Source organism: Apteryx mantelli, chromosome 8 (assembly GCF_036417845.1).
Source record: "Apteryx mantelli isolate bAptMan1 chromosome 8, bAptMan1.hap1, whole genome shotgun sequence".
NCBI classification, from domain to species: Eukaryota; Metazoa; Chordata; class Aves; order Apterygiformes; family Apterygidae; genus Apteryx; species Apteryx mantelli.
Genome location: NC_089985.1, coordinates 13,616,417 through 13,736,145, shown reverse-complemented (window position 1 = coordinate 13,736,145; position 119,729 = coordinate 13,616,417). Strand labels below are relative to the sequence as shown.

The following is a 119,729-nucleotide window of genomic DNA, read 5'->3' as shown; positions in this document are numbered from 1 at the left end:
AAACACTGGTGGTAACTCTGCTGACCGTGATACTTGTCTAGAAATAAAGCTCTCTGATTTCCTGACTTGACTTCCTTTTATTAGACTGGAAGACTCTCTTCTTATTAGCAGTCTTACAACTATGAACCTCCAAGGAAAACTCTGCTCTGCTCTTCCTGAGCCCTGAACTCCTGCCCACTCTTGTTAGTTCCCAGGGAGCTATCAGAGTAAGTGCTGGCAGACAAGACAACTTGGGAAGGAAGGATGCCAATGCTGAGCTGTGAGAACACTATGCAGTTTTTCCATTTCCGTTCAGGACAAGTACTCTCTCTACACTTTGCTGCTGAGGTATTAAAAAACAAGGAGCAAGGGAAAGCTTAGTTTTCAAATGGCTGTATTGTAACAGCCTATGTGGAAATTGGATTGTAAAGTGGTCACAGTGCCATGATCCAGCTACATCATCACACATATTCAGTCTCCACAGGTAGGTCTTTTGCAATGAGGTCACTGATGGGAAGGGCATTCTGTGTAGCTGAATATGCCTGCAGTCATGCTGCAGAGGGCTCATGCAAATGTCCCCATGGGATTTTTGATTTCACTATCACCACTTCATAGCCCAGATGTATTCTGCAGATCTGCTGCACCGGGACTGGCTTTGCGGGAAGCCATGTGCTAGAACGAGGTGGGTCGACTCTCTCGCTTTAGCCCTGCCAGGGCTCCCTCATCCTCTGAGCAAAGTGCACAAGGGGAAATTCCAGTCTCCAAGTCCCATGACAAGTTCAGATGAATGTGTGTAGTGTGGTCCCCACCATGGTCCTTGCCTATTAGCTCTAGAAACCCAAATGACACTCTGCATATTACTCAGCAGGGGCTGACACTGTTCTCAGGCACTGTTCACACAACCATAGTGATAATGCTGGGTCATGCTGCAGGGAGAGGGGATTTCCCTCCATCCCCATCTCTGCCTCTCTCATACCTCCGCCTGACAAACAGTCATGTTGTGTGTGAGTGGTGGGACAGGGTCTCTGACATGGCCCAAGGATGTCAGTGCTCCTCTGAAGAGGATACACAGTTACCTCTTAAGCATCATTTCTTTCTCATTACCACCATGATGTTGCTCAGTCCACAGTTTCTTAGAAAACATGGACTCCCTGATCAGGGTGAGATTCAACAAGGCATAAATGCTGAACACTTCCCTTCACACCCACACTCACCCTGACTACGATCCAGACAAGCTAATACAAAATTGAGCTTGTATGGCAGCTGCCTTAGCTAATGGATCCTAGAGGGCTTTGAAGAGAAGAGAGCTGGCAATGTAACAAATATTTGCTGCCTTTTCCGCTGTTCAGACTAGCTATCCTATGTAGCTATCAGAGGACTGGTAAAAACTAAGACAATTTCCTGCCTGTTTAGAATTAGCACACACGGTTAGAAATCCAAGGGCCATCCTAGTAAATATGCTTTTCAACAGAGAGCATTGATTTACCTTAGATTAAGGAAAACAGCTAAGGTATTCTGTGCCTAAGAGACCTCACGGTGTTTTCCCTATGTGATTTGTGCCATCTCATCTGCCTCACAAAAGGGCTGCACCTTTTAGTCATGAAAACTTCTCTGAAATTTGAAGGTGCCAAACAGAGAAAGTAAAATCATATCTACTATTCAAGCCCTGCTTACATGGACTGTTCTGAAATATTTCATCAGACAGCTACTGGAAATTCAGGTAGCAAAGGAATACATTGCAAATGCCAATAGGCATTACACCTCAGCAGTGGAAGGATATTACATCAGAAAAGCAGAAAAACTGTTTCCTTTAAAACCATATAAATAATAGAGTGTTGGGCAGGAACATATAAAGGAGGAAGGAAATGCTGAAATAAAGAGGTGAAAGACACAGCAGAAAGCAAACGCCATCACAGTAACAAAAAACCCCACAGCAGTACGACAGTTCTGCATTACAAGGCTGCTGGGTATTTCTGGTTTTCTGTTCAACATCTTATATGGCCATAGAGTGATGTTTTGACACATCTCTTTGTAAGGAACCATATATGTCAATGCCTTTTGCCAGCACTAGATTTTGCATTCCACCAAAGACCATTTTAGAAGCCGTCACAATTGTTATGCAGTTACTCTTCATTTCCCTGAAATATACAGGCATGTCTCATCTTATTGTGCTTCGCTTTATTGCGCTCTGCAGATATTGCGTTTTGTACAAATTGAAGGTTTGTGGCAACCCTGCATCGAGCAAGTCTATCGGCGCCATTTTCCAACAGCATGTGCTCATTTTGGGTCTCTGTGTCACATTTTGATAATTCTCACAATTCAAACTTTTTCATTATTATTATATCTGTTATGGTGATCTGTGATCTTACTATTGTAATTGTTTTGAGGTGCCATGAACCGTGCCCATATAAGACAGAAAACTTAATCGATAAATGTTGTGTGTGTTCTGACTGCTCCACAGACTGGCCGTTCCCCCGTCTCTCTCCCTCTCCTTGGGCCTCCCTAGTCCCTGAGACACAACAATATTGAAATTAGAGCAATTAATAACCCTACAATGGCCTCTAAGCATTCAAGGGAAAGGAAGAGTCGCACGTCACTCACTTCAAATCAAAAGCTAGAAATGATGAAGCTTAGTGAGGAAGGCATGGCGAAAGCCGAGACAGGCCGAAAGCTGGGCCTCTTGCACCAAGCAGTTAGTCAAGTTGTGAATGGAAAGGAAAAGTTCTTGAAGGAAATTCAAAGTGTTACTCCAGTGAACACACGAATGACAAGAAAGCGAAACAGCCTTCTTGCTGATACAGAGAAAGTTTTAGTGGTCTGGACAGAAGATCAAACCAGCCACAACATTCCCTTAAGCCAGCACCTAATTCAAAGCAGGGCCCTAACTCTCTTCAATTCTATGAAGGCTGAGAGGTGAGGAAGCTGCAGAAGAAAAGTTTGAAGCTAGCAGAGGCTGGTTCATGAGGTTTAAGGAAAGAAGCCATCTCCATAACATACAAAAGCAAGGTGAAGCAGCAAGTGTTGATATAGAAGCTGCAGCAAGTTATATCCAGAAGATCTAGCTAAGATAGTTGATGAAGGTGGCTACACTAAACAATGGATTTTCAGTGTAGATGAAACAGCCTGATACTGGAAGAAGATGCCATCAAGGACTTTCATAGCTAGAGAGGAGAAGTCAATGCTTGGCTTCGAAGCTTCAAAGGACAGGCTGACTCTCTTGTTAGGGGCTAATGCAGCTGGTGACTAAGTTGAAGCCAATGCTCATTTACCACTCCGAAAATCCTAGGGCCCTTAAGAATTATGCAAAATCTACTCTGCCTGTGCCCTATAAAGGGAACAACAAAGCCTGGATGACAGCATATCTGTTTATAACATGGTTTACTGAATATTTTAAGCCCACTATTAAGACCTACTGCTCAGAAAAAGAGATTCCTTTCAAAATATTACTGCTCATTGACAATGCGCCTGGTCACCCAAGAGCTCTGACGGAGATATACAATGAGACTAATGTTGTTTTCATGCCTGCTAACACAACATCCATTCTGCAGCCCATTGGTCAAGGAGTAATTTCGACTTTCAAGTCTTATTATTTAAGAAACACATTTCGTAAGGCTATAGCTGCCGTAGCTAGTGATTTCTCTGATGGATCTGGGCAAAGTAAATTGAAAACCTTCTGGAAAGGATTCACCATTCTAGATGCCATTAAGAACATAGGCGATTCATGGGAGGAGGTCAAAATATCAACATTAACAGGAGTTTGGAAGAAGTTGATTCCAACCTCCATGGATGGCTTTGAGGGGTTCAAGACTTCAGTGGAGGAAGTAACTGCAGATGTGGCGGAAATAGCAAGAGAACTAGAATTAGAAGTGGAACCTGAAGACGTGACTGAATTGCTGCAATCTCGTGATAAAACTTTAACAGATGAGTTGTTTTTTATAGATGAGCAAAGAAAGCGGTTTCTTGAGATGGAATCTACTCCTGGTGAAGATGCTGTGAACATTGTTGAAATGACAACAAAGGATTTAGATTATTACATAAACTTAGTTGATAAAACAGCGGCAGGGTTTGAGAGGATTGATTCCAATTTTGAAAGAAGTTCTATTGTGGGTAAAATGCTATCAAACAGTATTGCATGCTACAGAGAAATCCATCATGAAAGGAAGAGTCAATCGAGGCAGCAAATTTCGTTGCTGTCTTATTTTAAGAAATTGCCACAGCCACCCCAACCTTCAGCAACCACCACCCTGATCAGTCAGCAGCCATCAACATTGAGGCAAGACCCTCCATCAGCAAAAGGATGATGACTCGCTGAAGGCTCAGATGATGGTTAGCATTTTTTAGCAATACAGTAATTTTTAATTAAGGTATGCACATTATTTTTTTTAGACATAACGCTACTGCACACTTAATAGACTACAGTATAGAGTAAACATAACTTTTATATGCACTGGGAAACCAAAAAATTCATGTGACTTGCTTTATTGTGATATTTGCTTTATGGTGGCAATCTGGAACCAAACCCACAATATCGCCAACGTATGCTTTATAGGAAATGCCCAGAAATGATGATTGAAGGTGGTAATAAGCACCTTTAGGGCCAGACTAGAGAAGGATGAACTTTAGTGTGAATATCAGCATTTGATATTCAAGTGGAAGTAGGGATGTAGAGTCTTATCTTTCAGGGTGTTGTCCTGTTAATCTCCTAAGGCGTAGAGGTACTGCATTAAAGGTCATGGTGATGGCAGAAATGGACTCTTGACTTAAAGATGCCAGTGGGAGGTTCCATGAAGCTGTTGCATCCACCTGAGCACTGCTACAACCTCTGCTAATAGTTGCCATACAAACTGATCAGGGGATCGCTTACAGCAAGCCTGTGACAGCCGAGAAAGGGGCTGTTTCCTGTTGCGAAAGCTGCCGCACGCAGAAGCGCTTGGAGCACTTTGATCTCTTCATGCTTGCCCAGGGTCACAAAGTATTCAGGCGACACAAATGCTTGTATCGGGGACGGACTGTCGCAAATGTAGCACTAGCTGTGTTTGGCAAAATACACTAAATATTGCATCTACCTTAAGCACCAGAGGGAAAAGCCAGTATTTTGAAAACAAGCAAACTCTACCAGCTCTGGGGTATTGCTAGGAACAGAACTAAAATAGGAAGTGTCTTTGGGTGGCTTTTGCTTTTGCCATCTTGCAGCGCAAGGGAAGACAAGATGGAACAGCTTGACATGCTTCACTTAATTTGGTACAAACATGTTCCACTTCATTTGGAACAATTAAAGTGTTGAGCTCTGACCACAAAGTGGTGTGGGCAGGCCATCAGGCAGCGTGTCTCATCTGGAAACCCTGAGTGTCAAGCAGTATCAGGTACTGGTGAAGAAATTACTGGGGCTTGTAACCAGCTTGAGAAAAATCAATGTTCCCAGAGCTGGTCTAGATAAAATGCGTTAGCCATGACTTAGCTTAGCAAAGGATAGCGAAGATCCTGAATTCTTCTTATGTATCCCTTCATTTAATTAAAAAGCTACCAAAGACGTTTTCTGGTGAATGCCTTGCTCACAGCTACATGATTGAGAGGTTTGAAACTTTTTTTAATGCTGTCTCACCTGTTGGACACATGGCCTGGGAACTGCAACTGGCCTTGCCCACGCTGCTTTTGATTAGAATCACTAAGTCACTCATTAGAAGTATAGCTTTTGATAGTGAAAGGGGAAGTTAATTCTGCACTTCACTTTGTGGACCTAGTAAACTAGGAGACATTTCTTTTGCATTGAGGCTTTTTTCCTTTGTTACCTGTGGTGACTGGAGCAGACATCAAGCTCTGGAGCCCTTTAGGAATTCTCAGCAAACAAGAATGCTTGTTCTTGTTTGAAGAACAAGAAACTGTGATCTTTCAAAAAACTAAGCAAGCAGCAAATCGGCATCTCCCCTTAATCATAACTTGGCACGGTTACTTTTGGAACTTCAAGGTCATGTACATTGCCCATGAAAACACCTGCTGCTCAAAGTTAAGTCTCAGGAACAGCAGCTGAAGGTCCCTCAGTGTTTTGGGCAGTCAGCTGCTCCAGGGTACTGGTGTCAGGGCACTATATGCTTGTACAGGGATTCGAGCATTTGGGGGCTCGCTGTACCCAGCACTAATGCTGGAGGGCCTGAACATGCTCAGCGAGGCGGAGCCGAGGTGTGATCCCAGTGAAACTTTTTTTTTAATGGGCTGGGCATGGCAGCTGCCAGTATGGAGTGTGGAATTGTCAAATACTGGCTAGAAGTCAACTTACCCCGTAGGCCAGCAGCACCAGCTGGCATTTTCTTGGGCTAAGGCTGGCTTTGTGCTAGCAGCCTGCAGCGGAGTGTAGATTCCTACCACAGAGCTTGTGAATGCAGTTCTCAGCTGTCAAAGGAGAGGACAGCAAATCAACATCTGCAGCTTCACTGTGGTCTTTCTCACAACCTTTGAGCAGCCCCAGCAGCTTGTTCCATTTTCTTCCATGACTAAGCTGTTCTGTGTTATTAAATGACCTGCTTTTCTCCTTTCTCATATATTCAAGCAATGGGTAAAAGAGTACTGTTTACAAAAACTGATTGCCTCATTCCTTCATCACCCTTCTACCTCTTTCCATGCTTCTCTTACAAATGCAATCAAAATAAAATCTTCCACTGCTCTCTTCTTCTCAGCTGGCTTGGTTCCTTCCCCTCCTCGCTTCTCTCCTGCCTCGCTTTCCCCACGAAAGGGCCCTGCAGGGCCCTGCACCTCTTCTGCCAAACCCAGGGCTGCTGCTTGCTTGGTGGGAGCACGGCATAGTTTACACATCCTAAGTAAAGGCGAGTACAAAGTGTCTTGCTCCCTGGCGGGGGGCATGCTAAGCACTATGATGCCAGACCAGGGCCTTCAGAAATGGCTTTTGAAGTCCGCTCTGCAGTGTGAATACAGGAGCGTCTTCCTCGTGAGCTGCTCATGCAAAGGCGTGTCTCTCTGTGTGCCTCAAATGTTTCAAGGAGTGGTAGTTGAGGAAATGAAAAGCATCACCCTTGCATGGGCAAACTGAAGTGTTAAGAAAACATGTAATAAAGAAACAACACTAGGACGTCAGCATTCACCGCAATGTTGTGTAGGGCTGTGGGGCGCTGCATGCTGCATGTTTCTGGTTTACACCAGAGTCATTTACATACACTACTTAAAAAAGGTCATTTTGAATGACAGTTACACAACAGTCAAAACAAAGCAGCAATAGTACTCCTCTTTCTCTTAAAGCCAAACTTTCCACGCTGATGAAAATTTCAATCATGTAATTCCAGAGAAAATTAAATACTTATACTTCAGAGAGAAATGTCAAACAAGGAAATCACTGGTGCTGCAAAAAGTTGAGCTGGCGGCAGTATCCAGCTGTTTGTGGAAGTAAGCACTTGCACGCATATACAGCAAATAGTTACATCTCTCTGAGAGCATCACAACTAAGTGGTGTGTCCCAAGTCCTTTAGTTCAGTGGTGGACAGAACAAAGTTTTCACAGTTCCTGATTCTCCAGTACACCACTGCAAAGTCAAAACCACAGCATTTCTACAGTGAGGGGGTCAGAAGTAGAGACTCATCACAGAAGAATTTGAGTCAGTTTCTGCACCACAAAGGTGGGGGCAGACTTGGCACAGAAGTACAGGGTCATATCATCAGAAATCCACAAATAAAAGGTCAGATTCTCTCTGATGTGAATCAGCACAGTTTTGTGTACTTCAACAGCAACTTCATTGTCACCAACTGGGTGCCTAGACACCTTGTTTCAGTTTTAACTTGACAACTACAGGCCTACTTGGTCAGGTGGAAATGCTAGGCAATAAGCTGAACAGCAAAGATGTCAAAATTGAAACCAGCTTTGGGTTTCGTATTTAATACCACCTCTAGGCCTGTCAGTCTGTGCTATTGCAACATATGGGCAAATTGGAAAGGACAGAAACAAGAGGTCAGCTATCCTGATTTCAAAACCAGGTGAGATGAACGAGCCAGGGCTTGCTCCTGCACTCTTCAAGATCATAGCAGAAATCATGCACGTGGCAAACAGGTTTATGCAAGCAACATCATTGGCCGTATTTGAAGCTCTTGCACACATCTAGGAAGCAACAGACTCTCTGCTAGCAAATCACATGATGTTCTAAAGCACATAAAACTACATGCCACCCTCCACCCACTGCAGAGGTAGCACACACAGATCATTTGGCTGAAATCTAAACAGCTTTCCTCCACAACCCTGCTTTCCGAACTTTGCAGCAGAAGCCCCATGCCAATTTAGAGACTTCAGCCTGACATATAACTTTTCATCTCCCATGTAGCCTCCTTGACTCCCTATGCTGCTCCATCCAGCTCCCTGAGACAGCCAGACGCTATAATTTGTGTGTGGCTAGCTGGCTGGAAGAACATGCCAGTATCCCCATTTCACTTTGGTCCATGTAGTCCAAGTAACATGAATCCACTTTGAGGGTCAGGAACTCCCAGAAGCCACCTTCAAACAGGGTGGTGGAGTCAAACATTGAATATATCTCTGAGAAGTGCACAACTGAGTGAAGCACCCCACACTGGTATACAAGGCCATAGTTGGGAATGGCAGATGTAAGTATGTCCCCCTTTGCACACATGCTACTGCAAAGAACTACACTGTTGTCTAAACAATCACACTAGCTACAGGCATTCATCTTTCTGCATGACAGTCTCCCAAAGGGAAGGGGAGCGAATAAAGTGCATTTGCAAACTATTATACACTATTGATTGCTGTATGTACGTGTGTAAGAATGGCCACAAAGATCAGACAGTAAAGGGCAGTTGAGGTGAGAAGCCTGCCTCCGCCAGTGGGAAGTACCGAGTGTTTTAGAAGGAATACCAGAATCTGGGTGCATGTATGTGTCATCCTTTTGCTTATCTTCCAAGTTCAAGTAGCCAACTGTGATTTAGGATGATCCTAATTGGAAGTTAAATCAGTATCATTAGGTTAAGAACCTCTAAAACTCCATAAATGTCAAATCCTTTTCTTAATATTCTACGACATGCTGGAGCAATGAGATCCTCAGTTTAATCATGCATTCCTGACAGATCTTCAGCCTTTTCTCAGGAACCTCCCACGACACAAGTCATAAACAGATGAAGAGTTAATGGACACACTGAACCTCCCTTCCAAGACCTGATGACAAATCCACAGGTCAGCCTAGAGAGGAAGGCTCAAAGGCCCAGGGAATACCCACCATCGCTTCCTGGGAAGAGCAGATATTATCCCAGAGAGGGGGATGGCATGCAAATAGGGGAAACCTGGCTTCCGTTGTGGGTGAAACCACAAAAACTTCATGAGGCTTCCTTTTGCTTCCTTCCTCTTTCTCTCACTCTGCCCACATACACCTTGTGCAATCCCAGCATGATGCCAAGAAATGGAAAAATATCTGAGCGTTGCTAGGGATTCTCTCAAATTAATGCTGAAAGTAGTCTCAGCAAAACCTGAGACATGAAGAAAGTTTCAGGCTGAGTAGATAATTCCTACTAACATTAGCAGCCATCACTATGTTGTTAATAAAGATCTCGTGCTTTAGTCTGAACATGTGCTTAGCTCTACTCTGTTCCTCTGAGATCTTCTATGTCTGGATCTCAGTGTTCATGCTGTCTACTCCATCCTTCAAGCCATGAAGGAGAATGGAGGGTGTGGAGACGTTCTCTTTTTCAAAATTCCTTGATGGCCTCTACCCGTTAAGGCATGTGGAAGACAGTTGTCCTGATTTTTCACCAACCTTCATAGGTAAGGCTTGTACAACCTCCCTAGTATTTCCTTGGTTGCAATACAAAGCTCCTGAAGAGGAAAGGAGGTAGCAGGACATGGTGGTCAAACATCTGTTCCCAAGACACCAGGACTTTCCTTCAAAGCTGTCCACGCAATGTCACTGTCTAACACAGTATTCAACCTTCACAAACACACTTGCAATGTTCTTCATCCAGGACAGCTATTCTAGCTAGCTCAACACCCTGTTTCTGATAGTAGCACAAAGCGGATGTGGATTCTTCATCAGGATGAATATTAAGAAAGTGTATGTATAAGCCCCTGCTTTACCTTCCCAGTTCCAGCAAGCACACTTTACTGACTTCATGAGCTGAGGTCTTTAATAGCCAGTCATGGACCTACTATCTGCAAATGCATCTAATCCCTTTGACCAGGTATATATGACCAGGTAAAATATCCTGTAGCAAGTTATTGCACTTGGATAATGGGCTGTGAAAATACTACTTCCTTTGGCTTATTTTAACCTGCTGCCGAATAATTTCACTGGATGTCCCTGCACTTGCACCATGAGCAATCATGAAGAACGAAGCCTGCACCATTTATCTGTGCTGTTCATGGAAGCACACAGCTCCAGCACATCTCCTGGCAACTTCCTCTAAGCAGAAAAGCTTTGTCTGTGTCTTTGCATATGAAAGCTCATCATCCTAGATGCCCATCTCTGAATTTCCTATAGCTCTACTGTAAAGTTTCTGAAATAAGCTGACCAGAGCTGCCCCCAGTATTGCAGATGTGGGTCCCTAGAGCAAGCCAACATTTCCCCCACATGCACTGCTCTGCAAAGATCGTTAACAAGTTTCATCTGCTGTATTCTCAGCCAGTTACAGAGTATCAGAGATCCTGTCTGTTAATGGGCAGGCTGATACAGCTGCCTTCGCTTTGCCAGTGTTTATTTGGGGATTTTTGTTATTCACTTCCAAGAGAAGCACTTTGCTAGGAAAAAGCCCCCAAGTTAACCAATAACAACCCTAGTGACAGAATGTTAAGTGCTATAAATCCTTATTAATTATTTTCATAATTGCACTAGTACCAAATTCCCTTTGATTCATACTATCAGAAACCCCAAAGAGAAAGAAACACTATCAACAGTAAATAAACACAGTTAAAATCCTAACCACAGTGCAGATCTAACTGAAAAGATTTCCACATCTCCCTGAGCTGCAAAGATGCAATTGGGAATTTTCTTTGTTCGCTAGAGCACACTAGCTCCTTCTAGCTTGACTTCCAGCTTTGCAAATCCCACTCTCTGGAGATTACCCCATATGAAAACATTAGTTATATGAGGACTGCAAAGGTTAATAGCCAGGCTCAGGAATCTGAGGTCCTCATCAGCATCCAAAAAAAGATAACAGGAAGCATCAGCTGGCCTGAGATATATTCCACCATTTTCCAGCTATTGTTAAATACAGAATTTGATATTCCATTGCCAGTGGTCTGACACTGGGTACCACTTCTTGAGCCACATCTGGAGGGAGAGACTCCCACCACCAAAATGGCAAAAGTAGAGATATCCTGCTCTTTACAATGTCTCTAGGAGGAACTTTGTCCCAGCTAGATCTTCTCAGCACCCCAACATCCTGCACTTTTCCAGTCACTTCCATGTTGATGTTTGTGAACCTCTGTTAGTGAAGCCCTGCAGGAAGACAGGGAGCAGCAGATCAAGCAATAAGCATAACCTCCTGCTTGTACTGTGGTGCCAGCTATGAGCATCCATTAATGGCTCCAGCGTGGTTTGGGATCCCCATTCCTGAGAAACCAACTATTACTCCTGGCAAATTTGTGATGTCTTCTGCTTACAGCTAAGCCATGCTAATAACTACTGACTGTACAGCCATCACCACAAGACTGACAAGCTCACTTGCGTGTTCTAGGTGAATTTGCAGCTGATTTGTCATAGCGAAAGACTGCCAGCTTCAGGAGGGGAACAACAACGTGCATCCCTCATTAAGTGGGCTAGTAGTAGGGGACTGGACAAAGCTCTCAGCCCTGTTGCGGTCTGCTTCCTTGCATGGAAATTATGGACATGCTGCTCATCGTCCCAAGGTCTCTGCAGTGTTTGGCTGAAAATGAAAAGTGGCAACTAGTGAGAGCCAGGTGTTCCTCACCTATCTGGGATAGCTGATGAAAAAGACTTTCGCACAAAGGTGCCAAGGAGGGAAGATGAGTTCTCTTATGAGGCAGTAGAAAGAAATCCCAGCAGAAAAAAATGGCAAGCTACAGAGCTCTCTGGGATATGCTGGAGTCCATGCACATGTTTCACCAGCACTAGCAATGTGAGGTAGCAGGTTTGATAAGTACCAGACCTCTTGTAAGCTTAGCCTGGAGAAAAGCCAGCAAGTCCAGCACCCTAATATACAGCATGACACTTTAGCAGTAGAGGATATCCAAAGGGCACTGGAAAATTAAAAACACAACAAACAACACAACTTGGCTTGCCTAGGGAATATGCACATGGGAAGTGAATGCAAGAGTTTCCAAGTCCTATAAAAAATAAAGTACTCCTTTTCCTGATACTACAGAAAAAAGATGGCAATGCTTTAGAACTCATTCATAAATAGTATTCTCTCTTCCATGTAATACAGTCCAAGATGGTGTTACACCCCCATCAGTACTGCTTCAGGAATTAGCCAGGAAATCCCAGTAGAATAGTAATAAAATTGTCACAATTATTTCTGGGTTGCAATTGCACAGAGGACACAAGATGTGTTCTACAAAGCAGCTAAGTCATAAATGTCTTAACGAATGCAATAAACCAGAAGAAGCCAGAAGCAGCTGTCAATGTTGAAAGTCATTTGCCTTATTCACATCTTGCCAGAGATCAAACTCAGCAGCTAATTTAGGTTTAAAGGCAACTTGTGTGCTTTTTTGGCAAAGACATCACAGTGTTTTGCTTGTGGTTACTATGATTTTTCAAGGTACTGGTTTTGGCTAAGTTCTGCCTCACTCACATGCCACCCCAAATCTCATCCAGGAATGAGACCATAATCAAAAACAATCACACCAAGAGCCCCAGCCTCTCTGCTGGCTGGAACAGAAGAAATCAATGCATCAAATGGTTTCTCTGGATACAGAGGAGATGGAGCTCTGACTGCTTTGAGAGCTGACGGCTGATATGTCCTGAGCAGCAACACCACGGACACCGCGTGACTTCACTAGCAACGCACCAAGAGGGGAAGAGCCCATCTACACAGAGCACGCATTTGGGATGTGAAAATCTCAGAGTCAGACACTGCACAGGAGTTTTCACTGGGGCTCCTGCTGGAAATTTACTCTAATCATAGCCTTCAAGCACTCTGCAATAACCAACAGAGTTAGATAAACAATCTTCACAACCCATCCTTAATGAAAGGTGTATGGTAAAGGCAGAAGGTAAATACAGATATCTGAGTCAAGGATAGCCTCAAAAACAGAAAATCCAGGCTCTGTTCTTGCATTTCCCACAGCCCTTGGGAGTCCCTAAAAAAACAAACAGAAAATTAAAAAGGCTAGATGTCATGTTCCAGACATGCTCTCCTTTGCAAGAGAAGCACAAAGGGAGGAATAAACCACAAAGAAGTTCATGCACAAATCAAACACCCAGAAAACTCTGAGCTGCCCTGGAAACCCTGTGAGCAGTACCAGAAGCATCTCTGCCACCTTAGCACCCTTCTCCACTTGGCAGTTCACAGGAAGAGCCAGAGGCAGGGCAGTGGTGGGAGGCACACACAACTCTTATGTGTGGGATGGCAGCATCTGCCCCCAAGCTCCCCCAGCAGATCACTGGGAATGTGCCCAGGCTGTGGCTTAGCCCAGTTGGAGAGGATGAAGAGGGATCAGTCAGCTTCACAGCGGAACTGCACCAGCAACTTCTGCCAGAGGCCTGGAAGGGGCAATGGGTCCATATCTACAGAACATGAGCAGCCTCCCTCCATTTACAGATAAATTAATACATATAGGTAAATGTAGATATATCTGTGTAGATACAGGTAAATTTAAATGACAAAACTATAGTTAAAAGTATAGATAAACTGAAACGGCAGCTGGACTCTCTCTAAGCTACCCAGCTGGAGGCAGAGCTGCCGGGTCTCATGTCCTTCAGAGGGTGCATAGGCAGGTAGCGCATCCATCAGGAGAAACTTGAAGAAAACGAGTCTTCCCCACAAAATATCCCATAGCCTGGGAAACCTGAGCCACAATTTCCTACCGTGCAGTATGCACTTCATGGCCTTATTAACCAGTAACTGATAAACCACAGGAACTGCTAGTCATGTATTTCATGTCAAAGTCAAAGAAAGTCCTTTGCATCCATGAGGAGAGGAACTAGATGCTCTTTCCCTGGCACAATCACCACGGGCCCTTTCCTGTTTGCTGCTTTGCCACTATCCTCTGAACACCAGTCTCTGCACCTCACCCATTGTGAGCCCAAGTTGACTGCAGCCTAGGCACTTTCCCACAAAGTCATTTCTTGTTTGGCACCGGTTTTGACACCATCCTCCAGTGCTCTGTTCTCAGAGTCACAAAAGGAAGCAGGGGATCCCAGCACCAATGCTCCAGTGCCACCCCTTGGGGAGCTGTGCAACATGCTGAAAGCAGAGCTGCCAGTGATGCTGTGAACCGGGTCACAAGGAGCTGGACAAGCTGGATCTGCCAACAGCCATTCCTAGAAAAGAAGCCCAAGAGAAATGAAATCTGTAAAAACTATCCATGGGCCTTGGGGAGGAAAGCAAACACCAGTGCATGTCCTGGAATGACTAATCCACAACAAACATTTGTAACCTGAACTTTGGGTTTGGACTTCAGTTGAGGCTGCATGTTAAAGCTTATCATTTTTGCTTGGATCTCTAAAGTATGTCTTTTGGCTTAGTGGGAGCTGTCCTGTAAGGATAGGGGCATCATGATTGCAAGACTGGTTTTGAAGGACTGGAAACCAGTGAACAAGAATCTGCCTGTGTGCCAAGGCCAGCGAGAGCTATCCCAAATCAGCTCTGCCCAGGGCAGGCCTTGGCAGTACACACATCTTTCCTCAGCCACAAGCTGCTTTTCTCAGGGATAGCACTTCTCAGCCACTGGTAGCTCGATGACCATTTCAGTACCTTTGCGTGGAGCTCAAGTCGGACTCCTGCATGCCACAAGCTGCTCTGCAGGTCAGTACCCCTGTACCAGGCAGGACACATGGGGACAGGCCTCCCCTCCTCCCACATGACACACTCACTGGGGTGTCTTTGACTGCTGGCGGTTGGAGAGACCAAGAACCCGCACTGCACATAAAGACCAAATGGCCCTTGCACCTTCTCTGCCGGCCAGGCCATGACAGAGGCCAAGACCCCATGAGCTCCCCATGTCCGGGGACAGTTACAGCCTCTCTGCATCTGTGTTACCCTACTCTGCCATGTCCAAGCACCAGCTCTCAACCCTGCCAGCCAGCACAGCACAGCCAGCCTTGGGAAGGCACAGAGGAGGAGGCAGGGAGAATGGCAAGTGTCCAGCTCTCCTCCTTGCCCTCCTTGCACAGCCTTTCTCCCTGGCACAGCGAGAGCCGTGTCTCTGGGGCAGGGCAGCGTGCTTGATTGTCACACCAAGACACTTGGGGACGGCGCTGGTTGAGAGAGCAACTTTGCCATGCCATGACTATACCAACCCCACTGGTCTATCACCTGAGGTGTGTCCTTACTTAGCCTGTGCTAGGAGCCAGCCTTGCTAACTACCGCTGCAAGCTCCCCCTCAGTCAGGTTTGCATGCTGGCAAAGAGGAGGATGATGGAAATTCATCCTGCAGTTTCCTTAGGGCAAAAAAGCTGACTTCATCTACCAGGGCTGTCAATTCAGCCAGCGAGTTTCCAAGCTGAGGGTTATGTGAAACCCATTGCAAATAAGCAGTACGTTCATTGGCATGAAGTGTCACTTGTAGAACTGACAAATATTTCTCATTCATTATTTTTTTCCACATTCACCCTCATGTAACTGCGAATAGGAGGGTAAGCTTTACTGTGCCTGTCTCTTAGGAAACTGAGGCATGGAGAGGGTGTTAAATTTGTGTTGGCTGAGCCCCCAGCCAGCTTTCTCTCCTACAAGCGCTGCAGCCTCTTAGTACAAGGCTGAAGATGAGCTGCCCTGCATAGCTCACCTGAGCACAGGTAACGAGCTCCAGCTCTTGTGTGCCGAGTGAGACACCAGGGCAGCTGAAGGAGCTGCTCACCCCCTTCCCACACAGGGGGGGCAGGCACAAGGAGGCACCTGGGCCTCATGGCAGCACTTCTCAACACAGAGCATGGCCTAAAATGACTTCTAGTGCCAGTTTAAGCTAATACAGCTCTGAGAGCTTGGGGTGGCAACCTCTGAAAGTGCTGCAGCTAGCCAGACTCATCTGTCAAAGCCCAGCCCAAACTACCTCCTTTACTAGAAGTACCCAAATGAAGTTGGTAGTTTTCATTTCCAGATAAGATACCCATCTACCCTCCACTTATACAAGCAAGCACTGCTACTCCAAGCAGACTTTCTCCTTGACAGGAGAGAAAACACAATAGCCTTACTGTAAAAAGAGATGACTGTTTAATTATTTTCTGATAAAGTCTAGGTTTCAATATGTTTCTTGGTTTAATATTAAAGTTGTACCTACTCTAATTTCTTTAACTCTAATAGCTAGACCACATCATTAGAATCAAGTCACAAGGAATTTGTTAGCAGTGCTGTTTGAGCAGAGCCTTGGTTTCATACTATGATGAGTTTATCATGTTGCGCTGCCAATTTATCTGTAACTTGTTGCTTTTTGACTGGCAGTGACAAAAATATCCTTTGCTTTACTAGATGAGTGAAATCCTGAACATGCATGCTCTTTCACTAAAGGAAATCTGACCTGTTTAGACTTTACTGTGGAAAAATCAACCTTTTCTAAGCATGACCCAAAGACTTTCCCAAGCTCAATTTTCAGATGAACTTTAACAACATATGAATTCTTACCCAGAATTTCAGTCTCTATATTATAAGCCAAGTGTCTGAATCATTTCAGTACCTGGATGAGGAAACCTGAGGTCTAATGTTTACTTTGGCTTCATGAACGTTATCCTGAGGCAAAAAACAAACAAACAAGCGCTATCGAGTTAACCAATTATCTCATCTTGGCATCTGTTTAAGTTCCTATGAAGCACACATGCACTGCCCCACCAAAGGGGCTATCCCAGGTCTTGTTGGGTCAAAACTGTATCAAGAAAGGAGAGTCTTAATGATGTTCCCATAAAAAGAAAACTAGCATGAGTCAAAGTGAAATCCTAAACTTTCCAGTGGTTCTTTTAAAACCAGTGGCTTTAGGTGTAAGCTTGATATTTGACAGTTGCTACATGAGCAGAGCTGCATTTAAAGATACAAGAGTTCCTCCTGATCTTACTCACATCAAGGTGCGTTAAAATATCTCCACTGAACTAAGCAAAGTTACATCGTAGAAAGGAGGATGCAAGTGAGAGAAGAAACAAGCCCATGAAGTTTAACTTCTCCAAGTGGGGATTTCTGCATAAAGATATCTCAGTGTGACCTATCCACCACTGAGACCCTGACATACGCCTGTATCACTCCAGGCAAGAAATATCCCCTGATGCTAAAACACATGAGAACAGCTCATTTCCTTCCAGCGATGTTCAGAACAGTAGTTTCCAGCCTCATCAGACAACTGTATCACTTACCACAAGAGAAGTCAGGTCTAAATACCAACTGTTTTGCAAATCAATTAAAAGTAAGGACATGGATAAGCTGCCCCCAGCCTGCTCCAGTGGCTTCACCTTTGTTTTGTCTGGCTCTGCACAAGTGCAGGAGGAACCAAACCAAGGAAATTCCAGCCCTGGGGAACTGCCAGACCACCTTGGCTTCTCCAGCCACCGTCTACAGCCCAAACCACTCCTGGCAAACAGGAAGGTGGGGATATCTGTCCTGCCTCATCAGGACTCCCTGGCTCTTTGATCTAAATTGTATACAGTTTCTAGAGAGCATTACGATGGAACCACATGAGGCAGAATAGTCTTCCGTGGAAAATAAACTCAGAAGGAAGCTGCAATATGAGAACAAGCTGCTACCAGGGAATCCAGAGCAATTCTCTTCTCAGAAGAAGCAGCAAACACAGGCAAAGGCAATGTTCAAAAGAAATCCAAGTTTTGCTAAGGAACAGCCTGCTAGACACCAGCTAATACCGTGAGATAAGTACTTTGGGTTGCAAACTTAAATTCAAGAGCAGGGGTGAACAATCTCTCTTTCTAACTTCATGTTACTAGACATTTTTTAACAGAAAATTCGCATCATTTCTAATTTCATCTGAGCTGCAACATGGTCAGCAATAACAGGAACCTTAACGAAGATGACTTTAAGCTTCTGGTATCCATTTCTGGGACCAAGCACAGTAGATGGGCTTGTGGCAGAATTTAAATGATACAATGCTGAGAGGAGCAGCAGGAAACAGATGTTCATCTCCATGGGGGCTCCTAATGTTGCTGAAGGAAGCATTAGTGATCTGGGTACTGCACTGCTTGGAACTGGTTTGCAGAAAAGCACCGAGGTCTCTGGTTCTGAAGTCCCCAAACCATCAGGAGAAGTTTTAGGAGCTGCACAAATGGAGCAAACTCCCGGTCCATCTCCTGAGCTCTAAAAAGCCATTAACTGGAGACCCCTCAAATCAGTACTATGGCAGGTATCAAAAGGGTAAGAAGATACATGTCCTTATTAAGAATACATTTAATTTGGTCCAGGCTGGATGAGCATGGAATGTAACTAAGATTCAAAGCCTAAAGTAAAAGCCACAAAGTAGTAGAGGAAGTAAAAGATGACTTAGTGGAATAGATCACAGAGGGGAACTGCAGGCTGGGGAACACCTACCACATGCTCACTCCATCCTTATACTCTACCAGTCATCTGCTTCTTGCCACCCTCTAACCCAATACGGCCCCTCTTCTGCTCACAGTTTAGTACAATAGACTAGGATTTTAGGAGAGAAGGAGCAAACCCCTGGACTGCGTGCAATCCTGCCTGGATGGGGAGCAGGACAGGTCCAACAGGGTGCTGTCCTCCAGCTGTAGGTGGATGAGCTGCATGCTCCCTGCCTCCCATGGTACAGGGTGCCCTGCATGGCTCAGTCTGCTGCCTGCCGGAGCAAGGCATTGGAAGGAAGCCATGTCTCCAAGCCCCACACAGTACCATGGCAGAACAGACCTTGCAAGGAAGTGTTACTAAAATTCACTTATCTAGGGCTGCCTGCTCTCTTTTTGATCCTGCAAAGCTGAGCCAAACAAAACCACCCAAGCTCCTTTTGACTATAAGGGGAATAATTTTTTTCCTCCAGCAGATATGACTCTTCCTATTGAAATTATACCACCTCTCAAATACAGAAGTGAAACCAGTGCCTGCTGAATGGGGGTTAGCAACACGTTACAAGCAAAAAGTACAGTAAATCTATACTGATAAATCAGTGGACATCTACTGCGTATAAGAGCAATTACTTTATATTTCATGGAAAAGTCACAGGGTTTGTCTTGGATCATGCCTGCAGGGGCATCAAGTCAGCAACCACAAACCACTCCAAGTAGACACAAATGATCCAGCACCACATTTGTTTTTCAAATCTCTCTCTAATTGTTGTTAATTACCACACCTGGGCAAGAGTTCTATGAACATCCCTAGTTCCTTCCATCATAGGACTTACTAACACAGAGAAATCACAGCTCTGTCATCTACTAATCTACTTTCAAATCATGTAATTAGATCAGTGTGAACATATGCATGGGCACTTTCCTGAAATCAGTGTTCCCTTGATCTATCTTGGCTTAACTTGTCTCAGTAAATTTGGGGGTTGTGAATGCACCGCTTGCAACAGCTTTAAGTATCTGCAAAATTCTGTAGTTAAATCAGTTACAACTGTCTGCTTGCATACATTTTCAGCAAACTGGCTTCTACTGATTAACTTTATGCTTGCAAACTGTCTACAAAACTTGCAGCATTTTAACCAGCACCTTGTCTGGGAGCACTGAATTGGATGCAGGTTTATAGACCAAAGCCAACCCTGTGCTATCATAGTCCCCTGTAGCATGTCATTTTAGGGGAAAAACTAGATTTCTTGACCCTTCTCTTTCTAGGAGGAAGATATTCTAAATCCCGATGGTTAGAAACCTCCTAATTTGCAGCCCAGATATATTCATCACCACTTCTTATGTTTTTCTTCTTCCAACACCACTGTCCTTCAGTTTAGATTCCTTTCCCTTCCAAATATTCAACCCATTTCATTTTGCTTAGCCTTCCTGTAGGCTTTTTGCTGGGCTTCCTTTTGTGGTGCTCTTCTGTGACAAACACCAAGCATCCTTGAACATCCATGTGGTCAGTTTTCACACCTGCTCCAGTCCCTGGGCCACACAGGGGACCAGGCATCTGCCCATCACAACTCACCTGGTACATCCTCACACTAAAATTGCCTTTTTCACAAGAACATCACATTAATGGTTCATAGTCATCCTGTGATAAGCCAGTACACCGACATCTTTCTCCTTCTCAGTATTTTCCAACTGATGAGTCCCCAGCTTACAGAACAGATTTTTGTTATTAGTCACTGAGCACCCTTACACACTATACTGCTAAGTTTCAGCCCATTTATATTACTTTGGTCTCAGCATTCCTGGTATGATATTCTGATTGTACCCCATGCTGAAGTTGCCCCCTAATTTTTGTCCAAAGCACATTTTGTTAATCAGCCCCAGCTTTTTGATCCAGGGAAAACAATGAAAATATTAGAAAAGGTTGAGCCCTGAGGAATGCTCTTCTCCTCCAGCCATCCCAATACCACTGATCTTGGTATTGCTGGTTGTCTCCCATGGAGCAACTCCTACTGCACCTTACAATTCTTTTAGCAATCCCCATCTTTTCTAACAGCTAATAATTTCCTGTGGACTGCTTATATACTAAACAATGTCTAGCTAGATGAAGGAGCAGAGAAAGTTGTGCTGGTTAGACTTAAATTGTGAACTTAAACCACTTAAGCAGAACAGGTGCAAACACTCACAGAGACACTTGTTTAAGGAGCTGCTTATTTCCAGCCAGCTCCAACTGACTCCTAATCAAATGAAGCTAACTCGTGACAGGCTTCATGAGCTACTGCCTATTAGCCAAGACTCTGGAAAAGTCTGTGAATCATCATAGGCATATTTTTATGGGAAGAGTGCGTGACCTGCCTGAATTCAGACACAGCTGACCCACGATCTAGGAGGGCTAACTCCCCCAACACAGACACACTCACACTTCCTGCCCTTTAGCTGGTGAGTGGCAACTTTATCCAAAGCCACCTTAACCCCATCACTTACCCAAGTCCTGAGACTTCCTCCACAGGATCTGCCCAGTTTGACAGACAAAGTTTCTAATCACTACTTTCATTAAATCAGAATTTGCACCAGCTTATCTGCATCAGCTAATGAACTGACCAAACAGGGCCAGGTGTATTATTACAATAAGAATGCACCCTGAGAATTATTTTTCCATTTTTACAGATGGGAAAGACAAGATACAGGCAGTATGGGGCTAGAAAAAAATCTGAATAAGCATTCTAGATACCCAGGAGTCAGGCCCCAACAGCCTTCAAAATGATTCAGGAGCCCAGCTGCAGTTCCTGTAACTGCAAATGAGATAGAAAGCACATCTTTAAAGATGTTTCAAGGTGTTGGATTTGTTTAGGAATTTAGGCCCTACTTCCCTTACAGTCTTCTGAAAATATTACAAGAGGCTCCCAAACCCACAATTGCACCAAGATCTTCTCAGTTCCCCCCTGGTTTCAAAGCCACAGAAATCAAAGTTGGCTGTTCATATGCATTTAGACTTGATCCACCTCATCACGCCACATGGACTGATTAGGCTGTGCTCAGGCTGGTGAGATATTTCTCTCTGTTGATGGTGAAGTAACCCACATGCCTTAGACACCCTTCCTTTTACATGGCTACAGTGAGCCAAAGTGTCACCCCTGCTTCTCACTGGAGGGGACAAAGGTCAGGTGTTTGGGGCCAGCCTGTCACCCTGGAAAGATGGGAATGGTTATAACACACAAGGGGCACGGTGGCTTGGAGCCATAATAGTGTTTTGGAGCTCCAGGCAACCACCACAGAGGAAAAAAGCAAGCAAGCCCCATGGGCACAAGCCTCTTGGGCTAGCATAGCTGCCACTGGAGAACTCCCTCATCTGCAGCCACCACCACCCATGAAACACCCAGACACTAAAAAGATGGGCACCTCTTGATCACTTTGCAGCAAGAGACAAGGCTGTGGACAGCCTGCTCTGCAGTCAGCTCTTAAATCCACTTCTCTTTACCAACCACACTGGTTAGGCAGAACCAAGGACCCCCCAACCATTGACTACCCTGTAGCACCGGGTCATTGCTGACTGGGGCCAGAGAATCCCCAAACTGAAAAAACTCTTTACTTTGTTATAAACTTAGTCATGTGCAATTCACATTTACATTTGGGATTTCTCTAAGGGAAAGCAGATATGTTAGGAAAAGAATCCAAAAAAACTAGGTAAAACAGCTCATTCCCTCCAAACTGCAGTCCAGTGATGCTGGGGCTCCACGCTGCTCCACAGCCTCTCTTCTGAGCTGGCCGTGGCAAGATGAGCACCGGTTTCAGTGGTGTCTGTGGGAACCACCAGCCCACATAAGGGTCATCAACTGTCACAGTCAATAGCTGCTGGTTTCAAAGCAAGACATTATGCTTCATAGGCTACTCATAGCATCCTAAAGTCACCTGAGGCTGTGACCTCTTACCTAAAATATCACCCCTTGCAAATATCTAGGACCTTATTTTGCTCTCTGTTCTACCCAGACACCTTTGTGAATATTGAATGATTTAGCCAAAGGCTTGGGAACTCAGATATTGCACATCTATTTTACCTACTTGATTACACATGCAGAAAGGATAAATTGGGCTAAAAGAAAAGGAAGCAGGAGCCACACTAATGGAGCACATCCCACTGGCACTGTAGCTGGAAGTCGGGGACGCCAGAAAAGTCCTCCTCTAAATCCAGCCCAAAGCTGACGAACAGCCTTGGACACTGTCATTTACACACAGGCCACAGCTCTGGTTTGTCTCACAGCTTTATTTGCCAGTGGCGAGCAAGAAAAATGTTGACATGACACCATCAAATCACAGGACAGTCCCCTGCCTGTCAGACTGCCCCAAAGAAGGGAAGGATGTGGGATATGAGCCTAGGAGCGCAGTCACAGTTTAGTGTGGCCCAAGACAATCCAGGCTGGCACTAATATTGCAGGTTGCCAGAGTCACGTGGCAAGTCAAGGCATCGCCCATCACTAGCAGCTGTAATCCTCCCGCTCAACGGCACTAACCCCGGCAGAGGCCGAACCTCACAATGGTGAGTCGTTGGTGAAAGCATTGCCATGGTTAATCTCAATCCATCCTGCAGCATCACGCACAGGATGTGAACACTGTCTGTATTAAAGTGCTTCCCCACGTGCACGCAAAAACAAAGCCTCTTGCATCTGGGTAAAAGATAAAGGTCACAGCAAAACCAGAGAGTTTCACAAAAAACAGATAATTCTAAAAGAAAAGGAGAAGGGTTTTGTTCTCTTCAGCGAATCTGAGTCAACTTTTCATCTCTGTTTTTTGTGAAACTCTTCTGGCTTTCGGTGACCTTTCTCAGACAGCTGCCAGCCTTTGATATTGGAAGTTAAATGCATCACTGCACAACACAATGAAAGGAAATGGGCCAGGTCCTGTCTGAGAGGTGAATCTGAATGTTGCTCAGGCCTGTGTCTCAAAAAACTCGGTCAGATCCAAAATATGATTGGTAGGCAAGCCGAGTCTCCACACTTCCAAATTAAGTCTGCCAGTCGGAGTGTAAGGCACCTATGTGGCAAAAAGTATAAGTAAATACAATACCGAAATTTCAGTTTCTAAGGGCCTTGATGTGCATGACATACCCAAAGTGAATGACAAGAAAACACTGCAGAAAAACCTCAGCAAGCTGAGTCGCATCTATCAGAAGTCTGTCCTTCATCTGCTACAAAAGATTTGGCTAATTTGCTTAGCATGTCTTTTTTTTTTTTTTTTTTTTTTCCTCTTTAAAGAAGACAGCTAAGGATGATGAACTCAATGGCAGGAGGAAAAACAGCATGGGAAGATGTCACCTCCTTTGCAGAAGGGCTGTTGATCTAAGATTCTTATAACAATGCAAGACTCCAGTATCCTCTGCTTTGTTTTGCAGCTATGAAGGTAGGATCAGAAACTGAGTTTCCCTGCTAGCCTTACCTCCTCTCCAAGGGACAGTATTGCCTCACATCACTCAAGGCTGACATTTTCAAGCACCATAATTCAAAGAGGAGAGAAAGGCTGAAACCTGGGGGAGAGGGGAGGAAGGGGAAGTAGTATCAAGGAAAGGACAGAAGGACAGAAGGACAGAAGGACAGAAGGACAGAAGGACAGAAGGACAGAAGGACAGAAGGACAGAAGGACAGAAGGACAGAAGGACAGAAGGACAGAAGGACAGAAGGACAGAAGGACAGAAGGACAGAAGGACAGAAAGACAGAAAGACAGAAAGACAGAAAGACAGAAAGACAGAAAGACAGAAAGACAGAAAGACAGAAAGACAGAAAGACAGAAAGACAGAAAGACAGAAAGACAGAAAGACAGAAAGACAAGGTTTTATGGGAAATCTCTCAGGCTCTTCACAGAGTAGAAAATTCACCTTTTTAATGGGAGTTTTAAATGCATTCCTGTTTTCATAATAGAGTTCTTCTCAGATTGAGTATCAATTCTGGGCGACTTCAACCACCAGTTTCTATTTCTCATCTTCAGCTGCACGATTCCTTCCGCTTGTGCCTTTCTCTGAGCAGTTTTTGTTTCCTCGGGTGCCGTTTTGGAGCACAGTTCCAGTCACCTTCTCATCTAGGGCACCCTCTTTCCTATAACCCTCCCACTGCCGCACAAGCACCCTGCACTTCTATTAGCATTACTAACACCAGGCGCCTGCCCTGGCTACAGAATGGTTCAGCAGAGGAAGGGAGTCTTTGCATTGCTGATTAATGGGGTCAGGCTTCATAAGATTTTTCTTTGTGGTTTAGCTAGCTTGCTAAGTTACTGCACCAAGCCCACCAGTGTTTAAGCAGAGAGCTGAAGATGCATTTACAAGGGCATGTATACACCAGAAAGATTCAGACAACCTCCAAGTTACTGTAAGTGTGCTAACAGGACTCTGCTGTTTCAGTTCTTAAGTATTTTATTCCCTGAAACAGCACCTTGGTTCATCAGCTGTGCCACATTTTTCATTGTCATCCTCTTAAGTCAAAAGAGGTGGCACTCCCAGGCCCTCATGGTTTATGATACATCTCTGTAGCTGCACTGAACTGAGCTCCCTGTAGTTCCTCGCCAGCTGAGGTGGAGGAGCACTGCCCCATGGGACAAACTGTGATGGCTTTTTTTGCAGAGAACAAGAGCTGGTAGCCCTTCACTCAAGGGAACTTCATGCTTTCTCTACCCTTTTTCATTACTCCACTCAGTTTGCATAGGTCTAAACAACTGTTCCGCTTTTGCCTGCTACCAAATCCTCCCAGAGCACAGAAAGGCAGGAATACAGTCCAAAAAATCCCATCTACCTGCTTTCTCTCTGCATCAAGAAGTCAAGTTAAATCTACAACTTGAGCTGTAGTTACTAAGGACTTTCCAGAAGAAGCTGAGCTAGTCCTGCTGCTAACAGACCCTGCTGTCTCTGGATTACTTTCCCTTCAGCACAGCCCAATGTAATCAGACATTCTGCATCTGACTTAGATACCATAGGATCCAGTCCAGCAACAGTGCGGTGACTCCAAATGACACCAGCATCCACTGGGACCCAGGCTCTTATCCAGGCCCATGTCTGATTTGCAAGTTAGAGACACCAGGGCTTCTTCAAAGATTACTTGCTGCTCTTTACTTTGCCACCTTTTAGCAGGAAACGCATTGACTCAACATCATGTTCCAACCACAGCAGCATGCCTGCCCTCTTTGCCATCAGCACATAGTGGCTGGCTTGACAGCCTGGGACACCAGTGTCTGCTCTTTATTTGCCTAAGTGTGGCAAATGGTGCCCGTGTGGGCACTACAAGAGCAAACGTCTTTAAAGCCCACACACTGTGGTAGAGCAATAACAGGACTGTTCGAATCTTTCAGGACACCAATACCCCAAATATTGTATCGGACTGTCAATGGAGGTGTTATAAGCTGGGGAGCAGGGAAGGAGATGGGCGCCCCCTAACTTCTCACTGCCCAGGGATCTGATTTGTCTCACGCTGGCAAGTAGCTGGAGTCCTCCAGCGGCTCAGTATGAGGACTGTGCCCAGCGGAGTGCCTCCTGCAGCTGCCCATGGATGCTGGGCTCCACAGTGCCCACTGCAGCAGCACTTGGCAACTGCACACTCATGCCTGCCGTAGGCACAGGGACCTTGCAGGTCTGCTCGGGAGAAGTTGTCTCTCTTAGTGCCTCTCCTTTGTATTTACACACAACTCCTGAGCAAGGCTCACACTTATACATAAAAATGCACTCATTGGTGATTCAGAAAATCAAAAGTATATGAGGGCCACATGAGCAGTGTTACATGTAACCACAAACCACATCAGAGCCAGTCAACCAGCTCATATGGTGGGAGAAGGCTACAGCTCTGAGCTGGCTTGAAAAGAACATGCAGAGGAATCCTGCACCTATATCAAAGCATTTTTAGGCACTGTAAGAACTCTTTGGACAGCAAAAACAAGTGATTCCATCAAACTGGTTAAGAAACAACTATAGTGTTTGGCTAACAGGGAATTTCAGCTGGCTCTCACTCAGAGCAAGACTTTTCTGGGATGAAGAATAAATGTCCATGCTCATCAACAGAAGAACCATCACAGAGCTGTCAGCTGAAAGTGGCTGTCTTTGGACAGAGCACCTCCAGACTTGCTCACCATCATGTTTCAGAAATATCAATGCCACCCAGTGCTGGGCGTTGGAGGCTTTGACTCATCTTACTCAAGTAAGACCATTAATGTTTTCACAACCATGGCTGGCTCCAACCTCCTAATTTCAGTGATGCAAAGCAAAGCCCCTTCACAGCTGGGTGCTGCCCCAAGGTTGGGAGCTGGAGTTGCCCTACCTCTGTTAGCATGGTTGGGAAGGTTTCACAGGGTCAGGTGGTATGTGCAAGTTGTCCCACCTTCAGCTCTTGATCTCATCTCAACCCTCCAAGGAGTATTTTTCCTTGTCATCTTCACCTCCAGATGGTGGCCGCCTCACTCACATATGGCAGAATAGGACAGGGCTTACAGCAAGTCTGTGAGAGTCCGAGTGATTTCCTGGAGTCTCTTCTGCCAACATCTCCAAAGAGACACTCACCATGGCAGTGACGAGGCCCAGCCACAGGAACTGGTTCCAGGTGGCTGCAACAGGTATGCTGCATTCTCCAAGAATTTGACTGTTGGTAAGAAACTGGCCAAAGCCAACCTCAGAGAATTTGACCATGGATGCTGCAGCCCAAAGGTTGGAGCAACATCAAAAAGCAGAGCGTACTGAGAGAGGACCCTGAGCCAAAGACAGAAAATCGTCATAAATCAGAAGCCAAGTAATAGCCAGGGCTGGAAGCAATAACCGTAGGTGCCAATCAGCTATTGGGACTGCAGATACTGTTGCTGTTGAATGTGCTTGTGATTACCATGGCCATAGCTTGCTCATTCAGAAGTTACTGAAAAAAATCCTCACCTGGAAATAGCAAAATGCATATCTGGCAGAGCACTGCATACTTATTTCCCTTTCTTGGCTCTTCACTGTGCTCTAAGCTACCCCCTCTTTCCTCTCCATGTTCTCTCTTCCTTGCTGGCTTTGCCTCCTTTACAAGTTAGAAGTGCATCCAGCTGAGTCATACAGGAATGAAGGCTAATGTTGCCCTGGACACAGATGTTTCAACACAGAAGGAAGTTCAAAAGGTAGGATGGGTGCAAATCTGAAAAAGAAGGAAGCATTTGCCAGAAGGGCTGGATGCTTCGGGACTCATCTGGCTGACCACATGAACAAAATGAAACAAACTTGGGAATGTCATGTCAGGGTTCCTGCTCTGCAGGAGCTAGAGGACTACAGCACTGGCAAGCAGCTTGCAGCATCCCCTGGAACTGCAGTAAGAAACAAATCCCGGCTTTTCAGTTGCCCAGCCTACTGAGAAGCACAGCCTGATTTCTGTGCTGGAAGAGGGTGTCCTGTCCCAGAAGCGAGACTGAAGCAATTTTTTATGCCTGCTGCTCTGAGGAGGCCTCAGACTGGCTGCTCTCAGAGAGGAAAGTTGTACAGCAGACTATCAGTGCTTTTGTGATATTCTGCTGGCAGTCCTTCTGCTTAGAGATTCAGAGCTGAGTAAATCTCAGGTCACACCTTCCCAAAGGCTGCATCAAGTACTGATTGAAGGCTTCCAGTCCTCAGAAAAGCAACTTCTCCATTCCCAGCTCTCGATCTCACACACTTGCTCTGCATCTGGCTGTGTCCTATTCCTGCCTTTAACCAGACAGGAAGTAGTTGGGAGCTGTTGTGGAAGGTGCCATGTTTCTTGCTGTTTGTTCTGTCACAGCAGGTAGACTTGTGCTTCCAGACAGCTCAGACAATGTTAACAATACATCTGTTTGGCTTGGAATTAAACACAGGGCTGCTAGATTTAAAAGTCCGACTTACTACTACTCACCACTGAATACACAGAGCTTTGAAGCAAAGTCAAGAAGACTTTATGTGACCAAGCTGCCAGAGGATAAATGGATTCACACTGCAGTGGTAACATACAAGATCCCAGTTTGACACAGCCGAGCTGCAAGACAGCTAGCTGAGGCTTAACTCTGCCCTAGCAGTGCTCCAAGTTCTGTTCCTGGCTGTGCCAGGAACACAAGTGTTCACATTTTCTTTCTGGGGAAAGAAATTCATTCCTTCTCCCTTCCCTTCCCCCACACAAGCTGGATTCAAAACAGGTGTGATAATGAAGAGTATGTAAGAACAAGCAGTGGTGTCTTCCCCAAAATGGGGGTTCTTGGCTTTCTCAAAGGGTACATCAGAGCCTGTCCAATACCATGATTTCAACAGTCAGTTTGGAGAGGAACTGTCCCAAATAGTTTCCCCAAGAAACATTTCAGTGGTCTGCTCGAGACTTCACAAATGCTGTCCCTGGAATAAACATTGAGCAATATCCTAACTGGACACAGATATCTACAGGCAAGATCTCCCTGAAAGCCCCAGCTTCCTTCAAGAAAAGCTAGAGACAAATGTTCTTTTAGAGGTAAACCAGGCTCAGCTGAGTTCCAAAACTTTCTCAGCACCCAAAAGGCATACGATGGTCCTGCTCTTCTAATACCCCCCCCACCCTCTGAAACGATCAAACCAACCAACCTAAAAAACACTCCTCATGGCAAAACGAGACAATTCTCTTTGTAAAACCTTGGTTTCCCTCACTCCTTTGCTCCAGTAAGTATTTAAGCACACTGAAGACGACTAGGGTTCACTAGATCTACATGCCAATTGGGGGTGTGAGGGTGCTAAATGCTGAGCACCACATGACTGCTACCATCAGGCACTGCAGTCTGGTCCCAGCTCAAAGGCACTGAACAATGTACTTTGGGGATAGCCAGGCTAACTCAGGCAGGGGAAACTCCCCCTCTCTGCTGCTGGGGGATGGACCCTGTGTAGGGATCCAGCCTACGTGGACCAACCTGTCCCCGAAGCCCTGCACAGAGCAAACTGCTCTCAAGAGCAGGAAACCTGCACAGCTCCTTTCAGAGGGTTTGTCTCCACAGCCATGCAAAAATCTGTGTTTGCATAGTGCAGCTCCTTCCATTAACACAGCTGCTTACTCAAGCCAAAACTTTGCTGTTGTTGGGCCTGGGAATAAGAGTCCTTCTCCTCATTGTGCACAAGCAACTGCAGCACAGCAACTTACAGCATGATGCGTGCTCCAAAGCAACCATCTCCTGGGCACACTCCTGGGCCCCAGTGCTGTTGAGCTAAGCACAATTTAGCCAAGCTCTCTTTCACTGCTGCCCAAGCTCCTTAGCATCACTATGTATTTGTGATTTGGCTCACAGGTGGAAGCTTCTTACAGCACAGAAAGTTCCCTGTGCTCTGACGGACAGAGAAATAATGGAGTTTGGGTGGCCTGTGCCTGTCCTCACATGGCAGGTTCCCAGGGAAAAGGTCCCATCTCCTTGTTTCAGTTGCAGCAGACACACAAACAGGACACCGTATTTTGGCTCTAGCAAACCATAACCCAGCAATGAGAGGCACTCTGTGCCCTCTCCTCAAAGGAAGGGCAGGGGACAGGGACAGCTTTACCCCATCACCCCCCTTCTTCATTTACTCCCTGTGCCATGGCTCTGAAGCCCCATGCAGCACTCCAGCTTCCCAGCAGCTCCTCAACTGCCAGCACCAGCTGCAGGGAGGAGAGATGATGTTCAGCCGCAGAGAGGCAGGGAGCAGTTGCTGCTCCGCAGCCCCTCCGACCCCCAGTTTACATCACACTGCACCCATCCCAGACAAGGTCCCATCCCAACTACCCGCTCTTGGAGTGAGGCAGTCACAGAGAAAGGGATGCCCTATAAGCTGTGACATGTCCCAACTCTGCCACAGCCTCCCCAGCCCGTGGCCAAACTCCCCCCACAACATACAGTGAGCAGCAGCTGTTTGAGGCAGGTGCTTTTCAGCTGCTCATGCCCACCTGCCTTTCCAGCCCTAGAAGCAGCCCACATTGTCCACCTGCAGGTGCTCAGGTGGCCATCAAACTGCTCTTTCCTGCAACACATGGTCAGGAAACTGTTTCCATCAGCCATGTCAGGAGGTGGAAAGAATCAGCAGAGAAGTGCTTGCACGATTAATACCTGTGCTGTACCCACCCTGTCACCCAGCCTATCCCCCAGCCCTATGGGCATGGAGCACAGTAGAGAAGCAGCCCTTTTCTGTCCCCCAACCCAGAGCCTGCAGGGGGAAGCAAATAGCCTCCCCTCCTCCCACGCCTGGTTAAATCAGTGGCACAACACAACTGATAATCTTCTGAGACTGGGAAAAAAATAGACCCCCACCAAAACAGTTCCTGCAGTCCTTCCAGGTAGCAGGTTAATCAGAGGCTGCCCCACTTCCAGAGGGGGTAGGCCACACAGCCTTGAAGGGAGCTCACGGACTGAGAAGCTTTCCCTTTCTCATTCGGGTGTTCTGGGGCCACAGCTGATCATCCCAGTTCACATGTGTTTGGAGGTTTGTTCCTCCTTGCTAAGCATCTCAAACTCCTTCTGTTTGTCTGCCTTCTACTTTCCAGGCAAAGCTGTAGCCACTGGCCATGTAGCAGCAAGTACTTCGGCTGCTACTTACTTGCACCAAACAGCCAGCTTTGCAGCACAGAAATCCTGCCAGTAGTGATGCCTGACCCTCCTCTGCTCTCCTCCTCTCTTTCCACCTGCTCTGTCTTGGGCATAGCTAGTCCCAGGTGGAGCTGATCTGCACAGGGGACTGAACATAGGTCTGATGTGCACCTTGAGAGGGTGCAACCCTCTTCCTGGGAATTGCAATGACATGCACAGCTCTGGCAGGTCACACTCCCTGCCAGATATAGCCTTCAAGCTCATCCTGATAAAGTCCTTTGCCTCAGGGACAGCAGCATAGATAGGCCTGAGGTGACAGACACCAGGAGCACACCATGCAATAGCTATTTTTCGAGAGCTGTGCCTCTCCTTTAGCTTTGTTGCACTCCCAGAGCTCCACTGCTGCACCAGCAGGGTTAGGCAGAGCCATGGGAGGTTTACAGGCCAATCTCCCCTCAGTTAAGAGTGTCCCCTGCATTGGACAAACCCATGATCCTAAGAGGATACAGTCTCTTTACAGGTTGCCACTTCCCATCACTTCTCCGCATAGCCAGCATGACATGGACACATGCTACTCCTTCCATGCCCACCCTGAAGCCATTTCTGACTTACATACACTCATACATTTTGTAGTCCAGGGGCTTGGGTTCACCTCAAGCCCAGCCACCAAGTCCTCAGCTTCCTTACATGTCAGAGAGGTCAAACACCAGACCTGCCACGCAGGGAGACTGCCGACCCCTGGGAGCAGTCTCCCAAAACCCCCACAGCAGGGCCGAGCATCGCTGGCAGGCTAAGGTGATGCCCCGGCCTGAGCTGGGGGAGCTGGGACAAGGGCAGAAGGAGGGAGTGCAGTGGGAAGGGTCCCGCAGAGACGCAGGGAGGCCTCAGGGGAGCAGAGCAGGAGGGGACGGCATCTGGGGAATGAGGGCCCGCTCCTGCACCAGGCCAGCCGCAGCGAGCCTGGCCTGCCCCAGGACCTGTTCTCCAGGAGACAGCGAGCAGGATCCTTCCCCTTCCCCAGGGGCAGGATCTCACCCCAACGGCTGCTCAGCTCTTTCCAGCAGGTTTTGAGGCCACCCGGCCCTTTCACAGACCTTCCCTGCCCTCTAGTGGGTTTAGGAGACTTGTGCGAGAGGGCAGGCACTGGCAGAGCTGCCGCCTCCTCCTCCTCGCACTGCCCAGCCCCACCACCAGGCAGGTGGGCAACCTCTCGCTAGCATTGGCAGCACGCCCGCACTGCAGCGGGAGAGCAAAACAAGCTGCTTGGCCGGGAAATGCAGCTCTTTCTGAGGTGGGTCATGGGTTCAACGAGCACCTGGGGATTTGGGGAGTGGAGAAGCACACTGCTCTGCCTGCAGCGAGGGAAGGGGAGCAGGGCGCCTTCACGCCAGACTGCCCTCTCCTTCTGGAGAGAGCTGGGTTGCCGTGTTTGAAGCGGCCGCTGTGCACAGGGACATGGGGCAGCCACGATCATGGCGGAGAGAGATCACACCTTGCTGGATACGAGTCCAGCAAGATCTTTGCAGACTTTCCGAGAGAAGCAGAGCCTAGAGCTGGAAAACAACGTGTATTTCCCCTTGTGGCACAGCATACTTCAAAGGACCGTGATATCCAACTTAATGCCCATCTCATGGGGAAACTGTGAGCTGAGAAGGCATTTTCTTCCCAGTGGAAGTGCAGCTGTACTGGCCTCTCACGCTGCAAAGTCTGAACCATGCCATGGAGGCAGCAGCAAGCCTACAACTGGAAAGATTCACAGGAGGAGTAAACCTCTCATCTCCCTCCTGCAGGCGACAAGCAAAACCCCGTCTTCTGCCATTAAACAAAATAAACTGTCTTTGTGGGGAGACTGATTTCAGTGGGGAAATGGGAGCTTTCTGCTGGGAGCCCTGACTGCGACTGCAGCTCTGGAGGGATGTGTGTCCCTCTGGAGAACCATGAGCTGGTAGCAATAACCTGGCCTCAGGCTCCTGCAAACCACCTCCTGCTCATGCACTGACCCACTTCCCTTGCTGCCCCCCTTCTGCGCTCTCCGCACAAGGCCACGGTTTATAAATCTGTACCCTGTCTCTCTCTGCTATTTTTAAGCCTTTAAACCCATAAACAGGAGCTGGGATTGCTGCACATCAAACCTTTGTTTATACAGACATCTAGCGGTCTCTGCTCGAACTCCACCAACCTCACAATGCAGCCACGCCAGCACCATCATTTCTTTGTACTGTCAAAGCAAAACCACGGTATCTGTGTAGGGCCTTGAGCACGCCCATAACAAATAAGCATGAAGCGAAGAGCTGTCATTAAATAAGGTATTTTAAGGAGTCCATGCCATGAATCAAATACCTCTGAGGACCAGTTCAGTGCCCTAGCCATTTATTAGAGATCAGACCCTATGGTAAGAGAACATGTACATCTACCTGTATCATGAGAGTTTGGTAAAATACCTGTGAATCTCTTCGCACCAGAAAAGACAACAGAGGCAGGTGTTGCATAGCAGTGTCTTGCCAATGCAAACCTTCAGACCCATAAGAAAAAGCCCTGGGGGTGACAGGAAACCCAGTGCTGGAACCGCAAAGGGGGCTTTCAGCCAGCCCAGCCCGCGGGCCTCCGCCAAGCTCCTAGCGCCACGAGCGCGTGCAGACTCTGCGACCACACCGCATGCTGAACCTGCGCAGGGCCCTCACCTCTGCTCTCCCGCAGACAACTGCGTCCAGCAGTGACATGCCGCAGGCATCATCGTGCTTGGCTCTCCTGCCAGCCACCGCTGGGCCTTTTGGCAGCAATCCTGCATGCCTGAGAGGCGGCACTGAATTTGCACAGAGTTAGATGTCTATTGAACAGCTTGAGTGCTGCATAAAGACAGATCTTGTTTAAATGTAATATACACATCACCCTATCAGATGCTTTAGAGTACTGAAAGCAGGCAATTTCAGCCTTAACTTATTTGTCTTTCTATCCCTCCTCTGTGAAAGGAGGATACCCCCACGGGGTCCATCCCCAGGGCACCATAATAGTAATAAACTCATTCATATTTCAGAGTCATTTAGGATGGTGAGCAGACAGGAGTGACTTAGGGTTCACACCCTTTAGAGTTCAGACAGTTTGCAATCAGACAGTCCTGGCTCATCATCCAGGCACTCAGGAGTGACAAGAGAAATCCTGGAGCGGGGGGGAAGCCTCTAAAAAGCCTCTTTGCTGAACAAAACAGAAGTCCTGTGGGAAAAAGCAAGAGACAGTCATAACACATCAGGACTGTCCTGGCAGCTCTGTGTGTGCTGGACTCTGCTCCCACAGTCTGTTCTGTTTTTCTGAAGTTCCAATTTAAAGCAAATATAATCCCAAATAGGAGAGAGAGAGGTTCATCTTGGGCCCAGGGTGGGGCTAAGCGCAGGGCCCCACTCAGCCGCTGCCATCCACCCCACAGGCTCTAGCATCCAAGCAGTTGAGAAAGCAGACCCTGCATGGGACAGGGGACAACTTGACCTCTGCCAGCAGGATTCGGTCTTCCTGAGCCCAGCTCCAGGCTTTAGAGAGCAGTTGAGCCACAGGACACTCTCCCACTTTTCTCTTTCCCAGGGTTTCTTGTCCCCCATGCTTGAGCATGAAAGCCACTGCTGTCCTAAAATCCTAAGATTATCATCATGGGAAGATGCTCATGGGAAGCTCCCACAAGCTTAACCTGGCACTGAAGACACGTGCTGGACCTTGGTGGGGTGAAATGCAGCCAGAGCAGCGCAGGAGTCCTACAGGCATCAGAAATGACCTTCCTATTGCTCCTGTGGTCGCTGCTCCTCCCAACTGGTCTGGTCTTCTCCTCCATCAGGGTCACTCCAGGGCTTCCTTGTCTTGTTCTGCGCAGGAGCACTGTTACCCCCTCCCACGCGTGACAGTATGCTACACACAGCTGCCTGGGGAGCGACGGGCTGGAGTAAAGCACAGAGCAGGCAGAAAAGCAGCTTGAAAGGGTAGCCGAGCGCAGAGCAGAAAAGAAAAAAGCCACCCCCAGGAGGAGTCCCCGCCTGCACCATGCAAAGGTGACCCAGTCCCAGGTTGCAGCTGAGGAGCTCAGCTCTTTGATCTCCAGAGCTCATTTGAATTTGAGGAGGTGGGGATGCCCGTGGAGCTGCTGCAAGAAGCCATTTGTGAGGTGTCCCACTGCCTGTGAAGCTAAGGAGGAGTCTCTGTTATCAGCCTGGGGAGATTATCTCTTGGTTTCCTGGAGGGGTGACGTTCTGAGTCACTCGGCAGTGGGAGAGTGGTTTCCTCGCATGCTTATTGGAGCAGCCAAAATGTGTGGGCAGGGTAAAAACAATGCAGATGCAAGTGATTATGGGGGCAGGCAGAATCGCTAGAGGAATGGTATTTTTCCTACATGTTCGGATATGTATAATATTCATTGCATCAGTGTGCAGAGCTGTTTGCACCTCTCCCCTCCCCAGCACCACAGCTGATGAACAAGCATGGTGCCCACACCCCAGGGCGTTCAGCAGCCCTTCATTTCCCACTACCCCACCCCACCCCCTCTGGTGCCCTGCACCACCAGCATTTCTGCTCTGCCTCCACATGGTTTCATTGCCCTTTCTGCCTACCATCCAGCACAACCCTCTGTAGTTGCTCCTCTGGGGACTTCATCTTACACCAGAGCTTCCCTCTCAGCAGCCTAGAGCCCAGAGTGGGATGAGTCAGGGAGGTTTCCTATGCCAGGTGCCAACCTTGGGCAGCAAGGGCACAGCAAGCTCTGGAGGGGCAGGTGACACCATCCAGGCGAGCTGCCTGCTTGCTGGGACAGGAGCATATTCACCATCTCCCCCGGCCCCTCAATGCCAGCCCTCAGGACCCACAGCAGAGGGACCGTCCCCACCACACACATGCACCCCGGCCCCTTCAGAGAGCAGGGTGAGACACAGCTGCAGAAGCCAATGCATCTCTGCTAGCACAGCCCTTCTCCATGCCCTTGCCCCCCCCGGGGCATTGCCCTGCTCACTGCAGGAATCCTGCTGGGCCTGCCCACAGGCCTGAGATAAGGTTGCCAGATGGGGAAAGAAAAGAGCCATATCTCCTTCCTGTCACAGCTTTCTGACTTGTTTCTCCACATATCCACAGACAAGGACCTCCATCATCAGGCCCTCCTCACTCTCTGTGGCTGCAGGAGGGGAAGAGGGTACGAATGGCAGCAGATCCTTCCCAGTATTGCCCAAGCTAAGCACAACCCTCAATGCTACCCAAGGCACCTCTCACCCCACCCAGAAGAAAATGATCTGTACAGTCAAAGTTCAAGGCATGTGAAAGCTAATGAGGGCCGTGCTCCATTGCACCGGTTACCTATACCACTTCTTTGCACACCCACTGCATATGCAACCAGACTGAGCGGCAGCATTTTCACGAGGAATGAGATTCACCATTCTACTAGCAAATATGCTAAAAATCACAAATACAGTATAAACAGTCACAGGAATATTCTTTCCTGAACAAAAAAGTTCCAGCTGGGACAAAGATCTTGTATCTTTGAGGATGATTTTGCAAAGCATTTGTAAAACCAGCTCCCTTCATCAGCCAGTATGGAAAAGCAAGCCATCAACATTGTGTTCAAACAGATATTTAAGGGAACAGTCCTGTGTTAGCAGGAAAATAGGGAACATAATGTTATCACAAGCCTGGTGACAAACATACATGACCAGAATATGCAAAAAGCCAAATGAGTAAGCACATGCAGTTGTAGTCCATTGCCTTTTCTGGGGGTTAAAAGCAGGACAACATGGCTTTGAAAAGGGGAACCAGATCAGTTCTTCTGGGAATGTGGTTCTCCATGCTCACTGCACTGCACTGCTTTCTCTGGAAGACCCAGGGCTTAAAGCTAATCCAGAACCAGACATTGTCTTACACCATTACCATCTGCAAGACCAAAGGGCCTCATCATGATGGAACAAGCAGGAGCTAGAGGCACGAGCCACCACAGTCCCATGTCACTAAGAGATGGTATTACTCCCACTTCTTTAAAAGAAGTTCAATCCATACATGAAAATACCACCTCTGAGACAAAACTCTCTGGTTGCTACAGCCACATCTCAGAAATGGCATAAATCACTAAAGCATGGATGAGAACTTGAGGCATTACAGGATGGACAGAACATCGCAAGGAAGGAGGGGTGAAGCCCACCTCACTCCAAAGCTTTCAAACACCTGCACAGGGGCTCCTGGAAGGAGGGATCCCATCCTCCTAGCTTCTCTACCTCATCCAACAACCTGGACAACTGCTTTTTACATAGGCACTACAGCCTCACCATAGGCAAAGATTTGAGGTCCCTGGTAGGAAGATGCTCAGCCTTTGACATTCAAACAAACCAAGGGAAAGGGGAGAACATGCTGGCTGCAAGCAAAATTAAAATAAAGATGGGAGGGTTTTCATTTCAACCTCCCACACCAGCTAATCCAAAATCCAGTTTCTTTGCCATTTTCCAGCCCCATGACAGAGAGGAGAAAGCTGGAAGCACACTCAGCTGAGACACAACAGGGCAGGAAGACAAGACAAGAAGGGAGGTTAAAGGATCCCTATATACAGATGCTGCTGCCAGCTAGCACCAGAGCACTAATACACATCCATTTCTTCAAATGTCCACTGCTGCTCCGCTCTCTGTGCAGGCTGCTTGAGCATGGGAAAGTCCTGGGACAGAGCCAAATGCCCCTTTGCTGCCAGACCCTGTACTGGCACCAGCCTCCAGAGGCAGGAGGAGGGCAGAGTGGGTAGGGCTGCTCTCTCTCCACCAGGCCATGGAACCAGTGTGGTGGTGGAGGAAAACATTTTTTGGTTTTGTGGGTTGTTTTTTCTTTTTTTTTTTTTTATGTCTAATGGAAATACCTACTGACACTGGGACTGAGAACACCTTATCTCATCAGATCAGCTTTAAGGGGGGTTTGCAATGAGTTGCTTCTGATCAAACAGTGCCTGAGAGAGTTTGAGAGAAACTGCCTAGTTGTCCCACAGCACTGCTCCCAGACCCAAACCCACACCAGGCAACAAACCAGACCCATCCCCAGAGCAGGGCCCCCTCTGCACCCTAAGGCTGTAGACTCCCTCTCGCCCCCTTACCTTGCACAGCAGTTCCTACCGCCTGCGCGGTCCAGCGCTTGCATTTGCTCCACTCCAGTCCAGCACACCCCAGTCTGCACTGGCAGGTTTACGCCAGGAGAGCTGGGAACAGTCCAGTTGAGCTGCCCATGTTGGGAAGCAGCCCCATGCACTCCTGTTTAGTCGCTCAGGCCCTTGCACACCAAGCAGATCTTGCAAACAGCAATCTGAGGGAGAACCAGTGCTCAAACAAGCAGAAAGGGAGCACAGATCCGGTCAGGTAAAATCACCAAGGCTGATTTCGCAGATGGTTTCCTTTCTTGTAAACACTTTTTGATCCCTAAGCGACCACTGGTTAGCTGAGTTTCACTCTCTCCTTTGACTGCTTTTTCCTGTGTGACAAATGCAGGCAGGATTTAAGGTTCACATTTTGCTTTATGACCACAGAAGAACACTTCCACGACTGCCATCCCAAAGGCTTCAAACACACCCACTCCTGAATAAAAGGTGAGGAGACCTGCAAACAGGATGATGTGGAGCCACTTTTTAGCCAAGCTCACAGCAACACACCTTTCACTACATTTGTAGCTAGGCAGCATAGACAAAACTTCAGATTATAAGAACAAAGATGCCCAAATCTCTCTGCAGTCCAGGTATCAGTTGCCAAGAAGGGAGGTAGAACGATCCTTGTTGAGATAGGACTCAGCTGCCTTTGGGATTTGTCTGGCCTCCATACCACCAGCTGACCCAAAATCCAGAGATGTGGTTCTGAGAAGTTACAGTGAGGATACAATAACCACATAACACTGTATGAGCTGTCCGGGTCAGACCAAAGGCCCCCACAGTCTGGTCTCCAGCACTGCCTTCTAACAGATATTTGGCGGATAGGAACTAAGCTCCTTCTTTTGGGGCACTTTCCCAGCTTCCAGAGATTAGTTAGCATGCAGCCAGGCTGTTTTTAAATACACACAGCAAAACTCAAGTCAGGGATAATGCCCTAAGCTGAGACAGGACTGTTCAGCAGCAGAGTTTAAGAAACAAAGTCAGGACAAGATCATACAGCCTCATCTCCTGTCCAGCACAAGCTATCCACTATGACTAAAGTAGCCCCTGCTCAGCTTTACCTTATCTTTAAGTAATTAGCACAATTAGGGCAATTAACCTTTGGCTGAACCTTGTCCTCCACACAGGTGTAAGGACACCTCAAATCAGAGTTCCCTGTTCTCCTTCCTAGTGTGTTCCTTGAGTTAATCATCCCTCCCTGTGCAAACCAGGTGTTTCATTTATCACCCAAATTAGGCTGCTTTTCACCAGTGGGTCTCAGGTCTTTCTCCAGTAGGGGAAAGAGCCTTCTGTATTTTTTCCAAGAAGTTAGTTATGACCCAGAATTGAACTGCTTCTCAGAGTCCTTAGACACTATAGTTTGAGCTGCAGTGTCTCTATAAGGTGATTGCTGCAGAAGTGGAGGAGTCACCTGCTGTCTTCTTTGGTCTCTGCTCCTTTGTCTGCATGTTCCAGCTCAAACACTTTTTTTTGCTGCCTCCCACAGATGAGCTGTGGGGAGTTGCTCACCCAGGACAATCCTAACTGCTCTCCAGAGTCACTCCATCCCAGAAAGTGGTTTTGTATCATACTGGAGGGTTGTAACCCATGACTGGCACTTGCACTAGCAAATGATTTAGTGGGGCTTGCATGCCAAGGTGTAGATCACCTTCCAGGCCACCCAGGGTCTCTGTTCTGTTGTCACTTGCCCAGTCCCTCCTTTTCTCAGTGGGGATTTGATCAGTCACATCAATGCCCTGAAGGCCTTCTAAGGAATGTGAACTTTGAGGTATCTTTTGTTGTCTCTTTAGAAGTAGTCAAGACCCCTTAAGGACTGCAGACCCAGGCTGAAAACTAAAAGCACCTGATAGCCCAGCCTGCAGAGAACAAAGCAGTTTCAGAGAACATCTGAGGCATTCAGGCCACAGAGACAGCTTCAGTTCTAGTCTTCCCCTTCGACTCTGTTAGGACTGAACTCTGTTGAGTGTCCTGTTATTTGCTCAGGTGAGATGTTAGTGCCTTGGCTCGCTATTACACTTACCACCACGCATTACTGATACGTTTCCCGTCTGGAATTTCTCTGCTCCTCCAAGGATTCAAAGTTAGCGTATGTTTTCTCAGGCACCTCTTTCAGACTGTTAGATACGAGTTATCTAGGCCAGGTCATAAATCATTTCATATATCATTTAACAACTTATTACTACTAAGAAAGCTGAATGTTCCTTTCACTTCTTTCCACTTCTCACAGCAGATTCTGCTTACCCACATGATTTAGCCTTTCCAAGACTATGACAGTCTTGTGACAAATGCTTGACTTTGATCAAGGCATTTTTTTTTGCATGTTTAGCAATTAAGACAGCAGTGACCCAGCTGTTGGTTGGATATCTCAGTTAGGTTACCAACGGCTGATGAAGAGCCATGGAAGGCTGCAAACTACATCGTAGCATCATAGGATGCCTCTTCTGTGTGCTCAGGACCTTGTTCTCACATCAATACTGAGCATTCCCTTGATGAGCCAACATAAACCTTTCAATATGATATAGTTCACATCACAGTCAGCCCACGCTGTCTAGCCAAGAGACCTAAGGGACAAATCTTCAAAAGAACTTGGAAAGTTCCAGTCCCAAAGAGGTTTAAAACTGCCATGTTTGTCTGAAGCTCTGCAAGAATATAGCTGGAAACATTACTGTGTCTAGCTGCTGAATAGTCTTGATAATGCAATCCTGGCAATAGACATCTCTAACATCTTTGGACTCAGAGATTCAGGTGATTATTTTGGATTCTAATCAGTTTTTGAGTCTCCTGAGGATTTTATTTTTAAGATTACTCTGAACTCAGCTTCCCATTTAACATTCACAAAGCAATCCAGGTATGGTTTTACCAAAACCCATTTTGACATGACCGCATTTGGTATCTGCATTCAGAAGTCACACATCAGTAAGTGCAGATTTGCTTGTGAAAAGCAGGGTGTTCATTTAAATCATGCCCTTTAAGCCTCCCTTCCACAGTCACCAAAGGCCTCCACATATTTTATTTCAGCAGTTGATAATTTGCAGTGTTAATGGAAGCGAGAAGCTCAAGGAAAAAACTGTTATTCACGAATGCAATCAAACCTGCCTAGAGGAAGGAAGCAGCAAAAAGGTAAGCTTTTGCTGCAAAATGTATCTTGGCCTACGGACAAAAAGCCTGGGGCTCTGTTTGACTTGAGAGCAGAGAGTCCTCAACAGAGGATGGAGCTATACCTAGGCTGAACAGCTTCCAGCTCAGAGAACCACATCAAGATCTGTTAAGTTTGGACCCTCACTGATCATAGCCACAGAGTGCAGAGCAAGAGCTGGTATCTAAGGTAACCTCAGGCAAGGCACTATTGATGCAGGACATCAGTTGTGACAGTTTTTGGCACAGTCACTGCTATTGTTTCATTGACAGAGGATAGCAAATAAGAGGGTGTCGCCATCTCCTCTGGAGCAGACATTGATAGGAAGAAAATGCTTTAGTCCATGCTGCAACAAACTTGTTTCCCAGCTGTAAGGAATCCTGTCTCCAAGAACAGAGGCAGACCTGACACAGGGGCAATTCCTGCTTGCAGGCTCCCATCACCCAGTTGCAAGAGGCACCTGTCTTGATTATGTCCTCCCCAGACTACAAATGTTTTTAAAACCCCTTTGTCCTCCTCTTCCTCCCTTGACCCCTGCACCTTCCACCCCAGTGCTGGCAGTAAGAATTACTTGCTGGTGCTTGCACACTGTCCAAAGGAGATCAGCCCTCCTCCGGAGCAGCCACTTTCCCAATGAAGGCCTTGTGAAAAGAGTTTTGTGTCAGCTCCCAGAGAGTATAAATCCACCTCTGCTCAGTGAGCTGTGCTGATTCCAGCTCCTTCCTTGCAGAGCTTTTCCTAGGAGCTCTCATCCAGCCATGGCTGGGATGTGCAGGATGCACAGCAAAATGGACTACCTCCCCTGTTTAGAAGTCTGACATCCCTGCACCTCCCTCCCACCCCCCAAAGCCCTGTGAGGCTCCTGAGACCCCTTCACAAAATTCAGATGTTGAGAAATTTTCGGAGCAGTGGTAGATCAAGAGCTCTGCCAGAAGCATGTAAAATCCCCCTGCCTGTCCTGTCCCTGTCCTCGGTAACCTCTGTTTCCTGCCCATGGCAGCTCGATTTCCTGTAGTTGTGTTTACACGAAATAAAGAGGAAACATTTTCTGTTTGTATCTGCTCTTCTAACAAGCCCCAAGCTGTTTATCACGACTGCTATTGGTACGCTCCTTCCCAAGCAGTGCAGAGCCGTCATGGGGAGATGGCCCACTGTGAGCACCTATGGGTGGAACAAGCCCATCACACAAAGGTGTCTGGAACGGGGAGGAACTGTTCAGCCCCTCCTGCACGTCCTCCTCCTCTCTGGCTGCTGGAGGAGAGTTTCCCTGAGTCAGACTATCATCCCTTGCATTGAGACACCGCATGGATGAAAGGCAATTCTAGCACGGGGCAGAGCCAGGACCTGGCATCAAATCATAGGAGAAGCGTGAAGGGCTCTCTCTGGAGAGCTCCTGTCCAGCCTCCTGCTCCACGCAGGGCTGACACCAGAGGCGGGGCATGGTGCTGGTACGTGTCAGTCCACCCTGTAATTCACAGTCCCTGAGCCCCTGGACTGCTTGGAGCCAGCATCACTTCCTAAGAGAGGTTCTACCATACCCAGGGCTCTCCAAGGGAGGCCGCAAATTTTGCAGAGGGCACAGACTCACTCTGTAGCCATAGGCCACCACTTTTGTCTCCCAGCCACTACCACAGGGCAAACCTCATTTCTTGGATTAAGATAAACCCAAGGCAAGGCTGCCAGCCAGCCAGACACTAATGCTTACCCTGCTCAGGCCCCCAAGGACCCACAGTCTCACCCAAGACTAGAAACTACAGGCCCAAGGAAGAAGGTCTCGGTACAGTTTAGGTCATCAGCGCTTCCTGCCCCCAGATGACACCGCACATCATGGAAATGTTTCACAGTTGCTCTCCTGTCCCACTGTGAAGGCGGCAGAGGCAGTCACAGCGGCCCTGCAGGAGATGCGGGGCCTCTCCATGACCAGCCTGCAGCAGGGATGAGTGGGGCCCGGGCTGCGGATGGCACTACTGCATTCCCTCAGCAGCGCCCTGATCTTCACCCGGTTGCAGGGAAAGTTTACACTGTGGGATCAGGAAGGCACTTTGCTAAACAGTGTGGAGGAAAGAGTTTCTGAAAGCTGCTCAAGCTCAGTATGTGCCATGCTGCCAGGGCACCCTGGCCAGGGACAACTCCACCACCCTTCATGGAAAGAATGGCTTTATCTCCCCCTAACCTCTTACCACCACCAGATGTGATTCACACGTCCCAGCAGAAGAGTCATTTGCAGAATGCAAATATTTATGAATCACCTGCGGGCCTTGCTGTCTCCAGGGCTGTTTTGGAAGTATCACACCACTCATCTCATAGTGCCACAATGCCCTTGTGGACAAGAGTGCTAACATCTCAGCCCTCAAGTCCTCTAGGCAGCACTGCGTGGCAGGGCCAAGGAGCACAGGCAGGACCCAGGTACACTGACTTAGACTGTGTTAATGGTTAGGGTGCATCTGCCACATGGCCAGAGCCTGGAGCCACCATACCTGCAGTTGGGACCCATGTTCCGCATTCTTCCTGCCACTGTTCCAGGTTTACAGATGAATTCTCAGGAATTCAGGACTTTACCAAAGAATTTTTCTCCTATGGCTGGAAGACCTGTGGCATCATTCAGCATGGGAGACCCCTGCCAATGTCCCTCCAAACCCCCTGGCCCCAGCCTCTTGTTTCCATTACCTCCCTTACTGCAAAATTAATGTGTGTGTGGCCACACTGTTAATCCTACTTCCTCCCCTTCAGCAGAAAATGTCCCTGTAACCATGATCTCAGTCACAAACTGCACACTGAGATGAGAGTCAACTAAAGACCAGTGTCCCCCAGACAATTTAAGCTATTTTTCACATACCACAGGCATTACATCTCCAGTCAAGCTTACACTCCCCTCATCCTTAGCATTGCCAGCTACTCGTTCCAGCATCTTACTATGAAGTGAGTCTGCCCTTGGAGGGGACTTTAAAACAGAGCACACCTTGGATTTGAACTCATGCAAACATTAACAAAGGTGAAGGAAAAAACAAAAAAGAATACCATGAAAAATGCAAGTCATTACAAACTGCTGAGAGGACCTTGGTAACACTTGGAGATGTACACACACACACCCCATGATGCCACTGTACATCAAAGTGCACTAAATGCTGACAAGTGGCATATAAATCATCAAACAGGGTAACAATAAGAATCATACGTCATCTGGAAACACTTCAGAAAAACGCAAGCAGAAAGACCAAAGAACAACACAATGCAGAGTGCAAACCACGGCTATGGATTTCAGCCACCTGCAAAGGCTGCGTGGGAAAACGCTGCCTGGAGATCAAACATTAAGTCACTCTGGGCAAAACAGGAGCAACCACGTCAGACTCCAAAGCATTCTAATTTCAAATGGGAAACTGGCTATGATGAAGAAGGCCCAGCAAGCCAAGCCCAGGTAAAACACAAGGGAATCATCCTCTCATGCTTTCCCACCTGCAGTCAAGCTCTCAAGACTCTGGTGCAAAAGAGTTTGGTCTCCAGAGGTTTGACAGAGCATTCCTGGGACATCAAGCCACAAAAATGGACTGCAAGACCCTATGCAGTGATGGGGACATGCACTTTCTAGCAGAGCTGCATGAGGCACCAGCCCACCTGGCTACAGCACTGTGTCGCAGCCGTCTTTCCACCCTGCAAGCTCGCATGGCTGCTGCAGCCATCAGGTGTCACACCGAGCAAGTGCCCACAGGACCGCTCAGCAGGCAGGGCATGGCTCTGCACTGCGGGTGCGTGACGCCAGTCAGGCACGTGAGAAGACGACACCCCTGAGAGTCGCTCGCTCTCTGCCTCACTCTTGTTGGGGAGGGAGTACATCCGAAGACCCCCGTCCTTGGGAGGGATGGACCTCACCTACCACTCACTGGCTACTCTCAGTTGTTAGACTAGACTTCTATAGATCAGATCTCAAATACTCTATAGAGCTCCATGTAAATGACTTTGTCTTCTATAGTACATAATAAATAGAGCAATATGCAATTTCTACAATAAATAATAGAATTTCTAATTCTACTCATCTTCTATTGAAGGGTGTCACTACAGGAGTGGCATTCCCTACAGATGTCCACGCTGAGACAAAGTTTGTTCTTTTATTAGAGTAACTGCTGGGTCAACAGTCCAATTTTCAGGCAACCAGGCTTCTCTCCAGGTGGCCAAATAAAAACATAGCAGTTTTCCCTGCAAAACTTTTCCCCATACCTCCATGCAGTGATGATTTCACGTTTGTCAGCCCAGCAGTGAAACCAAAGCTGGGTACCTACCCCAAGGCACTGGCTAGTTGGCTGAGCTTGGGTTTGTGTGTCCAACACTTGACTGCTTTTACGTGGAAGAGGTCCAGTAGGAATCTGCCCTGTCCTCATGGAGGTACTGAGCCTGTCTGGGAAAAAAAGGTCCCCAAGACTTTGGGAAGAGAGCAGGGAAAGGAGTCCTGGGGAGGAGTTGGGTCCATCGACCCAGGGTTGATGGAGACTTTGCTGGGGCAACGTGAGTCGTTGGTGGGAGGCAAGGCTCTGGCTGTGTGGGCTGAGCAGCCCAGGGCAAGGTTGCTCTGAGTTGTCTCTTACTAAAAAGAGGTGTTTTGTAGTTTCTGTTCAGGCTTTCCTTTCCACGCGCTAGCTCTGAGACCACACTCGCAATTACATTTTTAACATACATCAGACTACTGGCCTGTTCTTAGTGTGCACTCTAAGATTTGATTAAAACCAACATCAATAACTCAAACAGCTCCAGTTGGAAACACATAACTAACAGAAGTTCTCAGTACACTTTATCCAGGCCTTCTGATGTCAAGAATTTCAGTTTTAGCAGATAATTACCATTGGAAATAAAAGTATTACATCAGAGTTATGATTATATTCCATTTCTTTCTAAATATAATTTCAAAACATTTCTCAAGTGTCCTGCCTTGATCATTGTCAGTTTGATCTACTCCATGGCTAGCTGCAATTAGTCATATTTTTGTTTTTCTCCATTTAAAGAAAAAAAAAAATCTCTCTGCAATCATACATAGCACTGATTAACTAATAACTTTAACTTCCTTTATCAAAAGTCTGAATCTCTTAACTTTTGATGTGATACCATGGGCTCAGTCTTTTTTTTTTGTTACATGTTATCTTTAGTTCTTCACTGAAGCTTTCAGCTTTTCCTGTTAACCAAAATAGTTTTAAATTCATTATAATCTTATAGTGAGCAATGAATATAGGTAAGGCCTAATTGGGAATCACCTTGTATAAAGTAATGCATTGCACTACTAATTATTAGGAATTATAGCTTTTAGAAATGCCAGGGATGTTTTTACCAGTTGTTCTGCAGTTCAAAACCCCCCTGTAACAGTTTTCTTTCTGTGTGTAACAGTTCATGGTTTATACAGACATCTCTTGCTGTGGAATGAGATTTGACAATCTGCAGTGGATGCAGATGCTTTCAGCTTGAAAGCAGATGTACAAGTATTCCAGATCCTGCAACTCCAAGGTTTTCAGAGACCTCACATGATCCTCACAGACCTCCCCACTTCCTAGGACTCCATCCTTCCTACAGGGATTTTAACCAGTGATTTTTAATATCTTATATGAAATATTAAATATCTAAGGAACCTTCTCATAAATCTCAGCTATACCTGTGAGATCACATTTCTTCCCATTACAGTCATTTCAAGATCCTTCTGTTCACTATTCACACTCCCCAAACTGAGATTATATTATATATATTATATATATTTTATATGTATAAAAAATATATTGTTTCATCAAACTAGAAGTCACAACCCCAGATAAGTTCGCAGAGCTGAAGCATGTTATATTGATGCATCATTCTTGGTGTTCAACAAGTTTCCAGAGTCATATCACCGCTTCCCAAACTTTTTGAGTATTATTTAAAGTATAAAGTATTTAAGTATTCAGAGATGTGTGGAGTAAACATTTTGTAGGATTAAAATAAGTTTCATTTCTATAGCATATTCCAGCTAAGAGTGTCAGTACTTTAAACATGGCTCAATCCTGCTTCCCCACTACACAGGTAAGCAACAGTCCCCGTTTGGGAGACAGGGATGCTGAAATGGAAAGCAGACTTTTCTTCTCCTTCTCTGGTGGAGACATGTTTGCAGGGCTGACAGGACCTTGGTAGACCAAGACCCTGTTTGGTGGTGTGGAGCAGGGAGGGATTCCCGACAGACACACTGCACTGCCGACTCAGCGGTTCTGCAGGAGCCTAGGTGTTACTGGAAGTCAGCCACCAGGGTCTCCACCGCCTACCTGCTCCATTTTACACTCAGCAAGAGAACGGGAAGGTACTTCAGATTCCCGTCTCTGCATTGAACGTGCACTTCAAGACCACAGGAAATAGCACCTTCAGAAAGTAGGGCTTTGGTGGGCAGGATGACTTTTCTTTTTGCACGGAGGAAATTAGAGGTAAAGAATGAGAGGAGTCAAAGGGGTTAAAAAAAGACCACATTTCCAAACTAATTATGCAAAGCACATTGCTAACAGACAATTAAACGGTTCTGCAAGAGGTTTTCACACCCTAGGAGCAAAAGCAAGTGTTCAGCAATGGTACCAGACCTGCAGTGGGTATAAATCATTAGAAAACAGCCCAAAGAGAGCAAGGCAGAATAATTTGGTCACACATAAGATGCATAAAACCTCCCAGAAGGTCATACTGAGAGGAATGTTTGCTGTCTAGGTGAGGTTCCTGGAGAGTCAATGATTTAAGGCAACAAATGTTAGTCTCTAAGCCTTGTCTCTCGTTCAGACAACCTCATTCTCTCTCTCCGGAGAGCTGGGTGTGCTGATTTGGCCTGTTGTGGGCTGGTGCGTGGGGGGAAAGGGGCGGACTCACCACTGTCACCATTTCCTTATGCATTTTTGACGCTGGTCATAACCCCAATACGAGCACTGCAAAAAACTTAGCAAGTTTTTCTTCACAGTATCCTATAATGCTTAATGATAAGCATGGTTTACAGGCAATGAGCTGAAACACAGAGAAACGAAAGCGATGGTAACAAGTGCCAATTTTAGGATTTCTCAGAGAGTACAGCAGTTTATAGCTCTTGGTAGGCTCTGCGGTCAGCCCCAACAGTCTTAAACAATAGCCTTGAGTATGGCACCCCTCTGGGACACAGCTTTGCCTCGTGTCCCCCACGTTCTCTTAATTTGCCCTCCCAACACATCTTCCAGCTCCCACTGACCGGCAGGGCTGGATTTTTATTCACTTAGCTCTCCATGAAGACAAAGGGTAGGGGATAATTTTGATTTAAATGGCTGTTAGACCTTTCAGACCAGAGTCCCGCAGGAGGGAGGATACAGCTCACGGAGGCAGCAGCTTGCAGCACCCAGTGCAGCCGACGGCTCACTGCCAGCCTCAGCAGAGAGTCCAGTGGGGACGGGTGCTGCTGACGCCCCATTCCCTGGCAGGAGAGGCGCGCTCCTGCCCCTGAGCGCGTGGTGCCAAGCCCACTTGCAAGTTCTGCTATACTTTCCGTTTCTCTCCTTTCAGCCTGGCTGATGAGCTAACAAAGTGGAAACTACAAAACCTGAAAAAGACTCACAGGATGCCTTCTGCTATAGCCTGTACCTAGAAATCTTTCTAATGACATATCCTAGCACAAGAGGAAGCAGGGAGTTTTGTGGCATGACTTCCCATGACCTCCTAAGCAAGCATGATGCCACTGGCCATAGCCCTCATTGCACTGATATACATGGGGGGGACACTGAGGATAGGCTCCTCCAGACTCTTTGTTCCAGGCTGGAAGACCGTGTCTGTATCTTTTCCACTCCATATGCACTCTGGGAATGAGGACCACTCAGACCAGGAGGTTACATTAGCATCAAAATGCAAGTTGTGCATCTCAGGACCCAGCGCACAGCTCTCGTACTTCTGTTGTAGCAGTATCTGGGTGATCTTGTCAGTTCTGAGATAGATACCTTTATTCTAGGACTGAAAGCACTCTAGATACAGCCACTATGTGGATGGATGGATGGATGGATGGGTGCTCAGTGACACGTTTTGCCACTGAGCTCCCTGCAGTGCAGAAGAGATTGTACTTGAAAACAGAATAAATACTTCTAGGGCAGGGAGAAAGGAAAGAGAGACACAAGCTCCACATGCAGACCTGGCTATACTTAAGGGTGGTTCTGGCTGTTCAAACAGTTACCATCCTCTTCTCTCCTACGACAGCTAGCTAGCTCACATCCTCCAGCCCAGCAAGCAAGGTCTCCACAGGATGCAAGGAAAGAGCCTTGAGCAAAACTGAAAAACTCATTCCCTACCCTTGCTGCAAACTTACAAAGAAGAGAAGCACAAGAGCCCCAGCAAAGCTCCTCACCCAAGTTTTTGGTGGCCCAATCAAACAAGTAAGCAGCAGCTGCAAGCAGGAGGCAGAGACCCCCCCCCCCCCAAACTCTTTCATATTTGCAATGGCCGGAGCTCTGCTAACAGACAGTAACTCACTCAGCCATAATAACTCCCTGCCATGTCTGAGCCCTAAATCAGCTCTTGACAGCAGTAACAAAGCAGCGTGCACACATGAAGCTGGGCACAGCCTGGCAGGACTGTTCAGAGGCAAGGACATGCAATACTGATTTCAGAGCACAGGCGCAAGGAACATCACAAAGGCTGCCACAGCACACTTCTGCTTATTTAAAAACAAGTCAGCCAACCCACTCTCACTCAAATCAAATGCAGCAGTGGGATTTATCTCCTGAATATGCTGAAATTCTGCTGAAGAAATAGCAAAATGGTCCTTTTGAAACCAATCAGAGAATTACAGCAAAGCACATCCTCTTTTGCTGCCAGAGCATTTCTGATCTTCTGTGGTTTGTATTTCTCTGTCAGGGCTGTAATGAAGGCCAAATCTTAGATACCTGCTTCTCCATGAGGATGGCTTAGCAGGGAGCACAGACAAACAGAATAGCAGTGTGTGCCTCTGTCAGCATACCCTTCCGAGCTTGTGCTGAGATGGGACAGCTCATACCATTTTTTTTGGTTGAGCCCTGGTAGCCAAGAACTGCATCAGCCATAAACAGATTACACCAGGCAATTTCATGTCTGTCTTTCAGCCCATGTACAACTGAAGATCAGCAGGATTAGGTGATGCAGTGTGAAAAAAAACAGCACTTGCTATGTCAGGGGCTGGTAGCAGCAGAAAGGAGGTTTTCCTGACAGATCTGCAGTGAGCTAGATTCACTCCTGCAAGAACAATCCCACCTCATTTCTGAGACTATAAGGACAGCTGATTTCAGTGAATTGGCACGGCCTGGGAATGTCAACATCCAAATTTCAGTTGATATGGATGTGCTGATCTGCCTTAAGTGCAGATGAGGTATCAGATGTAGGAACTGTCTGTTCACGGCAGTTACAAAAATAAAGTGCTAAAGACAACTTGAATTTCTTGAGCAATATTTGAAATGGCATAAAAAGGTGACTGTTTTTCATTTATACTTGCAGTTCATAACTGGTTAACATGCATTCATCAAAGCCTTAGGGAAACAGTCTGAGAAACATGCACCATATTTGTCCTGTTTGATCTAACAAACAGGAGGGGAGAGGTTGGTAGTCCCACTGCCACTCCATGTGTTAACACATCTGTTATAATGGGAAAAGTCTCAGAACTGCCAGCTGTCTCCATTGACTTCCAAGGGAATCCAGATGACTACCTCCAGCATGATCAGCTAGCTTGTAGATAGTTTAAATTGGGAGAAACTGGGGGCTTTTTCAACAATTGTTGAATAAAACTAGCTGCAGAGAAAAGGTAAAAGAGGGAGAGATGAATATTCTCTATGATTTGGAAGGGAAATTATTTTCAAGTAGGGGAGAGAAGCTGAATCTCCTTAGAGAGAGCTGAACCATACAGAGGGTGATGAAGAACAGTGAGGCAAGCAAGGCAGAGGAACGCATGTAGGTGCTCGCTACTTTGCCGAGAGCTTTTTGTCTCGTTGCTACTCAAAGTAAAAAGCAGCTCGTTTTCCAAAACCTGTGAGACTTCACAATAGAAAGACTATATGCTTGTTTGCATGACTGTCAGTGTCCCTAGAAGGGTAACCTGCTGGTGGGATCCAAAAGCAGCTTGGCTGGTCAGCATCCAGGCATGAGCCAGGGAACTCTACATCTCTTCACATCTAAGTCTGTCAGAAGATATCGCCACACACACTGCCAGTTAGTGAACAGCACCCCAGTCTCCTGCACAAGACCACGCAGTCCCGCTTCTCCCATGTCACTGCTTTGGTAATGTGCAAGGAAAGGAATATCTGACTCTCTGTGTTACCCCAAGAAATGAATCAGCAACAGGTTGTCAAGCTTTTTTCCCCCTTTTTTTTTAAACAACAAAAAATTAATGTGCAATTTGTCTCATCCAAACCCCTTCTCCTTACTCACCTCATCCTCTTGCTTGCGTTAAACCTCAGTCACTTAGTCATGCCTAAAATTAGACTTTTGTAACCATGATGTAACATGCCCACACTTCTGAGTGCTAGAAAAATAATATTAATATTTAAGTTTTCCTCTCTCCCCTTTTTCTCCCTGCTGTAACCACTAGACAACACTCCTTCACAACCTGGTAATACTCTGGCTTGCATATATTCCTTACAGCCATACAGGCTGGAAAAAGTATCCCCATGAGACATCGTAATAGAAACTTAGAAAGCCTAGGCCTGGCTTCAGGTAAGTGAATAAGCATAAAAACAAAGCAACAATGAAACTTTTCAGATCAAATAGAAGGTGGCTGCCTAAACTCACAGGACACGAGTGGCTGCAGAAACATCAGTTCTTCCATTCTTACTCATGCTCGCTCTCTCCCTTGGAGGGCTACAGAAACAGTTGCTGGTATAACACATCTCAACAGTGCCAGTTCCAGCAAACTACAAAAAATAAGCTCTGTGATTTTTGAGCCAAGATGCATATCTGAGTGAGCCTGCCAAGAGCCAGTCCACGCTGCGGCATTTCTTGTCTCTACAACTCTGCTACCTCAGTACGTGCTGGGAGATGAGCTGGAAACAAGCAACCAACTGCTCCTTCTGCTTTTGCATCATAGGTGCCCTTCAGGCCTTCGCCATGCACCAGTGCCCATCACGAGCGACCATGGGCTGGTAAAAAGCCAGGCCCCAGGGACACAAAAAAGTAACAGCAGGTTGGGACCAAGGATTGCAGCATGCATGGCTGATGGGGAGAGAGTATGGCCCCCTCAGCCCCAGCAGGGCAGCCTCGGTGAAAAGCCTCCCCCAGCCTGGTGCTGAGCGATGCCAGGCACATCTGCCCAGGGGATATTCCTGCCTCTCTGAAGGAGGATTCTCTGTCGGGGAAAGCAGAGCGGCCGCAGGAGCGGGCAGGGCCGCTTGCCAGCACACTGCCCCCACGCACCAGGCAGCCACCACCACGTCCCCGGGCCTGAGAGGAGCTGCCCCCGCAGCGCGGTGACTCTCCCCAGCACGTTGGCAGCCCAGCAGGCGTTTCTGTGCGGCAGACACCCCCAGCCCTGTTTGCTGCTCAGCTTTCCCCACTCTCTGCTCATCCTCTTTCCCTTGGAGCAGACCAGGCCTCTCCTCGCTTCTGCTGCACTTTTGCCGTGGAAGAAGCAATAACCCTATCTCTACAGTCCTTTCTATAAAGCAGTCCTTCCTGCCACTTCAGTTACTGTACGTACACAGAGCCTGGCCAAGGTTTCTAAAAAAATAGTATGCTGCCCTCCCCTTTCCTCCATGGGGGTAGGTAAATAGGGTGCAGCGTCTCATACGCATCAACCACAGAAGAGCCCATATTGCTCTAAAGCAGCTCACTGTGCTCGGCCATGTAGCAACACAGCTGTTTCCAGGTCACGGAGAGCCCTGAGCTGGCTGCCTGCACACCCCAGACACGCAGACATTACTTGGAAAGGGTTCAGCTGAGCACGAGCGTCTGTGTGCCTGCAATGGACCCACTGGCGTGGCTCCTGCTGGGTTCCTCAGGCTGGATCACGTAGGAAAGTGTGATCCAGCCTAGGAAGAAAGGGCATGAGCCTCCGCACCGGGAGCGGGCCAGAAACCTGTTGCCAGGTGATCTGAGCTTGTCACTTCTCGTCGGCCACATTATCTGCAGGGAGACAGCCTCTCCAGAGCCCCACTAAGCGTTAAACGTTCCCAAATCCCAGTGTACCTCAGCATGAGGCCCGGACAGCCCCATCCGAGCAGGACAGAGGAGCTCAGCCCAGGCCCACCGCGATTTGGAAACACCACCGCGGGCCCTGAGCGCTCTGCGGGGCAGGTGCCCGCAGGAGGCCGTGCAGCCAGCACCCGGCCCAGCCGCGGCAGCCACAGTGCTTGGGTTTTCGCAGGGACGGTCCCTTGCGCGTCACTGGGAGAGGGTGCTCAGTGCGGACAGGGATGTGCAGGGCCCGCCGCCCTGCGGCTGTCTCGGCAGGGCAGGCTGGAAGCACCTCAGGCAGAGGCGATAGTTGGATCGGGGGTCCTACCTCGCATGAAGATCCTCAGACGGCTACCACATCTAGAGACTCTGCTACATCCTCTGAAGAGGAGGATGGAAATACCTTCTTGAGGAAGAAGGGTTGGGCCTGCAGCGCCAGTGGCACTCCTGAGGGTGGCCTTTCCAGAGGCCCTGCCAACCACCAAAAGCCACTGGGAGGAGATTCGCTGACAAACGCACAGACATGGCAGGAGGGATTTTTTTTTTCCTCACCACAGGGGGGGAAAAAAAAAAATCGCAACAGCCAGCCCTGCAGAAGGAGCCGGAATATCCTTTCTGGTGTAGACATCCTTCCCCCCTGGGAAGGGAACAAAATACTTGATAATTTTAAAATAAACTTCAATAATTTTAGTATTTTAATTAAATTAGTAATTTTACAGAGCTATTAATAATGGCAGTGTTAAATATCCATTGAGTATTTAATGTTAAGATTAAGCAGGTTTTGCATTAAATGAATAGATCATTAGCTAGATAATTCAATAGACAACTTCAATAAAGCTGCTATGGCACAAGCAACAAGCAAAATTGCCTCTGTGTGGTTTAAAATCATGTGATCCTGCCGTGGCCTTGCTTTGAATTTTTCATGTGTGCCCACAGGCTAAGCAGTGGATTTGCTCTGGGCAGGTGAGAGTGATATTTGAGAAAGGGTTTGCAAAGAAGCACTGCGCATAGCGCTGGCAGCTGTGCCACTGACTCAACATGGTAGCAGTCTGCTCCCTGATTCAGCAGCAAGCCTAGCAGCACTTGGATTTGTCCTGCAAGGAAAAGCCAGCTACGTCCAGCTGAAGAGATCCCAGCACTATTTATAACCTAACAGTGTCTGCCCCATTGGACACCACATCTCTCCAACCTGCTCTCCCGTGAAGAAAGGAAGCATGCATCGATATATTCAACTAGCTTTGCTACAGAAATAGCTGCAAGCTTACAGATATGTGCATATACAAATGCACACTCCTCAGTTGGATGTCTGTTCACTAGGAAAGCAGCATAATGCAAATAGCAGTGACAAGATGACAACTTCCAGCCCTCCCTAGCTGGGTCTGGATCCACCCCCATTCCTGCGCTACGTGGTTTGCCCCTCTGAAACGAGGAAGAGGGTGGAGGCAGTGAGAGAGCAGCAACCAAGCAAAAAGGTCCCTAAACTTTGACCTTTCAAAGCACTTTCCTTCCTGAGAAAGGCAGTGGAAAGCTCTGAGTTTTGCAGCAGCAGCTGCGTGAGCAGAAAGCGTTCACCTTGCTCTGGCCAGACCAATAGCCAGTCCACTTCTAGGTTTCAAAGAAATATGTTTCTTTGAAAGAAGCAACGGGGAACCACAGGTTACACACCAGTGAGCCAAGAGCAGACCGTGGAAAAGGAAATACATGCTGCATGCTGCTGAAGAGTCACTGCTAGCTGTGACCAACACGAGAGCTGCTAGAAGCCAGGACCACAGCAAAACAACGCGTCACGGCCACACACAGCCTTCACGTACTGCCCTGCAGCAGCACGGCAGGCGGCCCCCGAGTGAAGCAATGCAAGGGAAGCACTTCGTGGGCAAGCTGCCGGAGCGAGCAAACCTTATTTGACAGCGAATGCCACTTCCTCTCCTTGCCCCTCAGACTGTCGCGTGGGAAGCGCCGGCGAAGGGGCAGCAAGCATGCCAGGTGGCACGGCAGCTTTGGAGACAGCTGCGCTTATGCCAAGCAAGAAGAGCCCTGCTCCCAAAGCACGTCCTCAACTGCTCTGCGCCTCTGCCCTGCTCATATCCAAACTAGGGCTTGAAAACCAGACCCAGAGCAAGGATGGGGAAGGGAAGGGGGGGGTGTCTCTCCAAAGCTGCCTGTCCACACCCACGTGTCTCTCCACCCAAGCTCGTGTTTCGAGACAAGTCTCCCTCCCGAGAGCCAAACAGTGCTGGGGCTGCCCGGTGCGAGCTGCCAAACATGTCCCGTTCACACCCCGAAAGAGCAGCGTTGCAGGGTGCGTGGGGGACTCCCGGGCTGCCTTTGCTTCTCTGCCCTGGCCATCGCCAAACGCCTGCTGGGCCCCGCTTGCAAGCCCACGCTGCCCTTGCCACAGACTGCGCCCCCCAGCCTCCTCGTGCCTCCCCAGGCCCCAAATCCCCCATGTTTCAGTGCCGGAGGCCCCCCCCCCAGTGGGATCCCCCTGTCCGCAGAGGCTGGGCTGGGCCTGGCTCCCTGGAGCTGGGTGGCAGCCCCCAACCCACGGAGGGGTCGGACCTGGCCCCTCAGCTTTAACACCACGGAGGCGGCGGCTTTGGGGCTGCAGCCGTCGCGGGAGCCAGCTCCCCCGAATGAGGAGAGAACAGTGCCACTTCCTAGAAAAATATACTTTTATTTACCATCCGGTTTTTGCTCAGGAAAGAGCGGCTCATTACAAGGGGGCCACTCGAGGCCTCGCTCGGATGGCGGCCAGCGTGTGCCCACGCCGCTTGCCAGGGCCGCCCCTCCGTGCCGTGCTGTGCCGTGCCGGGGCACCGCAGATCCCCTGGGAAAGGGGCAGCAGGGCAGGGTTTCCACAGGAGCCCCGGCGTGCTGAAACACGGGGGGCAGCGGAGCCACGGGCTGTCCCACCGCCCTCCACTGCCATGTCGGCGGAGGGAAGCCGAGCGAGCATGGCCAAGGCGGGGGCGCATGGCCTCCCCGCCAGCCCCTGGGCCGCCACCACAGTGCCGAGGGGAGCCCACGGGCCCAGTGACTCGCCAGAGCTTGACTTGGCCCCGGGGCTGCAGCACCCAGGTCCCCTCGGGCGCTTGCTGCTTCCAGAACCTTCCTTGGCACGAGGCCACCGGGGTGAGTTAAATAAGGGGGGGAGGGGGCACATTTTTCTGGGATGAGAATGGTTGATAACTTAACATGAAACGAACCTACCAGGCTTCACCAGCCAGCTAATCGCAGGGGTGCCTGCGGGACGGCAGAGCGCAGCGCAGCATGCCCAGGCAGCACAGCCGGGGCAGCCATCGCTCCGGGCGCCGAGCCCGAGGCGGCACCAAGCCGGCGCAGCCCCCCCACGCTCACCCCAGGGGCCCTTCTCTGCCTCCGGCCGGCCCCCGCACACGCCTGCTGGCCCAGAGTCTCCCGCACGGCGCCACACGGGCGCCGTCATCTTCTCAGGTAGCAAAATCTCTTCTGCAGCAAGTAGTGAGTGTCAAGGAGGTCTTCGGTGCACCCTGGGTTTTTCAGAGGGGGGGAAAGGTGCTGTTTATTCAGGTTACCCCAGGACAACCCCGGTGCTTCCCAGGGGCTGGGTGTCAAACCCTGGAGAGCCTTACTCGTACTCTCAAGCCCTCTTGCTCCAAAGGCCAAAACATGGTTTCCTGGTGGGCTTCCTGGTGCGAGACTCCAGCTTGCCCACCCGGGCAGGTCGGCTGCCGCTCAGCCCACCCTTGCATGTCCTAGTGTGCGCAGGGCTGCCGGCCGCACTCCAAGAGCGTTGTTTAAAGTTTAAATAAGCCAAAAAACGTCTTGGATTCCTCAAAATTAACCAGAGCGATTTTGGAAACGTTGACGTGCAGGCTGTCCTTTTCCCTGAGCTTGAACAAAGCCCCCAGGTAGCTTTTCCGGGCCCACATCTTCTGATTTGCACAGTAGTTGATCTTTTTGTCCTCCATCAACACCTGGCTGCCCGGGGAGACTGGGTTTCTCTTGTAGACAACGTGGGTTAACACCTGGCTGTTGCAGGTGCTTCCCCGGAAGAGCACGTTGGAGTACACGAAGTAGAGGCCGGTTTCATTGATCACCAGGCCCTGATTGCGGTACTGAATGCCGGCAGTGAAGGCATGCCCGGAGATCGGTTCCCACTCCAAAGGGAGGTCCTGCTGCTTGGGGTTCCCTGGAAGCCGAAACCGGAGGGGCAGTGTGAGAAGCACAGGCATTCTCCGGTTTTCTCCAGTCACACCCAGTATCAAGACTAGTCCCCTGTTCTCCACATGCTCATTTCAGCATGGGACATCTGCTCCAGGCCTCGCAGAGGTAGGAGCTCTCGCCTTCCGCTTGTTCAACACCAGCCACTTCTGAAAGCTTTTGGTCCCGCAGACCCCGAAGGCAAAACAAAAACCAAACCAAAAACCAGAGCCCTCACTAAAAAGCCTAAATGAAGGAGAAGATTTTAGCTGTGGGAGTAACTTTGAACTCTCAGAGCATGCACGTTACCAAAGGGAATTGAGAAGGCCTATATGAGGCAGACTCCTCACGGCTATAACCAGGCTGCCCTTTTGCCCCAGCCACACCTGCCCTGTCCCCCGCTCTCCCTTCTCACTGGCCCCTCAGCACATACCTGTTAAATGTGCTGCTTTCCTCTCTTCCTTTTTCACTGACTCGCTCTTCTGCCCTGCATGAAAACGGAGAAGACTTTAGCCACACGCTCCATGGAGAAGCCAGCCCAGAGACCAGAAGGGAGCTGTCTGTAACACTGAAATGGGACAGGTTCAGAGCAGCACAGGGCACACAGGCAACACAGCTTGGTGCAGCAAGGCAGATAGGTGCTCAAGCAAATGCTTCACGGCAAGGAAGCATTGCGGCAAAGGATCCAGATTAATCAAAGCAAGGGGAAGAACAAAAGAGCAAGGAGAACTTTCATCTTAAAATGGCTCAGTCAGTAAGCTCAAGCAGAGGCCTCTCCCTCAGGGCGTAGGAGAGGACAGTACTGCCCCATTACCTGGCATCTCTAGCCCATGCCAAGGTGACTGCTCATGTCCTGCCAAAGAAGACCCTGCTTTACTGCCCCCTTCCAGTCCAGCACTGCCAAGAGCACCTGTCCCTGTGACAGCAGACAGCTAGCTGCTTAGTACCAAACCTCAGTCTTACAACTAGATCAGAAAAGACACTTAAGACATCCTGCAAACCATCCTGCTGCCCAGGCAGACCCTGCGAGAGCCAGAACACAGGTAGAAAAATGCTGCCCCCCCCCCTCCCCATGCACACACAGAGGGCTTGCGTCCCCTTGCAGAGACAGGCCAGTTACAGTGAAAACAGGTGGGTGCTTGGACCCCATCCCACCCCATCCTTGCCTTCCATTCAGCATCCACTTCCAAGCACCAGCCTCTTCTTTTCTCACACCACCTAAATTCCCCTTTCCTCTCTGCCTTCTCCGTTACACTATTTCCCTGGCTTTATTTATTTATTACCCTCAAGAATTTTGGGGTTAGTTTTATGACTTGTGTTCAGGTGCTGCTAAAGGAGCCTCTGATCAGAGCACTGAGCATCTGGTTAAAATGACAGCTCTCCTTCCTCTAAGCAACAGATTACAAAGTTAATTGAAATGGGAGCTGTTTGGAACCAGAACTATCCTTTCCAGGGAGTTTTGCTGTTTCCATCTTTGCTTTCATTCTGTATCAGAACAGACTTGAAAAGAAATGAACTTTCCTACTAAACAAAATCCTCAAGAAAAAAATATCTTTTCAGATTTGTCAAAAAAACTGAACGTTTCTTTCTGCTTTAACCTCCTTTGAAAAGGGATATCATCACTGTTAACATTAACGTGTTACATAAAAAAAAAGTCTGAAAGTTCCAAGTATAATTTTAATATTGTTCCATTCTAACTGAAACTCTTTGCTTTTTTTCTAAATGAAATTTCAGAAAAATTGGAAGGTTCTTGTGGAAAGTTTCAATTTCACTGTAATGACATTTTCTAAAAGAAAAGAAAATATCACCAGGCTTTTCTCAATTAGTTTTGACTGCAGTGAGACTTTGTACCAAAAGAATTTAGGGAAAAATAAGTTGCCCTCTCAAGGGAGGAAGTGAATCCCCCACCCCCAAAGAAAATGAAACCCTCTGTGTCCTTGCAAAATCTTGAATATTAAGGAAACAAAGAAGTAACATGAGTGATGCCTGTCTGGGATCTCTGTTCTCCTCCCCGCATTCATATTGTTGCTGTATGTTAGGGCATCTAGAAACTCACTTACTCTAGAGCCCCTCTAATACCATCGCCCCATTGGGGACTAGGAGGTCCAAGCCAGGAGCAGATTGTCCCCATACCCGTGGGTGATACTGAGACAGCTCTTCTCCAAGCAGGCAGGGTATGGGACCCCTCCCCACACCCTGGAGATACATTTCTCATTCCAACCAAAGGAGTGAAATCAGTGCTTTCAGAGCATCAGAGCTGCAACCCTGTCTTTGCCCAGCTGACATGAGGAAGGAAAAGTGAGATGGGAGCATTCAGACAAGCTACCAGGAGGGAGCTTCTCTACCTACATCAACTCACCTATGAGCTTCTCCAGAGCTGGAGGGATGTGTTCAGTGCTGGCAGACTGTCAAAAGAAAAGAGGACAAGGTCCCTTAGCATGGGAAGAGCCTAAGGGCATCACCTGGAACAGCCAAGGACTATCTTTGACAGTTGCTAGTTCTGGACACTCAAGGAGAACTGCAGAGCGGTAAGAAACTGCATGTACAGGGACAGAGACCCTGTAGCACTTAGAAACTTAGAGACATCCAGACATATCATAGTCCCCACCAGAGCAGTCCTCCACAGTGTAAAACAACCCCACTCACACTAGGAGGGCAGACATTCAAATGTCTGCCCCATGGGGAGTTCTGCACCACCTAAGCATCTCAGACCTGGTTTTAGGTTTCTTTCTTTTTTTTTCCCCCAGAGCCTCTGTGACAAGCCAGATGGACTTTACCTCTCTGAGTTCAGCCAGTTCCTTCTCTAGGCGAAAAATCTGAAACATGCTCAGTCCAACTCCAGTGAGACACAGCAGGATCAGCAAGGAGACCACCAGGAAGCCGATGCTCTTCCCTTCCCTCTTGCTCCTTGGCTTTCTCCTCCGATCAGGTACTGGTGGTGGGATGGGGGCAATGGGGGATGCCGGGGGACAGGAAGTGCTGGGGTTGGTACAGCCATCCACCCAAAAGATCTGAGGGTACACGTAGTTCAAGTTCTGCTGCATGGCTGGGAGCGGAATGGGCTGGACATGCTTTGTGTGATCTTCCATGCGGCAGCCAAAAGGTGCTGGGGCTGGCCCAGACTGAGTCCTGGGGGAAGACCCAGCTCTGCCTTTATACGCCTGCATCACTCCAGCAGCGAACACCCAGCTCAGATGCTGCGCCTCTATGAAAGCCTCAAGCAGCAGCAACAAACCCCAAAGAGCTTCCGCCCTCGGCTGCAAGTTCGGGGTTGCCGGCCTGCTCCTCCCACCCTGAGGCAGCACACAATCAGCGGCAGGCTGCTCTCGCACAAAGCTGTGCCCAACAGCTAGGCTCGGGAGCAGGTGCACGGAGCAGCAAAGCACTTGCAGGGCATGAGAGTGCTGCGCTACCAACCAGGGGCTGAGTAATCAGCCCAGCACACACACACCAGCTAACCACCCTTTCCAGCAGCCCACTCGGGCAGAGCCAGCTGCTTTTCCACTGTGGTGCCCTGGACCAAGAGTAGAGGGGAACAACAAAACCTGTCCTGCTTTTGGCAGCCTGCACAAGAGGGAAGATGCAGAGCTGAGGACTCTTCTTGGAAGAAGGATGAAGATCATATCCCAAGTGTGGCTGTGGGCACTGGGCAATTAGTTTATTTTGCACAGGACAAATTACTTTTGGCAGTCTGCTGCACATCCCCCCTTTCCTTTGTCTGCTCTCTAGGGCAGGAATTGTGTGTACAGTTTTGTATAAACCCTGACACAGCAGAAGTCTGGTCACAGACGCTGTCCCATGTAGTATAATAAACAACATAACTGAGAAGAGTAAGGCAATGTCAGTGCTGCAGCCTCAGCAGAGCTGCCCCAGGATTAACAGCCCAAGCACAGCCAGTTTAGTGGGCTGCCTTCACCCACACCAAATCACTGCAGGTCAGTGGCCAGGCTGAACAAGTAGCGTGCTGTAACGCAGGAAATGCACAGCACCTTGGGGCAAAACCAGGCTGCTTCTGTCAGCTTCTGCTACCGCGTTTACCTCTGCAAACAGTATCACTAAATGCACAGTCCTGTTCTGAACTGAACAAGCATTGGAGATGGATTTTTTTTTCCTTCTTTTTAGGACAATGCTGAGTACTGCAGCAGTACCTAACCAGTCTGTGTATCTTGTGATTAAAGCCTAGAATAGACACTGCACTACTCATCTCTCAGGAGAATTTCTCTGCCTTCCTAGAAAAGATCCAGAGTTTCAGCCATGCTTCAAGGACTAGCACTCAGATGAAGGCTTGTTACAAAATAATGAGGGGGGACAGGAACATTTCCATCCTTCAGTGTAAGGCTCCAGTGGCCACAGATTTCTAAGTGATGGCAATGAGATTGTCCCACCAATTTACAGGCGCACACAAAACACTGTCCGCAGCAGTCTGCTCTTCCATTTCACAGACTTGCACTGAAGTGTGTGTGTTTGCATAGGGACAATGTTCAAAAAAGAGCAAGTGCCTAATACAAAAGCAAACTGGAGTTTTGTCTCCTGCAAGGCCAGGTAAAGCAGCCCCAATGCACTGGTTTGTGTCTTGAACATCAAAACCTGGAATCTAAGGACAGCACGCTTTACCAGCAGATGCATACAGGCTTCTCCTGAGCAAGGGCTTGGCTCTGCCTCCAACCGCACTGATAACACTGAGATGTGTCCTCAAAGCCTTGCCTGCACCACCAGCCACCCCACTGTGTTTTGAAGCTGTTCACCACAGCTGGTTGCTGAAGCAGTGATCTGTAGTGTGAGAGATTTCAGAAACTTGTGTGGGTCTTCCTTGTATCTCTAGGTTTCTGTCATAAAAGACATAAAAGCAACACGAATCCAGCTCCAGCAGTTCAAGCCTAGTCGCACCTCCCCTCAACACTTGGTTCTCCTCTCTGCATCCTGAAATGGTGCCCCCCAGTCGGGTGAAGTCACCTGCTAGTGGGATCGTTACAAAAGAGGGTCACACAAAGGGCTGGGCTCAGCACCTCACCTCCTGCACTCCACATGGAGTTTGGCCCAGCCTGTTAGCCAGTGCTGGGGATGAAGAGACGGAGAGAGACGGAGAGAGACGGAGAGAGACGGAGAGAGACGGAGAGAGACGGAGAGAGACGCCTCCAGCCAGGAGCCGGGAGAGACTGCAGGCTGCTTGGGCAAGTGTCTCCCATCAATGCACTCCCCACACTGCCTATGCAGCACCCCAACCCTATTGCTCCCTTAGGCTCAGGCACCTGAGCCATGGGTGGGGGACACATCGCCCGCTCAGGCTCCTTGCTCAGCACCCTTTCCCAGCGGTCAGCACCTGTGCTGCCTCACTCTCAGACCAGTGAGTACAGCACACCTGTGGCTCTTTGTGACATGGACACTGAGGGGAGCAGGGAGTCCCCATTTCTTCTACAGCCCTCCATGGCCCCTTCAGCTGCTGTAAAATATAGTGATGGACTGGGGAGCAGGGACCAAAGCCTGGGACTTCCTTGGGCCCCAAACCCTCTCTTCAAATGCGGTTACCCTTGCCTCTTCTCCAGCCAGGTATCTGGGGATGGAGGAGAAGAGCTTGGCTGTTGGAATGAAGCTTCTCTGGCAACACAGGCAACATCCAGTTACCAAGGAGGGAAGGAGACTGTCTGAAGAACACAGAACAGAGCAAGGGAACTCCCCTGTACTTTTGGGGTGCTGGTTCAGGGACTGACTGACCCTCAGAAACCCAAAGTAAGCCATGCCAGAGCTGCCTGGTCTTTGTATAGCCATCCACAAACTTAGTTTTCAATTTTACAATCATGACTAGGAGCCAGAGCTGTGACAGTGACCAACAAAGTGTTTATACAGGAACTTGGTGCAAGAGGCAGGAGCTGAGGACCAGAACCCTACAGAGCTCTTCCTGGCTCTAGACCCTATACATAGGCCCTGGGACAATCAGCTCTGAATAGGTACATCACTTTGGCTGACCAGTCAAATGGATTTCACCCTTGCTATATGGCACATATCTCATCAACAGCTCTCAGTTACACACCTGTCCTACCGCTCTGAAGGATTGGGCTGGATGGCCCCACGCAATTATACAGAGCTGGAGGGATGGCCAAAAGCCACCAAGCATGCAGCTTGGCCCAGAGAGGATCCACTCTCAGGATTTTTCTGATGCTGTCTGTGTTCAGTGCAGACAGCTCATCTTGGTGGGATTGTGGGCACATTAGCAACCTCTCTTAAATGTCACAAACGTACTTATTTGTCACCCACTGCTTCCTTTTTTCACTGAGACATTTTTCTATGAGTGAATGGCAGGGCAGAGGCAACAAAGTCAATGAAAACCATTTCAGCCATGCTGCATCTTCTCATTCGGATGTTCAGATCAAGAGCCTGCTAATACCACATGTTGTGGCAAACCAAAGCTTGGGCTTATTTTACCATCAAAGGATCATTTTTGGTGCACAGTGTGTTTTTGGAGACCTCTCCCTTCCCAGCACACCCTGCCATGCTGATCTTGTTGTCGCGCTCTCTGTTTCCTTTACGACCACCTTCAGAGACCACCAAGATGATACACCCTGGAAAACAGCAGTAAGCAGGGCTGCTTCTATGCAACATATCATGATGCCTGCAGACTCTGCGCTCTGCTGGCTTCCTGTTGCTCATATGCCACATCGTATTAATAACCAGGGCTTTTGAAATAATAGCAGGACAATTTGCTGAAGATAGACACCTGAGTCACGTGAGTCTCTTTCACTAGAGGGCTAAGAGCAGGAAAAAAGGACAGATACAAAGGGACACGATGGGAGTCAGCTATGGCTTTCTGCCTCCCTATCCCTCTCTTTGCACAGTTTGCAGGAGGCCCACTCTGTTTTCTGCAGCCATATTGCCCATTTGAACAGGAGGGAGTATTTTCAAATGGAAACACTTTATATGCTCTTTATCAGAGGATCCCTTTTGCCCACAAACAAACAACAGGAGACAAGCCACAGCTACACGGACACAAAAGGAGGATTTGCTCAGAAGACACCCCCCCCCAGAGGAAAAATGGGAGCTTTTATTTGTGATACTCAATATTAGCAAAACCTGGATTCTGACAGCAATGAGAACTAGCCAGGACTAAGAAATATAGCTAAAAGTCTGTATCCAGCAGGTTTAAGGACAACAGGATGGAAATTCCTGATATGTATCAAGGAAAACAGAACTTGAACAATAATCTAGATCTAATACTTGCCCAAAAAATTAATAATAATTTAAAAAGCTTAGCATGACCCATCATGTAGGAGGGAGACTCTCATCAGGTTCTGGACAAAGAAAAACATGTGTCAACAAATATTCTATTACAATAGTGACTAGCAGAAATGCTAAAAAACAACTATTGAAAGTCTACAGGGCTGCATAAATTACACCCAAGAACAACTGAAGAATTAGCTAAGAAGCATTCTCATTCAAAAAAGACAATTAAAAACCAATGCTGTGTTCATTTCACAACGTTAACCCAAGAAATTACAGCCTGATCAACCTTTTGTTGTCCCAGGCTAAAACATGCTAGCAGAGCCAGGAGAGGCAATCAGTTTTTGTAAACAGTACTGTTTTTGCAAACAGCAAGTATCAGCTAAAGTGTGCAAAACAGATGCAAGCCATTAAGACTCACTAATGGATACATTGGAAAGGGTAACTGAGAGCACCATACAGGACAAAGCTTCTGAGTTTCTCCTGAGGATTATCCTTGACACAACACCATTTGAACATCTTTAGCACTGATTGGGAAAAAATGAAAGAAAACAAAATGTTACACAATAATTGCAGATGAAAATAGCTAATAATTGTGAGGAGAGAGAATTTGGTCAAAAAAATAAAACCAAAACAAGTCTAGAAAGAAACATTGCAGATCAAACCCTTTAGGAGAAAATAACAACCTAGGAAAAATAGTTCTGAAATTGATACAGAGGCTGCCCAGCTGCATGTTAGCTTCCCATGGAGAAAGGGTGCGGGATCCCTGTGCTATAAGTTCACATAGCACAAGCCTGACAAACAGGAAGACACAGACAGTCCCAGAATCCACATTGCAAGATCACGTTCAACTTCGGGGGGCTTGGGAAGAAGCTGCAAAAACTGCCTCAGAGCAAAGGCACTCACCCTGGTTCATTGGAGAGAAGTGTAAGGCAGATGGACAATGCATGAAAATATGTAAAAAGGGACAAGATTTCCAACAGCAGAGGGCTCTTCAATCTCACAAATAAAGCCTTCCCAGAAAGCTACTGTACTAACGGGAAGCTACAGCTGAAGTTTATGCTAAAAGCATAAAAGACAAAGATTTTTGACTGAACACTTAAAGAGACACTTGGGGAAAAACTGCCTCCAACCATAGCTCCATTGATTGGAGCCTTCAAGGAGGCTGGAAGGCTTTGGGTTACACCAGAAATCACCCAGCATTGCCAGAAGCTCGCTGCACCCCACAGTGCAGGAACCCTGACAAAAAGGCCCACCAGTCCTGTGCTGGCAGAACTCCTGGGATAAACATCTATGGGATTTTACAACACAGGTGGAACATAAGTAAGTTGTGTCAGTCTCAAGGGCCCTGCAACAGCCCTACAGGGCTACCCAGCTCCCCCATAGAGGCTGGACAGAAAGGCACTCATCGTGCTCTCTGCTCTTCTGTCTGCCCAGCTCCTGCTCTGGGGGACTCCTTGGGGAAAGCATTGACAGAAGCTCAAAGCTCGGAGGCCCGATGCTGTTTGTGGCTCACAACATGCAGCGCCCCACAGCCCTACGCAACATTGCGGTGAATGCTGATGTCCTAGTGTTGTTTCTTTATTACATGTTTTCTTAACACTTCAGTTTGCCCATGCAAGGGTGATGCTTTTCATTTCCTCAACTACCACTCCTTGAAACATTTGAGGCACACAGAGAGACACGCCTTTGCATGAGCAGCTCACGAGGAAGACGCTCCTGTATTCACACTGCAGAGCGGACTTCAAAAGCCATTTCTGAAGGCCCTGGTCTGGCATCATAGTGCTTAGCATGCCCCCCGCCAGGGAGCAAGACACTTTGTACTCGCCTTTACTTAGGATGTGTAAACTATGCCGTGCTCCCACCAAGCAAGCAGCAGCCCTGGGTTTGGCAGAAGAGGTGCAGGGCCCTGCAGGGCCCTTTCGTGGGGAAAGCGAGGCAGGAGAGAAGCGAGCAGGGGAAGGAACCAAGCCAGCTGAGAAGAAGAGAGCAGTGGAAGATTTTATTTTGATTGCATTTGTAAGAGAAGCATGGAAAGAGGTAGAAGGGTGATGAAGGAATGAGGCAATCAGTTTTTGTAAACAGTACTGTTTTACCCATTGCTTGAATATATGAGAAAGGAGAAAAGCAGGTCATTTAATAACACAGAACAGCTTAGTCATGGAAGAAAATGGAACAAGCTGCTGGGGCTGCTCAAAGGTTGTGAGAAAGACCACAGTGAAGCTGCAGATGTTGATTTGCTGTCCTCTCCTTTGACAGCTGAGAACTGCATTCACAAGCTCTGTGGTAGGAATCTACACTCCGCTGCAGGCTGCTAGCACAAAGCCAGCCTTAGCCCAAGAAAATGCCAGCTGGTGCTGCTGGCCTATGGGGTAAGTTGACTTCTAGCCAGTATTTGACAATTCCACACTCCATACTGGCAGCTGCCATGCCCAGCCCATTAAAAAAAAAGTTTCACCGGGATCACACCTCGGCTCCGCCTCGCTGAGCATGTTCAGGCCCTCCAGCATTAGTGCTGGGTACAGCGAGCCCCCAAATGCTCGAATCCCTGTACAAGCATATAGTGCCCTGACACCAGTACCCTGGAGCAGCTGACTGCCCAAAACACTGAGGGACCTTCAGCTGCTGTTCCTGAGACTTAACTTTGAGCAGCAGGTGTTTTCATGGGCAATGTACATGACCTTGAAGTTCCAAAAGTAACCGTGCCAAGTTATGATTAAGGGGAGATGCCGATTTGCTGCTTGCTTAGTTTTTTGAAAGATCACAGTTTCTTGTTCTTCAAACAAGAACAAGCATTCTTGTTTGCTGAGAATTCCTAAAGGGCTCCGGAGCTTGATGTCTGCTCCAGTCACCACAGGTAACAAAGGAAAAAAGCCTCAATGCAAAAGAAATGTCTCCTAGTTTACTAGGTCCACAAGGTGAAGTGCAGAGTTAACTTCCCCTTTCACTATCAAAAGCTATACTTCTAATGAGTGACTTAGTGATTCTAATCAAAAGCAGCGTGGGCAAGGCCAGTTGCAGTTCCCAGGCCGTGTGTCCAACAGGTGAGACAGCATTAAAAAAAGTTTCAAAACTCTCAATCATGTAGCTGTGAGCAAGGCATTCACCAGAAAACGTCTTTGGTAGCTTTTTAATTAAATGAAGGGATACATAAGAAGAATTCAGGATCTTCGCTATCCTTTGCTAAGCTAAGTCATGGCTAACGCATTTTATCTAGACCAGCTCTGGGAACATTGATTTTTCTCAAGCTGGTTACAAGCCCCAGTAATTTCTTCACCAGTACCTGATACTGCTTGACACTCAGGGTTTCCAGATGAGACACGCTGCCTGATGGCCTGCCCACACCACTTTGTGGTCAGAGCTCAACACTTTAATTGTTCCAAATGAAGTGGAACATGTTTGTACCAAATTAAGTGAAGCATGTTAAGCTGTTCCATCTTGTCTTCCCTTGCGCTGCAAGATGGCAAAAGCAAAAGCCACCCAAAGACACTTCCTATTTTAGTTCTGTTCCTAGCAATACCCCAGAGCTGGTAGAGTTTGCTTGTTTTCAAAATACTGGCTTTTCCCTCTGGTGCTTAAGGTAGATGCAATATTTAGTGTATTTTGCCAAACACAGCTAGTGCTACATTTGCGACAGTCCGTCCCCGATACAAGCATTTGTGTCGCCTGAATACTTTGTGACCCTGGGCAAGCATGAAGAGATCAAAGTGCTCCAAGCGCTTCTGCGTGCGGCAGCTTTCGCAACAGGAAACAGCCCCTTTCTCGGCTGTCACAGGCTTGCTGTAAGCGATCCCCTGATCAGTTTGTATGGCAACTATTAGCAGAGGTTGTAGCAGTGCTCAGGTGGATGCAACAGCTTCATGGAACCTCCCACTGGCATCTTTAAGTCAAGAGTCCATTTCTGCCATCACCATGACCTTTAATGCAGTACCTCTACGCCTTAGGAGATTAACAGGACAACACCCTGAAAGATAAGACTCTACATCCCTACTTCCACTTGAATATCAAATGCTGATATTCACACTAAAGCTCATCCCTCTCTAGTCTAGCCCCCCAAGGTGCTTATTACCACCTTCAATCATCATTTCTGGGCATTTCCTATAGGCAGTGTGACATGAAATTGAATTCCAGCACATTCAAAAGTAATCGGCTGTGTTTCTGTGCCCTTATGCTGAAGGCTGACAGGATCCATCAGTTTTCAGTGCCCTTTTGTCAGTTCTGATTGGTCCCTCAGCTTTCCTGCTTAGTCTCCAGTCATTTCCTGGAACTGAGAACATAAGAGTATTACCTATGTAAATAGTGCAATTTGTGTGCTTAGCTAATTCCTTTATAGAGAGGCTTTGGGACTCCCAAATTCAAGATTAGAATTCTATCAAAATCCATACTTTTGAAAAAAGTGGGTGAAAACACAGACATATCCTGAAACTGAGAGAGGCAACAGTTACATTATACAACTAATTAAGTGACTGAGCCCTTCTATAGAGCAGCACAGAAATGAATGAGTTGATATTACTTCACTTTTCATATCTGCTGAGTTTGATTTCTAAGGCCATCAAGAGCACATCATACTATACAGGCTGCTGCCACAGGTGGTAGCAGCAAAGCCAACACCTACAGATTAATAGTTTAGAGTGATGTGCTGTAATGCAAAAGTAATTTCTCACAGCTATTCCAGTGTGGCTTTTTGAGAACAAGCACTATACCAAAAAAAACTCAGCACAATCTAACTCAAAGCACTCAGAAATCCACAACAAAGACCAGGTCATTCTAACTAGTAAGGTCAATTCTAACTAGAAAGCAGTTGGTGGGTTTTGGTTTGTGGGTTTTTGTTTGTAAACAGTTTTATAAACAGTTTAAAGGGTTAAAAAAAAAGAAGTCTTAGACATGGAACCAGAGCAGCTGGGCTCTTGTTTCCACTCTGCTGGCCTGAAACCTTGACAGCAGCGAGCAGTCTCCCTTGTCAGAGACAAGCACAGCAGCCCAGAAAGCTTGGAAAGCTCCTGGACCAGGGCCCTCACGCCCATGGGAGATCCCAAGAGAACACAACACCCTTCCCACCCCACCACGCTTCTAGAAAGCGCTGAGCAAGTCAGGCCTTGAACAAGCTGTTACCCAGTACAAAGCTAAGAAAAACCACAGTGCTTCTGACCTTCTGCCTGCTACCCAAGGTTTAGACATTGTTACTCTGAGGAAAAAAGACATTTCCACTGCTATGTGGCATCTACAAAATAAGGCAGCTCTCAGCCTGCAAACCAGCCATTTGAAGAAACAGTTGGAGAAGAGAACTGGCAAAAGACAAAAGAGAAAGGATGCAGTCCTTACTGCTTCATATGCATGCATGTCTTGATATTTTACTCCAAGGACTGCCTGACCTTGCTTATGAAATATCACAAGATGAACTACACCCTCCTTTTAAATATCCACACAAAGTTAGTCAAACTTTATAAACTGTCTACCTGAAAAACTATTCAAATAAAATTATGATCAGTTCAGGAGAGACTTGATTTTACTGGAGTAAAGAATCAAGTTTTGAAAGCTAGAGTCAGCATGACATTAATAAAACTGAAATGGGAAGTGAAAAATGACTCAAAAGCCCACATGAAAGGGTGATACTAAGCAATAAGAACTTGACTTTAAGGGAAAAAAAGTGGTTACAAATAATTAAAGGCAACAAGTACAGCACGAGGAAGCTGTGGTTCAGTCTCCAGTCTACTGCCAGAACAAACACCCAAGTTTGCATTAGCATAAGCAGCTCAGTAGGTTCCTTCAAACACTGGCTTTTTCAGTAGTTGAGGTATAACCTATGCACTGACTAGAGAGTTTAGACCTAGACAGAGTTAAGGTGTTTAGGTAGCATATTTACAACAATATGGAAAATCACTCTGTGACTGACATGCACTAGCAGTGACCCTATGATAGATACACTACGTTCACAAAAGTCATTGCTGCTAATAGCTATCTCTTTTGACCTAGCACAAAAAGACTCGGCTGATATTTTTCACCATGACGACCCAGGTCTGTTAGCCAAGCTTGTGGTCATTTCTTAAAATACTGGAAAATTTGGCTGTACTACAGACAATGGCTTTGCTCTCCCATCACACCAGCTGAATTCATGCAAGCTCCTATAGACTTACTTAGAGCAGCATTTCTTAGCAACAGTAAACGACTTACAGGAAAGTGAATCTACACAGCTCAAGACAGTTATTCTTTACACTGATTTTGGTGGACACTTTCAGAAGTGAGATTGCTTCAGGACTGAAAAGTCCTGATAGCACTTGAGCCTGGGTGAGAAGTGTTTCTGGCCCTATATTATCTATCGCTTCTAGTATCTTCCACATCTCCACACAGCTCCAGTGTGAACTGCAAGCCACACGGCCTCAAGCCATATAATCCAAACAGAGCTCTGCTCCTGCTATTATGGATATGCATCATTCCCATAGTATGTTCCCTATGCATTCATTACACGACAACCTTTATTGCAGATATTTTTTCCATATATGCAGCAACTCCTCTAAGTTCTTTCCAATTATAATACATACATCATGGAATCAGTGACTGTTTTAGAAGCCATTTATTTTCATACCTGAAATTATTAACTTGCAAATTTAAACATGTACAGCCTACTCAGATTCACCAACACCTAAGGTATATAACATCATATCAGCAGAAGAGTGTCAGACAAAAAACAGATTTCAACCCAAGGCTAAATATCACCTTGCTTACTTCCTCAAGAGTGGAGATGTATACAGAAAAGCTTTTGGACAAGCAATACACTCCTCTTGGATGAGAAAGCACAGAAAAGTGTTCTGCATGCTCAACTGTCATTTCCAAGAGATCTTCAAGGATAACTCATGAGTGCTGTGGGAAAACCAAGTCTACAAAAGACATGCAAGATGGACAAAATAAAAAGTTGTCCTTCCTAGCAAAACAAAAAAGGATGAGGAAGAAAAAGTTTCTGGCCTTCCATGCAACACTGAGGTCCGAGAGAAGCTAGGGATTCACAAAGCCTTCAAGCTAACTGGTTCCAGGAAAGGCACCACTTGTTTCCCCAGACCTATACATTGCTCTGTATAGTTGATAAATATATGACCACCATCATTTTTTGATTCAACTTCAATTCAGCTCCATGACCAAGTTCACTTTCATTGAATGCTTACAGGCCACATACAACCAACAAAGAATAAAAACTCTTATTTAAAGACACATTTGTCTCCTGCATATTGCTGTCAACTGAGTAGGCCTCACTCTATACATATGAAGCATTCCCAACTGAGTAGGCCTCACTCTATACATATGAAGCATTCCTAACATCTGTCAGTCATTGGTTTATACTAATTTAGTGGAAATGGGCTGTTTCAGTTGTGTCCCACTTCAGCCGATTCTGAGAACAGCCCAAAATTGCCAGGGCAGCAAAGGAAATCAAGCTTCCTATAAGCGATGTACCAAGAGAGGGGAAGCCAAAAAACACATTAAACTTTCTCTTACTCATTCAGAATTAACAAATAATTTTTCCTCCCCATCATAAAACTCCCTTTGATGAGCCAGAGAACCTGGAGACACTCCAGTGAGAGATTAGTGATGGAGAGGTCTCATTTGAGAGCAGAGGTAGATGCTGGACAGCCAGTGAATCTGGCATCTGGCTGCAGTGTTGCTACACTTGCTAGAAATAAGTTAGGAGGAAGAAGGGATTGGTAAGGGGCAAACTTCTAACTGAAAACACTAGTTTGAGATGTGTGATTTTACCTAAACATTTTCTTATTAGAAGAAAATGCCTCTTATATCCACCACAAGCCTTAGTTTTGAGTACTGACAGATAATTTCATGCAGACATCTTCACAAAGCTACCACTTCTAAGGCCCCATCAGGTCAAGAAGTTAAGACAGCTGCTTAAAACTTTTCTAGCAGTTTTACATGGCAAGGATTTCTAAACTTTCAGGCAAAGTACCATTCAACCTTGAGCATTTTTCATAGACATACACATCTAGGGTGACAATTAAGCTTTGTGAACCACCGAACAATCCCCAATCATTTTGCAATAGAATTTGAAAGCTAGCTCTTCTCAGAGATGAATTTAAGCCACAAGTTTGATTTTCAAAGGAAAAAGGCCACTAAATTAAAGACAAAGTGTTCAGATTTATTTGGAAATTCACAGTTTCTAATGGCACTACAGCTCTGTAGTTACATACTCTTGTTCCACAACATGGTATGCTGCACTCGGGTGGTACATCTTTTCCTTATTTGGGTTTGAAGCCCTTTCGATTTCAAGTTCAACAAATCTGGTTCATGTGCTCTGACTGGCTAATTGTGCAGATCAACTCCAAAAGTACATCACCTTAAGGTATTCATAAACTAACAAGAAAGCAGCAAAAAAAATAAAGGCTTTAAATAAGTCACATTACATACAATACCCAGGAAAGGCATTAGATCTGTTAAAAAGGGTACCACTAAAAGTGCTCAATAAGTTAACTTATTTTTTACAACGTGAACCTGTAAAACCTCTCAAAAGAAATAACCTTTTGTTCCACTCACTCTAATACACATTCAGCATTTTACCACTCATTCTATAGTATCCAAATATACAATCACAATCAAAATAAAAAACACTCAGATATGAAAATACCAACCATACAAACACTGCACATTTGTTAGCCAATACAAAAGCAAACGTTATGGAAATATCCACTTTAAACAGACCTGACTGGTTAGACTTCAAGGCTTTGCAAACTCTACACATCCAAAGCTGGCTTGGAATACTACCCAGCTGTACCAACTCACACTCACATTTTTAGGCTGAGCCTTTATCTGAACTCCTAGCACAGAAAGAGTGAACAATCTCAATTCACCTCTTTTAGAGAACTACAGCAGCCAGTCCAGATAACAAATGCACAATCATAAGCATCAGATCCTATCACAGAGGAAATCCTGAAGAGCAACTGTCATTCATTTAGTACAGACTACAGTTCTGATTTGTAACTGAAAGTGGAAATAAATGTAATTACAATTTCAAGTGAGTTTTCTTCCTCAACTGAGTTTGCAAAACCTGAATCTAGTCAGGCAGGTCCATATATTAGTATTTTTACAGTATCCAGTCCACATTGAGTCCAGCTGAAGGCCAACACATGTCCCTTTACAGCACTGTAGTGTTGCATCTTCAAAAAAAAGCTAGAGAAATTACAAAATAAATCAAATGACAAACAATTGTATCTCCCCTCTTCCAGTGGCATTATAAATAGACAAAAGGCACATAAATATGGGAAGGTGCAAGAAATAGGAACAAAGCTAAAGGAAGAGGATTAGGCTTTTATCCCTATTCCACCCAACAAACTGGGTTTCAAAAAATCTCTGCCCCAGGAATTGTGAAAAAAAACCTTTATAAAATGAACCCTGCCCTCCCTCCCCCCAAGCTGTTCTCATAGGAAATTATCAGCCTTGTAAAGCTGCAGCTTACAGCCAAGATTGACACAATCCCATCTATTTAAAAAGGCAGAAACCAAATTTCTGAATACTTTCCAATTACTTGAGCTCTTCGTCTCCCACTAGCCTCCCACAGAATACCACAGACTGTTCTCAAATGAACAAACACTCTCCTGTTTGAGAAGTTCAGCTACTTTTAGATGTGTCCAGAAACAGCTGTGACACCAAGCGCTCCCACTGTTATATCTTTGTTTCCTTTGATTATGTCATGCAGGCTTGGCATTGACCCCGACTTAGTCTGTATTAGAGTTTTTATGAGCTTCCCTTGGTCTGAAACTTTAGACCGTCTTCGTTTTATAGCCCTCTTCTCAGTTTTTGTCTTTTGGGTCTGTCCATTGCACAGACTCGTACAAGCTGAAATGCCACAAAAATAGGACTCCTCAGACTGTGACGAAGTTTCTGAGCTTCCTTCAGATGGAGGACCCTTATACGAAGAATGATAAACTTCCCCAATATTAGAGAAGTCCCTCTGGTTCGTAAACGGCTTCCTTCCTTTAATTTCCCCATTGGCTATTGGATGCAGAGGCTCTGCTGTTGGCTTGATAGTCTCTATCTTTTCACTTTTGTATTTACAACGCTTTTTCTGAAAGCGCAAGTAAAAAGAAAAGAGTTAGTTTCTGGAAGGCAAGCAAAAGGTAAAAACCAAACCAAGGAACTGGCACAGCAGTGAGAAGGCTGAAACATGCACCACCTGCTGGCAGAAACATGCTCAGGCTCAGCTTGTCTCTCTCACAACTACTTTACCTTCTTCTCCGGGGAAAACTTCAGGGGCTCGACAATGTACAGGTCCTCTGGATCCACTGTAAGAGAGGTGACATAAATTTAGCAGTCCTAACTGACACTTCCGGCTCTAGAACAGTGCAATTTAAATAAGCAATATCATGACAAAGTACTCCACTTCTCCATACACATTTGTGATCCTGTTATAAATGCATGGGATACAACATATGCACACTGAAAATGAACTCAACACTCTGAGGAACCTCCCAGTGCTGTCATGGCAGCTGTCAATGACATACTTGAAAACAACTGATCTCTTGATAGATTAGGCCATAGATAGGTGCAGAGAACATCCTCTGCGGAAAGAAAGTGTTCTGCAAAAGGTAACCTTTTCTTAAAAAAAAATATTACCAATATAGTGGTGCTTAACACGCACCCTGTCCACAACAGGACAGATTAGAAGCACGTGTACCAATCAAGGACACTGAGGCTTTCAGACTGACACAAGACTGATCTGGCTTTCCCCCATCAGTGCTTTGTAAATCATTCTTCTCAGCCTAAGCAGCAGAGAATTCTGGAAAGGCATGTTTTGCAAAAAATAACCTAAGTTTTCGCTAGTCTCTGCTGCAACACTTTTGCAGTTCAAATCATGATTTTTCATGTGGTTTTATTCACAGTAAAAAAACCTGTGAAGCAAGTTTGCTGCATCTAGAAATCCAGCGTTAACTGCATACTTGTAGTTACTAGAATTAGTTTTTGTATGGTGAAGGCCTAAGAAATCAAAATTCAGTTGTCCTGAGTATAATATGAATATTCAAAAGATTAGATCACTCCCCATGCCCAAACCAAACCTAAAAAATTCCTAAGTTTCCTTGCTACAGCTAATAAACTTAATAAACCCTAAATATCTGCCGAGATTTAATACAGATGATCAGGACTTCTGAGAAGTAGAACACTGACTTCCCAAACCTGACATCCAAAAAAGGTCACTTTTTGCAAACTTTATGACTTTGTAAACCTGAATGCCTACATGCACTGCTATTAACCCCAAGAATGCTGTATTTTATACTCTATGGGCATTAATATTGGATTTAACAAAGTTTTAGCACAATATAGCTAGAAAATTGCCATGTTTTAACTACTGCATTTATAGGTTGTGTTTACTAGAGACCAAGCTCCTGCAGTTCTGTGAGTGTCCGGTAACTTGGCCTTAGACCACCTTGGCTTACTGAATGCAAGCAAAAGTAAAGTAGTGAGGTAACACTGCAGGGTTCTTTGACATTAGCCTGTGATCCTATTCTCATACACTCACAATAAAACCTTGTATAGAGCTAACAGTAACACTAGAGACTAGATGTAGGGAATGATACCTTCTTTACCAGATAGCTGAAAGGACTGTGATCTGACCAGTGGAAGAGAAGTTCTTCTTTTCAAACTCATATCATCATAGGAAGAACAACATCTATGGAACAAAACCCACAAAACTTTAACACATTTTTCTTAGGACTTTGTCATATACATTTTTCCATTGAGAAGCATTAAGAAGCAGAAGAAGAGCTAACAGAATCAGTCATTCACCAAGGTGCCCAAGAAAGCCTGGAAAACAGACAACATAATCCCTGCAAAAAGCTATCAAGGCATGTTACATTTAGTACTCCCCAAATGCTATCATTACTTTGTGAAAGGTGAGCATTACTACATAGTAATTGGTTTTGGCCATCAGTCCCAGTGTTTGAGCTTGCAGAAAGACAACCCTTAGAACTAAAGCAGGTATAGCAGTCCCAGTGGATTTAGGAACCATCAATAAAAGCTGCAAGAACAATCAAGTTTCAAATACAAATACATTACCTTTTGGGGCTAGGATAATGATTACTTTTGGGAATTTTCGAGAGGTAATCTTCACAGAATTGAGGCGTGCTTCTGCAGCGTTGCACACACAGCACCAAGCCCAAGATGACACAGAGAACCAGAGAAATCACAAGGTAGGTTTGTCTATCAGAAACCTGAAAGAATTTCATACAGTTGTTAAAGAATAAAGAATAATTTAATGAGAGTATTACTCCTGTTTTAAAGTTAAATTTTTAGAAGAATGTAACTGAGATGTTTTCAAGCCAACTTCCTTGAATCTCACTAACACTGATGTTTGAACTCTTTTTTCAGAGGTTTAATTTAATACATTGGTTATATAGCATTCAAGGACTAAAGCTGGAAAACCACTAGCAAGTAACACAGGATAAGATTTCACTGACTGAATTACTACCATAATTTATAGGAGGTGCCTCATATTGTGAAGAGCATACAAGCTTATCCAGAATTAATACACTTTTCATAAGAAAACATACCAAGAAAGTAACTTCTCTGCTTTACAGTTGACATGGATGTAATACCAACTCACTTTATATAATGCTTTTCATCAGTTGATATTAATGTGATTATTCCATAAAGCACTGTATCTTCACTTGATTCAATGAGTTTCATTTTCTGACCACCCGCCCATTCCACATCCTAGCAGAAGGACTTTCTCCTAGAAGAATGTTCATTTCAGAAGACTAACACATGAAGTTTACTAGAATTCTACTCATGCTGAAATCCAAGAGTATTTGCAAATTGTTTCAAAAATGAATTTCACAACCAGTTTCTTAAAAAAAAAAATCTATTTTAGATACACTAAGAGGTCTTAGAAGCCATATGCAGAGACCAAAAACAAAACAAAAAACCCACCACAATGCACATACCCAAGGAACACTACTTCCCCTTTTGTAATGGGCAGATTAATAGAATAGATGGATTAAAAGAATAGATTAATAGAATCAGATGACCACAGCTGAGTTCAGGGAAAGCAATGTATCCGTATCAGAGATATTCATCTAACATGCCCTGATGTATCACTACTGTCAAATCCTAGTTAAAACCACAACAATCATTACAACAAGAACTTAGCCAGCCAGGCATCAATGAGGGAGTCCCACAAGGTGTTAGAAAAAAGCTTAAGAGGTGTCTTTAGCATTATGCACAAAAGAGTCATGTTTAGGGTATGAGGCTGAGAGAGCTGGTACTGTTCAGCCTGGAGAAGACTAAGGGGGGGGATCTTATCAATGTGTATAAGTATCTGAAAGGAGGGTGTAGAGAGGATGAGGCCAGACTCTTTTCAGTGGTGCCCAGTGATAGCACAAGAGGCAACGGGCACAAACTGAAACACAGAACGTTCCATCTAAACATGAGGAAAAACGTCTTTACTGTGAGGGTGACTGAGCACTGGAACAGGTTGCCCTGGGAGGTTGTGAGTCTCCTTCCTTCGAGATATTCAAAAGCAGTCTGGACACAATCCTGGACAACACGCTCTAGGTGACCCTGCTTGAGCAGGGGGGTTGGACTAGATGATCTCCAGAGGTCCCTTTCAACCTCAACCATTCTGTGATTCTGTACTACTTGAAATCGAGGAGGGAGAATGCGAATATTGGAGAATGTGTTCCTAATATTGTCACCAAGACTCCTTTAAAGATCAAAATAACTAGAAGGAAAAGAGAAGGGTGTCTTAGCAGCATCAGTCCGTCACTCAGTCATGGCAAGAACGTAATCCACCACTCATCTATTATGACAGCCCAGTTACAGAGTTAAGTACAGTCTCACACACTAAACTTCCTACAGCAAGAGTCTGAATGGACAATGTGTTAGACATTGTGCAGCAATCCTATTCTACCTAAGGTGTGTAACAGATAAAACCACTCAAGACAACTGGATATAACACATTAAGTGCCAGAAGAATTCTTGAAGCAAGAAATTTACCATTTTCCCCTCACATTTAAACACTATATGTATAACAAATTCCATTATTGCCATTTTAAAGTCAGTGGTTAGTCTTTAATTTCTTCTTGCTTGCATTTAATTAAGAATCATTTCACAGTACAATACCATCAACTTCAATGCAGAAAGGAAAGGCTGAAATATTACATTATCGTCATTAAGTTATGATCTTTTATCACTACAAAAGACTACAATAATTGGGCTAGCAAGGCTGTAGTAGAAGTTATTAGCAATCTTGCTGAGAACAAGACAACTCAAGTCACTTCGCTTTTTCTCCCTCCCTTGGCCAGCTACCAAAATAGGCTGAAAGCAACATTACTGACATCTTCCCAAATGTTAAGTTTCATTTTAAAACTCCTGGCCTCTTTGAATTAAGATATATTTATGCATTTGTTTCCTCTGCTTGTGCTTCTCATGCCATATTGCAAAGTTATAATTACCTCACGTTTTAATTCCGCCACAGTTGTTGACAGATTGGAAACTAGCTGCGTCATGTTGGTCAGCTGAGCTTGTAACAGCTGGATTGCGTCTGTTTGCCGCTGATCCTGTATTAAAACAGTCATAACCATGCTGTTTAGTTGTCAGGATTCCACTATCATCTACTCCTACATGTACCAAGTTAGCATGGTCTGACACAGTCAGATATGATGTAGCCACATGACCTATTTACAGTTCAATTAGATGCCCAAGCAGTATCTTAATTCAGCATAGTCTTCAACACAATTTTTATACAACAGCATTTGAAACTGTTTAATCAGCATTGTGCATAAAGATCAAACTACACTACTAAAAACCTTAACAGTTCTACTTCATTGAACAATCTTTTTGTAATATTATGCCAAGTGTCTTTCATTACAGTAACTTCTACTATCTTTTCTAGAGGCAGAATAAGTAGCCAACTCTATGCAACTATTATCAGGAAGTTTTGAGCACAGTCATGTTACAAAGTACTTGTGCAGATGGTCTGGCAGAGTTAAAATCTAAAGGCTGAAGCACAGCTTCTGCTCTGGGGTCAGGGGCCAACTGCTTATTGACAGGAGCCCAGACCAGCTAGGAATGAGCCTTCCACAGCAATAGTCTCCTAGAGAGGGCCAGTACAGTTACATCAACACTAGCAGATGGGAAACCATAACTCATGCAATGGGCAATGAATATTCTAGGACCTGGCCCCAGATCCATAACATCATATGAAAAATTGATAAGAATAAAGGGACTATCTGGGAGGTTAACTAAGAGGATCATCTCAGACTGACCACTATTTAGTGGCGTTCAAAATAAGCAGACAATAGAATGCATGTGATCTCAGGGAAGTTCCCATTTTCTTCACTTTGAGGAAATAAATGACATGCCTGGGACTGTACTTCAGAAACTTCCAGAGTGCCATGCACAATGGTTTCAGTGATTATTCAACACTGCAGCTATTTGGCAGGTGCTCTGAGAAGCAAGGTCCTGCTAGGAGAGCAGTGCCAGGGGAAACGGCACCACTCTCCTACAGCTCCCACCTCCTTAAGTTGTATTTTAAAAAATGAAACAAAAAACTTTGATTACATGAACTACACTTCAAATTGCAAATCTGGCATAAGCCATTACTGTACCGCTCTCCCTTGCTAGATATTAGGTCTCTTCAGTTATACCAGTCAGGTGCTCATCTAGTTGTACTTTAAATCAGAGTTGCAAAATGAATGAAGTTAAAAAATGGTTCTGAGTGCAGTAACAGTCACGAGAGAAGGGTTAGAAATGACTTAGAAAGTTTTTCCATTGACAAAGACACTTAGTTTTAGCCATTACCAGCTGATGGCTGAATTCTTCTCCAAATATAAACTCAGGAGACATAGCCGGATGTCTCTAAAACTGACTGGGAACAAGTTTCTCCATAACAAAATTTTGCAGACAAGCTGGGAAACATGGAATGGAGTTGCTTTAAAATGGCAGACATGCAGCTAATAAAAACTAATTGAAAAGGAATTTTTGCACATCCTTCTAATCTTTCTTAAAAGCAATCCATCTTAAAGTAATCCTTCCTGAGCAGCAAAACACTTTAGTCAAACAAGCCATACCTGCTCTTCTGCTATTCTTGAGGTGTTCTGAAGTTTTATTATAGTTTTATTGAAAGCCTTCTGCATTTCTTCCATTTGCTTTCGATACCTAAAACAAGAAGCATGTAAAGGTCAGAAATGCTAGATTCATCATAAAACTCCTCAGTGCTAGACTTGTCACCAGAAAATACTACTATGTAAGGAGAAAGCTTCTCTCTGCCCAAAGCAGCTTTATTTAAACTTCAAGTGGTATTCCTTTCAAGTTTCATACGCAAGGCAGGGACAAGTCCATGTCCAGTTTTTGTGTGTGTTCCCCTTACCCCCCCCTCCACCCCAAGGTCAAAGAAAGTCTATTTTTAAGAGCTGTGCTCTAATATACTGGAATTCACTATGGAGAGAATTCACTGCAAACTATTTGACTGTCAAGAAAGACAATTCAAAAGTTAATATAACTAAGAGCCTTTCCTTGGAACTAGTTCTGAAACTGGTACATTTCTCAGTTCTCCTGTGGTTAGTGAGCATAATGGGCAAACATTAATAAACATACATACACACACACCCCGAACCAAACACCCCACCACACACAAAACAAACCCACAGCAATGTTCCTCAACACAAAAATAAATTTGATGGTAGCTGGAAACACAGGAAGGAAACTTTTGTCACCTGCAGGCATCTTGGCCTCTGGCAGGTTCTCAGGAATACATACTTCTGTTTTCCATAAAGCTCTATGCTGTAACTAAAGTTACATTCAGCTTTAACTGTATCACTTTTCATATGCATACATTTCTTTGAGTAGTTGGCTATATCACATTTACATATGGTAGACTTTTCCTAGTCTTCCTCAGACTTACCGCTGACTAAGTTCTTCTAAATAACGGCTGCTGAGAGACATATTTACTTCCAGGGCTTTAATGCGATTATTAAGTCGCATAAAGACAGACTCCTTTTGATTAGACCCATGCACAAGATTTCCATTAGCATAACTTAGATCTGTTGAATTCTGCAGTTCAGCATAGAAGTCTGTAGCTGTTCTCTGTTGTCCCCCAGAAACTGGAATCGCCATGAAAGCATCTTCAGTTGCCTGATCATCCTCCTTTATATCAGCAGATACAGGAGACTCAACAGTAGACAAGACAGGCTTCTGCACTTCTGGAGTGCTTTCTTTTCCTTCCCCAGAATCACTGCCTAACATGTCCATTGTATATTCAGGCTGCAGAACAGTTTCTGTAGGCTTTGAAATCATTGGAATAGCAACAGTCTCTCTTGTGCTCATCTCCTTTACTTCACTGACAACATTGGTCTCAGAAACTAAAGGGTTTTTTTCTGCAATGATAGAGCTCACAGCTTTTTCTGTTTCTGCGCTAATCTCAGCTACATCCACCTGAGGAGTCACACTTGACGCTACCTGGCCTCCTGCTTCTTTTACAGGTTCCAATGATATTTCTGTTGTTGGCAATGGCTTAACTTCAGAAGTAACTTCTAAGAGGAGAGACTGAGAGACAGTTTGAGGATGGCTTGGTTCCAGTTCAATAGCATCTGTGGTCTCATTATTCATCTCCTCATAGACCACACTGCTAAAGTCACTTGCAACAGTAGATCCAGATGGTCTCTCAGTAACTTTGCTGTCCAATTCCTCAGGCAGAGGCTCATCTACTGAAGTACGTATAGACTCGGTCAAAACAGCCTGTGGCTGATGAACAGCAACAGAGTCATCTTGCTCTTGCTTACCTTCAGTTTTACTATGTTGCCGATGGAGGGCTATTATAACTGAACACCATTTATACAGATACTCTGAAAAGGTAGAAATACAACATATTGTTGCCACGTCATAGCAATATATTTGCGTCTCAAGTTCAAACCATGCTGATGCTTCTTCATCTTGATCATCACTGGGCAGCAAAGTCACTGTTGACTGGCTTGCATCTTCTTCATACTCTTGCACTAGCTGAACAATAGGACTTTCTTTGGTCAAATCGACAGTTAATTGCTCTTTATCTATTTGTGGAATATCTGTAGTAACAAGTCTATAGAGAAAGAATTAAAGACAGGATGTTACTTTGACAGTTTTACGTACCTGCTCTGGAAGTCTGCAAAGGGATATTTTAGACAATTAGCAAAGCTTATACCAGTGACCAAATGCCAGTTCACACATATCAGAAATTCTGTGTTATTTTTGCCAGTGTATTTCAATCCTGATTTGCCATCCAGTTACTCCAGCCATGGCTTCTGAAATATCAAGCCTCCTGAATCAGATATTCTTCCTTCCTCCACCCCCCAGAAAAAAAAAAGTTGCCAGTTAAATATCACTAAGCTCTTACACAAGAAGCATCTTATTCTTCCAGTTTAATCTTCAAATCCAAACACAAGAACTACAATTTTCCAACTGACTTTCCTCAATCTTTCAACAATCAGAACTAATAAACCATAAAAACACTAGATAGAGCACAAGTCAAATCTTGACACCTAATAACTACAGATTTGGCTCTAAACAGCCAAATCAATTCTTAAAAAATTGTAATCAACTGAAAAAAAGCAAAGGTTGTCCAGATACAACTCTCTTCCACCTAACTCTGTATCTTTGCATACATGTTTTCATCAAGTAAAACTTTGACAAAAATTCTGGTTTAGCTTGTATTTTTTTGCTATGTAATTTAAATGAAATTTCAGCAATACAGCTTATATTTCTAGTTAGTTTTCCTTGGAGGAGACAACCTGCAAGATCTGGAAGAACAGTAACTCAGTCTCCACCCCAATCTGAAATAGCAAGCAAGAGCAAAACACTCCTACTACAACTTCTAAACAAAATACAAGCAATTGAGAATGTTAGAGTTGCATTTTGCTATTTAAATGTTAAAACATACCATAATGAGAAGAACTATAAAAAACATTCTACTACCAAAAATTCCAGACTGGTATAGTTAGTCTCTGCTAGGATTACATTCAAAAACACACCAATCACTTACTCTGGTGAAGGAACAGGAGTTGGTTCAGGCAGTCTTGGTGCAGAGGTTGAAGTTGCAGGGTTGACAGTGACATTTTCAGACATACTTTTGTTCCCTGCTGTAGAATATAAAATGGAAAAATTTGGACATAAGAATTCTGGAAGCACTGACCAAACACTTAGCTAAAATTCAAGTTTCCTTTCACATTTGTGTTGTTCCCCCCTTGCCCTCACCCTTTTTTTTCTTTTTGTTAAGATGATTAACTCTACTACCAAAGTAACAACTGCAGGTCTCATTAAAGTTCGTTATCTGAATAGAAGTGCTAGGGATGGTTTATGTATAAGATGTTCTAGACACAGAGTAAAGACATCATCAGAATATAGCTGAAGAAATATATTTTTACACCCATTCCCTTCTCAGTGAATTCAACATCTTCACTTCATGTTTTGCAGGCAATAGGGTAAGAATCCTATGGCACTAATCGTCAAACATTTATGCCATAAAAGAGAGTGAAGGAAAAACATTTAAACTTATCCAACTCTTCACGGAAAATTAAAGCAAGCAAACAGAGTAACAAAAAGAAATAAGACTTTCTAGAAAGCTTTCCATTTAAAAAAAAAAATACCTTCAGCTTCAGAAGTCTCTTCAGTTTTGGCTCCAAGAATATTAGCAGCAATATGCACCATATTTAGAATAGCATCTGAAATAGAAAACAACAAATCAAAGAGGACATATTCAGAGATCTCAGAAATTAGCACCACCAGGCAAATCGCTATTATGCAACACTTCCTTTAAATGAATCAGGACATTAAAAAATCCAGTCATTCTATTACACTGAATGCATCTGTCTCTTTTAAAGGATTACAGATTTTCTGCTCATCAATAGCCTAGAAACCTGTATTTGAAAACCCCTAATCTTTACCAGTCACAATCTGTTGAAGTCTTTTTTAGTTGGCTTCCAGATATCTAAAATAAAGTCTACACATCCTGTTTCAAATGCAAATGTTGAAAGCAAAAACTCAATACATAATATCCCTCTTTGCAGCAGTACTAAAGCTACTGTACTAAAGCACTAAAGCTGGCTGTAGCAACTAACCAAAGTTTCCTCAGCAACTCCAAATAGCTGCATATGCACACTTCAGTGCCCATCTCTAAAACACTGCCTTAGACTGTACTGTAGATGCAGTTTGCCTACAATAGCTTTGGCAATCACTATACAAAGGCAATGCCTGCTCTTCCCATACAAAACTCCCTCACAGAAAAAGTTTGCAACAATTTCCACAGTGTATCAACACTAGGACAAGCCTGTATCATCCACCTAAACTTTCTAACACCAAGAAAAGAATTGGTGGGAAGTACTCATTAATCATTAGACTACAGAAACCAAGGAACAATTAAAAAATAGAAGAACATTTAGGCGCTGAACTGTCTAGGAATCAAAGTGAACAACCAAGGGAGGGTCCCAAGACAAACTTTCAGCTTGAACTTGAGGAACTCTGACAAAGATGCGTTGGATCATTTGTCATAATAGTACCCAAGAAACAAATGAGGAATTTGCTAAACGAGACTGAATTCTGCCCCGAACACAGGATGTGCGCAGCAGGAGAGACACACGGGTATAAAGATTCAATAAAATTAAGCTGAATTGGCTCATTGCCATTGTTTCATACCTCCTTAATCCTGAACCTTACTTTCTACTCCGATGTTGCTACATTACAATTCTTCAACTCTTAACACACTTAGAAAATCTAGACTTTACAATCAGTTCCATGAACGCAACCTAGATCAATCAAGGCAAATGCAAGAAAACCATAACGAATATCCACATATCTGGATTAGACTTTTTAAGGACCCATGAAGCAGAACAATTATTTTCCTTTAAAATTTTCAGAAGTAAAGGCAGAGACGACCTGCTATATATATGCGCGCATATATATATATATATATATATATATATATATATATATATATAAAAAAATAGATACAGTTCACTCTGGCCTGGATGATACTGAAAACAATCAAACATCAACATTGAGCTTATTCAGAAATAAGATGAGGAACAGGGAAAGAGCACCTTACTGTAAATATGCATAAATGACTCTACTTTGCCCATTCCTCTGTCACCTGTCAACACACACACTTACCATACATCAGGTGGATAAGTTCATAAAGTTACAGAAAGACAAGTTTTAGTAGTATTGACAAAATTCTTGGACTCTAGAAAGCTCAGTTAAGAAATTTAGTGCTGTCTTTCCTCCAGAATGCTTCCAAAACTACATTCCTCAATTGTGTTGTTTATGCAGGCTTTTATTCTTTGACTTACCATCCCTTTGAGCAGTAATAATAACCAGAGGATGTTAAACTTCAAGTATTAATTGGTTTGCTATCATTGATGGACAAGCAGGAAGAGAGGGGGGGGATTAGGAGTTGGTAAAGAAGCTTGCCAGTCTATAAGAATTGGCAGAGGGAAACACAGGTCACCATAACAGCAGACTACCAAATATTTCTTAGGGAACAAAAATGTCTGAGAGGTACACTATCCCTTCTTCAGAGATCTGTCTCCCTCACTGCATATCAGTCACTAAGGCAGAAGGCTCAAAATGGAAATCTTTGTCTCATTTGTTCAAGCACATATTAAAACACAAACTCAGCATTCAAAAAACCCATAGATTACTTTGCTAGAGAAGAAAGATCCACTAACAAGAAATGTCCAATAACAAGATCCACTAAGCAGAATTAAGTCATTACTGCAATGCTTCAGTGCTCAGCTGTGCTTCTAAAGCACTGATAATACCAGGTGTCAAGTCTTTTCATCCCATTTTCAGTAGTCTGTAGCAAACCTTATGCTCCAAAGAAAAGCCACTGCATTTTTCAGACAGTGAACAAGCTTGCCATATTGCATCTGTGGACAGAACATGTGAATACACTTGACAACAACTTGAAGATAGAAATTTTGAAAGCCACAGACAAAAGCTGATGCAGTGCTTTCTCTCATCTGCGGAAGGCTAACATTTAGAAACAAACTGCCTTTTGCCACTGCCTACCGCACCTTCAAAAACTGTATTAAGTTGTGCAATATCCCTAGCCATAATCTTTTTGTGCTTAAGTGACAACCATGCACTAGGAACCAGTAGCAAAAAACCCTGCAGCTTTGATAAATTATGGGATGAAAGGAAAGCCTGAGCACTTAACTCGTAATCTTTAGTCTGAACTAAATCATAATTTCTCAGTGCAAACGTACAGCGAGTTTCACTAACTGGGACAGAAGGAAGAGTGGTAACAGGGAGGAATTCTTTAGAATAAGTTGTGTGGCAGATACTATTCTAAATAATTCAGAAGTTAATACCATTAAAACTAAATATTCTCCTCAAGCATCCTTAGGCAAATAAAATCCACACCTGGCGGTTTTCCAATGGGAAAAGTGACAAGAGACAGTCTGAAGAACCATTAGCTCTCAAAAATAATATAGCTCTTAGGATGAATAGGGAAGCTACAATATTTACAAAAAGCCTTCTCAGAAGCAAAGTGCTTCTTCATCCCTTCCCTTTAAGCTGTAGGAAGTAAATCTTTATATTACCTCCCAGAAATAAGGTAGCTTAATTAAGAAGAAACACATGGATTTCCAAGTTCTGAATAATTAGGGTTCTGCTGCACTACATTACTACTGGTTACTTACAGCCCTATGTAAAAATGAGTCATCTTAAGTGCTTGGGATTCTATAGTATTAAGTACAAAAATCAAAGTTTCCAAAAATAAAGCGAGTTCCTTAGACCTGGAAAGTTCTACTTTTAGAAGAGTTATTTTAAGAATGATACTCTAACTTCAAGTTGTTAGTATTTATTCCTATGCAATTAAATAGAAATCACAATAAACTATTTCAGCAGAAAAACTGAAAGTTATAACTGCTACATGACAAGATGACATTCCACTTTCAAGTGGCTCATTTTATTTTAGCACAGCATCAAGATTCCTAATAAATCATACTCACTTGTAGCAGAACCAAGGAGATTTTTTGAAGATTTTTCTTCCCCTGTATTGTAATCCAATAGATAATCTGTTTAAAGAAAAACACTTATGACTATCAAAATTATATGCATCATGAACAATGAAAATAGATCCCAATTTAACATGTTATTCAGCTATGTCAGTTTGACAGTGTAAAAATAAGACTACAGAAATAGAGTTAAAGGTCAGAGAAGACAAGCTGAACTATCAAGCTCTAGACAATGAGAAATCAGAAGAGATTCAGGTTCAAGTTTCTGTTTCCCCCAGATTCAAGACACAGATGCAGTAAACTGCTCACAACACTTAATACAGGATTTTTCTCCCCTCCACTACAAAAGGCATGAGCTACTTGGATTATTTTAGCTAACCTTTGTTACCATAAGTACATGAAGATTTTTTTGCCTAGCCAGCCAACTGAAATTGAGACTTAATACTAGCATTTTAAAGTAACCCTCCAAATAGTTATAACACAGATAACATTATTTTAAAACTTAAAAGAATGCATGGATAAGCCCTGAAATACTGTCAACAAGGCTAAAAGTAAACTCAGCATTCAAACCATTTAGCACATGCAGGAAAGAACCAGTCAGACTTGCATAAAGCATGTCTGAATGGTTAAAAACCAAATTATTTGCTTACCATAATCTTCATCAAAGAGTTCTTGCCGTTCTGATTGATATTGAGAATCAGCTATTTCTTCATACTCTTCCACCATGCTAGTACCAAATACCCTACGAACAAAGTTTTTAAAATCAAAAACTGAACACTAGTCTATCAGCCATTTAATTACTTGACATAACTAACAGATGAGCAACAGAAAATTAGATGGATAATATTTGCCTTCTGTTAACCTAGACCAAGCAGCTCATATTTTATGTACATATGCTAATGGATCCTTTTCTCAAACTTCTATCCAGTCTGTTGCACATTGTCAAGTGCTGCTCCAAAATCAGACCCTGTTTTTAATTCTAATACTTCCAAATAGACATTCTCCCTTTTTAACCTGAGCTCATGTCTGGATCTCCATTTCTCAAGCTCCCTGTGAGCTCTTACAGTTTCTCCACAGCTTCACTTTAGACAAAAAGTTTAAGAAAATCCTCCTGACTACCTGACCATGCATACTGTTTTCTCATTGACCTGCTCTGTTGGAATCGAATCATTTAAACCAAGCAGTCTGGCCAGCTGAAAATATGGTTTGACTTACAATGCTAGACTACCTGTGTTCAAATCCTGCCAGAGCTTTGATAGCAGAATTTAAATTGGATTTTAGGAACAGTAGAGGGGCCAATCATTCTGTGAATGTTGTTGTTCCAATTTAGACACTCCAAATATTACTGACAATATGTACCTGGGGTGTCATGCAACACAGTGGTTTGCCAAGAGCACTCACAACGCCAGCTCTATTTAGTGCATCACATGTTCCTTCTTTTACTTGGTCAGCCTTGAGATGTTAGCTAATTCTCCTGTGAGGCTGTCTGTGTTCCTGCAACTCCACTCCCGCTCCTCCCACTCTTCCCCTCCTCCCTCCCCAACAAATACAAACTATTCCTTAAATATTGGAAAAATCAAATCAAGACTCAAAGCTTTTTTAAACACGTGAAGCATGTTGTGCAACAGGTAATTTATGCAACTACTTCAGTTCATAGTATTTCCAACTAACAGATACCAAAAATTAGAATTTATTTCCCAGTAATTATTAGAATACACTAATCCTCACTGCAAGGAGGTAGAAATACAAAGGAAAACACTTAAGTTATTACCTTATAAGACTTAAAGGACAAAAATGTTCCGATCCAAAATGTGATATCAACTCCACCTAAAGAATAAAAGGTACTTAAAATAAAAGATCAAAGACCCACAGACTTAAGAGTCCATTTAACATGTGCATCCCATCTTAAATTCGCAAGTTATGTTTGCTTAAGGGATTTATAGAATGCCCAAACAAAAGAGATCCCTGAAAGCTTTATTCTTGCCATGCATTAACGTGCTGAGCCGCAGCAGAGAACACCCCAAGCCCTAAGCATTCAGCATTCCAAGAGAAGAGGTTTCTAACCTTTATGTACTTGATGAACATCTGAAGCGAGAGAAAGGAAAAGAAAAAAAAAAAGATGTCAGTACAAAGGCTGAACACATGCCACAGGCAACTACAGAGTTTCGTTGTTTTTAACTCAGTACTATAAATGCCTAAGATGACAAGTTATGGAGGATAAAGTTGCAATACTACTTCATCTGTCTTAGGTAACCGAGATTTCATTTAGTCTTCATACCTTGCAGATAGGAGGTAACATGCAACATAAATGTCTTATTAATGAACTCTGTCAAGTTATTCAATCTTTCTAGGCAGCCTGATGCCAGACAGAGTATTGAAGCATGTTAAATTCACCAAGTGTAGTTCCCTCCTCACCCCCCCAAAAGATCAATGGCTAAAGTGACTCAGGAGGAAAAAAACCCCAAAACTTCATAGCATGCATTCTGCATACCACTACTGCTTCAAGTTCAATTAAACATGCTCCAGGTTACAGAAACACTTCTGGAAGAAGTTGTACAGAGCATCTTACAATACATTTGGAAGTTCCATTCACCAGTATATTTCTAGTGAGAACTTGTCTACTCGTTTATTTAATCTAAATTAAATATGCAAGTGTAAAATGCATTTATTAAACTACGTGGACACTCACAGTGAAGGACTGTACTAATCTGCAAGTGAGATTAAGATAATTTCCATAAAGTACCCATACAAAAAAATGTATGTTTTCAATACAAATTTAATTAAGCCACTTCAAACTCAGACTTTTGGGGAAATTATTTTGGACTGTTCTTCTATAGACTAGGCACAAGCAGAGCTTGCTTACTTTTCATGCTATAAAGCCAAAGCGCTATGATAACAATCCTTCGAAGATTTTACCATGCTGTAAAGGCAGAACATCACGTCCTTGAAGGAATTAAGTGCTGAAGTATCTAGCATACTTCTGAAACTTCAGTGACAGTCAAGATTCTAGCTACCTTGAAGCATTAATTCAGCCAGAAAGCAGAATTGAAAGTAAATACATAAAATATTTATCTTTGACTTGCAGACTCATGCAGTATTTCTGGGTATAGAAGTTAAACAGATAATTATTATTCACAGCCATCTCTTGAAGAAAGTGCAAACCTTAATTTAGTAGTAGAAACCAAATTTTTACAAGCACCACAGCTGCAAGATAACATATCACTGAAGAGGGCTTAAAAAGTCTGCATTTTATTTGAATTTAAAGCTCTAGTATTTTCCAATATTCTCACAAAAGCTTTTAACCCGTCCAAGTACCACATTATTTATGGAGTTTTATTCTCTTTGACTCTTTTGAGTAAAGCTAGTTTGCTGCAAGCTATTTCAAAGGGGAAGAGATCACAGCAGGTAGAAGACAGCAATTCTTCCAGTCAGGCAAACCTAACTTCAGTGGCTGCCACACTGAAGCACAGTTGCTTTCTATTTCAGTTCTAACTGCCCCAGAAATACAGAAAGCAACTAAATCAAAATACTTTACTGGATATTGATCTCAAATTTGAGATTGAGTTGTATGCTGCTCTGATGCTTGTTTAAACAAATAACTGACTACATCAGAAAAGGTGTTATGGCTCTCCCCATATAATAAAGATGTTGCTTTCGGAAGTAGAGCAGTATGTGGAAGGCAATTTTACCTCCAATTTTGTGTACAAAGTCAGGTGCACTTTCCCCCCCCCCTTAAATTAACATACACATTGAAATTCATGCTTTTTCCCAAAATCTGTCTTGAAAGAATGGAAAGAGAAAACCTCTGAAGTTATAGTTTGAGATGTTTAGCTCCAGTAGCAGTAAGCCTAAATAATTTTCATGAGTAGCAGTTCTGTTTGAAGAACTGCACTTTGAGTCTATTGATGAGAACTAGAATTCAAATGCTTACCCTTTCAGATATACTTAAAACTATACAGCAGAATACAGCACAGAAGTACCAAGAAACATGCATACTGTAATCTGTGCTCCAGGGAGTAACAGTTCAAATAGATTACTAGTGATTTGAACAGTCATGCACTGTGCATTTAAATAAATCTGAACAGGCACATTCATGAAACTTATGCATCAAAATAAATAGAGTCATCAGATTTTATTTCTACTTGTATAAAAATTCATTCACACACATGTATGTATATAGGCAGGTATAGCCAAGAGACAAAATAGGTTAATAGTTTTAACCAACTGTCCCTGAATATATGATTAATTCAAATGCAGCTTATTGTATTTGACATTGTCATTGTCTAGATTTTTCTTAATTCAGATAGTAACTAAGTACTTGGACACAGGGTAAACACACGCTTTCCAACATCCTGTCAGTTACCGTTAGAGGAAGTTAATAAATTTGACTGTGGGAGAGCAGTTTAGTACATGGTCAATCACATTAAAGCCATCAAAAAAACCAGTGCAACTAATGGTAAAGCATGCTCTGATACACAATTCTCTGGATGCTTTGTTATATAGGTACTGCCCAGCAAACACCTCCTTTCCCAAGAAGCATGGATGCTTTTGCTGTGGAAGATTACCTTAACATATTTTGCATACATCTGTTCATCTAGAGGAAAGCTTTGGACATTTCTCTCATCTCTGGCATGGAAAGTACCTAGTTTAATCCATTTGTTTGTTGGATACCTGGAAACACACAACAGAGTCAGCTAACAAAATTCAAGACTCGGACCCCACTGCTTACGGACATCTGCTGAAGCTTTCCAAAACACTTCTCTGAAGAATTACTTCAACCATATTTCTAGTGGCATGATAGTTGCAATGTCTTTTTTAACAGTAAAAAAGCAGCGCCTGATAAGGCTAGCCCCAATGCAGACAAAGCTTCAACAGCACCCCTGCACATACGTAGTTCAGTTTGAAGTCTTTGAAACTCTACATTTTATTTGGTTACTGAAATTTGGCCAGCTCGCCAACTGTAAATTTTTTGAAACTGAAAAAAAGACGCCTCAGACAAACACTTCAGAATATGAAACTGTCAATACTTTAAGCAAGGACAACAGAGAGAGAGAGAGAGCGCGCGCGCTAGAATTAGTCAGTGGACCAAGTGTGGAAGTCTGAATCCACGAGCTTTGAGTACTGAAGAAAGAGTGAGTTTTTTGATGCACTGTGTGAATGTCTCCTCTTTCACATGCCAGAATTATCTTCTCATTCCAGAATGTATTGGGCATAGACACTGCCTAAAACAAAGCCTTCAACCGGTGATCCAGCTGACCAGAAGTATTTTCCTGGTGTGCTTATTTTGACAGAGTCTAACGTTAAAAACTGCTTAAGCCATGTGAAAATGGCAAATGAGCAGGAGACAGACCACAACCCCAGTGGCATTCTATTAACGAGTGTCCATTTTATAGTCTGGCACCTACCAGCTAGCTAGTGTTTCATTTCTATATCTTTCCTGCTACTTTTCAACACATTTTTCCTTTTCATTTTTAAAGTGACAAAGAAGAAAAAATACATTAAGTATGAAAAGAACTCAAACCATGTACTCCAGGACTTCAGCATTGCCTTTTCTGGGAAAGAAATTGCTAGCAGCTGATAATGTACAAAGAAAATCCATGTCATTTAACAATGCACTACATTTTGCAAAGCTACAAGCGTACACAGCTCGTGTTTTGTGAAGTCATCCATTTAATAATTGTTCCCATTTAATTTTCATTCAGAAGGTCAGGATAATAACAAATATAAGTTATGACAACATACCTGTCACTGATGGACACCAGAAAGTCTTTAGGAGTGGAGGAGAACAATTCATGATTTGCAATGTCAAGCTGCTTTACTTGGATTGGTTCACAGAGCTCAATAACAAACCTTGAAGATGAAAAGAAAACATAAAAAAAGTACTTCACCATATACAGTTACATTCCTCAGTGCTTTACTTTGTTTTACTACATCCTTTACTAGGTATAAAAGCATACTACAAAAACCCTGCACAATAAGGAGGCATCACTTGTTTTTCCCTTCAAAATCATTAGCAATATTACCAGTGTATCTAGCTTAATAACTCCAGATAGCACCTACAGATACAAGAGCTTCATCCATCCTACCCTCAAATGTGACATGTCACAGAATTGAAAACTAAGAGTAGCAAGCACATAATTTAAACCACACCTGAAAGACCAGTTAGCATATGGTAAATTCCAGTCACATGCCCTACAGCTATCTGACAGTTGGGGGAGAAACTAAAATCTTTACTTCAACACTCAGTGCTTTTTCTTCTGCAAGATTATAATAAATAATACCATTCAAGTGGTACAGTTAAAATGCAATTACGATGCAATGTGATGCTGACAATGCCTGCTGGTAGATATACCCCCTGCTAACAGGGAGCAGACTGGCTACACAATGCATTTAAAGAGGGGTGGACTTCTTGCTACACATTAACAAACAATATTAGATATCATACAGGCAATGATCTAGTCTAGTGAGCCCCGTATCTCACAGCAAGATCAACTACTTGCATCATTCCTGATATAAATTTATCTAACCTGTTCCTAAATGCCGCAACACCTTTTCCCCTGCAACACACAACACTGTTCATTACTGTTACCACTAAGGGGTGGCTGTGGGGGGGAGAACTAGCTTCTGCCTCCATAACAACTCAAGATACTGACATTGAAGTCACTAGGACAAACAGTACACTCTTAAAAACTGAGAGACAACTCTGCCTAACTCTGGATTAACTAGCTAGTCTAGAAGCTCTGTCTATTACAGCCTTTTGGGCAGCAGCCAAGTTACTCCAATTCAATCATTTATCAATTCAGCCAAGTACATGCTGTCAGTTACTGCTTAACAATATGCCATAAATTCAAGGAAGTAAGCACAATTCAATGAAGTAAATGCACATGGGATAGGCTGCAAACTAAATGCAACAGCTCAAATGAGCAAGGTGGGCAGTATGTCTGTCCACGTCCCATTTCAGAATTTTGACTGCTGGATTTACTTACCAGCTGCACAAATGTACAAATACAAATCCAGATATGGCCACTAAAGAGGCAGGTTTGGCTTTTGTGTTAGAGGAAAGTCAGCAAGTTGTGGGAAAAGAAATAGAAATGACAGACTTGCTCTAGCATTTATTTATGAGAAGGACATCTTGTTGCCTTTCCAGCCCTACATACAGTTGCTATGTTCCTTTTTATGTACCTGCTCAGCAATAACAAAGACCCTGAAGATTTGACAGAGTTCCTCCCGTGGTCCACATAGCCTAGAACGTACATTATATAAAACAAACAACCAGAAAGTTTAAACTCTATAACGTGAGTCAACTAACCAAACTACCCAAGGTGAAAATATTCAGACACTTAGTTAGATGAGAAGCTGGCTTGTGCAGGTTACCATTACTTAAAAAAAAATTCTTCTGAAATAGAAGTCTGCCTTTGTTTTTTGACAGAATAAAGTCTCAGCTATTTCAAAACCAAGAATCAGAGAAAAGAAAACTTCAGTTAGTACCATTAGCTTGCAACTAGGAACCCCTAAATCAGATCTATACTGGCCACGCAGATTCCAAGGTAAGTTTCCTCTACTTTACTTCAAGGTTTTATATCAAATACAAGACAGTTATGATACAATTTTATCATAGTGGTCAGATTAATCGGAAGTGATAGAACAGAGGAGTGACAAAAAGCAGCTACGGCAGTCTGTCTCCAGGCTAGCAGCACACTAATGTGGTCAGCCTGAGATCCAGAACCGCTCCACGGAAATTCACTATGCTTCAAAGCCTGAAGTCTAATACATCCCTGTAATTCAGGTTTGAAGACCATAGACAACTTTCAATTTTGATGTGATCTAGGACAGCTGAAGAGAATTTATTCTACTGAATCCAGGAAGTGCTCTAACATCCCCATGCTGCTTGGACACATAAGGCTATTCCTCATTTCACATACTTCAGTCAGAATTAAATGAGAGAGTTTAACTATATAAAAACATGTAAAAATACAAATGCTTAAGTGAATAAAGTTATCCCCTTAATCTTATATCTCAATATCATTGAAACAATTCTATGGGCGAGACATTAAAGTGTCTTCTGGTAAATTCATACGTACACATTTCAGGCAGACACACACCAAGGTCAAGTCAGTCCCACAGGATATATAGACTCTCGTCAGGATGGAAAACTAGATTAACTCCCGCCACGCAAGCAAACTGCTGTAACCTACCAGATTTTAGTACTGCATGGATTTAGCATATAAAGGTCCATGTTTTCCATCAAAATAGCTGAAGTGCTCTGAACAAACAAGAACAGGATGAATATTTTAAATTGTATGGCAGATAATGCAGTATCAAAGGTTTTTCTCCCGTCCCTCTAAAAATAAGTTTGATATTAATCATAAAATTTGGTATTAGTCTATGTAAGACTAAATGAGAATATACAGGAGACAGTATATCATATACCACTTTCAGACAATCAGAGTTTATTTGCTATGGCTAGCCATTTAATACAACTTTGCTCATTTTCTGCACTGAATAGATTCCACTTCCCCTTCCAAATATATATATATTTAAATATATATACAATTATTTATAAATCCAAAATCATAATAAAGCCAAATATAAAAATAAAGGATTAGTTCGGAAGCCAGTGTTCTAAGTAAGCATACTTTGTACTGTTTCTTGTGCAAGAGTATACTAAAATAGTGCACACTAATAGTGAACACTTACCTTTGCCTCTGGATTAGCTGCCAGAATTTTGGCACCGCATTCTACAGAGGCATAGTTATTTCTATTTTTCTGGACCTTTTTTGTGGAATGCTGTCCACCGTTAGCAGAAGGGTGCATTGACTGACCTATGAAACAAGAAAATCTTGTTATAATAAACACACCATACTACAATCTTCCACAGAACTGCTACTCAGTGCTTTTGTATAATAAATGCTATCAAACACGTAGTTTCAGTAGAGAAATTAACTACTGGGCTTCATTCTGAATTCAGATAATTTTACTATTTAAATTCTAGACAAAGTTAGTAGGCAAGTGGTTCAGATTTAGACCAAAGGAATGAACTTACTCTTTTCTTTCTCTACTTCCATAACCTTCTTTTTCCATTCATCAAATGTTGGAATGTCTCCTGGGTCCTTTGGGGTTATCACAGATGTAGGGTCTATTTCTCCTGGTTTTTTATAGTCTTTCTGCAAAAGAAAAAACCACCACTTGGGAATGTTTCTCAATACCAACACTGAAAACAAAGATGAACTTCAATGCTCTTAAAAAATATGCATGCTCAAATTCTACCTAAGTCAACAGGACATCCATCATTAAACCCACGTTGAAAACAGCGCCAGGCTAAGTTAGTTCACAAGTGAGAGACACGTGCTGATTTACTCCAAGAATTATAGACACTTTCATTGAGGTACACGTAACTTTTGTAACTAAATTAATACATTTCAAGTACAAAGTATTCTGTTTTATAAATCATCTGCTTTTTCTTCAAGTGTTTTGCTTTTCCTTCTCAAAAGGAGAAGTTTTCCTATTGCAGAAATCTTAATATAAATGTTGGTCATGACAGAATTCTATAGGTCCTCCAGAATTCCTGGACACCCCATAAAAGCTTAACAGCAGAATGAGATATTCTCCAATAATGTTTTATTCACTTTTTACTGATCAAACAGCTCGTGTTTTGGACTTGCCAAATAAAACAGCAGCCTTTTTAAGTTAATCATAGGCTATGCCATTTCAAGCCTCAACTTTTGCTTTGTACACACACATTTCCAGGTCCTCGCACGTCACCAGAACAGTGAAAGGTGCAATCAGCTTTTGCTACACATTTCCAGTGTAGTGGATTTCTTATTTTCTTGTCAAAATTTTGCAGGTAATGTCCAGAATAACTGCCTTGTAGGCTGACATTTTTCTCTGTGCTTAGAACAAGAGTTATTTCATATATTCTATAACTGAAAATCCTCAAAAAGGAGCCAAAAAACCCATGTAGTTAAGCAAGTGTGGTACATGACAGATCAATGGATCAACCCTGCTGCCCTTCCAGTTTGATTAAACCCTTCTTCAGATGACAGCACCAGAACTGCACACAGTGGTCATGGTGTGAGAACTCTGAATTTATACAGTGGCAACAGAAAGGCAATGGAGATCACTGTCATTTTTAACACTGGTGATCACCTAACAGGTCCTTATGCTCCTATGTGCGCTCAGTGGACAATAGCAGTGACTACCTACCTCCCTTTTCAAGTTCTCTGAAGCATTCAAAGCAGATTTTTGTTCATCTGCCCCCTTTTCAGCTGCTGAGACTTTTGATTCAAACTCAGATTTTGTCTTCTTTCCCTTGCCATGTGAAGATGATATGTTCTCTATATGTTGACCTGCAAGGCTGAAAATTTACAAGTATTAGGGTCCACAAAATCATCACATTTCAGTCATACGTAATGTTAAACACACAAATGAAGATAAGCAAGCACATGCTTTTATTGCAAGGCGAGGACAGAAAAGAACAGTTACCTTTAAATTATTCAGTCTTACAACCTACTTCAATACTCACCTCTCTGCTGGACTGACAAAAGAGGAAGGCTCACTCTGAGGGTCAGCCTCAAGTGTCCCACCAATATCACAGTCAGGTTCTGACTGCTCAGCTTCACTAGAGCTGACTACAGGGATATCAGCACGGGAATTTTCTATTGCACTGAAGGGAAAGAAACAATATGCCTTTTACCCTTCTGATAATACAAGTAACCCTGCTAATCAGCTACATAAATTAAAGATATTTGAAAGTCAAAAAAAATTAGCAGTCCCACAGAAATAATTAAGACAATGGAATATAAAAACACAAAAATACAAAACTAGGAGGAGTGGCTGATGCACCAGATGGTTGTGCTGCCATTCAAAGGGACCTTGACAAGCTGGAGAAACCGGTAGAGAGGAACCCCATGAAATTCAATAAAGGGAAGTGCAAAGTCCTGCACCCAGGGAGGAATAACTCCGTGCACTGGTACAGGCTGGGGGCCAATCAGCTGGAGAGCAGCTTTGCAGAGAAGGACATGGGGGTTCTGGTGAATGACAAGTTGACCATGAGCCACCAATGTGCCCTTGTGGCAAAGGCAACCAGTGGTATCCAGAGCCGCATTAGGAAGAACATTGCCAGCTGGTCGAGGGCAGTGATCCTTCCTCTCAGCACTGGTGAGGCCACGCCTGGAGTGCTGGGTCCAGTGCTGGGCTTCCCAGCACAAGAGACACATGGAGCTACTGGAGCAAGTCCAGCAAAGGACCACAAAAAACAATTAAGGGACTGGAGCTTCTCTCATATGAGGAGAGGCTGAGAGAGCTGGGACTGTTTAGCCTGGAGAAGAGAAGGCTTGGGGGAAACCTTATCAGTGTGTATAAATATCTGATGGGAAGGTGTAAAGAAGACTGAGCCAGACTCTTCTCAGTGGTGCCCAGCGATGGTATAAGAGGCAATAAGCACAAACTGAAACAGAGAATTCCATCTGAACACAAGAAAACGCTTTACTGTGAGGGTGGCTGAACACTGGAACAGATTGCCCTGGGAGGCTGTGGAGTCTCCATCCTTGGAAATACTCAAAACCTGACTGCGCACAGTCCTGGGCAACCTGTTCTAGCAGATCCCACTTGAGCAGGAGGGTTGGGTCAAATGACCTCCAGAGGTCCTTCCCAACCCCACCTATTCTGCGATTTTGTAAACAGAAGAGGAATACAGTATGCTGTACTTGTGGAACTGCATAGTCAGCTGCACCAACGCAAAAAGAATATTCCCCTTGTCAGCTTATTAGTTTCAGCAAAGGAACTCAAAGCTGGCTTCTCATCTCCCAGATTCCTCATCTTACCAGTGTTGCAATGGATAACTTTTTTCATCATCACTACCAACTGAAGACAGCTTCACAGTTACATGACTGCCAGGAATATTCATTCCCCTTTCACCAAAAGTTCCTAACATTCCCAAGTCAGTAGACAGCAAACAGGACAGAACTTGGCTAAACCTATCCCAGGAAAGAAGCGGCATAACAATATGCAAGTGAGTCAGCCTGACTTCCTTTCCACTAGATTTTTCTGCTGGTGTAAAAAAAATGGGGTAATCCAGCAGACCATTATCTGGGCTATATAAAGGGCTCGAACTGGCTAGATAATCTGTCCACTGCTTTAATTACTTCATCTCCAGGAATGAAACTCACTAAGAAAAGAAGATAGTCTGCCCAGATGTTCTTTAGTAGGTGGAGTAGGCGGGAGCAGTGGAAGTTGGACAAATATTAATTTTGCCTTTATTAGTTTCCTGTCTTCTCCAGGTATGACTTTCACATTGCTCTAGAAGATTACAAACCAGATCTAAATAAAAGCCCTTATTCTGCCTCCTGAATTTCACTGTAAGCATTCATCAGCAACAATCCAGGTTAATCCAATATCCTGATAGAGAACTGAAAATGTTTTCTTTCCCTCACAAGCATAACAGCATGCCAGCAACTTAAAAGGCAATCTTGATTTTCTGACTGCTATGATCAACAGAAGCAGCAGTAACAAACACCAGGAGCCAATTTTAGTACCTTTCATATCATAAAGGTTTGGGGGGGGGGGGGGCAGCAGCACAGGGGGGCAGGGGGAGAAACCACACACAGGTGTTCAAGACTTTTTTGCTATGTAACAAAATCTAACAAGCCCTGCAAATACAAGTAAAGAATTTATTAGCAATGAACAGGGAACAGTTTCTGTGAAACTCCCAAGTTTCTGTGAAACTCCAGAGAGGCACACATCTGAGATGCACATATCTTAGCTCTGCACTTAACCCTTTAATGACTGAAGATTGACAAACATTTAAATTAAAAGGCTTCACATATTCATGGTCTTAGCAGATAGGGTGCACCTGACTGGCTCCAAGTAACTCACTCTGGCAGGTGATGATTAGCACAAGTCTAAAAGCTGTAACATCCCCTCTCCTCTGAGTATTTTCACTTGTACCTTTGTCTTCATTTTTAAGCCCCATTACTGAGCTCACTGTGCATGGCAGCTGTCTTCACTTACTGCTAGAAGAGGAGCTTGAATTAATTTTCAAAAAGGTTTTCCAAAACTAGGGTCTGGACAGATAAGCTACAAAAAAATAGCTTGGAATAAAATTCCTTCCCAAGTATTGTGACTAAGAGGTCCTGCTAGTGTATCAGGCCCATAATACCTAACAGAGCTGGAATTTGTTACACCGATATGAATTACCTTCCAAAGCAGGAAGAATGCAGTCTAATGAAATGCAGGCATTCAAAACTTAAAAATGTTGTAGTCCAACTCCATATTCTAATTTATCAAAATACAAGACTTTCTGGATATTAATTTGTATAGGAAAATTACACCCATTACTATTTAAAACCAAACTGAAGTTTTAAAGAACATAAGTGTGCATGCCTCCTCTGTGTTCATCCTGCCCTTTATCCCTGTAAGGAGTACTAGTGTCAGAATACTATTGCCAAGCATTAACTAATCAATCAGGTCCCCCAAACAAGCTTTAATTTTCATTTGCTTCCTAGCTTGGATCTTCAGAGTTCATCACTGTAGCCTTCCTCAATTACAAGAGCAAAATTATTTTCAACAATTACAAGATATCAAGCTGAATGTTTAAAAGAACGTAAGATACTAAAATTCTTTTCAAGAACTGACAACAGTAGGACCCATATCATAGCATACAAACAAATCAGTACAGTAACCAACAAAAGCTATAAAAAACTCAGACTGAAATTACACTGCAGTTTTGCTTTACAAAAACCATACATTTTGGGAGCTTGATCTTCCAAGACTTGCAGTTAAAGCACTTACACACTTAAGCACCAAAAGGTGCTTAGGTCTTAGCCCTAACAGACTAGCAAAGATTAGTCAGCAGACAAGATTTTTCGGACCACTTCTATTGTAATGAGACTAAATTTGGTAAACCAGAAACACTGGACTCTTAAAAAACATGCACACACAGAGGGAGGCCTGAATTGATACAGAATTCTATTCCATGTAGTAACTGAAGCAAAGAAATAAGTAGACTTTTGAGAATCTAGTAGTCTTGAGCAACAAGCAAAAGACAACTATTTCTTTAAATGCATTAAATTTTTATCTGCGAAAATATTAGAGTATCAGCAGAAGAATATTTTAACTTAGCACACGTTAACATGCCCAGGTGAATTTTGTAAAAGTGCCTAGCAGTATATACACATGAATTTCTATACTACTGTTCATGTTTGATTACATGGAAGTCCATAACACCACAAGAGAAGCTAGGCACACCATATCCTGAAGGAGCAAAGCACTCTAAGGCTGTGTGCAGCAGTTAGCCTTGCAATACACTACAAAATACCAGAAGCAAAAACTGCTTCAATTGCATTTATATTAAAGATTTGCAGTTCTATCAAAAAAATCCTCTTAATATCAGAACTTATTTATGTTCTGTTGCAAGTGCTGGAGAAGAATCCTGCAAAGTTCATCCTTAACTGAAAGCACAGGCCATCACTAAAGCAGCATTGACGCATCTGTCACTTATCATTGATGTAAAAGCACATTTGTGAGGAGCAGAAATCCTAACATTGAAGACCTGAGGGCTTTCATAGTACAGATCATCTAGCATATAAAGACATTAGATTTTTTTCCCCTTTCAGAGCATCTGCTTAGAACTGATAATGGCAATAGCATGACACTTTAGACAGGTACACAACTCTTAATCCAGGCACCGAGTAGAATGATGGCATATTCCATTAGCTCTGACACCATCAACCAAAGCACAGCAAAAGACTGGGGTGTAACAGTCTGCAAAAGAACAGTTCCTTATCCCTAATGAACCTGAATAAGTAACCCTCCTAACAACACCAGAATAAGTAGTATTCTCTCAGACACCAAAACAAAAATAAAAAGCTTACTCAGGCTGCGAGACTGGAGATATCTCTGAGGTAGCTGAACTGGAAATGTTTTCAGTGCTTGCAGCTATGCTAGATGAAGCTTCATTTAAATCTACTGAAGGTGGAGTCTCAACTTCAGGCTGGCTTGCTTCACCCATTTCTGTAGTCTGTGAAAAACATTAGAGATGAACATAAGTTTTTCAAAGTTTGAATAGGGCAGGTATTCATAGAATAATTTCTAGTATGGAGTTAACAGTTCAGTAACTCAGATTTCCAATATCAATGAACCTGAAAAACCAGACTGCGAGAAATCGGACAGTTTAGAAAGAACTTTTCTTTCCTCATAAACCTAGCTGGTATTCAGTGCTACCTTGGGGCAGCTGTAACATGCTTTTTGTAAACTCCAATAATAGCATAAAAATATTAATTGGAAAAAAGCATATGCAACAACTTCCTCTACCATGCATCCCTTTAAAGTGGCAGACAAGAGAAAACAGGCCTGAATAGTTCAGCAAGTGAAATAAACAGTTATACTTCCACGCTCTGTTAAAATACCACTTATATTTAGTATTTTCATCCTAAACTTATTTTTTGGTGAAGCCTTTTGATTTTGTCACCCCAGGGAGGCCTGAAGTGTTTTAGAGTAACTGAAGCAAAGAAATAAATAATTTGTCGCTTGAGAATCTAGTAGTCTTGAGTTGTACTTATTCTAGATCTTCAGTTTTTAAGCTCTCACACAGTGTAATCAAAATAAATCTTCCTGAATCTGGAAAAGTGAAAAACCACTGAAACAGACCAGATTAATTCTTAAGGAATACAAAATATTAAACAAGAGCCACTTGTCAGTAACTGGATTACATATGTTGTCCTGTAATCTACAGAACACAAAAATATTTATCAAATAAGTTATCCGTAACAGTAGGCTTTGTAACACTTCAGGCAGAGCAATGACTTAGTATTGCCAATGGCATATTTTACTGAAACAGCTCTTTGGAAAGTGCTTCCATTTTAATATACAAAGGAAATTACAGTGACAAAAGCCATTATGGATCAAGGCTAAAAAGGAATGCCATAATCATGAAGTCTGACCTATGCAGATCTTTAGATAGAGGACCAGTATGGCAACATTGTACATTAATAAAGGTAGGGGTGTGTGTAGGGGTGTGTGTGTGCATGTGTGTGTACAAACTTTTTTTTAAAATAAAGATATCCATATCTATAACATCCAATTTTAATTTAACTTGGAAAGATTTATTTAGTAAGTACCTTCAAATACTACATTATTCTATTACTTGTGCACATTGGAATTGCAAGATCTGTTAGCTCATGGGTATTCTCCTTCATTGGAAACATGAGTCTCACAGCAACCCCACATGCAAATGAAATGCGACAGATAGTTACCAAGAGCTTTAGCCAACCAAAATGAAAGAGCCTGAAATCCAAGAAGCATTTGAAGCGTGTATGGAAAGAGTAATGAAATAAAGGCTTGCCTGGTCAGATTTTGTATAGTCATCAAGTATCTCTTCTGTGGAGTAACTCTGTTTACTTGAGCCTGCATGTTCGGAAGGCTGCATTCCAGTAGGACCAGCCACTTCCCCCTAATATATTAAAAGGTAAAACAATAGTAAAAATGCAGTAACATAAGCCTTCTATTCTGACAAGGACTTAGCTTTGGTAGAGACTCATCCAAATATTACCACCTTTACAACCACTAGAACTTCAAAAGAAAATTAGGCTACATGAACCTTCAGACCCACAGTCCATTTATGTTTAAATTCTCATCTGTATAAAGCCTACAGCAAGTTAAAACAATTCAGTTAAGTCTTCACAGGCAAATTCAAGACTGTCTTAGCATTGTCTTAAGACTTCCAGTTTGTGTGCTCAGACAAGTTAATCACTCTGCTCTATCTTCCCACAGGTTCCCATGCTGACAAACCCTCTCCATCCCCATGCTGCCCAAAATAAGGGGGAAAAAACAATTTTTAGATGATTTAAAACAGACAACCATTTAAAAGAGAGCTACAAAATAACACTTTGGCACATTTCATTTATAGTAACCTTATCGCAAAACCTGAATAGCTTCACAAGTCTGTTGCAACCTTTTAAAGCAAGTTTCTCTAGTAGAACTAAAGATTTACAATCAAGTGCAACGAATTCAGAGACTAAAAATGAGTATGTACTTGAGGAAAAAGTGTTTTAAAAATACCAGAGCATAGAATTAACAGTAGTTGTACTTGCCTCTCTGAAATTCTAAGTCAAGCAACTACAACATATGCAATTTATTTTTTAGAACATTCTTCCTGCTGCAATACTTTAAACTGTAGCAATAAAACTGGTAGAAGTTTATATATCCCTTGGTTTAAGGGCAATCTAAAATCCTGTTGTCAAAGACTGGAAGTGCTGGTGTTCAGATCCACAATGGGCAGCTACACTATACAAGACTGCATGATCATAACTGTGCTCAATCTTAATTTGAGAGGGTTAAGGCACACACTGGAAGAGCAGGAAGTACAAATCTGTACAAGCAAATTTTAAAGACAACAGGCAAGCAACATTTTCCCCCAAATATTATCAGCTCACATCCTAAACCCTAAGATTAAATCACATCAATGCCTTCAAGAGACAACTGTTCTAAGGAAACCTGATCAAGGGCTCCAAGACCGCTTCTCTTTAGCGGGACATCTCCAAAAGCCTAGTCAAGAGTAATAGGCATGTGTGTAAGACTTCTCGGAGATCCCAAGAGAAGTTTCTTTAATTGGTAAGAATACAGACTGATTCCTTACCTATGTAAATAAGTTAATATTATAAATAATATTATAAAGTCATAGTAGTTTCATTTCAACTGCTTGGGAGCTCACTGTGAAATTGAAATATGCAGAAACTCATAAGGAGTTACTCAGGGTGGAACCACTACACTGAATTTAGCCTAAAGTGCTGAATAATGTAAATAAGAAAGGGACAGAATCTTAATTATTAATATTTCCCACGTCTCAATGTTTTTGTTAAGTTTAAAACAAAAGGAAAAGACGGATAAAAACGGACTTGACAAACAACCCATCTTAAATCTCCTATTTAGGATAGCAATCATTAATGCACTAGGCTATCAACACAACACAGATGCAAATGATACAATGTGGCCTAGACATATGCAGGCCATCACCTCTTATCATGGCCTCAGCAGATCCACAACTATCCCTAACATTCATTTCTTGTAACACCTGGCACCCAAATGAAAAACCTGCATTACCATTACTTGAGTAGAAGAAAACAAGAACTCTGAGATAGTATCACAGTTCACAGAACAACTGAGTACATTAAATATTCTAACAAAGAATACTAAATGAATCAGTGCGTGTATTTTTTTAATATCAAGTCAGATTAAGTAGTTATTTAACATCATTTATTTAGCATACCTTTTCCTGGATATTTTCATCATCGTTTGCCAGGGTACAAGCATCACCTGGAGCATATTGCACTGCAGATGAAAGACTCTCTTTACAAAAGACATGCCAAATGGGAAGCCTGTTAAAGAACAGGAATATAAAAAACAATAAAATAAAAAGCCTTAATTTAAAATGAATATAAATTATGAGCTTCCTCAACATTGTCTCCTTCAGCCTTTTTTCAGTTGTTTCCATGAGTTGCCCAGAAATAAAAACATTCATGTACAGTTCACTGATACTTCTTTATCAAAACTATTAGAGGACATAACTTTAAGAAATTAGGAACAGAGAATGCATTACATATTTATTACTTCCAAAAGAAAGCATCAACCAAATAGTTACTGGGGTGATGATATGTCACACAAAGCAGAAGCTGACAAATTAGTTATTTACTGTAAGTTAAAATGAACCTGAGTCAAATTTATTCTTTGCCAAACAATAACAGGATATCTTTAGCAAATGTTTATTACCAGGGAAAAATTAAAGCAAAAGATGAAGAATTAAGTCCCTTTCTACCCCCCATACACAGTATACCTGAGAAAATTCTGTATTGTCAGAAGTATCACACACATTTAAGAGAATTAGCAAAAACAAGTATATTAGACAAGAGGTCTATGGAGAAACCAATAAAAACAGATACAACTGGCACACCACATGCTGCTTTAGCTATATCCTTCACAGAGATTTGTTTTGTATTTTCATCCTTCAACAGTTTCCCTGAGTAGAATTGCTGGATACAGCAACTTTTTGATGCAAAAAGATCTGACAACCAAAAGCCCGGCCTTAACAGTCAGTCATGATAGTAACAATATTAATAGGTTAAGATTCACTTAGACAGTTGGGATCAGTTTTGTGATTAGAATTTGAATTATCACCTGTCTTAACAACTTGAAGATCACCTTTACTGAAGAGCATATTGCAGCATAGCTTCCTCCACTGAGGAGGAACAGACCTCCTCTGTCTACTGCAGCCTCACAGGCTGCGATAGACCATAGTCACATATTATATTTTAAAAACACTGTTTCATCACCTCCAGTAGGTGCAAACTGAATTTTAACTTCCGGCACACAGAAATCTCCACACCAAATCAGGCCTATAATATAGCTCGGTCAGTTTCGCAACCACTAGTAACCAACCCATCAAGATGTATTCACAACTGAACAATGCCTCAACAGCAAGTACACGCAAGGCAGAGCGCACAGAGCTAAGCCTCACCTTATATCCTAGCAGAAACATCTCACACTGGGCAGAACACATTCATAAGAAGATGTTGGAGTTAAATGTTTAAATTACACCATTTTTCCACATCATGACTTTGTTTTGCATTCAGTGCCTTTCAATGGATGCCACATTACTCTTGGGCAGAGACAGGAAGAATGGTAGCTCTCATGCAGATTCCTCTACCATTCTTAAGGGCTGGCAGCACTTATTTGTAATGTAAGAGGCACTTGATGTGAAGCCCTAGCATAGGCATTATTTCAAACAAGCTTTTATATATGTGTGTATATATACATATACACACAAAATATATATACACACACATATGCACATATATATTTATATTTGTGTATGTATATGCAGGGAAGAAAGGAGAGCACTACTTCTCCAGGTTGCAGGCAATCATAAAACTGGGCTTTTGCTGTTGAGATATAAACTTGCTGCTCTTCTTCCACCTGCATCAGCAAGAAAAGCGTTAGCAAGGAACCAGCTGCTAAAGCCAGGTCTCTTACCACCAGAAGAGCCGAAGACAGCAGGCTAGGAACTTGTGTGATCTGACATGCTATTCTGGAGATGCAGTGAGGCAAATAATGTGGCCCAGTTCTGTCCCACCCATCACTGCGCCTCAGCCTCAGCAATTCCTCCTCTGAGGTAACAGCTTTCCTCCAAACAAAACGGAAGTCCTTAGGACAAACATGAGCAGCTGCAATTAGTGAGAACTATGCACTGAACATTAAAGGTATAAGAACACTTGTAACTGCATATTATGGCAGCTACACGTCTCACATCTCAATTAAGTTGAAAATAAGAAGTATGGACTCCCATATATCTTAAATTTGCATCTCATCATGTAGCTACTTCTTCATATTGAGGTTTCCTTTGAACCTCTGCCTTACCCTAAGCATAAGATATCCACTTAAAGGATATCATTAAACATTACCAGACCTTTAAGGTCTATTCATCTCTTGGCTCACACCTGGAAAAATCAGTTATCCTGAAACTTCAACTCCCTTACTTTTCTAAAAAGTGATTTCAGTCATTTCATAAAAAAGTTCTCAAGTTCTTAATTTCAGCAGCTCTCTGAACTTCCCTTCCAGCTATAATAAGTCCCTGGTTCTTCATAAAAATGCAACACTGGTTCTTCATAAAAATAAAAGATCAAACATTATACAGAACATACTGTTGCTCACTTCACCCCTTTTTAGGAAATAACATTTATGTGTACGTATTATTTTGCTTCCTCTATACTTGGATCTTCACTGAGCTGTGCAGAATGCCACTAAGTCCCTTAATGTAGAAAAGTGAAGATATCATTAGTGTTGGCTGTTGATCAGCATTTTAAAATGCAAGGTATACTTTCACAATAGCATTAATAGCTACTTTAGCATCTGCAGTTATGAAAAGTACTGGGCACAAAAGCATGGCACATTTCTTACCTTATGTATTGATGATTTTAAGGCAACAAGACATACTTAATTAGCGTAACTAGAGCTTTTGGAAAAACGCAGTTTGATGGCTAACAGATTTAAGCTAGTCTGACATAAGCTGCGTCCAATATCTGATTTACTTACTTTTAGAAACTCTTCTCAGTCTAATCACCTGAATCAAACATGATGCCTTAAGTCTGCTAAAAGCCCTCTAAGCAAGGGAGGGGACTGAGAATTTTTTTGTATACACATGCACGCACACACTCACACATGCAGAAAGAAGTGGGCTGCTGCTGGAACAGAGGATACAGAGGAAAGGACATATTATTTGGTTGCTGCCATTAAGCTCTGACAGAGCATTAGGGATGGCAACTCACAGAAAGCAAGGCCACATGAAACCAGCCACTCTGTGAGAAGTCAAATTAATCACCTCATCATGACTACCATTACTTTCTGCTTTTTTTCTGTATTTCAGTGTTCTGCACATTCAACAGGCTTCTTTTACTAGTAACAGATCAATAAACAATACAGCCTTTAATAAAAACCTTGCCAAATGGCAAGGCACCTCTGTCAAGTCTTTCAGTATACCCAGAAAGACACACAAACATGAAAAGCAAAGTGCTTATTTACTGAGTACAGCATTCTCCCTGACTTTAGTTAAGTCATTCAATATCGCCAATGAAAGCACAGCAGCCTCCTACATCTGTATGTATTAATACAGCCTTCCCTTCCTCAAAAGGAAAGAATAATATTCTGATGCTGACTTGGAAGTAAGCAGATTTAGTGCCCAAATAGTACTGGATATTAATCACTAGATATATTACCTCAGGTACAAGGTATGTTTTCAAACAATAGGACAGCACGGAAATATTTCAGAGACTGTTCCAAATGTGTAACTAACATTTAGTGACTTCTGTGGATACAGAAGTTTCCAAAAGTTCCATTTTTGCTAAGCATGACTCAAATAGCAAATACTATTTAATCTCATACAGAACAAAAATTTAAGCAAGAGCCTTTTAGTACCATCACTAATGTATTTTTAAAGCTATTTTCTCAAGTACTCCATGAATTTTTCAGTTTCATATGCACAAATCCAAAAGCAAAAGCTGCAAGCCCAAAATGACAAACAGAAAAATCTTCACTCTTCACAGGGCAGGCATATGCTGAGCTTCTCTAGTGAAGCCAAAAGTCTGCTCCTCCTATCCGAATGGTACAGTGCATTTGTTGATTGCCATAGGAATTATCTATGGTCTGCTGACAGCTGTTATGGCTTCTAAACTGACCTGACAAACTCAAAGCACAGGTTGTTTTGAAATTGCAAGGCTTCATCTGAAAGACTGCCCAGCTTTTAATCTGGTTCAAATTCTTGAAGTAGCTGTGAAGGAGGCTGCAGAAGACTACGAGAGATAGTGCAGCTATCAGTAAGTGCTTTGATAAGCATAAAGATAAAAGTAAACTGCCAGTGAAAAAATGCATCATACAAGTTACAGATGCCCAGAATAAAATAAAAATCTGAATTAACAAAATCTGATTGTAAGAAGCAGTTTGGGCTCAATTTGGCCTTCCCAGAGAAAAACAGTCTAAGTTTCTTTTCGAACACTGACATTCACACAAGATTCTTTTCAAACATCTGTCCACTAAACAACTCAATAGTTTGCATAAATTCTCCCCAAATAAGACTTACTGTTGGACAGCAGAGAGCAAAGCAGATCAATACAGTTTAAAGTTGACACCTGTGAGACAGGACAATTTTAAGAAGAGGGAAAAGGAAGTTATCACAAGCGTATTGATTACCAGGACATCGCTGCATGCGAAGGAAACAGTCTCTCTCTAGGACGACCACTGATATTTTCTACATCTCAGAGGATTGTATTACCAACAGGTGCAGATGCACCAAACTCAGTCAGATAGCCAAGAGGGAGAATGAAGACGTGACTGTCTGCCATGTGACACTCCTCTGCTAGAAACATTCACAGGATCAGGTTAGAATAGGCAGTGCTAGATAAAGCAAACGAGGAAGGCCAGAGGTGGGAGGGAAAGCCTGTGAAAGGGGGAGAGGTGCATGTTTGTTGGTTTAAAAGTTTACCTTCTTGATTAATCCAAAATAAATTATTTTGGATTAATCAGTTAAAAAGCCAGAAAAGTTGTAAAAGGGTGAGGAAAGCAGGAAAAATGTTTTGCTTTGAACAAGTACTACAACCTCTTACTACTATCACTAGCATCACTGTTAAAAGAGAAAAAAAGGTCTGTAACAATGAGGAGCTTAGACAGAGCTCAAACAGATCCTAAACCAGACTCTTGACTCAGCAGTAGTCTGCTTTTCAGCTGTTGAGCACACAGAAAAAACAGTGAAAGGTGGGAAATCTTCAGCCTCTCCCCAGCAACTTACTGAGGTCGATATTGCTATCAGAATAGTTCGGCAAAGGGGAGTCTCATTTAAAAGGGTCTCCAGAAAGTAGTTAACATCTCAGAGAGGAGACCGGGCTTCTAGGATGGCTACCTTATTTCAAACATTCAGAGGAAAGTTATCTGTGCTAAAGTAATCAATGACTTGCAATGTCCCCTGGATACAATACTCATTTCTCCATATGATGTGAAAATAAATGTTGATAAATTTAACAGAGAACTGTTAATCCTCCTTAGTGTTATGGGGGGGGGGGGGGGAACAATCAGAAGCCACTTATTACCACAGAAGAGCAGCATGCATTATCAAGATAATTTAAAAAATTATGATGGTTCCGACAGTGAAAAAACCCTGAAGTTTAGATCTGTAGATCCAGACTAAGCAAGAATGCTACCAGAAAGGTACTGCTATCACCTGAAGTGATATCACCTCATTTCTTACTACTTTCCCTTAACTACAGTGTTCTTACATTCCACATTCATATAGGGGGAGGGAAAAAAAAGCCTCACCCACTCTTTGCAAAGAATGTGCTCTCTAGTCCATCTCCTAACTGGAATGTTAAAAGACAGTTATTCCATTCATTCAGAAGAGACCATTACAAAGATACTTCTGAAAAAGCCAGATTTCATAGCTTGAGACAGTGAAATTCCAACCTTCAGTTTAATATGGCTTTCATCACTTCAAATGCATCAGCACATAAAACAAGGTTACACTTGCACCATATACTTCATCACATCTAACTGATTTACAACATGAAAGGGCAGCCTTGCATCCCACCTTTAGGCACACATTTCTCCTGCATCCCTGATCCAATCTAGTGACTGTGTGGGCATGTGCCAATCACTTCTGAGGGAGAAAAAGAAAGTTAGCTTTTAGCTACTGTGTACTCACACATTAAACAGGAGAAAAGGCATAGAGAGAACATAAAATCTGCTGGTGACAGTCCACAGTTGTACTAAGTTAAGTAATAGAAAGCAAGGCTGAGGACTAGCACTGAAAAACCTCTTACTTCCTTACAGTGCTAGCAATATCAGTCTCCTCCTTATCTAGAGAAGAACACTGATATAATAGTCAACTTTACAGCCTTATAATTGTATTTTTTTGATACAGTGCCCATAATAGACAAAATCCTATATTAGATGCATACTGTAAAGTAACATTGAAAAACATTCCTCTTCATTCTTGGAAGGAGTATCTGGGTACCCCATTTAAGACACCCAAAGCAGAACAGATTTCCAAAAGTTACAAACCCTAGCCCTCAAAATGTGTCCGTCTGGAAGCGCTCAAAGGAGCGTGCAACACTAACACTGCACTGTAACACTGCACTGAAGGCTAGATCTTAACAAAGTCTTTCTGCATTGTCGAGCTCTCTAGCTACTCTTTCATGCAAGAATTTGGGGAAAATAATACATTCTGGAAAAAAAAAGAATTATAAATACCGACCATAAAGACAACAGGAAAATAGTGAAATAAGCATGAACCAGATGCTTAAATTAATTACCCTTGCTTAAAGTTTAAGGTTTTAGGGTCTGTAGCAATGTCCGTTTTATACATCTTTGGAGACTTCCCTCACTGCTTAAATTCATAAGCTTGTCTGCACAGGCATAATACCGTAATGGCAGGCTGCGAGTCCTCATCAGCTGCTCTGCACCAACTCTCCATGCTGAGAATTCATTGTAAATGCAACACAGCTTAACATAGTACCAAGATGAGGAATTTTAGCAACACCAATATGAATTTTGCCCTAGAACACTGCAAAGCTGCTATCACCTAACTTCCAGGCATTGTATGATGTATTTATAATAGATTTCTTACCTTTAAATGACTTCAACAATAAATTGATTACAATTCCAAAAATATTCCAAACCACTAGGGTTCCTTTGAGCATCTATGTTCAGCTGGAGTAGCTGGAACCTTTTACTGATATTTTGATCAAAGCAAGTAATTTACACCTTTTTTTTCAGTCACCTCAGAAAAAGTTCTTTTCACTAGTTTTAAGATCAGTCTGCCTGTTACACCACCATGCATATTTTCACCAAGAATGAAGAGAAATTTTTTAGTGACTTGCAGTTCTATGTTACCATGTTTTCAGATAAAAGGTACACTGGTTTTCATGCTTAAAAATTACTCTCTTCAAGCAGAGGGCTGTTAGGAAGTCTAATGTTAAGGTTTTAAAGGAAGCTGCACATCCTGCTCTTGAAAGAAGCATGGACTTTGCTAAAATCTGGATTAGTAATGGAAAAAAGACAAAAGTTAAAAACCAAAAAATTATTCTGTAAAATTACTTAGTGAAGAAAAACATTAAAGTGAAGCAGAAATAACAGCAGCTTAGAGAAAGGCATTTCAGAAAAAGATGAAATTAAGTGCAAAGAAATGTGCCTGACTTTAGCAACAGCTAGGGTCTTATACAGGAAGATGGCAACCTTATGAAGAACTGAATGTCGTCTTAGTATACCACTTGCATAACAAACAAACAAATTTGAAGTTTCTAGGACAAACCTTTTAGAAGATATGACATGAAAGCACTTCATTGATTTTCAAAGACAATTTTAGAAGTTAAATATTCAAGAACTGATTGCGCCAAGGACTTGTCTTTAAGAAAACACAGCAGAGGCTCTGCTTGCCCATAACCTCCTCAAGTTGAAGGCACTGCAAGCTAGGCATATTCAAATTTGATTTTTAGGAGTCCAGGAGTTACAGAGCAGTTTTTGTCTCAACCTTAACTACAGGGCAAAGACAGTTTTAAACACGGTACTCTATAACTAAGAACATACTTTTCATTTTGAAATCAGATGCCTGAAACAAGTGTTGGTTATACAAACAGTGCAAGCCACTTCATTTCTTCCTGCCATAAAATACACACACAGCGCTTATTTTAGTATCAGTCTTTTAAACAGATTAAAGTAAAAACACAAGAGGGGAATCAGCAGACAAAAGTTTGAACCCCAGTACAAGTAAGTTACACTAACAGCTCTACCCAGAACCTTAGGGCAGCCTCCTGTAAACATTACTCTGCTGCAAAGAGAATTTCTACGATAAGAAGCCTGCTACGCTTCAGAACACAAGTCTCACAGTACTGCCTCCAATCCATCTCGTTCCCCAGCTCTACCATTCGTCATCTTCCCATTATTAACAAATGCAAGCTTAAACCTTAAGCTAAAAGTCAGCAATAGGGCCAATAAATGTTCAATTAGCTAAATCTCTCTGTCTGTGATCTCTGACCAGCTAGCATACTTTTTGCCTGCACAGGACAAAAGTAGCAAAATAAACTCATGTACGCCAGGGACAGTATCACACTACCAGTATAGCCTTATTTTTTAAAGGTCTTCTTGCATTGCTGATGCTTTCAACAAGGACACTTTCAACTACGTAAGAGGCTATAATGTAAACCAAAGACAGGAAAACTAGGAATATTTTATCTCATTAAAATACATATAAATCCTCATGTTTAACCTGTTATAGGGAAGAATACAAAGTAAAAAATAAAAATAAAAAATAAAAATCTACCTTCTCCAATGTACTTGTATTAGATGTTAGTCCTGGCTATGCCACTGACCCATTTTGACTTTAAAAATTTTCAGGGTACGTTACCATTATGGATTTCTGAGTCAGTAGAGCTACTACATGAGGGGGTTTTCCATCAGCAATAGCACATCTTACCACTGAGTCACTTTGATACAAGCCTTACTTTACTGATATAGCATACTCTCAAAGTAGCTACAACTAAAGGACCCTAACGTGCACATGCACTTAACCCCTATCTTCCTTTTATTTGTAGTTGCAAAACTGAGAATGATAAAATGGTTCATAAAGCTAAATAAATCAGGATGTGCAAAGCACTTTGTGATTCTGCAGTGAAATGAATCATAGAAGCACAAATTAGGGCCTGCATGATTTCTTTATTAAAATTGTATCTAACACTTTGAAAGTGCAGCTTTTGGTAGGGAAAAGGTGATGTCAGAACAATTTATGCAGGTTATTGTTTAAACTACTGTCACAGCTGGTCTCAATTCAGACAGTACTCAAACCCCTATAAACTTCTAAATCTATGCCACTTATTTAGCTCTGTATATTGTCAAACTATGAAGCACTACGAATCTGAAGAGTGTTTTTCTATTATGATCATCCACACAAAGGGATTAACAAAAGCCTAAAAAACCTTTGTGCAGATTCAGAATAGGAGTCACTTATGTACAGTCAGAGCACCAATCTGCATAGATTGGTATTATTTTTAGAGCAGTATATTCCTAAGCCTTACCTCCATCAAAAGCATTTCTCTAAAACCAGGCAGCCACCCCATTCTTTTGAACTACTTGGAACAACATTGCTAGGAACAATATTACACATCAACTATGTGATTTTACATTCCCAAAAGAATGTAAATTCCTTTTTTCTCAAAGTGCCCTTATTGAAAAGGCACAGCTAGTAAATCACTAAACCCAAACTTCTGCCCTTCTATACATTTCCTAATGCCCAGTCACATTTTTAAGTTATCATAAGCTGTTTTAAAAAAAATCTCACCCTGTAAGAAAACTGTCAGATGTCTTACAGTGGATTTCTACCAGTTGATATTTTTCCATTGCACCAACTTATTTAGGAAGCTTTATAATACAGGCTTCGGAGACAACCCCATCGCCACTACCATTTTAAGCTTAATTTCACCAAAACAAAGAACATAACCACCTATCCAGAAATAAAACAGTCCAGATTTAAAAAACACCAGTCCAAGCAGCTTAAAGTATTCTTTCAGCAATTCTGTCTTTTTCTTTTAATTTTTCTCCTATTTTTTGCTTCTATTTTGATCTTCTATTGTAACAGACCATTACTTTCATCCACAAAAAAAGAGCTTCTCTCTTACTAGCACCAAATTCTTTGAAGAACACATTTCAAGACAACTAAATTTAAAAAGACCTGGCAGACTCAGTTATGGGGAAATGCCAACATTTGTAACACAGTCTTAAGAAGCAAGTCAAAGTCTTCCACTTACTATTTAAAGGTTTTTTTACTGGCTTGCATGAAAAAAGTTGATGATTTTTTTAAGAAATAAATAACAAATAGTTCACAACTTATCATGTTACATAGCTCAGCAACAAGACAGGCATTAATAGACTCAGAAATTTCCCAGTTCCAAACCTGACATGGCTACTGAAATTAAAGAAAGTCTTAATGCTATCCTGTAAACAGAGGATTTTAAAACTCTCTAATGTGAATTAGTATTTGGACAATGGACTAATGAATTAGAGTTGTATCTCTCCCGCCATCTAAATTAATCTACTGGCTCTTTAACCAAAAGCAGTCAGAGTGAGCAGGGTGAGCACACAGCGTGAACGATTTCTCAATAGCAAAAGTTCAGAGATAGTCTAGCACAAGCTAGAGATCAGACAAGACACTGCTTGAAAGAAAAATCTCTTTTTAAGAGCAAGAAAAGACTCGGACCAATTTATCCCCCAAATATATCCAATATGAAAGCAAAAGTTGTCTGAACTTTATAAGGAAAGCATATCTTTTCAACAAGTTGGTTGAATATGATATTACTTCAACAATGCAGAGTAGATGCTTTATTTTTTCTTAAAATAAAGTTGTCTGTTAAAACAACATATTAAGAACACAACAAATTACTCTGACCATCTATATATCATTAAACTGAGAATACTTCCACTTACAAAGTACCCTAAAGCAGAAGCAGATCATCAGCCTCCAAAGCACAGCAAGCAAAAAACCAAAAGCTGCTTTCCTAATAATAATCTTAAGGAAGAAACTTAATTGTCAAAAAAAAAAAAAAAAAAAGGCAGCTGTCTGGAGAGAGTTACATCAGGTTTACAGCTAGGTTAATCAGATCCACATAGCTAGAAACTTTTTTGTTTTTAACTTTTCCTAAACATAAACATGGCAACTGAGCTTTGAAGACTCATTGCATTCTCTCCTAAAAAATAAACTGTGATGAAGTGAACCAAATCTGATCCAGGACTGTCTGAACCTATTTATACAAGTTTCAGTGTCAGTTTTGTAATTGATTATGTATACACAGATCTCTACAGCCTAACTGAACACTGTTAAAGGGATTTCCCCTTGTTCATCCAATCAGAATCAACTGCAAGAGAAAAATATATAACTTTAAAAAAAATCTTTTGAAATACTTTTAAACTAGACTATTTAAACATTTTTCAGAAAACATATTAAAATAACACGTTGGATACACAACTGCCTCTAACAACTGCTGCTGTTTAGGTTTTAATGTCTGCAGTTCGCTGCTCAAACTGGCTACGATTTCTCAAATAGTGAGTCACAAAGTTCAAAGCAGGTCAAAGTTTTAGAAGAAGTTTAAAAATTATCATGCAGAAATACATTCTAATATTTGGGGTCTGATAAAGGTCACACTTTAAGGAAGCTTGAGGGCAAAGTAAACAGAAGATGCAGGGACAGAATATAGCCAAGAGAATCACTATAGAGAACACCTCTGAAAAATGTAATCTACACAAAAGTGAAAGGGCATACTGGCTTTACCTTACCAAGGCTCAAACCATTGATCTTTCAGAGAACACAACCAAATTTCAGTCTGAGAGGAAAAGAAAGCAGCAAATCTTCCTACCAAAAGCTCAGACCGATAACAGAATGCATAAAGAAATGCATAGTGCAACTCTGAGATCTTAATACCTGAAAAGCAACTATAAATATGACACTCCTTACTTTCATGAATGCAGCAAATGACTTAGATCTACTATGATCCACGCCAAGAGATTTTCTTTTTAACAGATAGTACCCTTCCAAAATCTGCTACCCTTCTTTTCCATAACACGATACAGCGTGCTGCCAGCGCATTAATACCTTCTCTTTCCAAAGGCAGCGTTTTCCTCCCCCTAATGGCATTTTGTTCCACTTCCACCTCCCGTTTCGCGTGTCCCCCAGTATCAGCTCTCAGGACCCCGACCACGGCACTCGCCGCGTCAGAGCCGACAGGCTCCCGGCCCGAGGCGCGCGGCACGTCTCCAGCGGGCACCGCTCAGAGCGAAACCCGACGGCGGCCGGGCCCGCGGCGCCGCAGCGCGAGCCCGCCAGCGCCGAGCAGCAAGACGCCCCCGTCGCCGGGAGGGGCCGGGGAACCCTCCCCCCGGCGGAGAGGGCCCGCCAGGTGCCACTCACCACAGCACGGCGCAGAGGAAGAGGCAGGAGCCCAGGGCCAGGAGCCGGCGGGGCGGCTCCTTCATCGTCTCCCCCGTCTACCTCCCGCGGCCGCGAAGAGGCGGCGCATCCTCCCCGGCCGAGGGAAAGCGGGAGACGCAGCGGCGGCGGCACAGCCGTTGGCGCTGCCCCTCCCCCGCGCGGCGCGGCGCGGCACAGCGCGAGCGCGGCCGTTACTGCCCGCCGAGCCGAGCCCCCCTCCCCCCGCCCCTTATCCCTTCACGCGCTGAGCTGGAAGGATACGCGTCACCCTCCCCCCCCCGAAAACCCCACCTCCTCGCCCCATCGGGGCCAATGGCTTGCGCATCTGGGGATGGCCACGCCCTCCCTCCGCCTGCTGCTGGCGCCGATTGGCTGCTTCCCGACGCCACGGCGGCGAATCAGAGAGCGGCACCCCTTTCCCCGCCCCTCCAAAGACGACTCTCAGGCGCCCGCATGAAACGATCCGTTAAAGGGAAAATCGCCATAATAATAAATAACGGCTGACGGCAAACCACGTCGGTCGCGGTGCGCACGATGAACGGAAGGGCGTCATTACCTCCGCAGGACGACATTTTTAGGAGCGCCGCTCCGACATGACAGATCTTTTTGATCAGGCTTCTCCTTGGGCTGCCCCAGGCAGGCAAGCGCCGATTGGTCGCAGCGGAGGCCCTCAGCGGAAAAATGGTTCCCGGGGCGGGGGAACTCCATCTCCCAGCGGGCTGCGCGCGGAGGCCGCGCGGGGGCTGCTGGGAGCTGTAGTTCCTGGGCAGTTGTGGTGGGGGTCCGCCCGCCGGGCCCACCTCCCTGCCGCCATTTTGCACCGGCCTCCACGAGGCGATGGAGGCACCGGTCGGTGGCCGCGGCGCTAGCGCTGCTGCCGCCCGCCCGCCGCCCCCGGGCCCTGCAGTCGGCGCCTTTGGGGGATTGCAGTGTGTGATGTTTTAATTGGGGAAGCACCAGGAGGGGCAGGGGGAGGGCAGAGTCGGGGCCCCTTAGCACAGGTAATGACAGCGGCCGCTGAGGCCCCGCTCATTTGTGTCACAGCATGACCATCCCCTCTGCCACACACTGCTGTGCGATTAAATATTTGCTGAGGGAAGCACTCTTAATGCGTGTGATACTGGGCACTAGCAAACAGTGGCACTGATGGCCAGGCCTAGCCAAGAGGTAAGTTGCAGAGTCACCAAGGGAGTCATCGTAGGCCCCCCTCCCGCCTCCTTGGTCACTGCTCAGGCCTCTGCTGCTGGCAGCCTCGGACAATGCAGGGGCACGTCAGCGCGTCCTGGGACTTGGGCAGGGAGGACTTTCCTCGGAGCCGTGCCCTGGGACCTGATGCCCTGGCCAAGCACTGCAGGTTCAGCATCTTTCCCCATCCCTGCAG

The 119,729-nt window shown here is 44.1% G+C and overlaps 1 protein-coding gene across 12 annotated transcripts; it reads right to left on the bottom strand.

Moving 5' to 3' along the window:
* Positions 1–56,169: 56,169 nt before the first annotated feature.
* SUCO (SUN domain containing ossification factor) lies at positions 56,170–118,489 on the bottom strand. 12 transcript variants are annotated; one of them, XM_067300697.1, is made up of 26 exons: positions 118,328–118,489; positions 106,109–106,217; positions 104,186–104,293; positions 102,717–102,862; positions 98,369–98,509; positions 98,050–98,200; positions 96,890–97,010; positions 96,544–96,668; positions 96,042–96,109; positions 93,589–93,696; positions 92,412–92,517; positions 89,911–89,931; positions 89,618–89,673; positions 88,497–88,588; positions 87,841–87,906; positions 84,478–84,552; positions 83,874–83,970; positions 81,762–82,934; positions 80,929–81,016; positions 79,312–79,416; positions 76,916–77,070; positions 76,438–76,529; positions 75,092–75,147; positions 60,021–60,066; positions 58,095–58,148; positions 56,170–57,650 (listed from the first exon to the last, which is right to left on the bottom strand). In XM_067300697.1, the coding sequence occupies exons 1-26, from the start codon at positions 118,390–118,392 to the stop codon at positions 57,256–57,258; spliced, it is 3,819 nt and encodes a 1,272-aa protein (XP_067156798.1). In that variant the 5' UTR covers positions 118,393–118,489; the 3' UTR covers positions 56,170–57,255. The 12 variants fall into 12 exon arrangements, with proteins under 12 accessions (XP_067156798.1, XP_067156800.1, XP_067156809.1 ...); XM_067300699.1 differs by having other exon boundaries at positions 76,447–76,529; XM_067300702.1 differs by lacking the exon at positions 56,170–57,650 and adding an exon at positions 57,788–57,907.
* Positions 118,490–119,729: the final 1,240 nt, after the last annotated feature.

Excerpts from the sequence above, each read along its gene's own strand:
- SUCO (XM_067300697.1), bottom strand. The coding sequence starts at position 118,392 with ATGAAGGAGCCGCCCCGCCGGCTCCTGGCCCTGGGCTCCTGCCTCTTC. Across the intron at positions 98,510-102,716 it reads TCTCCAGTCTCGCAGCCTGA|TGCAATAGAAAATTCCCGTG; the intron begins GTAAGCTTTTTA and ends CTTTCCCTTCAG. Across the intron at positions 98,201-98,368 it reads TTTGTCAGTCCAGCAGAGAG|CCTTGCAGGTCAACATATAG; the intron begins GTGAGTATTGAA and ends GTAAATTTTCAG.